Source organism: Stomoxys calcitrans, chromosome 5 (genome assembly GCF_963082655.1).
Source record: "Stomoxys calcitrans chromosome 5, idStoCalc2.1, whole genome shotgun sequence".
In the NCBI taxonomy this organism is placed as follows: domain Eukaryota; kingdom Metazoa; phylum Arthropoda; class Insecta; order Diptera; family Muscidae; genus Stomoxys; species Stomoxys calcitrans.
In genome coordinates this window covers 40316751-40460929 of record NC_081556.1, presented here as the reverse complement: position 1 = coordinate 40460929, position 144179 = coordinate 40316751, and the positions used below count along the sequence as shown (strand labels likewise).

General features: G+C 39.8%; 4 protein-coding genes across 4 annotated transcripts; 2 read left to right on the top strand and 2 right to left on the bottom strand.

Annotated features, from left to right (window-relative positions):
* Positions 1 to 55641: 55641 nt before the first annotated feature.
* LOC106080916 (venom serine protease) lies at positions 55642 to 68303 on the top strand. The gene is made up of 6 exons (XM_013242521.2): positions 55642 to 55749; positions 62938 to 63155; positions 63224 to 63551; positions 63617 to 63715; positions 67617 to 67785; positions 67846 to 68303. The coding sequence occupies exons 1-6, from the start codon at positions 55671 to 55673 to the stop codon at positions 68234 to 68236; spliced, it is 1284 nt and encodes a 427-aa protein (XP_013097975.2). The 5' UTR covers positions 55642 to 55670; the 3' UTR covers positions 68237 to 68303.
* Positions 68304 to 68732: 429 nt separating this feature from the next.
* Positions 68733 to 71203, bottom strand: LOC131997877 (uncharacterized). The gene is made up of 2 exons (XM_059369735.1): positions 68981 to 71203; positions 68733 to 68792 (listed from the first exon to the last, which is right to left on the bottom strand). Exons 1-2 carry the CDS (start codon positions 71201 to 71203, stop codon positions 68733 to 68735), a joined length of 2283 nt encoding a protein of 760 aa, XP_059225718.1.
* A 7983-nt stretch (positions 71204 to 79186) lies between these two features.
* LOC106080908 (venom serine protease) lies at positions 79187 to 82484 on the top strand. The gene is made up of 4 exons (XM_013242513.2): positions 79187 to 79494; positions 79550 to 79648; positions 79700 to 79868; positions 81970 to 82484. The coding sequence occupies exons 1-4, from the start codon at positions 79323 to 79325 to the stop codon at positions 82340 to 82342; spliced, it is 813 nt and encodes a 270-aa protein (XP_013097967.2). The 5' UTR covers positions 79187 to 79322; the 3' UTR covers positions 82343 to 82484.
* LOC106080909 (serine proteinase stubble) lies at positions 81408 to 117783 on the bottom strand. Its single transcript, XM_059369734.1, has 6 exons — positions 117559 to 117783; positions 117209 to 117505; positions 110121 to 110961; positions 109833 to 109937; positions 103947 to 104523; positions 81408 to 81479 (listed from the first exon to the last, which is right to left on the bottom strand). Exons 1-5 carry the CDS (start codon positions 117781 to 117783, stop codon positions 103973 to 103975), a joined length of 2019 nt encoding a protein of 672 aa, XP_059225717.1. The 3' UTR covers positions 81408 to 81479; positions 103947 to 103972.
* Positions 117784 to 144179: the final 26396 nt, after the last annotated feature.

The following is a 144179-nucleotide window of genomic DNA, read 5'->3' as shown; positions in this document are numbered from 1 at the left end:
CAAGGCACTGATACTACCCGTTTTGTTATATGGTTCTGAAGCATGGATACTTGTGAAAGCAGATGAGGCAGTACTTGGAGTATTTGAGAGAAAGATTCTTCGTAAAAATATATGGACCAGTTTACGTTAAAGGAGAATATAGGCGACGTATGAACTACGAGCCGAATGAGCTGTATGAAGACGATAGTATAGTTACTCGTATCAAAAACCTTGGCTAGCTCATGTTGTCAGAATGAATGAAGAAGCTCCAGCAAAGAAGTCTTTTGAAGGCAAACACGGTGCTACACGCAAACCAGGTAGACCAAAAGCCCGATGGAAATATCAAGTGGTGGGAGACACCTCAAAACTTGGTATCAGAGATGTTAGAAGGAGCGCAGAAGATCGAGACACTTGGAACGCTATTATATTGGGTTGCCCAAAAAGTAATTGCGGATTTTTTAAAAGAAAGTAAATGCATTTTTAATAGAGATTAGAATGAACTTTAATCAAATATACTTTTTTTACACTTTTTTTCTAAAGCAAGCTAAAAGTAACAGCTGATAACTGACAGAAGAAAGAATCCAATTACAGAGTCACAAGCTGTGAAAAAATTTGTCAACGCCGACTATATGAAAAATCCGCAATTACTTTTTGGGCAACCCTATTCGTTCGGCTAGTGGAACAAATATTCTGTCAAGGCCAATTAAAGTAAAGTATTGCTTGTTCTATATTCCTTATTGTCACAAACGAAACCTTGTACCAAAGCTACATTGCTTATATATCCTACAGGACATAACAAATAAATACACACATCACCCAGTTACCCATTGCAATAAGAGATTTTTTCGCTAGCTGGTCCCTTCTTGGCATGGCGAAAAAAACTCAAAACCTTAACAATATTTGTCTTGTTAATAAAAATAATATTTTTAAAAAAAAAAAAAACCTAAGCCGCTGTTTCCTCTTTCGCCAGCAAGGCAAAAAGAAGGTGGGACATATACCCCATCGCATAAAAGTGCATATGAATACAATGAAAATTAAGCATTTCCACCAAGCAACGAATCCAACGAACAGCTCAAATAACTAGGAGATGTGAACATAAATTTCCCACACGCCAGCGTATGGACATGCATTCGTTTGGATTTGTTGAGTCCATTTTTTTTTGTCTTTTCATTCAATTTTTTCGCTCTTTGCTTGCATGGTTATTCCACAATGTTAGTTAAAAGTTAATGAGACAACATAACTTTTTACCGGCTCGTCGTCTCATCTTGCCTTCCGTTTGTGTTTAAGGTCCTGCGGTGCTGCGAACAAACGTACAAACAACAACAAGTTGGTGTTGAGTTGAGTGCTATGCGCTGATGATTTTTCCCAAGGACTTGAAGCGAACAAAAAATACTAACCAACTAGAAATTACGCGAACATATAAATTGTGGTTGTGGTGTATATAAATGGTGCTCACATGGGACATGCCATTGTATCCTTGCAGTTCTTCTCCAATTTGGGTGTGTGTAAATGATCAATGGTATGGGGTCAGCTGCCCATTCCAATAAACGGCAGTGGCAGTAATGATTGCAAAACTTTAGCTTAAAATGAAGTGTGCTTAGCTTACAGAGAGAGCTAGAGAAAGAGTTAGCCAAAAAAGTTGGCTAAAAAGGCTATTATTCTTTAATGGTGGCCAAAAAAACTAAGTTCGGCAAATTTTTTTCAACCAACAATACAACAAAGTGTAGGGTATAATGCTAAAATAGGAGCTACAGTTCCCTAACTAGTTGAGCTTTCAAAGGCTACAATGTTTTGAATAGCTTCAGGAAAATTTCTGCAAAACTGTTGAACAGGAAGGTAGTACAGCTTGAGACAGTGCTAATAGAAATTTTTTTCTCATTGGCTGGTGGTCTAAGTTTGTCTTCCAGTAAGGCAGTGGCAATGAGCTCTTGCAAAGACCCTGCAGCGGTACAAACCTTCTTCCTTTTGGACCACTTTGGATGATGGTATGCCAAACCAACTACCCTAAAGCCTGGTTTACATTCCCTCATTTCGATTTATTGCAGTGGGCTTACAATGCCTCCATGGCCTTCCACAATTCGAGTAATTTTCCTCCACTTTTCGCACATCCTTATGTGCAGCACATTAATTTTCGTGTGAAAAACTATTGTTGGCTAACACCAACTTTCCATCACACCAAACAAATCGCCAGCTACCTAACATGACAGTAACCAACCATGGCCATGTGGCATTCTCTGGTACAGGATGTGTTGATTTCTGTCCCAGTACCAAGTAAAATACCAAAAAAAAAAAAAAAATCGCACAAAAAACCCCCATAGCATAAAAAGTCCTCCAGCAGCATTAGTTGAGAGTTCTGGTGTCGCGTTTACATTTGAAATTTATGATTTTGTAGCAAAGGTGACAAGGACAATGGTCATTTATTTTAGCAAATACATTTACGAGAATCTACATAAACATAGCCAGCAATGGTCTATGAGGTTTTTTTAGCTACCTTCCTCTGCATTTTGGTTTGCAACTGTCAAATACAACAACAAAAAACTGGCAACAAGGAAAATACGGTTTAGAGAAATTATTAAACAGGATATAGGATATGGGAGATGATTTATTGGAATACATTTTGCAGTGATTATCTGTAAAAAAATACAAAAAAAAATCTCTATGAAATTTTTGTTTTTAGAAGAAAACAGTCTGAAATCAGACTCCTAGAACCAAAGTGGAAATCCTTCTGACTGCTAGTGCGGGATATACACACAGAAGTTGTTCTATAGCTCCTTCTTCTTCGATGTTCTCACAGCTTCTGCAAAAGTCGTTGCCAGCAACATTCAGCCTGTCAGCTTGTTTTCCGATTAGACAGTGACCTGTCATGACGGACACAATGACTGAGACGTCTGTTCTAGCCAGTGACAGCAAAGCGGTAGACCTCTTCAAGTCTAGATTAGGCCACATAGTTTTGGAATGCTCTCAACCCATTCTTTGTGAACATCTATCATTCGTTGTCTTTCGGGCCTGGTCCTGAAAACTTGGCCTACATGTCGCTAGAGGCATACCCACAGATTCCTGTTTCCCTGGAATGTGTAAGGAAGTTTTTTGTCGCGCAAGCTCGCCTGCTTTACAATTCCCTGGGATATATCTGTGGGCCGGCACCCAGAACAGGTGAATTTTGAACTGTTCAGCCATCTCGTTGAGAGATCTGCGACAGTCGAGGGCGATTTTTGTGTTCAAAAATACTTTCTCCAGGGATTCTGAAAAAATATTTATGACAATCGTCGTAATGCCCGGCCGATACGGGATGACAATGAGCACCACACAAGCTGGAACTTTGAGCTCCGACTTGTGTGGTGCCCATCGTAATCACGGGAAGCTTAGATGAAAGCTACCGGGCGCGTCCACAGGTTGCGGATGGTGTAAAGCTCCGTTTTTATGCGGAGTAGCTGCAAATGTGGCCGCGAGCAGTCAGCGATTTTCGAAGGAAGAGTCTCAGTGAGGAGTCAGGTGGCACTGGCTCTTAATTAAATACTGAATGTCAATGTTACTCGAGATGACAAGGCGATTTATTGGCGCCTTCAAATAACCAATGACCCACATCAGCGTCTGTTTAGGGGCGGCTGGAGGCGTGCGTCGGATCTTGGAGCAAGCGGCTCGCCACAACGAGGGATACATGTGCAATACCACAAAACCAATGCGGTTGGAGGCCAGTAACCCGCCCCCGGAAAACTATGAGAACCACTATGACAAACAAAGGAATAGTAACAACGGGGACCCCCCCAACATTGACGATCCACGCAAATGAAAAAAGGACCATTATTTGCGTATCTGCACCAGAAATGTCCGCACTCTCTATAGAGAAGGTGCAGTATACGCGCTGGCGGATGTATTCGAGAAGAACAAGGCAGATATTACCGCCCTACCGGAAGTGCGATGGACTGGGAATGGTGTCACTATAACATCAAACGTTGACAAACTATACTACAGCTGCCATAACACAAGGCATGAATTTGTCTGTGGTTTTGTGGTAAGCCGGAGACTAAAACACCTTGTCTCCCGCTTTACACCGGTAGATGAGAGACTAGCTACAATCCGCATAAAAACCAAATTCTTGCAAACATCAGCCTTATTTATGCCCATACCCCGACGAAAGACAAGGACGAAAAAAACAAAGGATATTTTCTATGAGCGCATGTTTGAACATGGCGAGGAAAGTACGATCTGATGCTGCACGGAAGCTCGACATTGAAAGACAGGCTGAAAACACAATAGATGGCAACGGTATGCTCCACTCGACTGACACAACTGCTTGATGAGAGCACTCCTTGTCCCTATGATATAACGGCGTAGTCGTAAACCATTGTCCACTCCATGGAAAATGCCGCGAAATCCATACTTGGGTACCGGAAGCCTCCAAGAGTATCCAAAAGCTACTGAAGCCAAGAATGCGGCATACAGAGCAACCCTGGAATCAGTAGCAACGCGCCACATGAAGGAGAGCTATCGGGAGAAAAGGAGAGAGGAGAAACGTCTATTCCGCAAAAGGAACAAGTAAAAGCGTGCTAAGTTCGGCCTGGTCGAATCGAATCCTCCACCATAGATCGCATTTGTCGAGTTTTTTTTCCGATATCTCTGTTTAGTCAAACTAGACTGGAGCTATATCAAGTTATGGTCCGATTTGGACCATAATTGAATTAAATGGTGGAGACCATAGTAGAAGTCATTGTGTAAAAGTTTAGCCAATTCGAGTAAGAATTGCGCCCTTTAGGGTCTCAAGAAGTAAAACAGAGAGATCGGTTTATATGGGATCTGTATCAGGCTATAGACCGATTCGGACCATATTTGACACGTATGTTGAAAATCATGCGAGAAGCCGTTGTACAAAATACAGCCAAATCGTATAAGTACGCCCTCTGGAGGCTCAAGAAGTCAAGATCCCAGACTGGTTTAAATGGCATCTATATCAGGTTATGGATCGATTCGAACTATGTTTGGCACAGCTGTGAGAAGTCATAACAAAACACGTCATGCGAAATTTCAGACAAATCAGATAAGAATTACGACCTCTAGAGGCTCACGAAGTCAAGATTCAAGATCGGTTTATATGGCACCTATATCAGGTTATGAACCGATTTCAACCATACTTAACACAGTTGTTGGAAGTCATAATTTAACACATCGTGCAAAATTTCAGCCAAATCGGATAGGAATGGGACACTCTAGACGCTCAAGAAGTCAATACCCTAGATAGGTTTATATGACAGCTATATCAGGTTATGGACCAATTTCAACCATACTCAGCACAGTTGTTGGATGTCGTAATAAAACACCTCGTGCAAAATTTCAGCCAAATCGGAAAAGAATTGTACCCTATAGTGGCTTAAAAAGTCAAGATCCAATATCGGTTTATATGGCGATATATCAAAACATGGAGCAATATAGCCCATTTACAATCCCAACCGACCTACACTAATAAGAAATTAGCTTTACTCCTTCGAAAGTTAGCGTGCTTTCGACAGACAAACGGACGGACAGATGGACGGACGGACGAGGGGACGGACAGACGGAAGGAAAGATGGACGCAAAGACGAACAGAAAGACGGACGGAAAGACGGACGGAAAGACGGACGGAAAGACAGACGGAAAGACGGACGAACAGACGGACGGACAGATGGACAGACGGACGACCGACGGACGACAGACGGACGACAGACGGACGACAGACGGACGGACGGACGTACAGACGGACGGACGGACGTACAGACGGACGTACGGACGGACGGACGGACAGATGAACGGGCTGATGGACGGACGGACGGACAAACGGACGGATGGACGGACGGATGGACGGACGGACGGATGGACGGACGGATGGACGGACGGATGGACGGACGGATGGACGGACGGATGGACGGACGGATGGACGGACGGATGGACGGACGGATGGACGGACGGATGGACGGACGGATGGACGGACGGATGGACGGACGGATGGACGGACGGATGGACGGACGGATGGACGGACGGATGGACGGACGGATGGACGGACGGATGGACGGACGGATGGACGGACGGATGGACGGACGGATGGACGGACGGATGGACGGACGGACGGATGGACGGACGGATGGACGGACGGATAGACGGACGGATGGACGGACGGATGGACGGACGAATGGACGGACGGATGGACGGACGGATGGACGGACGGATGGACGGACGGATGGACGGACGGATGGACGGACGGATGGACGGACGGATGGACGGACGGATGAACGGACGGATGGACGAACGGACGGATGGACGTACGGATGAACGGACGGATGGACGGACGGGCTGACGAACGAACTGACGGACAGACAGACAGACGAACGGACAGACAGACGGACGGACAGAAAGACGGACGGACAGATGGACGGACATGGCCAGATCGACTTAAAATGTCACGACGATCAAAAATATATATTCTTTATGGGGTCTTAGGCGAATATTTCTAGGAGTTACAAACAGAATGACGAATTTAGCAAACCCTCCTCCTATGGTGGAGGGTATAAAAAGGAAATGGAATGACGTGTGTGTAAACGAATCGAGATGTACAGGAGTCAGAATGAAGTCCGGAAACTCTATCAAAGAATTAAACATCAAACCGATGGCTGCGGTGCAGGCACATCCTTCTTCAGAGACAAGAAAGGAAATCTGGTAACTGATAAAGATAGCATGATGAGGATATGGAAAGAACATTTTACCCAACTACTAGTGCCCGACGTTGGCGGCGAAGAGGATACCGCAGAACCAATCCCTGATGATGGTATAAAATGTTTACCTCCTAGTCAGAATGAGGTCCAAGTAGCAGTGACCCGACTGAAGAACAACAAGGCAGCAGGAGCCGACGGGTTACCCGCTGAATTATTTAAGACCGGAGGCGACACGCTGATAAGGTGTATGCATCAGCTTGTCTGCGCAATCTGACTAGAAGAACGCATATACGATGATTGGAACCATAGCATGCTATGTCCCATACCCAATAAAGAAGACACGACCGAATGTGCCAACTACAGAGGAATAACTCTCCTCCACATCTCATACAAGATACTCTCGAGCGTACAGTGTGAAAGAATAAAACCTAAAGTCAATGGGCCCTATCAATGCGGCTTTAGACCTGGTAAGTCCGCCCTAGACCTGATATTCACACTGCTCCAAATCCTGGAAAAGACACGAGAAGGGCAAATCAATACCTGTCATCTCTTTGTTGAGTAAAAAGCCGCTTTCGACAAAATTAATAAGACTCTGTAGGATGACACTTGCTGAAATATGTTCCTCGAAACCGACGACATCGATATCATAGATCGGTCACCGGCAGTAGTAACTGTAGCCTCTGAAAGAATCGAAAGAGAGTCAGTGAAAATGGGTCTGGGAGTAAATGGAGATAACACGAAGCGAAAGATAAAGAAGATGGAGAAAGTTGGGAACCACAACCTTGATATAGTCACCAACTTTATCGACCTCGGCATTACCATACCCGAAACCAGTGACACCAGTTTCGAGATAAAGCGAAGAATAATACTGTCAAACAGATGCTATTGGTTGCCCAAAAAGTAATTGCGGATTTTTTAAAAGAAAGTAAATGCATTTTTAATAAAACTTAGAATAAACTTTAATCAAATATACTTTTTTTACACTTTTTTTCTAAAGCAGGCTAAAAGTAACAGCTGATAACTGACAGAAGAAAGAATCCAATTACAGAATCACAAGCTGTGAAAAAATTTATCAACGTCGACTATATGAAAAATCCGCAATTACTTTTTGGGCAACCCAATACTTTGGACTAAGTAAGCAGTTTAGAAAAAAGGACACCTCTCGACAGACGAAGAATACACTCTGCAAGACACTGACACTACCCGTGCTGTTATATGGTTCTGAGGCATGGGTACTTGTGAGAGCAGATGGGGCAGTGCTTGGAGTATTTGAGAGCAAGATTCTTCGTAAAATATATGGAGCAGTTTGCGTTAATCGTGAATATAGGCGACGTATGAACCACGAGCTGAATGAGCTGTATGACGACGATAGGATAATTACACTCGTAGAAATTTTGTCTCTAGAGAAAGTTTCCTTGAACTTTTGTCTTAAGAGAAAATTTCTTAGAAATTTTGTCTTTAGAGAAAGTTCTTAGAAATTTTGTCGTTAGAAAAAGTTTCTTAGAAATTTTGTCTTCAGAGAAAATTTCTTAGAAATTTAGTTCTAAGAGAAAGTTTCTTAGAGTTTCAAAATTATGTCTTTAGAGAAAATTTCATTAAAATTTTGTCTTGAGAGAAAATTCTGCCTTTAGAGAAAAGTTCTCAGAAATTTTATCCCTAGAAAATATTTCAATCAAAAGTGTCTCATTAGGGAACATTTTTTTAAAATTTTTGTCTTTCAAATTTCTCAAAAATTGTGTCTTAGTAGAAGTTTTTATTTCCCTTTAAATTTTGTTGTTGTTATAAACACAAGTGCTTTCTATTTATTGCTCTTTAATTATGGGTTTATTTGATTATTCTCATTTTCATTTACCAAAGAAATCAATAGGTGACATTATTACCCAATATCACTCCTCTACTCGTATCCACCTTGCGCTCTAGTTAAGCAGGACATCATTACAAGTTAATAACATTTAATTATGACATTCAATAACATTAGTCGTCGCCTAGTCGTAAGACCACAAAATAGATAGACAGCTAATGACGCTTTTATGTATAAATATATGTAATTGAATACACGCAAACATATTTCACCTCAGAGATAGAAGGGAAAACAGTAACGAAAATCCCTTTAGACCTACAAGGACTAAAGCACACACGCATATACACTCAAAAAAAATGTGTTGGTAAAAATAGCAAAAAATGTTTGCTGAAACAGCAGAAAGTCTGCTGAAAATGGTTCAGCAGTAGTTTTTTGCTAAAACAGCAAACATATTCTGCTATTTTCAAATGGTAAAAGTCGAAAAAATCTCAAAAATGTCATAAATATTTCAAAATTTTTCAATTTTATAAGCATATAACGTAGAATTGTTTCCAATTTGCTAATTTTTTCTCGAATTTAAATAACAGCTACTGTTATACTGCCTAAATTGGCAGTTTTTTGTTTATTAAAATATAGCAAATGCCTTAGTTCTTGCTAAGAAGTTCAATATATTTGACTGGATTTATTCAAAAGTTTAAAATGTTTAACCTAATATCAGCAGACAGTGCTTGCTGATATCAGCAGACTAATTTTTCTGGGTGTACAAGCCCCCTGAAACTAAAACTTGGTTATTGGTTGATTTAATGTGTTTGCCTGAATGGCAAAGAGAAAATTAAATAAAATTACACTAAATAATGCACGAAATTAATGAAGTAATTACGAAACTAAAACAACACCAACTACAACCACAACTACATCTACACCTACACCTACAGCAGTGGCAATGGCAACAACAAGCGAGTTCATAATTTAATTAGAAATTAAAACGCGCATTCGTGACATTTATTATTGTTGTTTCAACTGGACCTCCTCTATCTTCTTTGGTATTTTTTCCATTTTTTGGGCTATCCCTTCGAGGACGACTTAAGTGTTCAACAATAAATATAACAATTACAGAAATTCTAAGGCCAACACAAGCACATAGGTTAACGTCTGAAAGAGGCCAAATTATCCTTGAACAAAGAAAGAGAACTAGAAAAAAGGATGAAAATGGAATGGTTTCTGGTTTTTTTTATGGAAATCTCCCAAAAATGAAGCACAGTGGGAAAGTTAAGCCTCAGTTGTATGGTGCAACTAGCTACCAATGCTGCATACTAAAACCGAAATAAAGACAAGACATTTCCTCATTGGTTGCTCATGGTATTTATAATTATCAAATTTTGCCCATAAACATTGGAGTAAGGAACAGGAGCAAACTTCTTACCTATCAATAAGTGATGCCCATTTTAAGTTTAAGCTCATAGAAAAGGGACCTCCTTTTGGGCTCGGCTATAAAAAGTAGGTCCATTTTCATTTAGCTTAAACTTGAAACGGACATCACTCATTGAAACGTAAAAATTTTGCCCCTGATCCTTAGTCCAGTATATTGGCCAAAAGTAATTGCGGATTTTTCATATAGTCGGCGTTGACAAATTTTTTCACAGCTTGTGACTCTGTAATTGCATTCTTTCTTCTGTCAGTTATCATTTTGGGCAACCCAATACATGGGAAAATTTTTATAATCTTATACATAAAATTCAATTTGTGTTTGTTTGTATGTTTGTTTGTTTGTTCAGTATAGACTCATAACCGGCTGAACCGATTACCTTGAAATTTTCACAGATTGTGTAGATTGGTCTGGAAGGAAACATAGCCGTTACCCCAAAAGTACTACCCAAAAATAAAAGTGGACCGATCGGGACATATGGGATTCAAATGAAAGGTTTTCAAGAGTAGAGTACGAATTTCATAATAAAAGTTGGGTCCAAGTACCAGGGGGGGGCCCAAAACCCCTTAAAATAGGCTAATTTGACGATCTTGACAATATGGGACTCAAATGAAAGGTATTCGGGAGTAGATTACGAATATGGCCAGGAAGTAGGAATAGGCTTTGTAATTTATTAATAACGGAAGGGGCGGACCATCCACCTTTACCCCAAAAACATCACCCAAAATCAAAAGTGGACTGATAAGAACAATATGGGTATCAAATGAAAAGTATGCGTGAGTAGATAACGAATCTGGCATACAAATTCATGTCGAAGTATAGGGTGTCACCCCACTCCCATAAAAACGCCTAAAATGAACACATTAGCCAATCACGGATGTATGGGATTCGGTTTGTTTGTTCCGTATAGACTGAAAACTGGCAGAACAGACTTTCTCAAAATTTGGTCTGGAAGGAAACATTTTTTCGGTATCGGCCTTATGCCAAAAACACAACTCAAAATCAAAATAGGACCGATCGGGACAATAAAGGTATCAATTGAAAGGTATTGAAGAGTAGAATACGAATATGGTATTAAAATTTGAGTGTAGGTACCCATCGGGCCGCCCCAACCCCAACACTCCCCAAAACAGACATATTGGACATTCATTTCAATATGGGGCTCAAATGAAAGGTATTCGGAAGTAGATTTCGAATATGGCATACAAAATCAGATCGAAGTAACGTGGGTCACGCCATCCCTCAAAATTTTCATAGGTTGTGTACGTTTGTCTGGAAGGAATCATAGGCTATATAATTTTTAGACATCGGGTGGAGGCGGAACGCCAAAAACGCCACTCATATCCGATGGGCATAATAAGGGTATCAAATGAAAGGTATTGGAGACCAGAAAACGAGAATGGCATTAAAATTAGGGTCCACGTACCCAGCGGGCCCCAATCCCCAAAACTTCTCTAAACAGATATATTCGAAGTTCATGTCAATATGGGACTCAAATGAAAACTATTAGGCAGTAGATTACAAGTATGGCATAAAACATTAGGTCCAAGTAATGGGAGGTCGCCCACGCCCAAATTCCCCCAAATGGGCATATTAGCCGAGCATGGCTTTATGGGACTCAAATGAAAGGTATTAGGGAGTAGATTTGCGTTCAACTCCTAAAGATACGTCAAATGCGTTATTTGACCCATTATGATAATATGGGACTCAAATGAAAGATATTTGGGAGTAGAAAACGAATTTGATATTCAATTTTGGAGCCAAGTGTTTTGGGGTACACCCTAAAGCACCCCCTAAACTGATCTTCATTCCGTTGGAAATAAAGATCGAATTTGATATCTCTTTTGAGTGCATAGTGCCAATGGCCGCCCCAGCCCCAAAACACCTTCCAAACGGTTCTTATTTATCGGCCATGGTAATATGGGGCTCAAATCAAAGGAATTTGGAAGTGCATATGTGAGTGGAAAAATCTGAGGTCCCATCCGCATTCAGGGCGAAGTGTCCCCACCCTAAAAAGATATTAGAGAGTTAAAGAAGGTGCAGTGGAGCGGGCCCAGTTCAACTCGTCATAAATAAACACCACGAGGAACCAATGAGGAATTGTGTTGGCATTAGAACGGGATAACAACCGCTAAATTTTTTATACCCACCACCGAAGGATGGGGTATATTAATTTTGTCATTTCGTTTGCAACACATCGAAATATCCATTTCCGACTCTATAAAGTATAGATATTCTTGATCAGCGTAAAAGTTTAAGACGATCTAGCCATGTCCGTCCGTCTGTCGTCCGTTTGTCCGTCTGTCTGTTGAAATCATGCTACAGTCTTTAAAAATAGAGATATTGATCTGAAACTTTGCACAGATTCTTTTTTTTTTTTGTCCATAAGAAGGTTAATTTCGAAGATGGGCTATATCGGACTATATTTTGATATAGCTCCCATATAGACCGATTCGCCGATTTAGGGTCTTAGGCCCATAAAAGCCACATTTATTATCCTACTTTGCTGAAATTTGGGACAGTGAGTTAAGTTAAACACCTCGACATATATCTCCAATATGGCACAGATCGGTCCAGTTATAGATATAGCTGCCATATAGACCGATCCGCCGATTTAGGGTCTTAGGCCCATAAAAGCCACATTTATTATCCGATTTTGCTGAAATTCGGGACAGTGAGTTGTGTTAGATGATGGTGCATGATGGTTTTGGTGCAGGCACATCCTCCGGCAGAGACAAAGAAGGAAATCTGGTAACTGACACAGATAACATACTGAGGATATGCAAAGAACATTTTACCCAACTGTAGTGTCCAACGTTGGCGGCGAAGAGGATATCGCAGAACCAATCTCTGATGATGGTATAGAATGTTTACCTCCTAGTCAGAATGAGGTCCAAGTAGCAGTGACCCGACTAAAGAACAACAAGGCTGCAGGAGCCGACGGGTTACCCGCTGAACTATTTAAGACCGGAGGCGACACGGTGATAAGGCGTATGCATCAGCTTATCTGCGATAATTGGGCCCTATCAATGCGGCTTTAGACCTGGTAAATCCACCCTAGACCAGGTATTCACACTGCGCCAAATCGTGGAAATGACCCGAGAGAAACAAATCAACACCTACCATCTATTTTTTGACTACAAAGCCGCCTTCGATACCACTTTATGTTCAAAGGTTTTTCAAGCCATGTCTGAATTTGGTATCCCTGTAAAATTGATAAGACTCTGCTAGATGACACTTGCTGATACGCGTTCCTGAGTAAGAATAGGAAAGAATATCTCCGAACCATTTAAAACCAAACGAGGTTTCAGACAAGGAGACGGGCTATCGTGTGATCTCTTTAATATCCTGCTGGAGAAGATTATTATTAGTGTGCCATATCTTTATATGGCACACTAATCACAAGAGAACACATGCTACTCGCCTATGCCGACGACATCGATATCATAGGTCGGTCACCGCAAGTAGTAACTGCAGTCTTTGAAAGAATCGAAAGAGAGTCAGTAAAAATGGGTCTGCCAGTAAATGGAGATAAGACGAAATGGATGGTTTCAACTCCCAACAAGCCTTGCACAATCGAGCAGATAAAGAAAATGGAGAAAATTGGGAACCACAACTTTGAGACAGTCAGTAAACTTGTCTACCTCGGCACCACCGTAATCGAAACAAATGACCACCAGATAAAGCGAAGAATAATACAGGCAAACAGATGCTACTTTGGATTAAGTAGGCAGTTTAGAAACAATGCCACCTCTCGACAGACGAAGATTACACTATACAAGACACTGATACTACCCGTGCTGTTATATGGTTCTGAAGCATGGGTACTTGTGAAAGCAGATGAGGCAGTGCTTGGAGTATTTGAGAGAAAGATTCTTCGTAAGATATATGGACCAGTTTGCGTTAATGGAGAATATAGGCGAAATATGAACCACGAGCTGTATGAGCTGTATAACGACGATAGCATATTTACACGCAGTAAAATTCAACGGCTGCGTTGCCCAAGTCATGTTGTCCGAATGGATGAAGAAGCTCCAGCAAAGAAGTCTTTTGAAGGCAAACACGGTGGTACACGCAAATCGAGAAGACCAAAAGCCCGATGGGATGTTCAAATGGTGGGAGACACCTCGAAACTTGGTGTCAGAGATTTTAGAATGAGCGCAGAAAGTCGAGGCGCTTGGAACCCTATTCTATGTTCAGCTAGTGGAACAAATATTCTGTCATAGCCGATTAAAGTAAAGTAAGTTGTGTTAGACACTTCGATGTCATTCTTTAATTTGGCCCAGATCGGTCCAGATTTGGATATAGTTGCCATATAGACCGATCTCTCGATTTAAGGTTTTGGGCCCATAAAAAGTGTATGTATCGTCCGATGCTCCTTGATATATATCTGCAATTTGACCCCGATCGATTAAGGTTTGCATATAACTGTCATATAGACCGATCTCTCGATTTACGGTTTTGAGCCCATAAAAGGAGCATTTATTGTCCGATTTTCCCGAAATTTGGTAAAGTGAGTTGTGTTAGGCTCTTCGACATTTTTCTGCAACTTGGCCCAAATCGTTTCTGATTTAGATATAACTGCCATGTAGACCGATATCTCGATATAAAGTCTTGGGCCCATAAAAGACGAATTTGACACAGTGACTTATGTTAGGCTTTTCGACTTCCGTGTGGTGTATGGTTCAGATCGGTTTATTTTTAGATATATTGTAGCTACTAAAATGACTAACATTTCGTTATACACAATTGACCAATGACTTGCACTTAGTAGTATTTGGTCCAAATCGGAACATATTTCGATATAGCTGCTATGGGGCATAAGGTATGCATTTTTCACCGGATTTTGACGAAAGGTAGTTTACATATATACCCGAGGTGGTGGGTATCCAAAGTTCGGCCTAACCGAACTTTACGCCTTTTTACTTTCGTTTCTTTTGAACAAATAGGATATGTCAGCGGCGAACTTAAGACAGGAAAAGCTCCCGGTCCGGATGGAATAGCAAATGACATAATCTTTCACGTTGAAAAGGTATGGGCAGAAATACCACAACATGTCTTTAACACTTGCCTCTCGGGGGTTCTTCCTCCCAAGGTATCCTAGAGACAGAGACTTGTTCTGCATCGAGGATAATAAACCTTTGGACAATCCGTCGTCCTATAGACTACTTTGTTTTTCCTATAGGGTTGAGACGGAACTAAGAGAAAATGGAGGGGTTTCTAATCTACAATTTCGCTTTATTGAAGGGGAAATCTACCATAGATGTCATACAAGAAGTAAAAACTGCCTGGAATATCATAAGGCGGACAATAAGAGATCGTAACCTACCAGAAGAAGAAGGATTTTTCTCTGAAACACCGGCTGTACTTGGGTACTGCTTTACCCATGCTTCGGAGCCATACAACAGCAGTGTGTTGTACACCGAGGCGGCAACCCTTGCCGATGAAGGATACCATGGGGTCAATCCGGTACGTGTAACCGGCTGCCATGGGATTGTGTAGTATGATTGTCTTGTATGCGGTAATGTTTATCTTCCGAGAGGTGGCTTTGCTCCTCATCTGCTTGCTCAGTCCGAAATAGCCTCTGTTAGCCAATATTATCCTTCGTTTTATTTCAAAACTGATGTCACGTGTTTCAGCTACGGCGGTGCCGAGGTAATTAAAGTTGGTGACTATCTCAAAGTTGTAGTTTCCAAAAATTTCCATTTTCTTTATCTGATGGGCTTTACTGACACTGTCACACCCACTTTCATTGATACTCTTTCGGTACATTCGATGGAGGCCACCGTAGCGCAGAGGTTAGCATGTCCGCCTATGACGCTGAACGTCTGCGTTCGAATCCTGACGAGATCATCAGAAAAAATTTTCAGAGGTGGTTTTCCCCTCCTAATGCTGGCAACATTTGTGAGGTACTATGCCATGTAAAACTTCTCTCCAAAGAGGTGTCGCACTGCAGCACGCCGTTCGGACTCGGCTATAAAAAGGAGGTCCCTTATCATTGAGCTTCAAACTTAAATCGGAATGCACTCATTGATATGTGAGAAGTTAGCCCTTGTTTCTTAGTGGAATGTTCATGGGCAAAATTTGCATTTACTTTCGATAGTATCGAAACCTACCAGATTACTTGGTTAAAATGGTAGACAGCTATCTGAAATATAGAATGTTCCTTTTCGATACCGTGTCCGGAACAAAAGATTACAAAATAACATAATGGGTTCCTCAAGGATTGATGTCTTCTAAACGACGGTCTTCTAAATCTGGGCCTCCCAAAAGGCAGGACACTAATGGGATACGCGGAGATAAGGCGCTTATAGTCGACCAACCCACAGCTCTTCTAATAAAAACTGGGGCTAACGACTGCCTGTCATGATTTCTCACATGGCTAACATCAAAAAGGCTGACGCTGGCTGCAGCGAAGGCAGAAGGCGTAGATTTGATTGCCCTAGGCTAATGGTGGATGGACATATTATAGCCATAGGAAAAAGCCTAAAGTACTTAGGAGCTATCTAATAGCAGATTGTCATTCGAGCCACATGTTGCTAAGATCACCAAGAAAGCATTGAGTACATCAAAAAAATTGATTAGGATAGTGCCCACGGTTGCTTTTACACAATTGTTGCACGCTGCTCCAATCTTTTCAATCTCCAATCCAAAGAAGAAATTATCGAATATGTTGGAGAAAGTACACCAAACGCGTTCACTAAGGGTTACGCCTGCATGCCTCACCATATCGACAATTGCATTATTGATACTTACGGGGATATAAGGAGTTCGACGAATCCTAGAAGGGAGAAAATACAGCGCAAGATCAGCGCAAATCCCTTACAGGCGAATACAGTAAGAGAGACATAGTTCGCATTTAAAGAGAAGCGAAGAGACTTATCTGTTCCAAAGGCAGATTGGAACGTATCTGCACCGCTTCCACATGGTGGAAGACACAATTTTTAAGTGTGAACATTGGAAAAGTCTTAGATGTAACCACGGCATACCTATCCTTACTGGCATGGGTATAAAAGACGTGATGCATGAGATAATGGAAACAAGTGAGAAGTGTACCAGGTACGCAGCCTACATCCACGATGTAATGGTAGGAAAAACGGCTTATCAGCGAGGTCGAACCCTTTTATTTCAAAGCTTACAAATTCTCTAGAGTGACACTGCTTTTTGATTTTTCCTTGCCATTGTGCCAACTTATATTTACAAAGGACACTTAAACCATTGTAATTAAGGTGTTTTAGTTGAACCCGGACGGACAAACAGGCAGTCAGCCAGACAGACAGACACTTATACCCCATAATAGCAATTGTAAATTATTCTCAGAGTATTATTTTGTTTTTTTTTTTCGTCTTCCAAAAATTCACCCTTCCACCAATTCAAGGGTAAATAGAGGCAAAGAAAAATGAAATGTGTGAGCTTGGTGGCCATAATGTTGCCGCTTAATATGATAATTTTTGGTATTTTTAGAGTGTTTGTCATTGTATTAAATGCAAAAGGACATACACACCAATTGTTCTAGAGGCAAATACAGCATATTTGGGATTTCTTTGTTTATTTGGGCAACTTCCCAAAAATTCCCACAATTTTGGGGTAAAAAATTAATTTTTTTATAAGATTTTTTTTTAAAGAATAAAATGCAAAGCGTGATTTTCTAATGATTGGCTAGATTAAAATTAATTTAATTCCAAATATTTTTTTTTAAATATGGACTAGACTTAAAATAGAATAGAAACAATGCCTAGGGAAATAAAACAGCAACACATGTTATTATGATATGCTGTTTTTTTTTTTTTTTTAATTCAGGAATTTTGTTTTATAAGGGAGGGTAAAGTAGAGTGTTCCCCAGTACAGTGCCAAGTGTATAGGAGTATAAGTATTTTAGTGTAATCGTCCATAAAATGCTTAACCAAGTGTCACCACATACAGGATATACACTAGGAACCAGATACCTGCATGAGATCCAAAATTTGACACTCAATAGCCACTTTGGCCAAAGCAATTGTCTGTATCGCATGCCACATAAAAACACAGTTAGCTAGAAACACACGCACAAATACAATAGAATGAGAGATGCGCAAACGTTTAAGTAATCATTCAGTGGATGGAATTGTCAATTTGGTCTACAGACATCGTGTGTTATTTGCAAAAGAACACCACTCAGATGAGTGCCAAATGAAGCCAAAGCAAGCAGAGGAATGAGACATCAAGTTTTGTTGAACATGAACATTCCGCTAAGGAACAGGGGCAAACTTCTCACATATCAATGAGTGCAGTCCAAATCAAGTTTAAGCTCAATGATAGGGGCCGAATGTGGGCAAAAATATATCCCAATCCACCTTTCTTCCGTTTAGCCGAGCGACCACTTCTGCAGTATTTTCTCCAAGCCTAAAACTGATCAGAGAAGCTGTGGTCATCCAATACTTCCAAGTCGAATATCCTTCCTTCCGATACAAACTCATTATTTTTTTGTGGAGTCCGATATGCACCTCCTTTTTATAGCCGAGTCCGACCGGCGTGCCGCAGTGCGACACCTCTTTGGAGAGAAGTTTTACATGGTGAGGTACTATGCTATGTAAAACTTCTCTCCAAAGAAGTGTCGCACTGCGGCACGCCGGTCGGACTCGGCTTTAAAAAGGAGGTGCCTATTGGACTCCACAAGAAAATAATGAGTTTGTATCGGAAGGAAGGATATTCGACTTGGAAGTATTGGATGACCACAGCTTCTCTGATTAGTTTTAGGCTTGGAGAAAATACTACAGAAGTGGTCCCTCGGCTAAACGGAAGAAAGGTGGATTGGGCCTTCCTGACCATAAAGGGAAATGGAGACTGCAGAGGATATGAATATAATTGTCAAGCGGATCACGAAGGCCCTGAATGACTCGCTTGTATCAGCATGTTCTAGTACCAAGCCAAGGGGCAAACAGCGACTGCCATGGTGGACCCCAGAGCTGGTTTGTCTATGATAGAGCTGCAGAGAACTCTTCAACTGGGCGAAAGCCACAAGGGCACCACATGATTGAGACGTCTATAAGGCTGAACTAAGAAAATACAAGGGCGAACTGAGAATAGACTCAAAACAAATACTGTATGGAATTCTGGAGCTAAGGAAAATCCTATCCACGAAACCTATTACAGGGGGGGTATATTCAGAAGTTGGATAATGCATGGACAATGTCTAGTGAGGAAACACCAGAACTACTTGTTGATACATATTTCCCGGGAAATTCTCCAATGGACAACGTGGCCTCCAAAAAGCTTATCCCTGGTATGCAGTCGTCATCGTCGTAGGCTTTTAGGGAATTTTGTCTGAGCCGAAAATCCTTTGGGCGATAAGAAGTTTCTACTACTTAAATTTTCTAAGCCCTGATGATGTATCACTGGTTGAATTACTAGCAGTACCCAATAGACTGACTACATGGCTAAGGGCGAAATACTCTGCTTATATAAGCATATAGTATATACCTGTGAAATGGAGGGACACAAACGTTATTTGCATTCCGAATGCGGGAAAACCTTACCACACAAAGGCGAAAGATTTTCGTCCTACACGACTGTCATCCATTATGCTGGGCTACCGAAAGTGGTCTAGGTATAAATCCGTGCAAGACATAAATAGTGCTCTTCAGCAGGAGATGCAAGTTGGAGTTACAGTGGAATCCGTCTCCTTCGGAGGAGAGAATGTTCCATTTACAGAAACCGCAAAATACAGGGTGTTTTGCTGGTTAGGAAATTGAACTTCAAATCCATCATTTTGGAGAGGGCAAGAAAGGCAACTCCTTGCCCTATACACCTGCAAGAAAGCCATTGGCTAAAATTGGGGGTTTAGAACGCGCGTCTTGTTTTGGTTATATATTGCAGTTGTCAGACCATTAATGTTATAAGGTATTGTGGTATGGTGGACGGCGCTTCAAAAGTCCACCTACTGTTCAATACTCAACCGAATCCAAAGGATGGCTTGTTTGTGCATCACAGCCGCACTGAGGACGACACCCTCCGATGCACTGAATTTAATGCTACATCTAATGCCTCTAGACATTGTGGCTAGAAAAATTGCTGCGACTACTGCCGTGAGACTAAGCTCTCTCATTGGTCATCTGGCGGCTACGAACACTGTGTTATCCTTAATACAATATCCGATGTTCCAAGCAATGTGGATTACACCCTACCTGAGCCGCTTTTTGATAAAAATTACTGTACCACTATTCCTGATAAAACTGATTGGAACTACGATATCTCTGGTAACAGAAGTTACATAGACTTCTATATAGTTCCAAACTAGATGACCAGGTGGGCCTTGCGGTGTACTCTTAAGATCTAGAACTCGTCATATCGAAAAGATTACCCGACCACTGCAGTGTGTATCAAGCGGAGATCCTTGCAAGTAAGGAAGTGGTGGAATGGCTGAGATATAATGTCATAACGACGATTGGCATAAATATTTTCTCTGACAGCCAGGCAGCCATTAAACTCCTGGAGAACGTATTTTTGAACACAAAAACCGCCCTTGACTGTCGCACATCTCTCAACGAGATGGCTGAAAAGTTCATAATTCACCTGTTCTGGCTGCCGGGCCACAGAGATATCCGAGGAAATTCCAAAGCAGACGAGCTTGCGAGACTAATAACTACCCTACACATTCCAGGGATACTGGAATCTGTGGGTATGCCTCCAGGGGCACGTAAGCAAAGTCTTCAGGACCAGGCCCGAAGGACAACGAATGATAGATGGTCACAAAGAGGGGACTGTGAGCATTCCAAAACTATGTGGCCTAATCTAGACTTGAAGAGGTCTAACGCTTTGCTATCACTGGCTAGAACAGACGTCTCGGTCATAGTGCCCGTCATGACGGGTCACTGCCTGATAGACTTAAGGTTACCAGCAACGACTTTTGCAGAAGCTGTGAGGGCATCGAAGAAGAAGAGACTATAGAACACCGTTTGTGTGTGTGTCCCGCACTATTAGTAAGAAGGAGCTCCACTTTAGGTTCTCATTTCTTTGAGAACCTGTCTAATTAAGCAGATGTTAACATTCGCAAGTTGTTGGGCTTTTAAAGTAATATGAATGGTTCAACGGTAGGAACTAGAAGGCATCTTCCTTCTTCTGTTCCTGTGGTATCACAATGGACGAAAACGTCTAAGTGAATCTGATGGCAGACAGCCACTTAACCTGACTTAAATAACCTCTCGTAGCACAGAGGCTTGCATACAGCTTAAATCTTGAATAGGACGGCACTCATTGATATGTGCTAAGTTCCTTAGACAGCCAGGCAGCCTAGAGAACGTATTTCTGAACTCAAAAATCGCCCTCCACTGTCGCAGATCTCTAAAAGAGATGGCTGAACAGTTCAAAACTCAGCTGTTCAGGGTGCCTGGTTACAGAAATATCCCGGGGAATTGTAGAGCAGACTAGCTTGCGAGACTAAGAACTGCCTTACACGTTCCAGGGGAACTGGAATCTGTGGGTATGCCACTTGCGACCTATAAGCTAGGTCTTCAGGATCAGGCTCTAAGGGCAACGAATGACAGATGGTCACCAAGTGAAGGTTGTGAACACACCAGAATTATTTGGCCCAATCTATACTTAAAGAGTTGTACCGCTTTGCTCTCCATCATGACATATCACTGTCTGATCGGAAAAGAAGAAGGTTCCAATTATCGACTTCTGCAGAAGCCGTGAGAACTTCAAGGAAGAGGGAGACTATAGAACATCTGCAGGATCTGCGGGGTATGTTTGTGTCCCGCACTGGCAATCAGAAGGAGTTCCACTTTAGGTTCTCATTCCGTTGATACCTTGTCTGAGTTAATGGATATAAAAATTCACTAGTTGTTGGGATTTTTAAAGTGGTGTGCATGATTTAACCGTAGGAATTAAAAGCCATCTTGCGTTTCCTCTTGCATTGGCATCACAATGAACGAAAATCTCTGAGTCTGATTGCAGACTACCACTTCAACCTAAACTAAGCTAGAAGAAACTTAGTCTGATTGCAGATGTCGATTATTTAAATTCGAAGCGATAAAACATACCAACTCTAGTTCTATACCACCTCGATTTCCCTCTTTACAACATTGAGTTTAGTCTCCTAAAAATAGAATGTTGTAACATCAAAATGCTGCGGCAGACTAACATTCACCATAGTCACGAGACATAATCCAACTGCAGTTTTATGTGAACATGAAATGCCTAGTAGTAATCAATGAATAAAGCTTTCGCTAAACCTAACCAACTGAAGCGCTCTTACTGCAATAGTTGAAAAGAAAACAACAAAAACAAAGAGCACAAAACATAACTCTTGTCTTTTTACAAAGGCTGTTAACTTAGTAAAAATGTTAAAATTGTTCTCTTTTCTATTTTAATGGTCTATTATATAACAGAGCTCAGTAAGCTAACATCGACATAGGCTATCCAACAAAAACTTCTCTCTCAGTACAGTGCTGCTAAATTAAACGTCGTTAGCAACAAAGCACGTGGATTTTTCTGTTGTTTTGCCCATAAGCTTAATGCCATAGTGCTGCTGAAGGGTCGTAAAGCAAGGGGTAATGGCTGAAGAAAAAATGTAAACAAAAAACCCTGGCACTTAAAATGAGTGTTTTACTAAAGTGGGGTCATAGAAAAAAAGCTTTAGTAACAGAGCCCTAACAGTTATACAGCCACGACTGGGTTGGAGTCTGCTGCAAACAGCACGGCGAACAGCAGTGCTTAAAAAACAACATGTGTGTGTGTGTGTGCCCTCAGCTCGATATGCTGCTAAATGCTGCTGTTGTTATGACTGTTTCGGTTTTTTCCTTGTGTGGTGGGGTTGGGGTATTCTTTTTTTTCCTTCTTCTTTTTTGTGTTTGCATTCGTAAACAATTTTTCTGATTGGTTGGATGAGTGGAGACGGGTTTGCAGTTTTTTGTAGCCAGCCATATACTAAGGAGGCATATAGCCCCTCCATGGCAATTGGTGAGAAAGCAGAAGGCAAAGCACTCACTTTTAAGGCATTGCGAAAAATGAGAACTTGGGCCAGATAGATTGGCTTTAGTACGTTATGTAGTAGGCATAATGGAAAGGGGGAGGGGTCACATACACATTGATGGGGTTTGAGTGCGTTTAGAAAAATTGCAGCAGCCAGCAACGATGCCAGGGTTTTTGTTGTTTCTATAAAACCCCACCCAGCCAACCATGGTTATGAGAGTATTCGCTTATGCCATGTGCCGTTACATGTAGATTTTTCTGTTCTAAACTAAATTTTTTCGTTATCTTATTAACGCGTAACGGCCATGTAACATCACATCATTCAACCCGTTTGGGGGGATAAGTAATTTGTTTGTAGCACCCTTTTAGTGTTGCAGAGAGCAAAAAATGTGAGTATTGCATAGGGATAGTGTTACCATTTTTAACTTATACTAGTGGGATACATGGGATAGAATAAAAATTTGGAGTTCACCTTAGTAGCTACGACTGTACAAGCATACCAAGGTTATCTGCTAACTGTTGCTTTCAACATTTTTAGGCCCTTGAAGCAAATGCTACTTTTATACAAGAGATATGGTTATTTGGAAATCCCGCATTGAAATCCTTTGGCCAAAAACTCAAAGCTTCGATAAACTCTGACAAATGCTTATGGGGACAACTTCAAGAAGCGAAAGTAAAACTAAATCATTTGGTGCAAAATTTTAACGGAAATCGGATAAGAGTTGCACCCTCTAGAGGCTCAAGAAATAAAATCGGAAGATGCGTTTATATGGGAGCTTCATCAGGTTGCGAACCGATTTAGACCAAAATTGGGCATAGTTGTTAATGGTCAAACCAAAACAATTCTTGCAGAATTTCAGCCAAATCGGATAATAATTGCGCCCTCTAGCGGCCCAAGAAGTCAAGACCCAATATCGGTATATATGGGAGCTATATGCCGATTTGGACCATACTTGGCGGAATTGTTGGAAGTAGAAATAAAACATTTGGTTCAAAATTTCACCGAAATCAGATAACAATTGCACCCTCTAGGGGCTCAAGAAATCCAGACCCGAGATTGGTTTATACAGCAGCTTTATCAAAACATGGACCGATATGGCCCATTTACAAGCCCAACCGATCCACACTAAAAGGAAATATTTGTAAAAAATTTCAAGCACCTACCTTACGCCTTCAAAAATAAGCATCTGTCGAAAGACAGACGTACATGGCTAAATCGACTTAGAATGTCAATACTTTGTTGCGTCTCCGACCCCTCTCCTCTGTAGTTTTACAGGGACCAGTACTCCTACGCCCAAGTGTTAGGATATAATACAAGCTTTTGGACGAGTGAAGGCCATTTTAGGCGGGGATCCTCAAGGTTTTGTAGCCTCTGAAGACGATTTCAAGGACGAAGCAACTCCCTGGTCCTGCTATCGCGATACATGTCTCAAGTCAAGGCGCTGAAGGCTTTGACCTCAGATTATATGATGTTGAGACTTGTTAAGAGAATTGGAGAATAATTCATCGGCACGAAAGTACTTATCGGCACAAAAAAAAACATCGAAATTACAGGGGCACCTTTTTCTGTTCAAACCCTTAGGAACTAAAAGATCCTCATGGTCTTGAAGGTCCTAGAAAAGATTAACAGGCAGAATTGACTGCCTGAACCTACCATAACTATGCCAGTATGTATATGCGAACACTCAGGCGACCCCGAAGATCTGATACTTAATGAGCGATGCAAAGAAGATCTGCGGATCTTAAGTAAGTCTGTCTGACTTCTGGGTCCCATAAAATTAGTCAACTGAAGAGCTAATCAAGAATGGGTGATCACCGAACCCTATCCTGTGGCCTACACGAATAAGGTGCGAATTGATGTCATGTGTTGCAAGTTGGCCTATGGCTGAGTTTCACAAGAAGAACTCAGGCGCTTAACTTGTGGTTGACGATTTGACTGAAATTTTGCATGTGATGTTATGTTATGACTTTCAACAACTGCGTCAAGTACGACCCAAATCGATCTAGAACCTGATATAGCTTCCATATAAACCGGTCTCCCGAAATGACTTCTTGAGCCCTTACAAGCCGCAATTTTTATCTGATTTGGCTTAAATTTCCAACAACCGTGCCAAGTACGGTCCAAATCGGTCCTTAACCTGATATAGCTCCCATATAAACCGATCGCCTGAATTGACTTCTTGAGCCCTTACAAGCCGCAATTTATGTCCGATTTGGCTGAAATTTTGCGCGTGGTGTTCAGTTATGACTTCCAGCAACCGTGCCAAGTAGGGTCTAAATCGATTAGCTCCCATATAAACCGATCGCCAATTTGACTTCTAGAGCCCTTAGAAGCCGCAAATTTTTGTCCGATTTGGCCGAAATTTTGGCCGTTGTAATCTTTTATGACATTCCGTTTGTAGCACCTCTCGTTTGTTGCACCTTTCCCGATTTGATTTCTTGAACCCTTACAAGCCGTAATCTTAGTCCGATTTGGTTGAAATTTTGCGCGTGGTGTTCTATAACCTGATATAGCTCCCATATAAACCGATCGCACGAATTGACTTCTTGAGCCCTTACAAGACGCAATTTTTGTCCGATTTGGCTGAAATTGAGCATGTGGTGTTCTTCTATGACTGCCAACAACTGTGCCAAGTACGGTCCAAATCGGTCTATAACCTGATATAGCTCCCATATAAACCGATCTCCCGAATTGACTCCTTGAACTCCTGGAAGCCACACATTTGTCCGATTTGGCTGAAATTTCATCTTTTATGACTTCCTACAACTGTGCCAAGTACGGTTTAAATCGGTGTATTACCTGATATAGCTCCCATATAAACCTCTCTCCCGATTTGACTTCGTGAGCCCCTGAAAACCGCATTTTTTTTAAAAAAATTTTGCACGAAGTGTTCTCTTATGACTTCCAAAAACTGTGCCAAATACGGCCAAAATCAGTCTATTGCCTGATATAGCTCCCATGTAAACCGGTCTCTCGATCATCCTTGTTCGATTCCTAGAAATTTAAAGCTTAATCTATGGTGGTGGGTTCCCAAGATTCGGCCCGGTCGAACTTACAACACTTTTGCTTGTTTTATTACTTGTTTTTGTTCAGAAAATATATTCGAAATTTAATTTCTTTTGATATGTTCTCAAATTTTTATTTCTCTAAGTTCTGGCAAAATTGTATTTCTAAAAAAAAAATGTTTTCTACCTATAGAAAAACTTTTCTCCGGAATTTTATTATTTTATGGTTGAGAATTTTCAAACCTAGTGGCAACACTGCTTAGGGGTAGCAAGGCTATTTTTATAGTATTCCCCATCAACGTAGGGTCTTATGTACTGTTATCCACACAAAAATCACCGCGTGTTTGTGAGTGCTTGGATGCATCAGACTATGGGTGTGTGGAGTGTTTGTGTGTGTGTGTGCTGCGAGACAAGTGTTCTCGTAATGAGCTAAACTCATTTTGTTACACACTACTTGGATGTTGTATCTCTTTCTAACATGTTTGGGGTGTTGTAGCAAAGGGAGGCAAACAACACCACCTATTTCATGCTACCTATTTTTGTTGTTGTTTTTGTTTACTAATGTTGCCTATCGCTGCGTGTTTATGTTAATCACTGCTATACTGCCTGCCAGCCAGTCGTCGGCAGTAGAGAGAGGCTGCGTGCTGCTTACGGCCACAACGGCCGCCTATTTTTTCGCAAGCCCCCACTCATTCCATCTCTTTTACACCTGTAGCCTTGGGTGGCCATTTTCCATCCCTAGTTTTCTTTTTGCTATATATGTGTGTGTGTGTGTGTGTGGGTCCACACACATACATACATTCTCGGTTATGCCTTTTTCAAATTTGTAGTTTTTTGGTTTGCCTCCTCCATTATTCACGTTGCATAGGTTTTTTGCCTCATTTCTAAAACGTTTTTTTTTTTCGTCGTTGTTGCTGCTGCTTTTGTACAGGCCCAATTTTTTATGGATTCATTTTATGCCTTGGCAACATTTCGCTCTAACCCCTTCCTTCTCATGTCCTTGGCTCATATAGTCGGAATATGTGAGTATGTGTGTGTGTGTGTGGGTGTGTATGTGTGCTTAGTTTTTAATTTAAAACAACTTTTAATTGCAATTTTTCCTCTTTGGGAGCGTTTTTCTTGTTTTTTTTTGCAATTGCCTAGGACGCGGGAGTAGATATAGGGGTTTCTTCTGTGTTGTTTTTTCCCAGGAAAATGTTTCAATTATGTAAAATGAAGGACTACAGAACGAAATGTAATTAAAAGGTCTAAACTGTATGGGAGTAGAGTATCGTGGGAAAAAAAAAAGAAAACAAAAAACGCCACTAATCACTTAAGGGCTTCTTGAGTGTCTGAAATTTAAATAAAAGGCAAACCAATTTGAAGAAAAACTAATTTGGTTGATTTCTACATCTGCAGCATAAAATTTTGACAAAATTTACTAAGAAATTTTTACAAAACTTCCCCTAGAAATGAAAATTTGACAAAATTTTCTATAAAAATAAAATTTTGAAAACGCCAGACCTCGGAGAAGTTTGCACCGAATTTGGCGAAATTTTGTATGTCACCTCATGGTACCCCGAAAACTCGAGATTGGTTTTGGGGTCAACTAACCTAGGGGGACGCCCTATCTTAAAACCCACCCGAACGGACATGTTTACCGACTGGGACAATATGGGTATCAAGTGAAAGGTATTTAAGGGTAGAGTACGAACTTGGCACACAAATGTTAATCTTAATGATGGGGTACACCCCCCCCCCCAAAAAAAAAACCACCCAACAGGACACTTTTACCGCTTTCGGCAATATGTGTATCAAATGACATGTAAATTTCACCTTAAGTGTTGGGGGGAGATCCCCCCCACCTCCAAACAGGACCCTTTCAGGGCTTAAGGCAATACGGGTATCAAATGAAAAGTATTTAAAAGTAGAGTACAAAATGACATACAAATTTATTCCTTGGTGACTGAGGGGCCTTTCTACATCAAATGCAAGGTATTTAAATGAAGAGTCAGAATCTGATATAAAAATGTATTCCTTGGTATCTGAGACGCCTCCCCACCCCCCAAAACCTCTCAACAGGGCATGTTTACCAATTGGGATGAATATCAAATGAAAGGCGTTTGGAAGTTGAGAATGTCCAACATTACAAAATGGGTATCAAATGCAAGGTCTTTGAGAGTTGACTACGAATCTGGTATATACATCAGCCCATCCACTAAATATCCTTCAATAGGACGTGTAGTTCGAGCGGGATAATATGTGAATTAAAAGAAAGCTCTATGTCAGTAGAGCTCGAATCTAAAGTTGATGTAAGGATTCAAGAATCTGGGTCACGTACAGCCCTCCAGCAGCAAATGTATATCGCGACGAAAAAGGACTCAAATAAATTGTCTTTTGGATCTGAGGCTCGGGGGGAGCAACCCTCCCCTCCCCAGAAAAACAACACCAGTGTCATGTAGGACGACTGAGAACCTGTTGTACACAAATGAAAGGACATGACAGAGGGCAATCCCCCTCCCGCTATTCTACCCAAAAAAAAGGAATTAAAATTAATATCTGAAGGACGATCAGGATAGAAAAGGCAATTATTTGGTAGTCGAGTTCACTTTTTGCCCTCAAACTGAGGTAAACTCAGGAGGACCTAAGGATCTTTAAAAATGTGCTATACCAAGTGGTAGCTTTGAAATATGATTTTGAGCGTAGATAACCGATACAAAAAAAAAATAATTAGTGTGGATCTGAACAAGACTGAACAAAGCTTCATATCAGAAACTCCCCCTAAACCACACATATATGCCGACTATAGCAATATGTATCAAATGGGGTTTTCGGGAGTAGAGTATGAATCTGATATCCACTTTCGGGGCAAAGGGTTTGGCTACTCTAATCCACCACCAAAACCAAGAGAATGAAGTAGATATAACATCCAACCTCAAATGGGCGGACCCTCCCCTTACCCTATTTTCAAAAACGGCAGATCTCGAAGGTGGGTGGGGCAATCTAAGCGAAATTTAGTTTGTTTATAACAACTCAAAAACAAAAATTTGGCATCCTTATTAAGGGTGGGGTACATAGGGGGGCCGCGCCACCCCCAAATCCCGCCAAATGGAAATATAAACCAACATATGGGGCTCAAATTAAGGGAATTCGAGACTACACCACGAATCTCATATATGAGGGTCCACTTAACCCCCAAAAATACCGCCATACCGGTCATATTAAGCGACCTTACCAATATAAAGGTTTTTGAGACTAGTGCACGAATCTGATTTAGGGTTGTCCACCTACCGACCACAGCAATATAAGGCTCAAATGAAAATTCTTTGGGAGTAGAGCACCAATATGATATCCACATTGGGGCGAAATATCTGAAAGGCCGTACCACCATAACCAAACTGGACTTATTTCCTCACCGTGCAAGTATAGGGTTCAGATAAAAAAAGAGAGTGAAAAAAGGCGCAGCGGAGCGGGCCCTATCTAGCTAGCAAAGCAAATGCAAATTTTGCCCATGAACATTCCACTGAGTGCAGTCCGATTAAAGTTTAAAGCTCAATGATAAGGGGCCTCCTTTTTATAGCCGAGTCCGAACGGTGTGCCGCAGTGCGACACCTCTTTGGAGAGAAGTTTTACATGGCATAGTACCTCACAAATGTTGCCAGCATTAGGAGAGGAGAACCACCGCCGAAAATGTTTTCTGATGGTTTCGCCAGGATTCCAACCCAGGCGTACATGCTAACCTCTGTGCTACGGTGGCCTCCCCTGTCTAGCTAGTCTTATTATAAAAACCATTTCGTATAGATTCAAAAACGGCTTAACCGATTTTCTTCAAATTTTCACAGATGGTGCATAATGATCTCATGGTGAAAACAGGGTTCTAAATTTTTTTGATATCTGAAGGGGGGCGGACCTTTCCCCTTGCCCTAATTTTCAGAAACGCCAAATCTCGGAGATGGGTGGTGTGATTTAAGCGAGATTTTGTGTGCTCTCTCAAAATAACCTAAAAACAAAATTTTGGTATCCAAATTTCGGCTGGGGTACCTAGGGGGGACGCCCCACTTCCAAAACCTACCAAATATATTTATAGACAACAGTGGAAAACGAATCTGATATTCAAATATGGGGTCAGGTGTTTGGGGGAGCAGCCCCACCCCCAAAATACCCCTAAATCGGACATATTTATCGACCATGGCAGTATGGGGCTCAAACAAAAGGTATTTAGGAGTAGAGCATGAAATTGATATCCACTTTCAGGACCAAGGTTTGGGGGCCCATCCCTTCCCCAAAACATCCCAAACAGGGCTTATTTACTGACCATTGTCAATATGGGACTCAAATAAAAGTTTTTTTTGAGAGTAGAATACGAGTCTTATATCTAAATGTGGAACCAAGTATTTGGGGGGCGCCCCTTCCCTAAAACAACCGCCCAAGGGGACAAATTTACCGATAACAATATGTGACTCAAATGAAAAGTCTTTGGTAGTAAAGAACGAATTTGATACCAATATTCAGGAAAAAGTGTCTATGGGGTCACCCCACCCCCATAAAACTACCCAAATAGGACGTAACTGCTGAAAATTGCAATATGGGGCTGATCCTACCTCCATAAGAACCTCCAAATAGGATGCATTTGCTCGCCATAACAATTTGGGTCTTCAAGACAGTGGAGCTCGATATTCATAGTTTTTAGGGCCCATACCCCAAACTGGACATATTTGCTGACTTTTGCAATAAGGGGTTGAAATGGAAGGTATTTGGAATAGAAAACGAATTTGATATCCTATTTCGAGGCCAATGGCAATATGGAGTTCAAATAAATGAGACTAGTTGAGAGTGTATTTTCCCAAAATACAACACAACAAGCTCAAATAAAGGTATTTAGGAGTAGAATATGACAAAATTTCCCAGGACCAATTTCCAATAGAAATGAAATTTTCACAAAGTTTCCCATAGAAATAAAATTTTGACAAAATTTCCTATAGAAATGAAATTTTGATAAAATTTCCTATAGTAATGAAATTTTGACAAAATTTCCTATAGAAATGAAATTTTGACAAAATTTCCTATAGAAATGAAATTTTGACATAATTTCCTATAGAAATGAAATTTTGACAAAATTTTCTTTAGAAATGAAATTTTGACAAAATTTCCTATAGAAATGAAATTTTGACAAAATTTCCTATAGAAATGAAATTTTGACAAAATTTCCTATAGAAATGAAATTTTGACAAAATTTCCTACAGAAATGGAAATTTTGACAAAATTTCCTATAGAAATGAAATTTTTACAAAATTTCCTATAGAAATGAAATTTTGACAAAATTTCCTATAGAAATGAAATTTTGACAAAATTTCCTATAGAAATGAAATTTTGACAAAATTTCCTATAGAAATGAAATTTTGACAAAATTTCCTATAGAAATTTTTTTTTTTTTTTTTTTTTTTTTTTTTTTTTATTTATTTTCATTACAACTGAGTTACACTCATCTAGTAATTTTAAGATAGCGTATAGATAAATAATACAAACTAGAGAATTTAGCCTAGTTCGAATTCATTTTGTGGAAATAGTTCAGTAACTACATCCTAGTTCTTGGGATTTAGGGCCTCTTAAGGGACTAGATCCATTGGTATAGTTCTTTGAAGTCTTCTGGTGGCTGGATAGTTTCGAACAATATTATTTAAGTCAGAGTTAACGTGACTATGTAACTTGTTCGCATGTTTCAGGGCGTGAATGGATATTTCCTCTGATATTGACCTCACTCCCAAGTCTCTGTGCAGATCGGTGTTTCGTATGTACCAAGGTGCATTAGCAATGGTACGAAGGATTAAATTTTGGGTTTTTTGAATCTTTTCTACTTCATTCTTGGCAGCGCAACCCCAAAGTTGTATTCCGTAGGTCCATATTGGTTTAATCATTTGATTATACAAAAGAAGTTTGTTTTGAATCGATATTCTATTGTCCACTAGCATCCAGTACAGCTCTGAGAATTTTATTTTTATTTCCTTATTTTTTTTCTTCACGTGCTCTTTCCATTTAATTTTAGTGTCTAGGGTCATTCCCAAATATTTTGCTGTGTTTGCGAATGGTATTACTTTACCATTTAGATATAACGGTAAATAACGAAGTTCTTTGTTTGTGAAAAGTATGTGGATTGACTTGTTTTCATTTAGATTCATCCTCCATTTGTTTATCCAAAGTAAAATGTCCGACAGAGCTGCTTGAAGTTTATTTGTAGCTTCAATTTCACTATTGGCAGTCGTAAGAATTGCAGTGTCATCGGCAAATGTTGCAATTGTTGCATCAGGCGGGTTTGGTATATCTCTGGTGTAAAGAAGGTATAAAACAGGGCCTAGGACACTCCCCTGAGGTACTCCAGCCTTTATTGGTTTCAGTTTTGAATAATTATTTTCTATTTTTACTCGAAAGTGTCTGTTGGTTAAGTATGATTCCAAGATTTCATAAAATTCCGTTGGGAGATCGTTATGAAGTTTGGTTAAGAGCCCTTGGTGCCAAACTTTGTCAAATGCTTGTCCCACGTCTAAAAACACGGCAGAGCAGACGAGTTTATTTTCAATGGCTCTTTCGGCTATATCAACTATTCGGTGAACTTGTTGTATAGTTGAATGATTATTTCGGAATCCAAACTGATGGTCAGGTATGAGAAGCCTACTTGTTAATAAGGGACGCAATCTTTTTAATAGCAACTTTTCAAATATCTTTGACATAACCGGTAGTAGCGATATCGGACGGTATGATGTTATTTCATGATCAGGTTTTCCAGATTTCTTGATTACGATAACTTCTGCAACTTTCCATTCTAATGGAACATGTCGCAGACGAAAACATGCATTTATTATAAATAAAAGCTTTTTAACAGCTATATGTGGAAGCTTTTTAAGTATTTTGGTTGTTATTAAGTCATAACCTGGAGATTTCTTAGCGCTCAGATCTTTGGCGATGAGATTTTCTAGCTCTTTAATTGTAGCTGGTTTAATGACTTGGTTGTCACATTTTTCTAATTTATAAGTTTCTTCATTGTCAGACCTACATTCAAGTGGTTTAAATATGTTGCTAAAATAATTTGCAAACAAATCTACTTTTTCTTCGGCTTTTTTTACCCATGATCCATCTACATTTTTAAGTGGTGGAATGGTTGGGGAAGCTTGATTTAATTGCCGCGTGGCCTTCCATAGATTGTAGTTGGTTTCTTTGGTTGCTGTTAGGTTTCCTAAGTATCTAGACATAGCCTTATTTTTTGACTCCTGTGTGATGCGTTTGAGTTCATTAACAAGCCTGTTCAATGTTCTTTTATTTTCGATTGTTCTTTCTCTTTGCCATTTCTTCCTAGCTTTTCTTTTCTTCGATAAAAGGTCTCTAATTTCCTTCGGATATGTGCCAGTAGTGTTGGTATGACTTGTAGTAGGAGTACTTTCCCATGCAGACGTTTGTATTGCGTTGATGAAGCTTGTCAACTCTTCATCAATTTGATCTTTGGTTCTAAGGGGAATCTTTAGTTCAATTTTCTCAGACAATATATATTTGAAAAATTGCCAGTTAGTACGATTATTCGAGAGAAAACTTGGAGTTTCTTTTTCGATAAAATTATCACTGACGGTCATTATCACTGCAGAATGATCCGATGATGATAATGCAGCTGTGTTCTCAATGTAAATAAAGTTTTTAGGTATATTTTTAGTAACAAAAAAATCAATTAAATCTGGAATACGTTGCTCATTCGATGGCCAATACGTAGGCTCGTTTCCTGAATATATCTCACATTTTAGAGCTCTGCATGCTTTGTGAAGTTGGTGTCCTTTGGGTGTAGTTAATCTAGAACCCCAGAGTTTGTTTTTAGCATTGAAATCTCCTCCTAATATAAAGTGATTTTGAAAACCTTTTAAAACTTCAATGTATTGTTCGCTTTTAATGTTATGCCTTGGAGGTGAATTGAGAATGCTATTAATTTTAAAGATATTTTCCATGTTATCATCTCTGTGGAAAGTGACTCGAAATATAGGCAGTTTTCTGTATGTATAAGAGTTGCTTTCTTCTTTTCTCTCTTTCTTTAAAATGTTAACTGCATCAAGGGGATTGAAGCCTTTGTTTTGAAGATCTTCTATGATGTCTTCTTTAGTGCATGTATGGTGGAGGCCTCTTATAATTACTTTGTTTGGCCTCTCTGTTTTATTTTCATATGTGTACCATTCGAATTTCATTGAATTTAATGTTGCTGATAAGTTTCTGTACCCTGTTGAGTCAGTAGTGTTAATTTTCCACACATTATTGTTCAAAGAAGTAATAGTAACATTTTGGACATTTGCAGATTTTAGAATGTTTTTTATTCCTTCATAGCTAGTTACTCCTACAACATTAATTGGAGGAGGTTTATCAACCCATCCTTGTTTCACTGCGTTTTGTTTATTTATATTGTTGTTTTCACTATTAGTTTTAGGTGGGTTGTATTGTTTATTACCTTGGTCTTGGTTGACTTTGTTAGCAGTTGATCTGTTCTTTTTTGACCTCTGGACGATCCAATTAGTTTCCCTTTCTAGTTCCTCTTCATCTGTTACATATTGATGAGCATTTACATTCACGTTTTGTTCCTCTTCGGAGTTTTGATCATAGTTTACGATGTTTTCATCAACCATGGAAGCGCTATCACTATATCTTTCATGTTGAAAATCGTTATTGGAATGCAATTGTTCTTTAAGGGCAATGTTTTCGTGCTTCAAATGTTGTAGTTCAGCAAGAATGTTATCAATAGAATGCTGCATTTCATGAATTTGCTGCTTTAACATAGTGTTTTCATTCTGAATAATCTGTATTCTATTACCTCGTAAAGGCGTTCCTCCGCCAGGAGGCGGGTTATTAAAGCTCATTTTAAATTTTAAATACAGTGACCGTTAATAACAGGGTGACTATATGTATATTTTCTTTAAAGTCATGAACACCACCACAGTTGTTTGAACTAAGTCTGGCAACACCATTTGACCGTCAGACTGAGAAACAAGATCAGCTGCTGTTGTTTTATTTCTTATCACAAGGGACAGATATAGTTTGTTTTTTAATCGTAATTTTGAGTTTTTTCACTAGTGGTGAATTTCTTTTGCATCCAAGTGTGTTTTTCTTTTGCAAAATGTTTTGCCGTTTCTGTGCACACCCGACAATTCCCGAGAAGAGATAATAATCGATGCACTACCCAGGAGTGTAAGGAATTTTTTGCACTACTTTTAATGGTGATGGTATGTTATGTTCTATATTTCCTATAGAAATGAAATTTTGACAAAATTTCCTATAGAAATGAAATTTTGACAAAATTTCCTATAGAAATGAAATTTTGACAAAATTTCCTATAGAAATGAAATTTTGACAAAATTTCCTATAGAAATGAAATTTTGACAAAATTTCCTATCGAAATGAAATTTTGACAAAATTTCCTATAGAAATGAAATTTTGACAAAATTTCCTATAGAAATGAAATTTTGACAAAATTTCCTATAGAAATGAAATTTTGACAAAATTTCCTATAGAAATGAAATTTTGACAAAATTTCCTATAGAAATGAAATTTTGACAAAATTTCCTATAGAAATGAAATTTTGACAAAATTTCCTATAGAAGTGAAATTTTGACAAAATTTCCTATAGAAATGAAATTTTGACAAAATTTCCTATAGAAATGAAATTTTGACAAAATTTCCTATAGAAATGAAATTTTGACAAAATTTTCTATAGAAATGAAATTTTGACAAAATTTCCTATAGAAATGAAATTTTGACAAAATTTCCTATAGAAATGAAATTTTGACAAAATTTCCTATAGAAATGAAATTTTGACAAAATTTCCTATAGAAATGAAATTTTGACAAAATTTCCTATAGAAATGAAATTTTGACAAAATTTCCTATAGAAATGAAATTTTGACAAAATTTCCTATAGAAATGAAATTTTGACAAAATTTCCTATAGAAATGAAATTTTACAACTCACTGTCCCTTTTATGCGCCGAAGACCTTAAATCGAAAGATCGGACTATATGGCAGCTATACCCAAATCTGGACCAATCTGGGCCAAACTGAAGAAAGGTGTCGAAGGGCCTAACACAACTCACTGTCCCAAATTTCGGCGAAATCGGACAAAAAATGCGCTTTTTATGGGCCCAAGACATTAAATCGAGAGATCTGTCTATATGGCAGCTATATCCAAGTTTGGACCGATCTGGGCCAAACTGAAGGAGAATACAGAGTGGCCTAACACAACTCACTGTTTCCAATTTCAGCAAAATCGAATGATAAATGTGGCTGTTATGGGCCCAAGACCTTAAATCGGCAGATCGGTTTATATGGGGGCTATATGATGATGTAGTCCGATACAGCCCATCTTTGAACCTTACCTGCCTATGGACAAAAAATAGACAAAATTTCCTATAGAATGAAATTTTGACAAAATTTGCCGTAGGAGTAAAATTTTGGAAAAGTTTTCCATGGAAGTGAAATTTTGACAAAATTTTCTATAGATATGAAATTTTAATAAAAATTCCTAAAGAAATTAAGTTTTGAAAAAATCTTCTATAGAAATTAAATTTTAACTTAACCTGCTATAATATTGACGACTCATCCTTAAACCTTCAATCTTGAATTTCCTATCCTTATTGAAATACAAAATTTCACCTCTTTCTTCTCTTACGAAAGATTATCTTTTTGCATTACCCACGATATTAATCGAACATTAAATATTTGCTATTTTCCTTTCTTTCAGCATTTGTCTTCTTAGAAGGGTCAACAAGCCTTGATGTCCTTGCAAAGAAGCAAACCAAAGTCTAAACGTGTTTTGTACTAAATGAGAACTAAATCCAAAATACACATTCAAGCAAAATGAAAAAAAAAAACAAAACACCCACCATTTTATCTATAAGCCAACAGCATCCTTTGGTGGGCCAAACTTTTTCGTTTTGAGATAAGCATGAGAAAGGGGGAAGAGAAATATTTCGAAATGTGCGTAAGCGAAACAAAACAACAAAAGCCAATGCGTCCCATAAAATACTTGGCCACACACACACACACACTCATTCGTATAGTCCATCGTATATAAGGGCTATCACATTAAAAACAACCCACAAGAAGATGTGCGTTAAGCTGATTGGTTGGCTGGTGGGGTAAAACTACAGTCATGTACAAGGAAGGCAAACGGGATATCACCCACATACACTCAAAAGACATGGGGCATACAACAGGTCCCTGGTTGCTGGTAATACATAAGAGCTCTACCAACATAAAACAATTGATGTACAAGGCAAATGAGCACAGTCAAGTAGAGGACATTAAAATACTACATTCTCCTCTATGTATGTATGTGTGTGTGCATACATATATGCTGGCAAAAATGGCAGCAAGTGTGAGTGTGATTTAAAAACCGCAGAAAACACAATGGCCGTGTTGCAATGCAAAACCACGCATTGCACACTAGCTCAAACCACCACACACACATACTCAGGGCAATGGAAAAGCAAGAAGAAAAAAGGTTTACCAAATAACAGCTACAATACCATAGAGCTTTTCTCACTCCCTTTATTGGGGAGGGGGTGCCACTAAGCAAACTTAAAAAAAACCCAACTGCCGCCAGGTCAGAAACAGTAATTAAAAGTTAGTGCTCACCTCCCCAAGACCCTGTCCAAACAAAAATCATGATGATGCTGATGACAATCATCATCACAGGACATTAAACCTAAAAAGGAATTAAGCAAATGACAGGCAGAAAAAAAATTATGAATACAAATCGAAATTTCAAAAAAACCAAGAGAAGAAATTGGAAATATACCAACAGTTTTCACAAACTGCAATTTTCATAATTGCTTTGTGTTTTTTTTTGGGGGGGGTGGAAAAGAGATTGCAGTGCTAACAACACTTGCTCGCATTTATAAGCACTTTGACTCACTGTGTTCTACTCTGTGGGTTTAATTTGTTTAATGCTGCCTACTTTTAGGCGCTACTCGATTTTTTTGTAGTTTTCTCAAACATGGTGAATCAGCGAAAAAATTTTTTTTTTGTTCATTTCTACTAAAAATAAAATAAAATAGAGATAAAAAAATATACAAATTTAACTCATTTAGGGCTTGGTTCAAATATAATAAACTACAATAGGCTGGTATAGAATTTCAGAAAGTTGTGATGATTTACGACAGATAGCTTTATTCATTGGAGGGCTATAATGATTTCGAAAGTCCGAGTGATACACAGATCCACTTAATGTCTATATTGTGACGGAATGGCAAGATATAAATTGCGATTAGGATACAAAAAAATTTAAATGAAAAATCAATTCAAACCTAAGCTTTTCATAAAATTTTAGGGTTGACAAATCCCAGGAAGACAGACAGATACCAAAAGTTTGGGACTCTTCCTAGGCTCCGCAACTATCCAGGTAGGCGAAATATCTACGCTGATTCATCGCTTCAAAATTGCCATTAAAAAAAAGATAGAAGGCGCAAAGAACTGATCGCCACCTACTCTTATAGAAGGATATTTGGTAGGAAGCGGCCCAAGGATCTATCGGTTGATAGTGCCCTTCAAGATGTGGTTGGCTACATCTAAGGGTATTTTGGAAGTGGGTGGCTTCACTTTGGCGGCATAAGCGTAGAAAAGCCTCTAGGGTGGGCTAAGCAACACCAGAAAAGATTTAATTTTCTCGGCCTTCTTGACGAATTGGGTTGATACGGTGCTGAGAGGCCAGATTATCAACGCTTTACTAGTGGAGCGCTCGATAACGAAATTTGTAACCAGTCCAATTCCGCAAGAAGGAGTTTTACCCCTCTTTTGTGGATTTTGTTTATCAGTGGAATCCTGAGGTTTTTCCAGAAGATGATGGTGAAGGGTGAATTTATCTTAACCTAAGTTTGTTGCCTAAGCGGATGACGAGGCCATTTCCTCCCTACTATTACGGAACTCTGTCAGGTGTCGTTAGGGAAGCTATCTGGATGGACGAGGGCCAACGGGTTTGGCATAAGATCAAGAAAGACAGAGCAGATACTGTGAGCAGAGCTGTGAGCATCACCCGGGCTGGGCCTTTAAGGTCCGATTAGTGTGGTGTGCATCGCTGTCACAAGAAACTTAGCTGCGAGCTACCGGGCACGTTCACAGGTTGCCGATAGAAGAATTCTCATACGGAGTATCTGCAACCACAGTCGCAGACAATCAGCGGTATCGAGTGGAGAATCTCAGTGAGAGTCCGAGCAGCACCGGCACTATACTGTGTCCCTACGATGCTCGATACGACAAGGCGAGTTATGGACGCCGTCGAAAAAACAATGGCCAACCTGTTCCCGCGGCGGTTGGTCTTTTTGACCGGAACGAGCTTGCTCACCTACAGGAGCTAGACGAGGATCGCCCACCTCCACATGCATATGTTGCTACAACAACAACACCCAAAAGAAGAAATCAGGGTGTTTTTAGGGGAACTGTTCTGCATGGATAGAGCTGCCGCTTTCTCCGCAGGCCGAATAATTAGGCGTAATTCTATGCCAGAAACTAAGCTGAAGAAGAAACGTCGAGGAAAGGGTCAAGAGGAGATGGAATACGGTTAACTCCTGTCGCAACTCGATAGGAATGAGTTTGGAGTTAAGGCCAGGGACCGTACATTGAGTTTTAAAGGCGTTTGTTCGACCGATTTTCACCTACGGATGTCTGTTGTGGCATAGGGCTCTGGACAGCTGTGCCCTCCGCAGAACGATCGAAAGGTACAGCATACCACGGCGGTGCCAATTTCTGGAGGAGAAGAACCCTAAGAAATGGGGATTATTATATACCAGGAGTGTCATTCCTTTTTGGACATAACACAGTGGGATAGAATCAAAAAAAAAACTAGCAAAAAAAAATTCCAAGTTTTTTTTCGATTCTATTCCACTGTGAGTCATTTTCCCGAAAAGAGATCTCTTGACTGCGGGATGGATATATGTTCGGGACAGGAGTTTTCATTGAATTCCTTGGCAGCAAGGTGTCACATTGGCTTCTGCATGAGTGCAGAGTCTTTCGAAGAAGGTTTTCGCTGTCCTGAAGGTATAGGGTACGATGTCGATGAAGGAGCGGCGGCCCGATCAGACTGTCACGATATATGTGGGCTGGTCTCTTCACGGCGGTGCCGATTTCTAAAGCAAAGAGGAGTACCCCGAGAGAAGAGAATGGAGATGCGGAGTGGCGGCACGCGACTTATTATATAACACGGAGGTCCTTGTTGGATGTAATTTTCCCGAGAAGAGATGGATATGTGGGGGCATCGGGACAGAAGTTTTCATTGAATTTTTTGGTAGCAGGGAGTCCCATAGGATGAGTGCATAGTCTTCGAAAAAAGGTTTTCGCTGTCCTGATGGCGGAGCGGCGGCCCGATCAGACTGTCACGATATGTGAGGGCAGGTCTCTTAGGACTCTGCACCTGCATGTTGGTTGTGTGGTAACGAAGATCGCCTTAAGTCTGAGGGAGTCAGGTACCTGGCGCTCCTCGAACTTTAAGCATTCTTGTGTTCTTCTTGGGAATGAAAATGCGGCACGATTGTTTATACCCCAGGGGAGTCTTTCCTTGTTGACGTGTTTGGGTGTTATTTTCACGAAAAGGGATCTCTGATTAGAGAATACTTCGGGGCCTTCTAAAGCGGACTAAATTTGATGCGGTCGCCAGGGAAAAGCCTTATTTGAATTCTTTGCTATCAGGGAAATGAAGGGTGCATCGTCATGCAGGAGTAGGTCTTCTTGATCCTGAAGACACTTCAGACGATTTCGATGCGGGAATGGTGGGTCGATCAGACTATCACTACTCATACAGACATTCAGGCGGAGCTGAAGGCCGAAACGAGATCTCCGAGAGGAGATCTCTAGGATATGGATATGTGGGGGCAACTGGACAGGAGATTTCATTTAATTCCTTAGTATTAGGGAGTCATATAGACTTCTGGATGGGTGCAGCGTCTTTCGACGGAGGTCTTTGCTTTCCTGATGGCACTGAGGACGATTTCAATAAGAGAGCGGCAGCCTGATCAGACTATCATGATATACGTGGAGAGGCCTCTCCGGTCTTTAAACCCGTTCGTTGGTTGTGTGGCAACGAAGATCGCCCTAAGACTGAGGGTGTCAGTTACCTGGCGCGCCTCGAACTTTGGGTATTCTTCTGTTCTACTGGGAGATGAAGATTAAGCGTGGCGGCATGCCATATGAGGCACGACTGATTATATACCAGGGGAGGCTTCCTTGTTGACGAGTTATTTCCCGAAAAGTATCTCTGGACTGGGGTTACTCCCTAGACCTTTTGTATACACGGATGGGACTTAATTGGATGCGCTCGCCGGGGCAAAAGCCATCTTTGAATTCCTTGCAATCAGGGAATCATATAGGCTTCTGAAAGGGTGCAGCGTCTTACAGATGCAGGTCTTCGTGGTGCGGATGACACAGAAGCCGAATTTTATGCATGAGTGGCGGGCCGATCAGACTGTCACAATTTATATAGCCATTCAGGCGAAGTTAAAGGCTATAGCATCGGCGCATGTGAGTTTGAGAATGGTTAGAAGATGCACAGATCTTCTTGGAACCATGTGTATGGCTATCAGGCCCCGTCGGACGGGGAACGAGAGCCTGACAGCCTAGCCAGAAAGGTTGCTGATTGCCATAGACCCTAGTGGGCGTGAGCGATGAGGATCACGCCCACAAGGGCACTGGAAACTAGATATCCGACCCATTGATATACAGATTAAGTGTGAGGCAGCCACTGCGGCTATGAGACTTAAGGCGATGGGAGAATGGATTGAGGATGGGAGCAGGTCATACCATCGTGGTATAATCAAGGCGACGATAGGAAACCTGGAAGGAAGGGAAGTGTTTTCCGATCGGATACTTGAGATGAACCTTGAAGTCGAGTGCTAGGCACTGATGCCAGCGCCACAGTCTTGGATTGACGGAACCCTAGTATTTAGCATCTGGAAGACCATGTTATATGGATGGATGGATGGATCAAAGCTAGAGGACAGAGTGGGTCTGAGGGTTGACATTGAGAACCCACGGACTGAGATCTGTTTTAGACTGCCTGGCCATACTACGGTCCCACAGGCACAGATCCAGGCGATCACGTAATGGGTGAGGTGGTATGGTGCCAACGCGAGGACGTCGAGTGTGAACATCTTTACCGACAGTTAACTGGCAATAAGGGCAATAACAACCAGGAGAGTAAGTTCACGAACAGTCTTGCAGTGTAAGAAGGAGATCAACGCCATCTCTGAGGAAGGGAAAATCCGCATCGTTTGGGTGCCGGGCCATAACGGAGTAAGGGGAAATGAAAGGGCAGACTATTTGGCGGTGAAGGCCAGAGGACTGCCGTCAATAAACCTGGGTAACCCGAAGCCTTTAGGGTCGACGCAGTCCAAGTTAAGGGTGTGGGCGACGAATGCTCATGCAACATTGTGGAACAGCGAAACGGTCGGTAGGACAGCGAAAATCCTATGGGGGGATCCAGATCGTGAGAAGATGAGGCTATTACTGAAAGGAAGCAAGAAGGAGGTCAGTATAGCTATTGGTATCCTAACGGGACACATAGGACTACGAGCTCACTTATGTAAAATCGGTGCGGCAAGTGATAGCATGTGTAGGGCATGAGGGGAAGATGATGAGACGTTGGACCATTTCCTTTGTCATTGCCCGGCTTTCGCCTCTAACAGATACCAGCACTTAGGTGGAGACACAATACCAGACATGAACCAACTTAGGGGAGTGGTATTGAAAACAATTAAGGATTTTGTAAGTAGCACGGAATTCTTAGCTTAAAATTTTCTTTATAGATAGTTCTTAGAGCGCACAAGAAGCCGATTACTGGCTTAGGTGTATGCCGATGGTGGCATGGGGCGGATTAATATCTGCACCCTCTTTCCAACCTAACATAACCTGATGCAGAATCAGCGAACCCTTTCCTGTGCGAGTTTCTTGGCAGAGTGGGCTCCTTCTACGATAAACTCGTGAAAGAGGAGCCCAGATCTCACCTCTGTGGATAAGCCATGACTTGCTCAAATGTATGTTAAAAATGCGTGGTATGTCTACAGTTACGGCCCAGTGAAAAAAGAGGCTCGTGGTTTGGGGGAAAACCTTTGACACCAGCGGCAACCAGATAAAATAATTCCCCTTTTGAATTTTTTGGACATGGGTGTGTATGATTATTATTCGATTAATATGCCCAAGTATGCCATATATCATACGCACCCATGGTCATTGATTTTCCATATAAAACTACTTGACAAAAAATTATTTGAAAATCAAATCGGCAAATTACGGATACCACGGACTTTGTGGCATCTTCACGCATTTCTGACAAAAAAATATATGGTTTGTCCTGATGATGTAATTGAATTTTAAAGACCTGCTTATAAGTAATTTGGGCAAAGTCTGGAATTAATTTTTGAAATTTTTCAAAAGTATGTCTAATCACCACATATAAGTATGTCTAATCACCACATATAAGTATGTCTAATCACCACATATAAAAAAAAGGAAAAATTATTTGGATCATTTTGTTGGCCAGTGTATTTCGCGATCCCACCTTCACTGGCGCGATCTCTCTGTACATTTTCCAGACATGGGGAACTATGAGAATGGTGTAGGAGCTTAAGGACCTTGGGCTGGCACTCGACTTCCGATGCAGCCACATTCTTCAGCATCAGTGTAGAGATTCCGTTTTTAATTTCAAACGACTACTCTCATATACGAGGTGATGTTTTTTTATTGTTGCTGTTTTTTTTTTTCTTTTTTTTTATAAATTTTCTATCTATGAAATATGTTTTTATATACATATATATTTGCAGCCACACAAATATCTAATGAATTTTTTTGTAAACCTATTATTTCCCTCTTTGTTTTTTTTTTTTGCTTGTAGCGTTTTGTTTTTTAATTGTAATTGCTAATATTGTATATTTTTGTTTAAATTTATTGTGTTTTACCCTAACATCTATGCAATTTGCTATGAATGTATCTTCTGGCGTATAAAAAACTCCTATAACAAAAACATTTTAGTGGAAATTGTGGTAACATCATTGTGTGTGTGTGTGTCTCTCTGAGTGTAATAAAATGTTTGTGTGCATGTGACAGTTTTGTAATTTGTTATAGCATACTTTTAGGCATTTGGGGCGAAACCACCTTTACAATGGCGAACAAAATGGACAACAAAATAAAATCGCAACAAAAAAACTATTATAGACAATTGCAATTTTTAACGTAATGACTTTTGAAATTGTAATTTGGTGTTTTTTTTTTTTTTTTTGTTTTGGTGTTTGGTATTTCTATTTATTGGTGACTCGTATCTAAACCATAGACTTTTGTCTCGTTAATACACACTCGCTGGCGTTGCAAATTGTAATTAATGTTAAATGTATTTGAAGGGGAAATGACAAGGAAATGGAACTAAAAAATAGAAAAGCTACTATTTTTTTATTTAACCATCGTTAAATGAAAATTATAAATTAAACTTTAAACGAGAAAAATGGCAATATATCGAGTGGAGCCAAATTTCATGTTAATAATATAACACAACGCGGGGATGTCAGGTATGAACATCTTTACGGAGAGTAAAATGGCCATAGGGACAATAACAACCAGGATGGTTAGATCACGGTTGGTGTGGTGCTAACGCGAGAACGTCAAGTGTGCACATTTTTACGGAGAGTAAAATGGCCATAGGAACAATAATAACCAGGATGGTTAGATCACGAACAATCTTGGAATGCTCGAAGGAGATTAATGACTTCTATGAGGATGGAAAAATCCCCATCGTTTGGGGGCCGGGTCAAAAAGGAGTAAGGGGAATGAAAAGGTAGGCGATTTGATGGTGAGGGCCAGAAGACTGCCGTCAATAAACTTGGTTAACCTTGAAAGCCTTTCGGATAGACACAGTCCTAGTTAAGGGCGTGGGTGACGAATGCCCCTGTCGCACTGTGGAACAGAGAAACAGTCGGTAGGATGACGAAAATTCAATGGGGTGAAAGGAAGTAAGAAGGAGGTCAGTATAGCTTTTGGTATCATAACAGGAAATATAGGACTACGAGCTCACTTATGTAAAAACGGTGCGGCAAGTGATGGCATGTGGGAAGATGACGAGACGTTGGAGCATTTCCTATGTCATTGCCCGGCTTTTGCGGCTAAAAAACACCGGTACTTAGGCGGGGACACAATGCCAGACATGAACCAATTTAAAGGCGTGGCATGGAAAAGACTTAAGGATTTTGTAAGTAGCACCGCATTCCTAACTTAGATTTTCTTTTTCGAGGTTACTTTTTTGGTATTTCGAGCGCACACCAATCTTATTACTGGCTTAGGTGTATCCTAAATATCCGCACCCTCCTTTCAACCTAACCCTAAACTAACCTAGGACACAACTCCATCAAACTTATTGAGGTTTGAGAGAAAGACGGAGTTTACCACGAATAATGCATATCTCCCGTCGCCATCAGCCTCATCCAATCTACCAATCTTTCCGTCGGTGGTTGAAAGATTGGGATTACAATCCCTTAGCCCCCCATGTTTGGGTTCAAGATCTGAAGGAATCCTTGGTATCCAAGCGTGTGCCATTGGTCGAAAAGGAATATTTTCCTTCTTGACTAAAGTCAGTGTAGCTCCTGGCCAGATCTGGCCAATCTTCTTTAGGGTGCAACATTACATCACAATTGAGCGTTGACCCCCCAAAGGCAATTAGCGGCCCTAATACCAACCTGCAACCAACCTTCTTGACTAAAGTCAGTGCTGCACCTGGCCAATCATCTTTAGGGTGCAACGTTACATCACAATTGAGCGTTGACCCCCCAAAGGCAATTAGCTTGTAATAATACCAACCTGCATCGTTCCAGACTGGAGGAGGCCCAGATAATTCCGCAAATACATCAGAGTATACAGATGACAGTCCATTGGATATCCCACTCCAATTGTTCCTAGGTATGTAGCCCTATTCTTCTCCCTTGGCGACAATTACCATCACCAAGCTGTCCCAAGCGACATTAAGAAAGGTCCTTGGGCCCATATTACCATTGTTCGCCTTAGTTCTTTTGAGCATGGGATGCCCCCCAGGTGACCGCAGCCTTTCGGCTGACTGCGGTAGCGTTTCCGAATCTAGCCGTATACTCTTTGGTATAGGCCGTTTCGCGAATCTCCGCGCTCAATTATGAGAGTCTCTCTCCTTATTGGCGAGAGTCCTAGGATCATTCGCACCAAGACTCTCAATAAACCTGAGAGCGATGCGCCTCTTATTAATCCAACCTCTTAAAGTGTGTATTGGATTGGCCGGTGGCCTAGCCAAATTATAGACATGCGAAGGTAAAATAGGTTAGGGAACCTCCCACATACCGCTCCAGCTTGCCAGAGAAGGCCGGTGACCTAGGCAAATAATGGGCGCGCGAAGGTAAAATAGGTTAGGGAATCTGCCACATACAGCTCTTAGTTGTTTTTGTTGTACCAGTGTATTGTGTTCCATCTTTTGTCTGCTTGATTCTGTTGAATAACCAGATCCGAGAACTCTGTATCTGAGAGGGGATAAGTCCAGAGGCATTTGAGTCGGAGTCCAGTGTGCCTGGCTACATCTACCGAATCGTTATTGAGCCAGAACTATTTTGGTTTGCAAGGGTTGGTCAATGGTTGGCGGACGTTCTCCAAGGACCAGCTGGCAGATGGGGATGTTAGGTGTCTCAAGGCACTCCTTTCGGAGGGTCTTGATGATAGGTGAAGAACTAGATGGACGAACAGTGACAATGGTCGGGTGACTTACGAATTTATTCGTGACGCGATGTTCGTACGAGACCGCCCGGACTTTGGCTTCGGCCTAAGTCTGGGCTTCATACTAACGGGAAATGGTTTATTTAATGCATTTTTGCATCAGAGGAATTTGTCAGCGACTGATTTGTGCGACTGTGGGAGATCTGAGGACTGGAGGCATGTACTGACAGAATGCCCGTACTATGCAGACATTAGAGATTTAGGCGCGATGGGGATTAGCGAGCCGGTGTGGGATTTCAGTAGGGCCCTTGAAGACCAGAAGACTGTTGCAAGGCTGGCCACCTTTTTCCGGGAAGTATTTCGCTAGTTATCCATAACGAGATGTTGCTGTGCTGGCGCGACCGAGTGATTTGGTGCTGCGCATGACATGGCCTACCACCTGCCTTGTCCATCTTGATGCAGCGGCGTTTGCCCATCGTTGGTTCCCGTAGCTGTTGTGGTTGTATTCGGTCATCCAGATATGTGTGGCGTAGCCCGTGATGGCTGCCGTGTCCTGTTTGTGTATATCGTCCTGTTGTATGTTTGATGCATACTTTTGTATGCTGGCTTGAAGTCGGCTTAAGGCGATTTTTTTCATCTAGGTGACCAGTCCGGAAGCGATTGGGGTTCAACTGGTAGTAGTCTTTTAAGGCTACTAAGTCTTACCTTAGACTTTAATCTTGTACCACGGGTCTAAGAAGCCCCTGGAACTTTGGTTCCAGCCTAACAATGGTGAGGCCCCAGTAGAGAGCAACGTGGTGGCTGTGGTTTGTACCCAAATCGCGGGTAGAGCATAAGCTCGGCGTTGAGTTGCGCTTTCAACCGGGTGCCGTGGCCCATAGATCGGTAGGAGTTTTTTAGGTAGTGCTCCGCTCCTAACCAAGGAGGTGAACACGTCCAAATACGTGGGATCAAATTAGTACTTATGTGTGGGTTTGCCACATATGGGGGCGTTGGTAGACGCATTGTATTTACCCTTGGGCCTCGCAGGTTTGGGCCGTGATGGCAGGCATCTGCGTTTAACACGACATTCGTGATCAAGAGGATCTCTCTTGTAGCGCTGAACCTCACGCTCTAGATTATGTAGATCTACCTTAAGACTTATGGGCGGTGGATATCTAACCACAAGATGATGATTTGGATGATCTCTGCGATAACAGCCCAAAAGGTATTGCTTAGACATCATGTAGTTATGTCTACGCAAGGGTAGAGTCTTTGCCTCCCGATGAAGGTGGTCCACTTGAGAACTCAGGGGACAGCCCGACGCAGTTCGTAGAGCAGCATTCTGACAGATCCGAATATTATTCCACTGCGTGTCACATAGCTAACAAGACCACACTGGTGCTGCATAACTTACCATATACCGGCCAATTGCTTCGTACGCGATCAACAAGGTTTCTTTGTCAGCACCCCAAGTGCTGCCGGCAAGTGACTTGAGGTCCTTGTTTCTACTTCTGACCTTATCGCAAATTGCAGTGGCATCTAAGGAGAATATGTAAGAGCTGTCAAATGTGACTTCAAATACTTTGGGACACTTGATGATCGAAATCGTTTCTCCATCGACATATCATCGACAGATATCTCATGATATCTGGTGGCAGATATCTTCAAATCTCTTGCAGCGAAATAAGCAGCAAGTTCGTTAAGGTTCGTTAAGACGTTTAACCTATCGTAGATGTCATGAATGGGTGGGGGTGTTTGAGATATCACACCGCCTTGAGGAACTTCCTGTTTCACTCAACGGTTTTTCCATTTCTTATCCCAAAATTCCACAAACGACTGGCGACCAAACAGATAATTCGCGACCCAGCGTTTCCCCATTCTAAACTTTAAGGGAATTTGTCTGAACCTGAGTCATATGCGTTGAGAAGCCCGTGGGCTTAACACACCGCAGAAAACTTTTACCTACATCCCGAACTTTAAAAATTTCATTGTTTTCGGCAAAATTTGCTAACTGTAATGCCATTTAAAGGGTTTTAGTTCCCCTAGAAGGCTGGGCTGGCTTCTCTAATGGCCTGAGTCTGTCACTGCCTGACATGCTAATGGAGAATATCCTTCTAGTGACGATTTCTGTAGAAGCTGACAAGCGGAGGAGTTTCACTTAGGTTATTTTTCTTGCCTGAATTTGGCAATGTGGATATTCTCAAGATTTTAAGGGGGTTTAACGGGTTCAACGGTTTGGACTTCCTACCTTCTCTTTATCCTATGATATTGCAAGGGACTAAACTGCCAAAGTTAGTCTGATTGCAGATTGTCACTATAACCTTAGCCAAACTAACCACAGAAAATCTTAAAAAAAAAATCATTACCTGTCGTTTTTATTGGGTTGCCCAAAAAGTAATTGCGGATTTTTCATATAGTCGGCGTTGACAAATTTTTCACAGCTTGTGACTCTGTAATTGCATTCTTTTTTATGTCAGTTATCAGCTGTTACTTTTAGCTTGCTTTAGAAAAAAAGTGTAAAAAAGTATATTTGATTAAAGTTCATTCTAAGTTTTATTAAAAATGCATTTACTTTCTTTTAAAAAATCCGCAATTACTTTTTGGGCAACCCAATGATACCTCCATCAAATGGCTATGTAAGTCAAGGAGATATAAGTGGTAGAAAAAAACTTCTCATGAAACTCTTAACAACAAAAGTTTTTTTTTATTGTTTACAAACACCGGCTAAAAAACAATAAAAATCCCCCAATAACACCTACTCATACAGATTATCACGTTCAAGTTCAACAGCCAACAAACAACTGCAAGTTCCAACGGTTTTCAGACATAAAAACCACTATTGAAATGTCAAAATGCTGTTCTTATCTACAAAATAGAGTTATTAGGAGGTTTTTCACACATGTCTGCTGCTACCTGTGGGGGTCTACTAGCCCTCATTTAAAAGCTGGCAGAACCCTAAACAGTTTAAGCCCAACAATAAATACTCCCTCTCTCTCTGAGTACATACGTCACTTATAGGCTGGTAGCCTTTATTTGAACAACTGTTGGAACCCAGAAGAGATAAAAAAAAACACAAAAATTTTATAAAACAATTAATCACAAGAAGAAAATACAGAATCACTAATTGCTTCCTTAATGTGAAGAGTCTGGATCAAAATTAAAAAACTTTTCCTCATGCCACCCAGACATTTGCGTCAATAAACCTTAAAGTGTGAGAGATAGCCGTAAATCGTTAGTTGGCTTAATTTTTAGTTTTATTCCCACAAAGAAAATACCATAAAATTAAAAACTTTTCTAAAAATTTTGTTGATTTTATAACTTGTGCTAATTTTTTAATTACGCTTGGCGATGGAGTTTAATTGAAATTATCAAAAGCTTTGTCAAGGTAAAAGCATAAGCGAATTTCTTATAGTTTACACTCGAGAAAAATGATGGGTGAAAGAGAATACTAAATGAGGAAACTTTCACTAGCAAGACAAAATTTCTAGAAAACCTCAAAAAAAATTTACAAAGACAAAGTAACAAAAAAAAACAATTCTATTAAATTTTCTCCATAGACAAAATTTTAAGAAATTTTCTCTAAACAGAACTGCGCCCTCTAGAGGCTCAAGAAGTCTAATCAGGAGGTCGGTTTTTATGGCAGATATATTTTCCTTATTAGACCATACTTGACACAGTTGTTAGAAGTCACACTAAAAACACACGTGCAAAATGTTAGCCAAATTAAATAACAATCGCGCCCTCTAGAGGCTCAAGAAATCTAATCGGGTGATCGGTTCATATGGCAGCTATATCAGGATATAAACTGATTGAGACCATACTCGACACAGTTGTTGGAAACCATACCAAAACGATATGTGCAAAATTTCAGCCAAATCGGATGAGAATTGCGCCCTCTAGAGGCTCAAGAAGTCTAATCGGGAGATCGGTTTATATGGCAGCTATATCAGGACATAGACTAATTTAGACCATACTTTACACAGTGGTTAGAAGTCACACTAAAAAGACATGTGCAAAATTTTAGCCAAATTATATAACAAGCGCGCCCTCTAGAGACTCAAGAAGTCTTAACGGGAGATCGGTTTATGTGGCAGCTATCTCAGGTTATGAACCGATTTAGACCATACTCGGTACAGTTGTTGGAAGTCATACCAAAACGATATATGCAAAATTTCAACCCAATTGGATAAGAATTGCGCCCTCTAGAGGCTCAAGAAGTCAAGACCCAAGATCGGTTTATATGGCAGCTATATCACGATATAAACTGATTGAAACCATACTCGACACAGTTGTTGGAAACCATACCCAAAACGATATGTGCAAAATTTCAGCCAAATCGGATAAGAATTGCACTCTCTAGAAGTTCAAGAAGTCAAGACCCGGTTTATGTGGCAGCTATATCAGGTTATGAACTTATTTAGACCATACTTAAGACAATTGCTGGAAGTGATATTAAAATACAATGTGCAAAATTTTAGACAAATCGTTGAAGAATTGAGCCCTCTAGATGTTCAAGAAGTCAAGGCCCAAGATCGGTTTATGCGGCAGCCATATCAAAACATGACCCGATTTGGTCCATTGACAATCCCAACCGACCTACACTAATAAGAAGTATGTGTGCAAATTTTCAAACGCCTAGCTTAACCCCCTTCGAGAGCTAGCGTGTTTCGACAGACAGATGGACGGACATGGCTGGATCGACTTCAAATGTTATGACGATCAAGAATATATATACCTTATGGGGTCTTAGATAGACATTTCGAGGTGTTACAAATGGAATGAAGAAATTAATATGCCCCCATCCTATGGTGGAGGGTAAAATAAAATTGTCGCCCTTTGTTTGTTTGTTTATCTGTTCCGTATAGACTCAAAAACGGATGTAGCGATTTTCATGAAAATTTGCACAGATGGTAGAGTTTGAGCCCCTGCTGAATATAGGGTACTACATTATTTGATATCCGAAGGTGGGCGGACCCTTTCCCTTAGCCCTATTTTCAAAAACGCCAGATCTTGCAAATTGAAGCACTGATTTAAGCGAAATTTTGTATGCCACCTTATGGTACCCCAAAAACACGAAATTGGTATAAAATTTTGGGGTCAAATAACTTGGGGGGACGCCCCATCCCAAAACCCATCCGAAGAGACATCTTTAACAGTTGGAACAATATGGGTATCAAATGAAAGGTATTTAAAAGTAGAATACGAACTTGGCATACAAATGTCACTTTAAGTATCAGGGTGGTCCCCCACCCCCAAAAACATCACCCAACAGGACACTTTTACCATTTTGGGAAATATGGGTATCATATGAAAGACATTTAAAAGTAGAGAACAAATCTGACATAAAAATTAATTCCTTAGTGTCTGAGCGTCCTACCCATCCCCAAAACCCTCCAGGAAGATATATTTACCGATGTGGACAATGCAAGTTTGCAAATTTTGCCCATGAACATTCCATTAAGGAAAAAGGACAAACTTCTCACATTTCAATGAGTGCAGTCCGATTCAAGTTTAGGATCACTGATAAGGGACCTCCTTTTTATAGCCGAGTCCGAACGGCGTGCCGCAGTGCGACACCTCTTTGGAGAGATGTTTTACATGGCAAAGTACCACACAGATGTTGCCAGCATTAGGAGGGGAAAATATGGGATTGAAATGGAAGGTATTTCGTAGCAAAATACGAATATGGTATTCAAAATTGGGGCCAAGTACCTAGGAGACCGCCCCAAGCCCAAAACCGCCCCAGAAGTACCGTTCAAATTCAGAAGTGGAGCGATCGGAGCAATATGAGACTCAAATGAATGGTATTTGGGTGTAGAGTAGGAATATGATATTTAACATTGGGTCCAAGTACCTAAAGAGCCGCCTCAAGCTCAAAATCTTTGCAAAAGTACCGTCAATAATCAAAGTGGACCCTTCGGGACAGTATTGAACTCAAATGAAAGAGTACCGCCCAAAATAAAAAGTGAACCGGTTGGGACAATATGGGACTCCAATCAAAGGTATTCGGGATTAGAGTATGAATATGATATTCAAAATTGGATTCAAGTATCTAGAGAGTTGTACTAAGCCCAAGAACAGTAAAATGGCCATATGGACAATAACAACCAGGACGGTTAGATCACGGGTGGTGTGGTGCTAACGCGAGGACGTTGAGTGTGAACATTTGTTCGGACAGTAAATTGGCCATAAGGGCAATAACAACCAGGACGGCAAAGCCACGGGCAGTCTTGCAGTGTAAGAAGGAGATTAACGCCTTCCATGTGGATGGCACAAACCGCATCGTTTGGATGTCGGACCATAACGGAGTAAGGGGAAATGAAAGGGCTGACGATTTGGCGGTGAAGGTCAGAGGACTGCCATCAATAAACTTGGTTAACCCGAAGCCTTTCGGGTAGACACAGTCCGAGTTAAGGGCGTGAGCGACGAATGCGCCTGCCGCACTGTGAAACAGCGAAACAGTCGGAGGGATGTCGAAAATCCAAAATCTTTTCAAAAGTACTGTCAAAAATCAAAGTAGACCCTTCGGGACAGTATGTAACTCAAATGAAAAGTTTTCGGGAGTAGAATACGAATATGGTGTCACAAATTGGTTCAAATACCTAGAGCGTGGCCCTAAGAATACCCCCCAAAACAAAAAGTGGGCCGATCGGGACAATATTCAACACCAATGAAGGGTATACGGGATTAGAGTATAAATATGAAATTAAAAATTGATTTCAAGTATCTAGAGAGCCCAAAACCGGCCCCAAAGTACCGCCCAAAATCAGTGTGCACCAATCGGGACAATATTGGACTCAAATGAAAGGAATTTGGAAGTAGAATACGAACATGATATCGAAAATTGAATCCAAAGGCCTAGCGTGACGCCCCAAGCCATAAACAGCTCCAAAATCAAAAGTGGACCTATCGGGGCAATATGGGACTCCAATGAAAGGTCATCGAGAGTAGAGTACGAATATGATCATCGAATATTAAAAATGTGGGTGTAATTGCGAAGGGGGCCGCCCCAAAACCAAAACCGTCCCAAGTGGGCATATCTGACGATCATGATAATATGGGACTCAAATAAAAGGTATTCTGAAGTAGACTACGAATATGGTATTAAAAATGAGGTTCAAGTGAAAGGAGGTTGCCTTAGCAAAACAGCTATAGGGTGCTACATTTATCGATATCTGACCGTATTTGGGAGTTGAATGCGAATCTGATAGCCAAATGTGAGACCATGTATGGGGGGCACGGCCCCTTTCCCAAAAAACCCCACAAAGAGTGCAAATTTACCGACCATGACAATATGTGGCTCAAATGAAAGGTATTTGAGATTAGAAAACTAATTTAGGCCTCATCCTTTAAACTCCCCTTTAACCAATGCCAATATGGGGCTTTTATAAATGGTATGGTATATTAGAGTAGGGCTCACTTACGAAAAGACGCTAATTTGGGAATCGCCTCACCCCATAAACTCTTCAAACCAATGGCATTTGGGGCTCAAATAAAAGAAATTTGAGAGTAGAGCACGATGCTGATATTTTTTCAGGGCTTAGAGTGTGGGTGGCCACCCCACCCTACATACCTCTCCAAACTGGACATATTTGTGGATTATGGCAAAAAGGGGCTCAAATCTGGTATCGGTTTTATGGCTAAGTGTTTCAGGGAGGCCTCACCTCATAAACTCCCCCTAAACCACACATATTTACCGACTATAGCAATATGAAGCCCAAATGTGTTTTTTTTTTTTTTTTTTTTTTTGAAAAGGATATGAATCTGATATCCACTTTCGGGGCAAGGGGTTTGGCTACTCCAATCCACCACCAAAATCAAGAGAATGAAGTGGATATAACATCCAAGATTTAATGGGCGGAACCTCCCCTTACCCTATTTTCAATAACGCCAGATCTCGAAGATGGATGGGGCAATTTAAGCGAAATTTAGTTTCTTTATAACAACTCAAAAACACAAATTTGGCATCCTTATTTAGGGTGGGATATCTAGGGGGCCGCAACACCTCCAAAACCCGGCCAAATGGAAATATAAAACAAAAAGAGTACGAATCTGATAAATGAGCGTCCACCTCGCCTCCAAAAATACTTCCATACCGGATATATTTACCTACCTCAGCAATATAAGGCTTAAATGAAAGGTGTTTGGGAATAGAGCACGAAAATGATATCCACATTGGGGCGAAATATCTGAAAGGCTGTACCAGCACCCCAAAACAGGACATATTCCTGGACCATGCCAGTATAGGGCTCAGATAAATTAAGAGAGTGAAAGAAGGCGCAGCGGAGCGGACCCTGTCCAGCTAGTTTTCTATAAAGACAAGTTTTCTAACTAACTTTCTCTAAGGGCAAAATTTCTTAGAAATTTTCGCCAAAGATAAAATTTCTTTGAAATTTTCTCTAAAGACAAAATTTCTTAAAAATTTTCTTTAAAGGCAAAATGTCTTAGAAATTTTCTCTAAATACAAAATTTCTAACAAACTTTCTCTAAAGGCAAAATTTCTTAGAAAATTTCTGTATAGAGAATTTTTTTAAACAGAAAATTTCTAAGAAATTTTCCATACTAACATAATTTCTAAGAAATTTTCTTAAAAGGCAAAATTTCAAAAAAATTTTCTTAAAAGGCAAAATTTCAAAGAAATTTTCTTAAAAGACAAAATTTCTAAGAAATTTTTTTAAAAGACAAAATTTCTAAAAAATTTCCTCCAAAAACAAAATTTTTTTGAGCACAAAATTTCTAAGAAGTTTTACTCTAAAATGTTGTAGAATCCTTCTCTTGTCTTTAAGGAAAACATTTCCTAGAAAATTTCTGCAAAAAAACTTTCCTTTACAACTTTCAAATATTTTGAACTGTCATTTTTCCCCTAGTGTATAATTGTCATATCTCTCGCGATATATAGCTAATGAAGCCCACCGAAATCTCTGCAAGTGTTAACAAATCATAAACTTTGTTCTTTTTTTTGTACAGGCCATCATCTTAGCCAACCATTGATGGTAAATTTCGCCATTTCTTCATATCACACATTTACAACAACAAAACACAATTAAAAAAAAATATAACACAAATTAAAGCAAATATTTGTTAAACATTTGCGTACAGCTATAACAGCTCATCAGTCGTATCTAGGAGAAAAAATAAACACTGTTTAATAAAATGCTTGCTCCAGTTCAAAAACAATTGTCATTTGACAAAATGTCGTCGAGCGGTTTAAAACAAATGCGGTGTTTAAATGGTAACGAAAACAAAAAAACATAAAACAAAAGTTAAGAAAAACGCAAAAAAAAAGTATTTTAGAGGGTGTTTTTAAAGAATTTCAAACAACGAAATGAAAAGTAAAACCAACAATTATAGAATGGATAATTGTGACAAAGTAGTGAATCAAAGAATTTCTGCTTAAAAAAGTGAACATGAAGAATTGTAAAAAAAATTTAAATCTAAAATTTTGTGAGGCCTTGCATGCAAGGGAAAAAATATATTCAATGCCCCTTAAAATATGCAAGAAATAATGAGCATGTTTCGAAATCCAAAGGATATAAGATTTTGTTTAAAACAACAAGGCGAAACTTGCTAAGTTCGGCTGTGGCGATCGTTTGATGCCAAACACCATGGACTTAGTAATCACCCTAGTTTATTATAACTCCAACACTATATCCAAATCTGGGCTGGGTGGCTGCCTCATACTTAACCTGTGTACATACAGGTTAAGTATAAGGCAGCCACTGTGGCTATCATATGTAAGGCGATGACAGAACGGATAGTAGATGTTAGAGTGGAGGCCACCGTAGAGCAGAGGTTCGAATTCTGGCGAGAACATCATAAAAAATTTTCAGCGGTGGTTATCCCTTCCTAATGCTGGCGACTTTTGTGAGGTGCTATGCCATTCATAGAAGCCACTCCTCCCCAAAAAGATGTCGCACTGCGGCACGCAATTCGAACTCACGGCTATGAACAACAGGTCGCTTACCATTGATCTTGAAACTTAAATCGGACAGCACTCATTGATATGTAAGAAGTTTGTCACTGTTTCTTAATGGAATTTTTATGGACAAATTGCATTTTGGTAGAATGAAGAGAGAAGAGAAGCAAGTCACATCATCGCAATAGCAGAGGTTTCGGTTAGGATACCTGAGACGACACTTGAGGTTAAGTGCGAGACACTTCTGCCAGCGGCACAGTCTTGCATTGACGGAACTCTGATAATGACGTCTGGATATTCATGTCATTGATGGATTAAAGCTAAGGACAGTTCTTTATTGAGGACCCAAAAACTGAAATTTTTTTTCGTCTGGCTTGCCATAATATGGGCCTGCAGGCGATGATCCAGGCGATCATGGAATGCGTGTGAAAGTAAACACCATATCACCAGTAGGAACCGATGAAGTCAGTTGTGAACATTTTTACGGACAGCGGACCAGGACGGTAAAGTCACAAACGCTCTTGGGGTGTAAGAAGGAGATAACCGCCGTATGTAATGATGGCACGATCAGCAGCATTTGAGTGCCGGGCCATAGCGGAATAAGGTGGAATGAAAGACCGTCTGTTGACAGATGACGGCTATCTGTAAACCTTTCTGTCCGACTGTAAACCAGTGAAACAGTGGGAGAAAATCGAAAAAAAAACTACTAAAAATATGCCATTTGAGAACGTATGGAGATAACACTTTGAAATGGTTAAAGCTAAGGTGTTATCGAGATTATGTGCAAAATTTCAAGGTCCTAGGAGTTCCAGGTGTCTGTTGACAGGCCCCAAAGTTGGTCACCATGGAATTTCGAAAAATTGTTCGGGCTGCCAAATCTTTATTTGTGGTCCGATTATCAAAATTCTTTTTTTTTGCTGGACAGTTCTCAAGAATCCCTTAAAAAAAAGCAAATTTACTAAAAACGCCGATTTTGCAACCATCTTTGCTCAAAAGGGGTATTTTGAAGGTTTTTGTAAATAAATCGGGCAGAATTTATTTTTAAGGACACTTTTATCTGCAAAATTCAAAAAGAATTGCTAAGATATCTCTTTTTGTGTTTTTTTAGAATTTTTCTTAGAAATCTCGATAATGCAAATTCAAATTTTGCCCATGAACATTCCACTAAGGAACAGGGGCAAACTTCTCACATATCAATGAGTGCAGTCCGATTCAAATTTAGTCTCAATGATAAGGGGCCTCCTTTTTATAGCCGAGTCCGAACGGCGTGCCGCAGTGCGACACCTGTTTTGGAGAGAAGTTTTACATGGCATAGTACCTCACAAAATGTTGCCAGCATTAGGAGGGGAAAACCACCGCTGAAATTTTTTTCTGATGGTCTCGCCAGGGTTCGAACCCAGGCGTTCAGCGTCATAGGCGGACATGCTAACCTCTGCGCTACGGTGGCCTCGATAATACCTCAGCTTTAACCACTTCAAAATTCAAGGAGATATCTCCACCCATTCTCACACGGCATATTTTTTACAGGTTTTTTTCTCGATTTTCTTCCACTGTGCAACGGTTGGTAGGACGACGACAAGTCTTATGGGGGTTCCGGCTTGTAAGAAGACGAAACTATTACTAAGAGGAGCCAGGAAGAAGCTTAGGACTGCGAGCGAACTTATACGAGGGCTGCTATATAAGTTTCTGGCCTAATAATGGCAATGCAAATATTTATCATCAAAAATGGTTTAATTGCTATAGCAAGATTGATACACTTTTAAATGCGAAACACTTTTCCACTCCCATTTAAACACCTTCAAAACATGGTTTTTTACAACCTTCAGCAGCATCTTCTGGCGACGAAAATCATTGACCACACATTTTTATCTTAATATGCGGCTAGATAAAGATATCATTGGATGCCAAGTCCGGGCTTTACGCCGGATGGCCCATCAATTCGATGTTTAGGCCGGTCAAAAAGGCGCTGGTTTGAGGCGATGTGTAAGAGCTGGCTTTATCATGGTGAATAATGGTTCGCCTTTACTTTTTTTGTTTTTCGAATTTCTCCCAAGACGTTGCTCAAGCGAAACAGTCGCCACATGACAAAATTTGCCGAAGTAACAGATGACCATTTGCTTCGAAATGCTTCTTCCATGAAAAATTTTCTTGGGATTTGGCTCAACTTCAAAGAACCACATGGTCGATTGTTGATTTGTTTCGGGATCAAGCGCCCGAAATGATTGGTCACCTGTGGTGTTCTTATAAACGTATTTTGAAGCACCGCTATCGTATTTGTATCTCTTTGGAGATACTTTTCGGATTTAGAGCGCACAACAAGTCGATTGCTGGCCTAGGTGAATGTCGTTAGTGACATAGGACTGTTTAGAATCCGCATCATAACCTAACCCAACCTAGGAAGCGATCGAGTCGCGTTAGCTGATTAGATCTCAAGGGCTTCTAAACTACCGACTGCGGACCATGCCACAATGCTATTGGTTTTGTTGGCTCGAACGACTCATGGCCATCTTTAGAAAGGTTTGCCATTAAGTATGTCGAATGATCCAAATGAAAATTATATTCCACTTGTCTTATCAAAATAGACGTCGAATAACGACATTCAATGTGATCACCTGTGCCAAGAAATAGATGCCCATTCTCACATCAGTTCATATGGCCTTCCTGCTTTTATGACCACCGCCAGTGTCTGGTTTCATGGCATTTTCCCCCCAAGGTAACAACCAGAGTGGCAGAGCAGATTGAAGGCTCCTCGTTTTGCACGGTGAATGAGGATGCCCCCACTACGAGGAGATGTAGCAACTCGCCAGACATTTCCATTGCATCCCCTGATCTCCTGAGTGACGTATCCTGGCAAGCCGTCATCTTTTTGGGGTCAGACCACTTCCCCATAATTCTCACCATCGAGCGAATACTCGACTGCAAAACCTCTGAGCGCCAGACGTTTATCAATCAGAAGAAACCCGATTCGATTGGCTTCAAAGAGTACATCAATCGCCGCTTCAGTGAACTGACATCCACCTCTGATGTGCTAGTTGCCGAGAGGAAATTCCGAGACATCATTAACGCAGCAGCCGCTCGCTTTATACCAGTCGGTCGAATACCCCAAGTGCGGCCCAATTTCCCGGCACAGGCAGTGGTACTCGCAGACGAGCGTGATGGGATTCGTTGTACAAACCCCCCTAAACCCCAGAATCAACGATCTGAATCTGGAAATAAACAGGGTAGTCAACGAACATAGGTGGAATTTATGGCTGGAACACTTAGAGCAATGTAACTGAGGCACTGCTTTATGCAAGCTGTAGTCTACTGTTAAGTCACTCTCGAACCCCAGTAGATGGGATGGACTGATCCGCGAGATGCGCCAGGTTGTACAACCGTCAATTTATTGTGCATCCCGAGAGTGACAGGGCAAAGAGGAGGACCATTCGCCGTATTCGTGGTCTTCGACCCCATTGACAGCCATCACAATTTACCGTGGGGAAAGTTACGAATGTCATCCATGGCGCCAAACTGTCTAAGGTGTTTGGTCCCCAACGGAATCTCTTCACTGATGCTGAAGAATCTGGATTTATCTGGAGTTAAGTACCTTACTGCTGTCCTCAACCTGTCTTTGAACACTCTTACAGTTCCCGATGTCTGGAAAATGGGCAAAGTGATCTCGCTACTGAAGCCTGGAAAGGAACCGAGTCTGGGGAAGTCGTAGAGACCAATCTCCCTTCTCTCACAAGTAGCAAAAACGCTTGAGGCGTTACTCCTCCCAAGCCTCGTAGGAGAATTTCTATTCGACGAGCATCAGCATGTATTTCGAAGACTGCATAGCACAAGAACTGCTTTGCATGCCATCACCGCACACATTTGCCGTGTCTTCAATCAGCCCAGGCCATAAAATAGAACGGTCCTCGTGGCACTGGACCTATTGAAGGCATTCGACAAACTGTTTGAAGACATCGCTAACACGTCGCTCCAGCCAGGCCTTAAACACTGAGTCGCGAATTATCTGTATGACCGCCAGTCATTTGTGGAATTTAGGAATAAGAAGTCGAAGCACCGTAGAGTAAAACAGGGAGTTCCCCAAGGCAGGGTGATATCTCCTTCATTGTTTAACCTCTACCCATCCTCCATTCCACCCCCCTCCCCCCCGACGGCATGGAGATCGTATCATATACGGACGATTGTACGATCATGGCATTAGGTCCCCCATCCATTGTTAACATCTGCGATAGCTTGAGCGTCTACCTCGACGAACTTGCCTCATATTTCGCTGTAAGAAATCCGAAGATATTTGCCACCAAATCTTCAGCCACATTGTTTACTACAAATAAGCGTGAGGTGAATGACGAGCTGACTGTAATGGCCAATGAAGAAAAGATTCCCACCATCAAGTGTCCCCAAATACTTGGCGTCACATTTGACAGCTCTTACACATTCTCCCCACATGCCACAGCAATTTGCAATAAAATCAAAAGTAGAAACAAGGTCCTCAAGTCACTTGCCGGCAGCACTTGGGGTGCGGACAAACAAACCTTGGTGACCACGTACAAAGCAATTGGCCGATCTGTGGTAAGTTATACAACGCCAGTGTGGACTCGCTAGCTCTGTGGCATTCAGCGGAATAATACTCAGATCTGTCAGAATGTCGCCTTCCAAACTGCGATGGGCTGTCTCCTCAGTTCTCAGGAGACAAAGATCGACTACCAGTGCGAAGACATAACCACATGCTGTCTAAGCAATAACTTTTGGGCTGTTATCGCAGAGACCATCCAAATCATCAGAGGCCTTAAGGTAGATTTATATGATCTAGAGCGTGAGGTTCAGCGCTACAAGAGAGAGAACCTCTAGATCAAGCGAGTCTAGACAACATTCATGCAGACACGGTAGCAAATGCGGTAAATAGCTACCGGGTGAATGTAGTCCTTGGAGAACGATCGCCTCCCATTACACCTGAAGAAATTAACCTCCCCCGGCAAACCAGAGTAACTTCTGGCTCATTTACGATATGGCAGATGTGGCTGCCTCAACTCCCATCAAGTAAGGATTGATGCCGACATGCAAGATATATGTCCCGATTGTGACCAGTGACCATACGATACATGTCACCGGTTTAACTGACCAGCCAAGCCCACTCGACTGAGACCCAGATCCCTGTGAACGACCCCCATCTTAGTCGCAGAGTTCCTGGATTTTGACACTCAACAGAATCAAGTTGACAAAGGATAGAACGCAAAAAACTGCTACAACAACAACAACCAATAGTTTTGAAAACTTTTCTTACCATATCCTAATTTCCTTCTTTACTTTAGATTGCTATCTTCATCTCTATGGAACCATTTTCCTATTCTATAGACTTCAGTCTGATGTTTCACTATTTGGAAAATTGCATGTTTAGGCTATTCGAGAAATCTGGCCATGAAGTGTTTAATACTCTGGACAAGATTTGCGGAATTCGTGAAATTGTGGGGAATCCTTTGTTGGCAGTTCGTTGTAGGTTTTTACATAGGGCTACTGGCCCAACCCCTATGACGAATACTGGTATTAGGGCTTCTTTAGAGGAGACCGGGGCAATGAATAAATCGTACAAGTTTTAACTTGACCTCACCCATGCTCGATAGCCATTGTCTCGTTAACAATCCAGTGAAGTACATGATGATGAGAAGATCGGAAAGGTTTAGCTAGTCAACCAATAATGGGGTTCGCTTCACTTTTTTTAGGCCTCGAGAAAAGTTTCGGGTATACCCCAAAGAGGACAACTTTCTAAATCGAATTTTTGATCATGAACACTTAAGTGTTAACAACACAAAATATATATTCTATATATTCCCAAGCAGTTTAATAATTATTATCGTTTTTATTATGCCGTACTGTCAATATTTAAACAGTTTGATATGCCATAAAGATAAAATAATTTTTAAAATTTTTGCACAAACATTTAGTAAGAGGTCTTCTTCGGTATAACCCACAATCGCTAATAAAACAATAAGACGAAGAATTACACTTTTGGCGAAGAGGAAATCTTCTCATATATAATAAACTCTTCATATGAATCATTACCAAGAATACCACACTTTATGACATGTTGTCACGTATATAAAAAAAAAAGTTATAAAAATGTTAAATGGTACTCATGTTTTAACATTAAAACGTTTTATCTATAATCGTAAATCAGCAATGGTGAGAGTGAAAGCAGTGAAATTAAAGCACACGTTTTTCATATTTAGAGGCTTTATTACTGGTATAAGCTTTCATAAAGAAGAACAACATGATGATAAATTTTAAATAAAAATTAAGTAAAATATTGTTTTTGTTATTCAGAAATCCCAATTTAAGTATTGGTACTTTGGAGATTCATATAAAGAGACATAGAAATAATTAAAGGAAAATATAATAACTTATCTCATCTGACTCATTTAAGACGAAAATCCGAAATGAGAAATGAATTACATTGAAAACATGCATAAAATTTGACTATTTTTTATCATTTTCTTACCATCGAATCTTCCTCAATAGCCGTTTATCTACTGGTCGCAATTTTCTCTCTAAGCCCTGCCACGACATTGGCTCAATTCACTGGATGTGACCATACATTTAATATCAACCCAGGCTACTCGTACCTAGAGTCACCGTATTATCCCACAGAATATCCCGAAGGCACATCATGTCGTTATAAATTTGTTGCTCCTCTCGATCATGAGATTGGTGTCAAATGCAATATAAGTTTAGCTATGGTGAGTCATAAAACAGAATGAAATTCTTCTTACATCTAAAACATAATATTTAAACCACTATCTCGTAGGGCAACAATGTATGTACTACAGAAAATTTCTATTTTGCACAAGATGGCGATGAATATTTGCGTGGCTCAAAACAATATTGTGGCAAAGGTAATTTTGTGGATAAATCCGTATTTCGCTCTGTAGTGTTCGCCTATATATCAACTGCTAAGAAGCGCCCAACGGGTACATTTCGATGTGAGATGTATGTGACGCCACAGAAATGTGATTGTGGTTGGTCTGTGAATACGAAAATAGTCAATGGCCAGGAAACAGATATTAATGAATATCCTGGCATAGTGGCCCTTAAGACTCATCCAGATAATCCGCCCTTCTGTGCAGGAACCATAAGTAAGGAATACGGCTAAACAATTTAAAAGAAAATTATCTAATATTCAACTTTTGTATATTTGTAGTTGCTCACGATTATGTTTTAACGGCTGCTCATTGCACGGAACAAGCACCAAATCCATCTAGTTATGTGATTCAGGCCGGTGATCATAATTTGGCAAGTAGTAAGTCATGCATAACTATGTTTCTTTACCAAAATAATACCCTATACCACAGTAGTGGTAGTAGTGGATATAAACACCAGTTGGATCAATTTTATAGCATGAGATTTACCATTTTATGGCACATATGAGCAAATTTATACTATTTTTAGCTTCCGGAATTAAAATTTTGAGTATTTCATCAATATCCCTAACAATTTAAAAACTCACCACACCTTTGCAAAATTCACCACACCCTAAAAATTGCTAATTTAAACAATATCTGTCCTAAAAACAATGCATTTACTACTTTGGATAGGTTTAATAAACTAAGGATCCTTTTTAGTGGCTCACCTAGCTGCATCAATATTTTTCCATACCAAAACAAAAAGCACCAACATAAAATCAATTTTTTCTAGAGCTTTACTATTTTATTGTACATGTGAGCATATTATCACTATTTCTCGCTTCAATTACAAAAAAAAATAATTTTTAATGAAAATTCCCCACAAATTAGAAATTCACCATACTTTTTCCAAACTCACCACACCTCAAAAATTGCTTATTTTAATCAAATCTCTCATAAAAATAATAGATTTATTATCTACTTTAACAAAGCAACCGTTTTTATAGCTCACCTCACTGGGATCGTTAGAAAAACATTCATTGTGTTTTTATTTCTGACTATTCTAAATATCATTGTGCTTAACATTGAATCGGTTTGACATGAGAAAAGTATCTCCTGTTTCTTAATGGAATGTTCGTGGGCATTGTATCTCATACTGGCACATTGTTCTTGTTATACACATTGTACATTCTTTTTGATTATTAAAAACCATAAATTACAACTAAAATCCAAGACTTCTTAGAAAGCCATGATCTCTTTTTTATTCATGATACCTTAAAAACTACTCCATCTGAATTCAACTATCTACCGTTTTAAAATTTCAGTTCGCTGTAAAATGCATAATAAATGTATAATATAAAAAACACAACTGTACCCAAAAACACTCCTTTAAGGAGGATACTTCTCTTCCATCGGTGAGTCAATGATTTGTTATGCGTATCTGTATTGGAAAATACTTTAGGCTTGTGGCGAGAGCGTCGCTCGCCTTATGCCGGACTCCATTATCAACTGTACCGGCTAAAAACCCAACCTGTATCATCCCTGGGGATTAATTCCACCTCGGAGCCGCTTTCGCACCATGTCTGGTGATTTTCCATATCATCTTTGTAGTGTATGCATACTTGTTCGGCGTATCTCATCACCTCCTCCGAGTTTTTGACTTCCAGCATCGTCTGGACTATTGAAACGTCGCTAAACGCTTTGTGTCTTTCAACCCAGCGCTTACAGTAGAAGAACGTGTGTCCCACATCGTCTGCAAATTCTAGCTCCTCATATATGGACCTGCTTGAGGAGCATGCTATTCAGATATTTCCGGAAACAACCATGGCGGTGAAGTAATAGTTGACATCGCAGAAGCTTTCTATCTCCCCATATTAGCGTTCACCTGACCCGATTCTCATTTGTCCACTTTGTTGCCATCGCTCGATATATCGATGTAGTATGGACCATGTATAATCCGTTGGAATCTCGCTTTGTTCTCTCTGGGTGTCGCACTTCGGGGGATAGAGCCTGGCACGCTACATGGCCTTTAGTTTTATTGGCCCCATTCCGGCTATTACAAGGGCTGTGAGCTGCGCCCAAACTGGTAGGATAATATGACCCTAAGAGCCTCCATCCTCTGAACCGAGAGCAAGGATTTCGCTCTGGGCTATTTTTTCTCCTTAGGAGTAGCAACTCCGTCTTCTGCATCGCAAGCTATAAGCCATGGAATTCCAGCCAGTACTTTGCCCTTAGCATCACCTCCCGAAGTTTGCGCTCTGCACCTTACTTGTCTCTTGCCGTGATGTCTGCGTCATGGAGAGATGGCGTCAACATATCCTACTAGAAAGGTTCAAAGATACGGCCCAAGTATGGAGCCTTGCGACGCTCCTGACCTCAAATTCACACCTTCCATCCTGAGAGTTATAAAAAAGTACCCTGTTATGCAAGTAACTTATCATTATTCTCATCAGATACCGGTATATTTCAGTTCTCTCTGAATGCTTGGAGAACGTCAGACCATCTGAGGCTATTGAATGCGTTCTTCTAAGAGTGGTTTTTTATCTAGCCTTCTCTACTATTTTCAGCACATCTCTTGAACTCGGATCGTGAACATTCCTGCCCAGAAGCCATGTTGTCTCATTGAGAGTTCACCTCCCTCAATCATGGCGTCCAGAAGCCGTGGCTTTATAAAAAAGCTTAAAAAGCTTGCCGACCGTATCCAGTATACAGAGTGACCTGTATGAGGATGGAGATGTTGGATCAACTTTACCCTTGCATATGAGCACCATCTCTTCCATACCTCCGGAAAAACACCTTCAAATAGGCACCGCTTCAACATTCCTAGAATATATTTTGGTCTGTTTTCGGGCTGCAACATTCCTCCTCTGTCGTAAACGGGCTTATGTTGGTAATTGGCTCTTCATAAAATTCATCGGGTGATGAGTGTGTGGATGGACAATATAGTCCATTGTTCTTCTGTCCATCACCAATGTTGGGCTTTATGCGCCGAGTTTTTCCATTACTATTTTGTATTTGAGGCCCCAAGGATTTCGGTTAATGTCTTCTCTTAAATCCTCCCACTTTTCTTTCTTACTCCTATCTATTACGGCAGCGAGTAACTTTTTTGCCTTCTTATACTGGGCTTGTTCTGTCTCAACCGTGCTTTTACGGGGAGCTTTCGTATATTTGTGTCTTATTTTAATGCAGTTGTTTCGTTGCTCAGCTACAGCGTCATTTCACCCGTGTACTGTGGTTCTATTTCCTCTAGGATTTTAAGATAAATTTCCGCACTTCAAAGCATACAGGTATTTAGCGGAACATACTCTTCTGCCAAGAAGACATGTGTATAACTCATATGTGCTTCTAAATAGAACCACTTCCTTTTCAGAAGGACTTAAGTTTTGGTTTTAATGTCAGTTTTTTCGCCGGGTAGAATACAATCTACTCGAAGAGTGTGCCTTGGACTATTAAAACTTCTAATCGTTATAGCCAAGTCATCAGCACAACCGCTTTTACACCACTTTCTTTCAGAGACGATTGTATATTTTTTATTGATATTAAACCTTCCAGGGAAGTCCTTTTAGTGACATATTTCTGTATATATATATATATATATATATATATATACACCATGTGTTGCAATAAAATAGTTAACCACACCACACTTTTTTCAAAATTCACCACACAGTTAAAATGGCTTATTCTTTGTCCCACATTCGTTAACCAATTAGACAAGATCAGTTTAATTCACACCGTCACTTTTTCAAAACTCACCACACTTTTTCAAAACTCACCACACTTTTTCAAAATTCACCACTCCCTCAAAATTGCTTATTCTTTGTCCTACATTAATTTACCAATTAAACTAGATCAGTTCTTATTGAAAAATGCAACATTTATGATATGACAAATTCACCACACTTCAAAAGCTACATATACGTTACATTTTTATACTTTTGACAGTTCAAGGTATATGTTCTAATAGTAATGTTCTTGCGCTTGAATATATTTTTGAAAACTTTTGAAATTGTCAATTTTTAAAACTCGGTGTTGTGAGTTTCGCAAATTCACCACACCTTTAAAATGGATTGTATGTGCTTAAATCTATTTATATTTTATAATGAAGACAATTTCGGTTTTAACGAAAAACCACACAACAGCGATAATACGAAGTTTTTCTCCAGTTTTAAGATGTTTTTGTTTTTGATACCTTTCAATTGAGAAATTTTCAAATTAATACACCAAGATTTTTAAACTAAATTTTAATTTTAATTAATAAACATTGCTATTATATTGAATCATATTTCTTTACCCTAGATTATGAGACCAAATATGCAGCCACTTATTATGTTGCTCAGATTATACAACATCCCTCTTATAGCAGTAGACCAACCATCAATAATGATATTGCATTACTAAGAACCACGACACCAATTGAGTGGACTCGGGGTGTGGGTCCAATGTGTCTGCCGCCTCAATTTACAAGGTAATGATTTCCATATAAATCCTTATAAACAATCCTATAACCATTTTTTCATTCCTTTAGTCCTGATGATTACACTTTCACTTATGTAGATATTGTTGGATGGGGTACCACTTCATTTGCTGGCCCTATTTCAGACTCCCTGCAGAAGGCAACCGTATTGGTTACAGATAATGCTTCATGCGCCAAAACATATAACGATACCACAATTTATCCCAGTCAACTTTGTACCTATGATTATTTGGGTACTAGCAAAGATTCCTGTCAATATGATTCTGGTGGTCCGGTCATAAGACGTAGTTCCCGTCAATATCTTTTGGGTTGCATAAGTTTTGGCAAATTCTGTGGCCAAGGAGGATATGCAACAGGAGTAAACACACGCATATCAACATATTTATCATGGATATATCAGAATACCGGTTACACAACATGTAATGTAAATGAGTCGGGATAACCATTTGAAAAATTTTATTATTCGAAGGAAAATAAACTTTAAAATAAATATTCAAAAAACAAAATAATTTACACTGGAAAGTTTGGTGTTTTAAGGACTGTTTGCAATTCATATACATTGTTTGTTTGTTTGTTTGTTTATTGATACCAGACATCACAAGATAAAAATCTTATAAGTGACGATGCCGGTTTAAGGAATGGATTACATCGAATATGTGTTAAGAAAAATATAAATAAAAAAGTAATTATATTATAAAATTTATCATTAGAGAATTTTTTTAGGAATTATACTTTAAATATAGTGTTTGAAGATTGTTTTCTTGAAAAGAGTAGCATTACTTATGGTTTGGATGTTGGATGGCAAATTGTTCCAAAGACGAATACTGTTGATTAAAAATTGTTTTTCAGAGTTTGAGGTTCGGAAGCGTGGTAGAATGATTTTTAGTCCTCTGCCAGATCGAGCAAAATGGAGATGATCATAAAGATATTTTGGCTGCTTAAGATAGATTATTTTTTGCAGTAAAATAACGCATTTCGCTTTGAGGAGGTTTTCGAAACTAATGTCGAATATTTTGTGGGCGAATTGAGAAATTCGGTCTCTCCTTTTCTTATTAAATATGTAGCGAGCAATGTTATTGTAGCTTACTTTTAGTTTGTTGAAGTCTCTCGAATCACAATTTGCGAAAATTTCACATCCATAAAGTAGAGTAGGTATAAGGTAAGATTTCGCTAAAAGCATACGTACTTGAAAAGGTGTAGAAGTCCGCACAGACCACAAACTTCGCAGCATTCCTTGAACTTTACCAACAGCTTTGTTTATATGATTAGTCCAAGTCAGTTTGGAATTGAATATTACACCAAGGTTGCAGGATGTATCAACAGTTTCTATTACCGAGTTGTTCAAAGTAGCTCTTACAGGAGGAATCTGGGTGGTTGATCGTTTTAAAATTTTCATCAGTTTAGTTTTTGACGGATTTAGACAGAGACTATTTTTACTCGCCCAGTTCTGGATTTCATTCAGATCGCAATTAATATTATTTATACATGATTGTACGCAATTTGGTTTAGCGCTGGAGAAAAGCTGAACATCGTCAGCGTACATTTGCACATTACAATGCATTGGAATATCAGGTAGATCATTTATGTATACAGAAAAAAGTAAGGGACCAAGGATAGAGCCCTGCGGAACACCTCTAGGTACATCAAGTGCCGCAGATGTTGTATCACCGACATTGACGGATTGACGGCGTCCGGTAATGTATGATGAAATCAGTTTACAGGCCGGTTTGGAGAAAAAGAAAAGTCTGTCAAGCTTCGAGATAAGAATATCATGGTTCACTGTGTCAAAGGCTTTACTGTGGTCCAGTAAAACCAGAAATGATACCATATTATTATCCATATTTTGTCTCAATTCTTCCACAACGTCAATTAATACAGTAGAGCAGTTTCTTTTTGTTCGAAAACCAGATTGTCTATCATTCAAAAGACCTCTGAAACTCAGGAAGGCATCTATTTGAGTATTTATAATACGTTCCAAAGCTTTAGAGAAAAACGGCAGGATAGCAATCGGACGGAACTCTGAATTCTGTTTGGGTATCGGTATAGTTTTTGCCAATTTCCAGTCTGTTGGGAACGTTGACTTTGTAAGAATGTTGTTATAAATGTGTGTGACAAATGGAAGTATTTTCGGCAGTACCAATTTGGCAAATCTAGGATGTATGCCATCAGATCCCATTGCGTCAGACTTTATGGTTGCAAAACTTTGTAAGACTTCTTCGGGACTAACACATCTAAACGAGAATGTGTCTTCAATCTGTGCTGTAGAAATATTAGAATAAGTGTTTGTGCCAGGGTCCACAGTATTTATTTTCAAAAAGTTTTCATTTATCTCATCTAGGTCAGAGATAGAAAGACAATCAGTGTTGGTATTGGATTTCGATCCAATTCCGATGTTCCTTATTTCTTTCCATTTTCGCTTACTATCAATTGCATTTTCGAATTTCCTTTTATAGTACTGCTTTTTGGACTCGTTAGTCTTTTTGAGCACATCTCTTCTAGCGGATTTAAACGTGTCATACAGTGTAGGCAGTCTATAACGTTTCCATCTTTTATATGCCAAATTTCGAACGCTGATCAAGTGCTTGATTTCAGGAGTAAACCATGGCTGTTGTTTTCTGTTAGTATAAATGACTTTGACAGGAACGCATGTGTCGTAAATTGAGCAAAGGTTATGATTTAGGAAGGAAACTTGTTCGTCAACACCTTCCATATAGAAAATCTCTTCCCAAGGTACTTCATCTAAACTTTGATGCAGAAGTGGCCAGTCAATGTTTTTGAAGTCGCGATATGTCGATGTACAAACAGTGGGATTAATTTCGAAGTGGTATGTGACGAAAAGCAAATCATGCTTGGAGAATGCGGGGGCATCTAGCTGATTGTAGAGAGATATTTTGGACAAATGGCTGACAAAGAACATATCTAGCAGACTCGCGTTACTTCTTGTTAAGTGAGTTGGTGCGGAATCATTCACAGGAAGTAGCCCTAGGGTTTGCATTGAGTCGGCAAGACAGCGCTCAACAAGCAAGTTGCTATTAAAATCACCAGCTACGATTATATTGTCGTACTCGATGGAAATTATATCAATAGTTTCTATTAATTCTTCAAAATCTATTGATGAATTTGGTCTGTAGACGCAACCCAGCAGTAATCTTTTCTTGTCATCAGATAAAAGTTCCAGAAATAAGTATTCAATGCGGGAAGAGCGGTTTGACATACATTTGAGAGAGCAGCTTAAACCATGTTTGATATATATAGCTACCCCGCCGCCATGAGTATGACGATCCGCTCTAAACAGTTTGTATCCCGTAACATGAAAAATGCTGCTATCGATTTCAGGATGAAACCACGTTTCAGATATACAAATGGCGTCGATGTCGGAGTTAATAAATGTATCGCGAAACTCATCCATTTTGTTATTAAGACTTTGGGCATTTATGTGCACCAGTTTTAGGCCTGTTTTTTGTTTTGATAGTATTCGTATCATGCATTTTAAGTTGTCTTTGGAACATTGTTTTGCTCTATCTAATATTATAGGAAAAATAAGTAATGCTACAAAGGTTTGTATAGTTACTTAGGACTACAATGTGAAATTTACTTAAAGTAAGTGGTGTAACATTTATTTTTTCTATGCAGGAAATCAGTGAGTAACAATTTATGTAAATAATAATAAAAAGTTCGAATAATTTATATATTGAGTCATGAAATATTTTAATTTTGATCATTATTATTGCTGGAATATTCTGCTGGCATGTTGATTGGTTCAGGACCGCCGCGAAAAAGATTGATTAATTTGCTGGTACTATCAACCATGATAGGTGGCTCATCTTTTGTTCTTTTGACATATACGAGTCCACGGAGACTAAATGTTGACTCGATGCATTTTTGCCGTTTTAGTTTAAGTGCATTTTGAAGTATTTTGTAGTTATAACTGGTAAGATTTTCGTTTACATAGATATGTTTATCGGAATCATATCCCACATGTTGTAGTTGCAATGCAGTTTTATGACTTTTTTTGAACTGCGATATATTTTTTAAAATAAAGTTTTTATCAGAGGGTGATGTTAGATTCACCATGATTGTTTCTGGAGTGTCTCTATTTTTATTAACATTGCAGACTCGATAAATTGCTCTGATGGTTGGAGTAGCAATGTTTAGATTGTTGCAAAGAGTGTCAAAAATTTGAAATAGATTTTCGTTATTTGTATAAGGGATACCGTTTATCCGAAGGTCACTCGCAACGTGTAAATTTTCGTGTTTTTGTTGTTGAACTTTTAGTTTTTCGATTTCATGTTTTAATACACCTATATCCTGGTTCATGTTTTCAATTTTGTCTGCCACTGTTTCAATTTTCTCAACACGATTGGTTATATTAGAAAGCTTTTCTGATAGCTTACCAATGTCTTTTCTAAATTCATCCATGCTCTTATCTATAACACTTAAGAGTCTAGATTCACTCTCGAGTATCAATGCTTTGATAAGCTCAGATTGTTTCTCGAACCGTTTATCTATGAGTTGAACAATACGTTGAGGAGAGTCATAATTAGACAAGCGAGGAGTTTTGCATACGTTCTCATCAGAGTAAGATCCACGGCCTTCTCTCCACCTTTTTGGCGCCATAACCAACTTATCTGTGGTGAGCGTGTTTTCACTGTTTATTGTTGTTATTTCAATTACTGGTACTTGCTCAGAGTGTGCCATGCTAAGAGATATTTATTTATTTTTTCGGTTTGTGTTTTTTTTTTTTTTTTTTGTTTTTGTTTTGTTGTCACTTAAGAATTTGCACTGAATGTTAATTGGTTCTTTATATTTTCAAGCGCAGACACTCACGAGAATTTAGATAAAGAGCACAGAGAGATGTTCAAATTTATCTAGTTTGATGTATATGTACTTGTAGCAAACAAGTTGTTTTGTTTATTTTATTTTGTTTTGTTTATTTGTATCGACGGTGTTTGACTGTTTTTCTGTTATTTTAGGTATCACAGTGAATTTGTTATGGCAATCTTTGGTTGTCGGTAGATTGAAATGGGTTTAAACTGATGTTTCTATTAAAACTTCAAGGAGGTAATTGAAACACGTCCGTTCTCTTGCGTATATACTGATGCTGATGCTGTTGTAATAACGCAAATACAAAAAGTTTGTCCGGGAAATTTTTTGAAACATAATTTTTCCTTCAAATGATTGGGATTTCATTAGCAGACATCAAATTATAAACACAAAAAGCAGAACATGTAACGCAATTCTGTGGACATGGCATTATCCCAGCCTTTTTAAAAGTATTTGGCTTATTCACAAAGCACCCTTTTATTGTCCCATATCTTTTCCATGATTTCTCGGATACCACATATTAAACAGTAGTTCCTTTCTTCATATCCTAAGTGTGTTCGTGTTCTTAAATAAATTGTTACTGGAAGTCGTTCGCGTCCTTTATTTACCAGCAGAAGAGAGCGAGGAAAATTTGTAATTGAGGGCTTAAAAATTTCTACTGGAGTTTTTTTTGCAGCATCGAACAGCTGTTTTATGAAAACCAGAATTTCTTTGCAAATAAATAACAAAACAGAATAAAGACTTTCTCTTAGGTTAGGTAAGGTTGAATGGATAGCCCACCATAGGTGAGTTCACTAGGAGAACAGTTTGGTCCATTCTGATACCCCATAACGAAAGGGAAAAGAAAGAAGATGTGATTCCTCCGACTAAATTCAGAATTTATGCGCGAGTGAAAAAAATAACTGGAGGAATGGAGAATCAGAGCGGGGGGTAAAAAACGCCCATCCCCACGTAAGCACGGCCCGGAGTGTATGGCACACACCGTCGGAAACATCCCGTTCCGTCAACAAATCTCAGTAGACCTCCCAGAGGTACGTTCGCAAGTTCACCCATATCGCAGAAGAATCAGCTCTCCAGAAAGGACAGCTCGATTCCCTGCAGACCCGGACATGAACATGGCAAGTGTTCGATAGTCTCCACCTCATTCTTGTCGAGGGAACTCCTGCAGAAGTCATTATGCGGCATTCCCATTCGCACCGCCATGTGGCCTATGGCAATGTCCGGTTATGACCCCTGTTAAGGTACTTATCGACCTGTTATCGAATGCCATTAACTCCCTCGTCCTCCTCCTGTCGATGACAGGCCGTAGCGCCCAAGCGATCCGGCAACCATCCGCCGAATCCCATCTCGGCAGCTCTGGCCATTTCTTCTACTGTGTTCAAAAGCTCGATAATGGAATTGCCCTCATATCCGGGAACGCATGTCAGCATTACATAGTGGACTTGGAGCCTTTCCAGGGACACTACACAATCCGCAACCCACCTCAACGTTACCGTCCTCGATCTCAAGGCTTTGAGCACCACCATACTGTCGACATAAACCTGAGTTTTGAGGACGACATATCCCTTACCAGAATTTTTCTTGCGGCTACAGTAAAGGCACAGACCTCTTCCTGAAAAACTATACACTCGCCCAGCAGTCTCAGTGACACACCGATATTGAGTGCGTCGGAGTAAAACGCCAAACGAAACCAAACCCAATGGGCTGTATATCCAGCATTGCTTCCAGACCTGCCAGCGGCGCGGATTTCAATGCCCATATGACCCTGACGCAGGCCAGTCTCTTGACCTTCTCGAATTCCCTTGTACGAGTTTTCCTCTCCACGGCCTTTCACCATACCAAACCAGTGCTCCATAGGCCAGTACTGGTATCACGATGGCCGTATACATGCAATAACTCATTTTGGGGGTTACCCGCACTTCTCACTGAACATCCTCCTGCAGGAGTAAGAAGCGCACAGTGCCTTTCGGCCTCTCTCCTCGGTATTCCTCTTCCAAGACAGCTTCGAATAGAGGACTATGGCAGGCTACAGGGTGATCCCATCCAAGGAAGGGAGTCTTATTTTCGCTATATTGTATCTAAGCGTGAAGAACATCAACTCCGTTTTCCTTGGGTTGATCTCAAAACCATTTCTGGTAGCCCATTCCTGACAATCCCCTCAGTGACCCTTTCATGATCTCGCTGATCGTCGACAGAAACCTGCCTCGGACCAAAACGACGTTGTCCGCATAAGCGATTATCTTCGGACCACCCCCGCCGATATCCGTCAGGATTTCATTTATCACGACGTTCCATAGAATCGGCGAGAACACCCCTCCCTGAGACGTTCCTTTGTTCACCCGCTTTCTGACCACACTATCTCCCAGGTACGCATTGATAATCCTGCCATAGAGGTCAACCAGTCTTTCCATTGTTTTAAGCAAAAGTGATGACAGACTATGAGGCTTATAATCCTTCGTCGTGCTGTGGTTTATTTTTTCCCATTTAAACCAGAGCAGGGTGACTCCAAGGGACTCCTGCAGCAGCACCGGGATAAAACGGTCAGGTCTGGCCTATATTAAATGGCCGTAAAGTGGAAACTGCCCACACTATCTTCTACTCGTCAACGATGAGGTCATCCATCAATGACGCATACGTAGATATTGCGATATATTGATCACCGACATCTTCTTGGCCTCCCGGGAAATGCGTCTTCATCAAAAGTTCCACCGTCTCCTGACCACTCTCGGTTTAAATCCCCTCTTGCCTCTTCAGGAAGATAGGCATACTAGGATCCTTCGAGAGCACTTTGCGCAACCTAGATGTGCTTACCAATTCTTAAGCCCCGACATCGTGACACACTATCTTCTTCTCATCAACGAAGTCCCCGATCAGGTCATCCCCCAAGGCCACATATGTAAGCATTGCGATATATTGATCACCGACATCCTCCTGACCTACCGGGAAATGCGTCTCCATCAAAAGTTCCACCGTCTTCTCACCACCCTCGTTTAAGTCCCTCTTCAGGGAGCTAGGCATGTTAGGATCCTTCGAGAGCACTTTGCGCAACCTAGATGTCTCACTAGTGCTTTCCAATTCTTAAGCCCCGACATCGCGACAAGATTGTTACCTCCCGCGGGTGTAGAGACTGCTCTTAATCTCTTGCCAATTTTTTGGGCAACTTTTTACCGGAAATGTACGCAAACAGACCTCTTATCCAACTTTTTGATGATCTTTGGGATCATTTAAAAGTGAGATAAGAACTGCATAGGGGATTTTTTTATTATACATAAATCATCCGTGCATATCATAAGTCATATTACAAAACCTTTAAGTCCTGTAGCGCCTTGTGATCTTCGCCTTGTAAAAGAACTTGATGCAAGCCATTCTTACAATAGCTTTTTTAGAACAATCATTCATCGTTTGCCACTAGGTTTGGTTCTTACGCATTTAAACGTTTGCAATTGTTCTTTCACAAAGGATGTGATTCATTATACTGTTTCTTCAAAGTTCCACCTTAATTTGTAACTTACAATATCAATTTGGTAATTACCCACTTTTACTTAACACTTCTTAACATCCAACTTTTAGTTAACGTTATATTGAGGTAATCAAGAAATATGTAAACATTGGCATATAAATCATGCACAAATATTAAGCAAGTCTTTTTCACGGTACAGATAAGAACTATGTCGTTTAAACAGTAAGTCGTAAATGCACTAAATAAAAATTTCTTCTTTGTGGCACTCCCAAATGTAATTCAATCAGTTTTGTGAATAAACCTGTGGAAAGATGGTATTGGCTAATTTTTTGCGCTTACATTTATTTGTTTTCTTTGTAATATTTTGTTGTGACAATTCTTTGGCTCAGCAATGTCCTCAAGCAGAATATCATATATTAAATGAACAACAACTGCTAAACATAACTTCACCAAATTATCCCAATCCTTATCCGAAAGGAACAAATTGCCGTTATCGTATTGTTGCTCCAATGGATTATATAGTTGTAGTTAATTGTATATTTGAAGTGGTGAGTACTTAGATGTAATGTAACCATAATATCATGATGCCATGTATATATTATTTAAGGTAGAAATTTTATTACAATTAGTGGTGAGGTTTATAATACCTACTACTTTGCAAAATAGACATGCACAATATATTATTGTCTCTCATCTGATAAAGTTTACACTATAATAGCTAGAATTAGTAGATGGCCGATTGAACTCCACGTAAATAACGAGGTATGTCGGTGCCTGATCAAATAACTCTGCAGAGTCTCTAGAGTTTCACTGCTAAGGCCATTGAAATGCGGTCCACGATAACATAGGATAGCAACAACATATTTCTACTCCTGCTCCTGAGGTATCCTGTATGAACTAAATTTTCAAAGTAAGTTCGATTACAGAAGGACATGAAAACGTAACCTAGCTATATAGCAATTTTTGCACGTTTTGGCCTCCAGAAGGTCAGAGAGTTAAATTGGTTCCTCTGTATCTCACCCTTTATTACAGAAACGGACCAATAATGACTTGCGAAGGCTATAATTTCCTCTACAAAAAACTGGATCACTTGGAATAGCTCAAATCAATAGTTCAAAATTTGTGAAATTATTTCCACATTTTTTTATATCGATCACTATATGACACACCGCTTCGTTTGAATGATTTTTTTCACGCTTATTTTTCTTCGGTCTTAATACCCTCAGGACACTGTTTAACTTTCGGCTATCAGATCAATTGCTACCATTTGAAAAATCATTTAAGAATGGCTAGCGAAATCACATTGCAAATGCAAATTTGCCCATGAACATTCCATTAAAGAGCAGGGGCAAACTTCTCACATATCAATTAGTGCTGTCCCATTCAATTTTAAGCTCAATGATAAGGGGCCTCCTTTTTATAGCTAAGTCCGAACGGAGTACCACAGCTCGCCACTTTTTTAGGGGGAATTTTCTACATGACATAATACCTCACAAATGTCGGCAGCATTAGGAGGGGATAATAGCCCAAAAATAAACTTTTAGCTATGAAATGACACTATTGCGTCCTTTTAGACTGTAATTCTGGACAAAAGCTTTTATTTCCCAAGTTTTTAAGAAATTCACCACACATCATAAGAAATTCACCACACCTCCAAAATTGCAAAAATCGAATGCTACACGTTTCTTTACATCTTCTACAATAGAAAATAAAATTTTTGAGGCTTAATTTTCAAGTGGATCGTAGTTTACTTCCCTATAATGACCTTAAGAATCATATGATCTGTCAGCCATTAGTTAATGTAACAAATATAAAACTTAACCCATTTTATCTCTATGAACGACAAACATAATTTGTAAAGCGTGCATGAATAGTCGAAAGCAGTCTAGCGAATTAGCTTTTAAATGTCCCATAGGATTAAAAGTATATGGATTGGCTGTGGACTCGTGTGGAAACATAGGCCCTTAAAATACAACAAACACAAAATTCAAAAAGATGTGATATGTGAGATACTATGCCATGCATAGAAGCCATGCAAAAACTTCACCCCATAGAGGTGTGCGTTGCGGCACGCCGTTTTGAAAGGAGCTTCTTTATCATTGAACTTAAAACCTTAATTGATATGTAAGAAGTTTGCCCCTGTTCCTCAATGAAACGTTCATGGGCAAATCTAATTTGCACATCAGGTTATAGACCGATTTTTACAATTGTTGAGAGTCGTAGCAGAACACTAGATACAAAATATCAGTCCAATCCGATAAAAATTGTGGCTTGTAGGGCCTCAAGAAGGCAAGTCGAAGGACTATGCTATATCTAAATCTGAACCGATATGGCCGATTTGCAATCCACAAGGACCTACATCAATAAAATGTATCAGGCGGCTAGCTTTGCGCGTTCGACCGCTTTCGCAATTTCAGCAGACGGACGGACTTGGTTAGATTGACACAAAATGTTGAGAAAATTTTGAAGGAAGTGCAAAATTTCAGCCAATTCGATACCAATAGCGGCTTTCAGGTCCTCAAAAAATCAAATCGATATATCGGTTTATATGGGAGCTATATCGGGTTATAGACCGATTCGGACCGTATTTGGCCCGATTGTTGAAAGTTACAAAAAAAACATTCCGTGAAAAATTTCAGCCAAATCATACAAAACTTGCCAGGGGCTCCAGGGGCTCAAGAAGTCAAATCAGAAGATTGGTTTATATGGGAGCTATATCTAAATCTGAACCGATATAGCGCATCCACAATTCCCAAAGATCTACATCAACTCGACATATCTGTGCAAAATTTCGGCAGACGGTCAGGCGGACTAGAATCGACTCAGATTGTCGAGACGTTCAAGATCCTTTTTGGGGCGCAAATCTATTTTTCGGGGTGTTACAAACGTAATGACTAAATGGTACACTGCCATCCTATTGTGGTGTGTATAAAATTTCAAATGCCGGCATAGAAATCCATAAATGCTTAGGTGAATAGTTTGACCCAAAATTCTTATATTTCCAATTACGTTTTAGGTAGTCCTATAAACCGATGTCACTATTTACCGTCTTCATATCCTATAGCTATTTCTATAATTTCAGTTTCCCGACTCTTGCGATAACGACTATTTTCTGATATCTCAAGATGGGGATTTCCAATTTAATGATGGCGAACGATTTTGTCGCACAACCCGCATTACAAGATTTTCACGTTTTCGTTCCATAGTGGTGGGTTATGCCTCCGTACGCAGTAACAGTGCACAAATGGGTCGATTATTTTGCCAAGCCTATGTTAGACCCCAACCTTGTAATTGCGGTTGGTCCGTAAATACACGCATCACAAATGGTCGAGAAACAATGAGACATGAATTTCCCTCTATGGTGGCACTGCGAGATGTAAACTCGCCACAAAGAGTATTTTGTGGTGGAAATATAAGTAATGGCGTTGCAAAGTATTAGAGGAAATATTTAATGGTTTCTATATATTTTAGTTAGTCATCGTCATATCTTAACGGCTGCCCATTGTATGCGGCTCTTTCCAGAGCCAAGTAGAATTATGGCACATGTGGGAGATCATGATTTGGCTGTCAGTAAGTACTCTAATTTAAATAATTACTGGATATAAATTTTCGATATTATAGCTGGCGAATCTCTATTTGAGGCCCAATATCGCATACAAAGGATCATAAATCATCCCAGCTACACTTCAGGACCTATTTCCACTAATAATGACATATCGATATTAATAACCACCTTGCCAATAGAATGGTCCCGTGGAGTGGGTCCTATATGCTTGCCTTGGCGAAGAGAGTAAGTGCGCCATTAAATTAAAATGTGATACATATTAATATTAAATTATTTACCCGATTTCACTACAAGTCAGTATTATGTAAGGTATTGTTTGTGTGAAGTTTTAACAGTGTTTGCGTAGAGTTTTAAAAATTTTACCTATTTGAGAAAAACTAAGAAAACTTACATATATTTTGTAATAACTTTCGCACTACAACGCCTAAAAACCACTTCTTTATGACCACTTCTATTAAACATTTTGCCAATTTCACTTAAGCAGAAATAACAAGAGTTGCAGAATAGCTTAGTGTTTCTTAAAAAGCAAGTTGGTAGCCCGAAAACTAAAAATTGATTATGAACAACTACAATAACATTTTCTTAAACAGTATTTTCTACAGAAATATTCATTTTCCCACTCTTTTATAAATTCACCACACTTATTTAGAAATTCACCACACCTCATAAATAGCTTTACACGAATCGTTTACACTACGGCATAGCTCCTGTGTTAGAAATTAATATTTTTGAGACTTTACGTTCAGGTAGATTGGATTTTACTTCTCAAAAATACTCTTTACTCTGTATCTATGTTTAAACTTTTTAAAGCTCCATTGACAATTTCGGATAAAATATTGAGCAAGTCTCTAGATATTGCTTCTTAAGAATCAGAAGCACTCATTTATCTGCATATCTTTGGACTCCTATGGATCATTTGATCGTCAAAACTATAATGGTTCAAATCTCATTTTAAAATAAACACAAATATAGTTAAACTTCTCTATAACTAACTTCTATCTATCGAATTGTTCCCTACAGCCAATAAAAATTTTAAAAAACACAAAAATTTTCAACTGTTTCTCCTATTTTAAACTCCCTATAATGAATATTTCTTGGAAACGAACTTTTTATGTTCACTTTCCCGCTTTTTTCAAAACTCCCCACACTTATTAAGAAATTCACCACACCTCAAAACCTGCAAAAAACAATCGAATTCTATCGGCATTGGTTCTTAAGAATCAGAAGCACTAATTTACCTAAATATCTTTGAACTTCTATGGATCATATGTACCTCAAAACTACAACGGTTCAAAACACATTTCAAAATACAAGTATAGTCCAACTTCTCAAAAACGAACTTCCATATAACGTATTGTTCTTTATGCAAATTTGCCCATAAACATTGCATTAAGGAACAGGGGCAAACTTCTCACATATTAATGAGTGCTATCCGATTCATTTGGCTATTTTATAGCCGCAGTGCGACACTTCTTTGTGGAGAAGTTTTTACATAGCTGCCATACCAAATGGTACAGTACCTCCCAAGTGTCGCCAGCGTTAGGAGGGGATAACAACCGCTGAAAATTTTTCTCGCCAGGATTCGAACCTAGTAGTTCAGCGTCATAGGCGGACATGTTAGCCTCTGCGCTATTTTTCTCTATAGCGAATAAAAATGTAACACAAAAATATTATCAGCGGTTTTTCTCTATTTTTACCTCTCGATAACGAATATTTCTGGGAAACAAATTTTTTATGTTCAATTACTCACCTTATCTAAATTCACCACACTTATAAAGAAATTCACCACACCTCAAAAACTGCATTACACGAATCGTACACACTACAGCATAGCTCCTGTAAAAGAAAAGAAAAATTTTGACACTTAATTTTCAGGTGGATTGGATTTTACTTCCCAAAAATTTCTTTCTTTACTCTGAATCTGTTCTTAGCCTTTTTAAAACTCCATGGACAATTTCTGATAAAATATTGAGCACTCATGAAAAATCAAGAAGTCTGTCGACATTGGTTCTTAAGACCCAATATTTTTGGATTCCTATAGATCATAAAAATCCCAAAACTACAGTGGTTCAAATCTCGTTTCAGAATACATGTATGTGTCGGTTTGGGAGGTCAAAGCTTAACGATAATTGTGACATTACAATATGGAGGGTTACAATTTGACTTAAATTCCTAACACGTTCAAATACATGGAAGATAGTGCATAAATCGATATGAAAATACAAAATGGAGAAGAGATATCGCATTCCGGCCTCAGCTGCATTCGTTATGTAAAAGTAAATGTTTTATCTAACATGAAGCCATAACTTTTCCTTTATATCTTTAGAACAGAATCTTTTGCCTATCAACAAGTCGATGTTGCCGGTTGGGGTGTTCTTTCTTTTGCCGGCATGAAATCAAATACTCTACAGAAGGTCCAATTGCTAATAACGGAGAATAGCATATGCCAAGAATTCTACAATGGATCGATACAGCAATCCCATATTTGTACATACGATTACATGGGTCAGGGTCAAGATGCATGTCAATATGACTCAGGTGGTCCAGTTATATTACGAAACTCACGCATGTTCCTTTTGGGTCTCATCAGTTTCGGTCAGAGTTGTGGTCGACGCTATGGGATAGGAGTAAATACCCGTATTACCTCTCACTTGGCATGGCTATGGGGCTACATACAAAATGATGTCTGTGTTATGTAACTTTTGTAACTATAATTTTGTATATAATCTCCCCCAAATGAACACAAGTGGTCAAGGGGCTCCTGTTGTCCCAAGAGCCACTTATTACTTAATTTATGCATAATTGTATTTTTAACTCTACTTGTCAGTTTATTTGCTTGGTTGACAGAATAAAACTCTTTTTTTGTGATTTAACAATTCAAGGATAATGAGCTTTGTTATCCTTTGATGTTATTCGCATTTTTTCTATTCTCTTGCATAATTGTTACTTTTTTGTGAACAAACGGAAATTAGCGTAAAGTGCTCTTAAAATTTTTCTGCTTCAATCAAAAGACAAAGGCTTGTTAATTTTTTTTCTTTTCGTTGCTATCAATTATTTTCGAGGGGTTGATTTGGAATGCGAATTTTGTTGAATTTAATTGTATACAATGGCGTTTTTGTGCAACAATGTCGGTAGATGAAAGAATATTTTAGGAATTTATGCAACAAGTCATTATAGAAGGAATTTAAATGCAAAAAGGCTTAAACATGCTTAATAAGAATGATAACAATATACCATGATAATTTCCAATGTCAACATTAAATTCTTTCTTACTTATTTCATTTATTAAATGTGGAAATGAGCTTATTTTCAGATATATACTAAAATTCACCACACTTGGAGAAATTCAACATTACCACAAAGTAAGCTTTCGGCATTTTGTTGTTTTGCCCATTCTTGTATAACTCGGTAAAATCGTCTATTGTAAAACAATAACCAAATTCAGCAAATTGAAAGAAATTCACCACACAAAAAAAATATAATTTCCCGTATTATATTATTTTTTCTTCCCTTAAACTTGTTATAAGCGAGAAAATCTTCGATTTCACATAAATATAAAAAATTCACCACACTTAAACAAAACTCACCACACCTTAAAAACTAGGTGTGCTAACACAAAAAAAGGCTTTTAAGGTCATCCCAAACAAATAAGAAATTTATGAGGCATAATTTTTATTAATTTCCATGTTTATGTGGTTCAGGACAATTTTTTGATGCAAAGATAATAAATCTAAAAAAACATTTTCATTTATTTCAAAGTAAGTAAAATGTAATAACTTCGATCTGATATATTGGCAAAAAAAAGAAATGAAAAGTGTGTAGGGAACAAGTATATTTCCTACAAGCCCACATATATGTGCATCCCCCCGGAGGTGCACCGGTCCCCGACGACCTAAGTGTCAACCAGCGGTTGTGCGTCTGCCCATATGTGACCGCATGTAGAATCTAGTCGCATCCCCTGTTGGATGCATTACGTCTTTTCCATGTATACGGGAAGACTTCTGTGATCACCCAGATCGGAGATAAATCGTTTTCCCAAAATAGAAACCCATGAAAAAAGCAAGTATTTGATCCATATTCACCTCCAAAATTTATTTGGCAGTAATCAGTATAATGAATTTCCATGTGCTCAATTGTATAACCCATCGCACCGTTCTTCTGTCATAGTGCTAGTGGGACATCATAGAGTGACTTGATGTCTTGCTTCCATGTACAGATTACCACCTCTCCACATAGTTTGCAATGGCCAAATTCCTTATTTTATGTGCAGTAGCACGACAAACGCAAGCAAGACCGGTGCGCTGGCTGTGGACAAGGTCTCGTCTACAGCAAGCAAAATGGCGACCATTTTTTTGCGTTTGTCATTGTGACATACTCGTCCGCCTTCTCATTTTCCTTTTTACCATGTCCGGGATGCCAGATCAACACTATATATGGGAGCCTGGTAATTATTCAGGGAAGGGATTCTAGCCATTCCATCACACATGTCCCGACCTCATCTTGCATCTAATAGTTACATCCGAGGTCTCACCATTCTCAAACACAGCACTTCCCTTTCATTCTCTCTCCATCAAACCAGTTTTTTAAATGACAGCACTGGTCTGGCTTTGGCTGTATATCCAGTAAATATTCTTTGGGCTAACGACCTACCATACAACCTCCTTGAGGTGCTCCCTTGTCATCCGACCATTTTTTCCGACCACTTTTTCTTTTCCAAACTGCCTTAATAATCCTGCCGCATAGTATAATATTTGTCCATCGAGACATAGTTGGCAGGAATTCGTCAGGTAGGTAATCTCTAGTATTCTAAATTTCACTTCGAACGACGCCAGGGCGTACTCCTTTAACTAGTGAGACGTCTCGACCTCTCTACCATTTCCTGGAGGACCGTCATCACCGAACTATCTCTGAGGTATGTGTGTTGAGCACAAGGAGAGTTCTATGGTGTTGTTCTCTCCCTCACTTACAAAAGTAAAAACAATGGCAGACTGATGGAGGCCACCGTGGCGAACGCCCTGTTTCAAATTCCCTCGTGAACATCAGAAAAATTTTCAGCTGTGGTTAACCACTTACTAATTCTGGCTACATTTGCGAAATATCCTGCCATGTTAAAACTTCTCTACTAAGAGGTGTCTCTAAGCGGCACGACATTCCGACTCGACATAAAAAAGTAGGCCCCTTTTCATGGAGCTTACACTTTAATCGGACTGAACTCATTGATATGGAAGATGTATCCCCTGTCCCTTATGGGTATGTTTATTGGAAATTTAGTATTTAGTAGACCTAGAGGCCTATAATCTCTTTTTTCGCTGTGGTTTATTTTTCCCACCTTAGGTATGAGGACGTTCCTGAATATGGGCCATTTTTAACCTAGACAGGTCCAAAAATAACACATTTCCAACCAAATTGTAGCCCTGTCTTGGTTCAGCATTTAACCCGTCGATACACGTTTTGAAGACCGATTTAAATGAGGGCTACATCAAATGATTTATCCATATGGCCCATGTTTGGCATGGGTCGTTGAGAATGTAACACAACTTAGCCTTGGAATTAAAAATTTGGGCTTATCAATGTTTTTAGTTTAATTTGATCAAAGAATTCTTTTTTTACATAATTTATTGCCTCAAATCACTTTTAAAATCTTAATTTTAATGAATTTTGTAGCAAAAGCTCAAAATCTCAAGAAAAATAGAAACTCACCACACTTTAAAGAAATTCACCACACCATAAAAACTCATTATTCCGGCGCAGAATACTTTCTAAAATCCCATTTAAAGCAAATATTTTGAAAATAAGGCGCAGATGAGTCAAATTTTAAGTTTTTAAGACTTAAAAAATTTTGCCAATTAAAAAAAGTCTGATTATTTCTTAAAGCCATGTTAATATTAATATTTTTCTGTTTCTATATTTTGGCAGCATTTTCTCGTTAGTGATTTTATTCTTAATTTGTACACTAATGATGTTATGCAGTCACAAATGAATCTCTTGTACCCTTTAGTGCAATGCTTGTTTGCATTTTTTATGTTCTGTGTCCCAACAACTAAATCAGGACATCATCATCAACAACAAAAACATCTCTTAGCATCTATTTTAAGTTGTTCCTCCTACTAAGTTGGCTGCGTTTTTTTTTTTCTCCACGTTCCATTGCAGCACGGATGCCACTCAATGAGTTGAGTTTTGAAGAACAAGTAGCTAAAAGGAAACAAGTCGCGTCAAGGATACTTTAATGCATTTTATATTGTTTTATTGTGTTTCTCATTTGTTTTTTTTTTTTTTTTTTTGTTTGTGTTTGGCCACATGCCGCACGTCACGGCGTTAAAAAGAAGTATGGGGGGTGTTCGGTTGCATGCAACTCAAAGGAGGAATCACAATGAGTTGCTCTTGTGTCCTTTTCACAACTCTGTTGTTTTGCAATGCTTGTTGGTTGGTGTACATTCTGCCACAATGAACAAATGAACTTATAAATACTCTGTTTTTTAAATACAATGTTGGAAAATAACAATGATGATGTAGAACCAGCAAACAGCAACAAAGGAAGGGTTAAATCCTTTGGAGACAACCACAACATCAATTCACCGAGCGACATACATTTGGTTTTGCATTGCAGGGCCCACACCAGCAACTGCCATCATGGGACTCAAGAAGCAAACTTAAAGAATTTCAAGAATACTTGATAAAAATATAACAAAATGCTGTTTGTTTCATAATCCCCCGACAAAGGAAAATATGAAAGGCGAAAAAAGAGGAGATTGACATAAAAAGCAATCCAATTTTCTTATATTATATTGTTATTAACTTCCGTGTTAAGTATATTGTATTAAAATTGACAAGATACTGGAGACCGATATAGAAATGGGCTAAATTCTATTGTAAAGCCTAAAAGGACAACCAAGAAAGTAACAGCCAACAATTGTTTAGCATTCTTCAACTTCCTTCAATACAATATTTACACACCATTACAAAAGAACAATGGTTAAATTCAAAAAGCAAAAAAATGCTTGGGTGATATTCGACCACACAACTGCTGCATCCTTTTAATGATTAAAGGAATTATCTATCGACACATAGGGAAGGACATGATATGATATGATCTTTAAAGAAATGTCAAATCAAAATGAGAATTAAACTTAAAAATTCATACAATATTTTAAGGATATGAAAATGGAAGATCTTCACGACCATCAACGGCAGTTTTGTTTCATAGAATAGAATTTTTTACCTACCCAATGAGTTTTAAGTCCATAGGAACAGCATTTTCCTAGCTTGAGGAGTAACCTTACTTTTTTGGAAAAGAAATACCTTTTAAAAAATTACTTTTCCTCAATAAAATGTTGAAAGCAGTGGCAAGAGAATATAGTTTTCCCTCTATCCAAGGGCACTACTTTCCCCAGCCAAAAGAAATGGCTTTCAATTTCTATTGAGGAAAGTTCTTTTTATGAAAAAGAGGCCACTTTTCAAATACGTTCCACTTTCATGAGAAGGAGATTCCCATATATGGAAAAAGGTTTCCTTTTCCTTAGGATAAGAATTCCTTTTCTCAGGAAAAATAGAAAGAGAGTCCTCTTTCTCTAGGGGAATGGATTCCTTTTCTCGGGAAAAGGGTTCCGTATCCCTAGGACAAGAGTTCCCTTTCCTAAGGAAAAATTAGAAAGAGGGTTCTCTTTCCCAAGGAAAATGTGTTGCTTTCCTTAAAAATGGTTCGTTTTCCTTAGGATAAGAGTTCCCTTTCCTCAGGACAAGAGTTCCACTTTTTAAGAAAAATTTCCCTTGCATAAGGAAAAGAGTTGCCTTTCCTTAGGAAAGGGGTTCCATTTCCTTAGGAAAGGAGTTCCATTTCCTTAGGAAAAGGGCTCCGTTTCCTTAGGAAAACGGTTCCCGATCCTTAGAGAAAAGGTACCCTTTCCTTAGAGAAATGATTTCCTTTCTTTAAAAAAAAGGGTGTAACTTGGGGATGTTGGATACCAAGCAACGGTTCTGATTGGTTTTTATTTGGCCTATCCAGGCCTATCTTGTTCCTCCTTCATCTCAAATGTCGATACAAACCTCCTGGCTCGGGAAGGGTTCCACAACAACACCGAATGGTGACGCCTTATGTTTTAGCTGCCATGAGACGAGTCATGAATTTGGCTGTGGATTTGTGGTTAGTCGGAGACTGAAACACCTTGTCTCCAGCTTTACTCCGGTGAATGAGAGGCTAGCCACAATCCGCATAAAGGTCAAATTCTTCAATATCGGCCTTATTCCGCTGTGATGCCCATGGTATTAAAATCGTTCTGGGAGTTTTTTATTGTGAAAATAGGGAAGGAAAATATTTTTGGCTCAACAGTCGGAAAATTTAGCCTAAACGAAGAAACTTCCGACAATGAATTGAGGTTAATAGACCTGGCCGCAGCAAAGGACATGGTAGTTAGCAACACCAGATTCCAACTAGTATGAGAAAAATCCTACCAAAACCAGTTGGAAAACCCTACCAAAAATTGAGCTCAGCCAACCAACCTGCCAAGAGAATAAAAATCAACCAATTTTGGTAGGAACCTACCAACACTGATTCACACATCGAAGGATTAACACGGCCACATGGCTGTCATCCGATCAAAACACGAGAAACCAAATGGATCATGTTGAGAAAGATGGAAAGCATTCAACCAGCGTGTTAGATGTACGATCGATCCGAGGGGCGAATATCGGTTCGGATCATTTTCTTGTTGCGCCAAAGTATCGCACTAGAAATTGAAAAGCTGCAAACACAACAGATGGTAACAGCATACTCCACTCGACTGACCCAACAGCTTGATGAAAGCACTCCTTCTTCCGATGATATAATGGCGCAGTGGCAAACCATTGCCCACTCCATGGAAAATGCCCCAAATCTGTTCTTGAGTCTTGAGTACAGGAAGCCTCCCTCAAAAAAAAAAAAACCCCTGGGACGACCAAGGGTGTCGAAATGCTAATGAAGCCGAGAATGCGGTATACAGAACGACCCTGGAATCAATAGCAACGCGTGTGATGAAGGAAAGTTATCGGGAAAAAAAGGAGAGAAGAGAAACGTCTATTCCGCAGAAAGAAAAAGGAAATGGAATGACGTGAGTGTGATCGAATTGAGATGTACAATAGTCAGAATGAAGTCCGGAAATTCTACCTAAGAAATAAATATCAAACCGATGGCTTGTAGATCCTGTAGATCAAACCGATCCTGTAGAGACAAAGAAGGAAATCTGGTAACTGACACAGTTAACATGCTGAGGATATGGAAAGAGCATTTTACCCAGCTGCTAGTGTTCGACGATGACGGCTAAAAGGATACCGCAGAACCAATATCTGATGATGGTATAGAATGTTTACCTCCTAGTCAGAATGAGGTCCAAGTAGCAGTTACTCGACTGAAGAACAACAAGGCAGAAGGAGCCGACGGGTTACCCGCTGAACTATTTAAGGCCGGAGACCACACGTTGTTAGGCATATGCTTCAGCTTGTCTGAGCGATTTGGCTGGATGAACGCATACCCGATGATTTGAACATCAGCATACTATGTCCAGTACACAAGATGGAATGTGCCAACTGCAGAGGAATAACTCTCCTCCACATCTCAAACAAGTTACTCTCGAGCGTACTGTGTGAAAGATTAAAACATAAAATCAGTGAGATAATTGGGCCCTTTCAATGCGGCTTTAGACCTGATAAATCCACCATGGACCAGATATTTACACTGCGCCAAGTCCTGGAAACGACCCGAGAAGAACAAATTAATGCCTACCATCTCTTTACTGTTTACAAAGCCGCTTTCGACAGCCCTATAGATTTAAAGGTATTTCAAGCCATATCTGAATTTGGTATCCGTACAAAATTAATAACGCTCTGTAGTAGTACACTTAATGAAACACGTTCCTGAGTAAGAATAGGAAAGAATCTCCCCAAACTACTCAATACCAAACGAGGTTTCAGACAAGGAGGCAGCTTATGGTGTGATCTCTTTAATATCCTGCTGGAGAAGATTATACGAAATGCAGATGTGAATAAGGGTTTTCCTTCCATAGAAAAATATTATCCCTTTCCATAGGAAAGGGGTTCCCAAGAAGAGGGTTGCCTCCCCTATGGTAAAGGGTTGCGTCTCTCAAGGAAAGGCTTCCCTTTTCTTAGAAAAAGGGCCCCCTTTCCTTGGGAATAAAGTTTCCTTAGGAAGGGAGTTTAAAAAGTGGGTTTCCGTTTCCTTTTCCAAGGGAATTGCAAAAAGGGATCCTTTCCGCTAGGAAAAGGGTTTTATTTCCATAGAAAACGAATTTCCTTTCCTTCGGAAAAAGGTTTCCTCTCTTGAGTAAAAGGGTTATCTTTCCTTGGGAAAAGAATGCTCTTTACATAGGAAAATGACTCCCATTCCTTAGAAAGAGGGTTCCTGTTCTATAGGCAAACGAGTTCCTTTTCCCTAAGAAAGAGTTCCTCTTTGCGTAGGAAAAGTTCCCTCTTCCTAGTAAAAAATTTCACTTTTCCTAGGCTATAGTGAGAGAGTTTCACCCTCTTTTCCATAAAAATTAAGATTCCCCCTTATTTTCAATAGGAAATTGATTTCCTTTAATGGAAGTAGGGTTCCGCTTTCATAGCAATATACATTTCTATAAGTTCCTATCTAAAAGATCCTAACTGCATAGAAAATGGGATACGATTCAGAAAGTGTAGATCAATTTATGTCTTATTAAGTAACAGGGGCAAATTTCTCTCATATGAATGAGTGCTATCCGATTACAGTTAAGCTTAATGATAAGGGCCCCCTTTTTTGGCCAAGTCCGAACGAGGTGACTCATTGCGACACCTCTTTGGTGAGAAACTTTTACATGGCATAGTACCTCACAAATGTTGCCAGTATTAGGAAGGGATAACCAACGCTGAATTCTTTGTTTCTTTTTTCTGGTGTTTTTTCTGTTGAACCCAGGCGTTCAGCGTCAGAGGCGGACATTTATTGATAAGTGTTATTATCGCAGGAATGGAAAACAGTTTGCCTTTGATAGCATGCTGAAGTGGATTGATTTCCTTACCTTAGGTTAGGTTAGGCTAGGTTGAAAAGAGGGTGCAGATATTAATCCGCCCCATACCACTATCGACATACACCTAAGCCAGTAATTGGCTTGTTGCGCGCTCTAAAAACTACAAAGTAACCTCGAAAAAGAATATTTTAAGTTAGGAATTCCGTGCTACTTACAAAATCCTTAATTGTTTTCAATGCCACTCACCTAAGTTGGTTCATGTCTGGTATTGTGTCTCCACCTAAGTACCGGTTCTGTTAGAAGCGAAAGCCTGGCAATGTCAAAGGAAATGCTCCAACATCTCATCATCTTCTCCTCATGCCCTACACATGCTATCTCTTGCCGCACCGATTTAACATAAGTGAGCTCGTAGTCCTATTTGTCCCGTCATGATACCAATAGCTATACTGACCTCCTTCTTGCTTCCTTTCAGTAATAGCCTCGTCTTCTCACGATCTGGATTTCACCATAGAATTTTCGTCCTCCTACCGACCGTTTCGCCGTTCCACAATGTTGCATGCGCATTCGTCCCCCACTCCCTTAACTCGGACTGCGGCGACCCAAAAGGCTTCGCGTTAACCAAGTTTCCTTTAGCCTTCACCGCCAAATCGTCTGCCCTTTCATTTCCCCTTACTCCGTTAGGGCCCGGCACCCAAACGATGCGGATTTTGTCATCCTCAGAGAAGGCGTTAATCTCATTCTTACACTGCAAGACTGTTCGTGACCTTATCGTCCTGGTTGTTATTGCCCTTATGACAATTTTACTGTCGGTGAAAATATAAACACTCAACGTTATCGCGTTAGCACCACACCACTTCACACATTCCGTGATCGCCCGGATCTCCGCCTGCAGCACCGTATTAAGGTCAGGCAGTCTAAAACAGATCTCAGTTCCTGGGTTCTCAATGTAAACCCCCAGGCCCACTTTGTCCTCTAGCTTTGATCCATCCGTGTAACATGATCTTCCAGATGGCAATACTAGGGTTCCGTCAATCCAATACTGTGCTGATGGCAGCAGTGCCTCGCACTCGACTTCAAGGTTCATCTCAGATATCCGATCGGAAACCTCTCCCCTTCCTTCCAGATTTCATATCGTCCCCTCGATTATACCGCGATGGTATTAGCTGTTCCCATCCTCAATCCATTCTCCCATCGCCTTAAGTCTCATAGCCGTAGTGGCTGCCTCATACTTAATCTGTATGTCAATGGGTCGGATATCTAGAATAGTCTCCAGTGCCCTAGTGGGCGTGGTCCTCATCGCTCCGCCTATGCCAAGACAACATGTTCTCTGAACCTGTTGTATGGTCCTTATGTTGCACTTTTTCTCCATAGCAGTCCACCAAACTACTGAGGCGTAAGTAAGTATTGGTCTAATCACGCTCCTGTAGAGCCAGTGGACTATTCTAGGATTCAGGCCCCATTTCGAGCCTACGGCCCGTCTACATAGTGCCCAACATCTGTGAGCCTTCTCAGTACGCTCCTGAATATGACACTTCCAATTCAGTTCAGTAAGTATTTGACCTTGTCAGATATCGAAATCGCCTTTTTGAGGAAACGTGGTGCGTTAAATTCGCCCACCTTCGTCTTTCTCGTGAACAGGCATATTTCAGACTTCTCTGGGTTAACATTGAGAACTCTGGGTCTAGCCCAGTCATATGCCCTTACCTTAACGTCAAAGAGAAGTTGGTTAAAAAAAAAAATCAGAACTTTTTCTTTCCCATTCAATTGAGACTGATAACCTATACATTGTGTTGTTTGATAAAAGTGTAGCCTATTTTACGGATTTACTCTTGGATAAAATTTACATGTTTTTAAGCATTTTAATCACATGCAAATTTATTCGCCCTAATGAAATACACGAGCACACACTCAATAAAATTTTGATTGAATTTGACAAAATTTAATATGAAAAAAATTAAACTGCAGCACAATTTCCATTATTTCCTATGAAAAACTAAAACAACAGTCATTGCTGTTTCCATGCTAGACTATAGGTCTTCTTCAAATACTAACACTTTATTACTCTCTCACTCTTAGCAAACTAAAAATATTGTCTTTAGAAAATTATATCACAAGAAAAGAAAATTGTATTGTCGAGTGCAGCAAATAGAATTTTCCAACAACAATTAGTCATTTTCTGTGTGGCATATGAACAAATGACTGTGGTGGAATGACTCAAGAGCATATTTGAAAAGGAAAGAGTTGGTGTGTTTTCCTTGGGAGTTAAGATAGCATCCTTGATAGGCTGTAGCCGCATTTGGGCGCCTTGTTGTTATAGATCAAATCACAAAGTATTTGACAAAAGACTTAATTTGCATTTAAATTAAAAATAAGGCCTGTTTAAAACTCAAACTATGAATTGCTCAACATAAGCATCCACTATGGCATTTGGTCCATGTTGTACTGAGTTCTTTACACTTTCCAGCAATGCTTGTATATTAGTTTGATGGCAAATTTTGCTAAAGCTAAATGACGTTTTGTCTGCTAAGATAAACCTAAGACAATAGAAAATAACTAATGCTGATTTAATTTAATGCAATTAGAAAAATATTAAAATGTTCAAAATGAGAGTTATGAACAGGGAAATTTAAAGTGATCCAGTATTAAATGTTTATTAGAGTCAATTAATTAGTGCCCATATAACAAACGAAAAAAGTTGAATCAGTATAGTAAAATTAAAAAAAGAATAAATAAAATAAAAAAGAATAAAATTAAATAAATAAAATAGAATAAAATAAAATTAAAATAAAAAAATAAAATAAAATAAAATAAAATAAAATAATATAAAATAAAATAAAAAAAAAATAAAATAAAATAAAATAAAATAAAATAAAATAATATAAAATAAAATAAAAAAAAAATAAAATAAAATAAAATAAATTCAAATAAAATAAAAAAAACAAAAAAAAACAAAAGAAAAAAATTAAATAAAATAAAAAGGAAACAAAATAAAATGAAATTAAATTAAACAAAATAAAATAAACTAGTATAAAAAATAAAATAAAATAAAATAAAATAATAAAATTAAATTAAATTAAATTAAATTAAATTAAATTAAATTAAATTAAATTAAATTAAATTAAATTAAATTAAATTAAATTAAATTAAATTAAATTAAATTAAATTAAATTAAATTAAATTAAATTAAATTAAATAAAATAAAATAAAATAAAATAAACTAAAATAAAAATTAAATAAAAAAAAATAAAATAAAATAAAATAAAGTAAAATAAAATAAAATAAAATAAAATAAAATTAAATAAAACAAAATAAAATAAACTAAAATAAAATAAAATAAAATAAAATAAAATGAAATAAAATAAAATAAAATAAAATAAAATAAAATAAAATAAAATAAAATAAAATAAAATAAAATAAAATAAAATAAAATAAAATAAAATAAAATAAAATAAAATAAAATAAAATAAAATAAAATAAAATAAAATAAAATAAAATAAAATAAAATAAAATAAAATAAAATAAAATAAAATAAAATAAAATAAAATAAAGTAAAATAAAATAAAATAAAATAAAATTAAATTGAATAAAATAAAATAAAAAAAGTAAAATAATAAAAATAAAATAAAATAAAATAAAATAATGTAAAATAAAATAAAATTAAACAGAAAAAATAAAATAAAATAAAAAAATAAAATAAATTAAAAAAATAAAATAAAATAAAATGAACAAGAAGTCAAGATCCCAGATCGGTTTATATGGCAGCTATATCAGGTTATGAACCGATTTGAACCTTATTTGACACAGTTGTTGAAAGTAAGAATAAAATTTCAGCGAAATCAGATAGGAATTGCGCCCTCTAGAGGCTGAAGAAGTCAAGACCCCAGATCTGTTTATATGACAGCTATATCAGGTTATGAACCGATTTGAACCATACATGGCACAGTTGTTGGATATCATAACAAAATAATTCGTGCAAAAATTCATTCAAATCGGATAAGAATTGCGCCCTCTAGAGGCTCAAGAAGTCAAGACCCAAGTTCGGTTTATATGACAGCTATATCAGGATATGGACCGATTAGAACTATACTAAGCACAGGTACTGGAAGTCATAACAAAACACTTCGTCCAAAATTTCAGCCACATCGGTTGAGAACTGCGCCCTCTAGACGCTCAAGGAGTCAAGATTCAAGATCGACTTAAAATGACATGACGATCAAGAATATATATACTTTATGGGGTCTTAGACGCACATTTCGAGGTGTTACAAACAGAATGACGAAATTAGTATACCCCAATCCTATGGTGGAGGGTATAAAAAAATAAATAATTGTCATAACAGAACACTACATGCAAAATCTCAGGCAAATCGAACAAAAATTGCGGCTTGTAAAGGCTCAAGAAGTCAAACCGGGAGATCGGTTTATATGGGAGCTATTCAGGTTATAGACCGATTTGGACCGTACTTGACACAGTTGTTGGAAGTCATAACAGAAAACCACATGCGAAATTTCATCCAAATCGGACAAAAATTGCGGCTTGTTAGGGCTCAAGAAGTCCAATCGGGAGATCGGTTTATATGGGAGCTATATGAGGTTATAGACCGATCTGGACCGTACTCGACACAGTTGTTGGAAGTTATAACAGAACACCACATGCAAAATTTCAACCAAATTGGACAAAAATTTCGGCTTGCAGGGGCTTAAGAAGTCAAATCGGGAGATCGGTTTATATGGGAGCTATTCTGGTTATAGACCGATTTGGACCGTACTTGGCACAGTTGTTGGAAGTCATAACAGAAAACAAACCACATGCGAAATTTCATCCAAATCGGACAAAAATTGCGGCTTGTTAGGGCTCAAGAAGTAAAAAATTGCGGCTTGCAGGGGCTCAAGAAATCAAATCGGGAGATCGGTTTGTATGGGGGCTATATCAAAATTTGAACCTATATGGCCTATTTGTAATCCCCAAAGACCTACATCAATATTAAGTATCTGTGCAAAATTTCAAGCGTCTTGCTTAACGCGTTCGACCGCTATCGTGATTTCGCGAACGGACGGACATGGCTAGATCGACTTAGAACGTCGAGACGATCAAGAATATATATACCTTATGGGGTCGAATTCCGTGCTACTTTCAAAATCCTTAATTGTTTTCCATGCCACGGTCCTAAGTTGGTTCATGTTTAATATTGTGTCATAAGTTTTGGGAGTATGGTGGCCTACATTTATTTGTGTCCCCACACATTAATTGAATCACACAGTGTCCTGTTTGGGGTGAGGTGGTCCGCTAGATATATGAGCAGAATAAAGATATCAGATGCGCAGTCGACAACCTTATACCTTTAATTTAACCCCATATTGTCATGATTGGTGTATACAGTCGTTTGGTGGAGGGAGTCTATATGAGGGTTGTGCGCCACACTCCATCTGCCACATGATCACATATTTGAATGACGCAATCTACTCAAAAATATCTATCATTTGATCCCTCATTGTTTCAATTGGTCAAATAATCTACTGGAGGCGATTTTTGGAGGTAAAGCGCCACTTAGATTCTTGGACATAAAGTTTAATGTCATATTTGTAATCAACTCCCAAATACCTTTCATTTGAGTCCCATATATACGTGCAATAAGTTTATTTGGGGAACTTTTTGGGAGTGGCCCCTGGGTTCCTTGGACCCAACTTTTAATACCATATTTGTATTCTACTTTCCAATACCTTTCATTTGATATCCATATTGTCCCAATCGGTCATTCTAGATTTTTGGTGGTGTTTTTGGGGTAACGGGGGAGAGTCCGCCCCCTTCCAATATCAACAAATTATATAGCCCATTCCTCCTTCCTGACCTTATTCGTAATCTACTCCCGAATACCTTTCATTCGAATCTCATATTGCCATTATCGTTCAATATGCCTATTTGAAGGGGTTTTTGGATCGGGGCAGCCCCCTAGGTACTTGGACCCAAATTTTTATATCAAATTTGTATTCTACTATCAAATACCATTCATTAGAGTCCCATATTACCCCGATCGGTCCACTTTTATTTTTGGGTGATACTTTTGGGGTAAGGGGGAGAGTCCGCCCACTTTGAGATATCAAAGTGGGCGGACCCCCTTGTTTATTATATACACATTAATTTTTTGCGTTTTTTTTTCTGTGTACTCTCAGCACATCAGTGGGGATCTGAAATAGAAGAGGCCCCATAAGGCGGCTCAAACACATTTACCTCCGTGATCTGGTGGAGTTTTTTAGGAGTCGTTACCAGTGTTGCCACTCAAGAAAATTATTTCCTACCAAAATTTAAGAAAAATCCTATTAAAACCGATTAAAACCTACCAAATGTTCTAAAGCCAAAAATGGGTGTATATATTTTAGACTTCACTTCTTAGAATTGGCCATTTTATCATTCCATTCACAATGAACAACTGTGCTGACATCGGATAGTCCAAAATGAGTCCATAAATGCGCATTTACTACCCATTTTCGCCATAACAGTATACTGCATGGACCCTCAACATCTGAGGATGAAACTGTATCAGTTTGAAGGCATTGAACTCACAAAAGCTACATTTCTTACCCAGAATTTATGAAATTCAGAAGAAATCCCTTGACACTCGTTCCAGTTAATATCAGAACTTACGAACTTTTTCTCTAAAATTCGATGTAGTGAGACCCCTTGTTAGGGTATTAGGCCCCTCAACATCCATGGTTTTATTCTGCACGAATACGCAGAAACATAATTTCGTTAAATAATTTTGAGCTATCCTCGGCGAATTTTTATACCCACTACCATAGAGGGGGTATACGAATCTATTAATTCAGTTTGTTACATCTCGAAATATGGATCTGCGAACCCATAGCTCTATATTCCGAATCGATCTATCCATGTCCGTCCTTCTGTGGAAATCACCATAGCGGTCGAACGCATAAAGCTAATCGCTTGAAATTTTGCACAGATAATTCTTATTGATATAGATCGTTAAGAATTGAAAATGGGTAATATCGGTTCAGATTTAGATTGAGCGCCCATATAAACCGATCTCCAGATTTGAATTTTTGAGTCCCTGGAGGCCGCAAATGTTATCCGATTTGGCTGACATTTTGCTTTGAATATTCTTTTTTAAGATTTCCAACATACGTGGTAGATACGGTCCAAATCAGTCGATAACCTGTTATAGTTCCTATATAAACCGATCTCCAGATTTGAATTCTTGAGCTTCTGAAAGCTATTGTAGTCCGATTGAGTAAAAATTTTGCACACAGTTTTCTGTTACGACTTCCAAAAATCGTGTCAAGTATGGCCCGAATTATTTTATAACCTGATGTAGCTCCCACAGAAACCGATCTCCCGATTTGACTTCTTGAGCCCCTAGAAGCCTCAGAAGTAACAAAAATTGAGGTCAGCCTACCAACCGACCAAAAGAATAAAAACCTTTCAAATTTTGGTAGGAACCTACCAAGGACGGCAGCATTGGTCGTAACCTGATAATCGTGCCCACAAATGCATCAGCGCTATTGTTCATAGTAAGATCCCAGAACCGCCAGAAATCATGGTCAAGGGACAAAAAATTCCCACAGTAACATACCCAGGTTTCTGAACCTAGATCTAGGACCATAGCCGGCCCGGCATAATGTAAGCACATTGTGAGGGCACAGTGGGGTGTGTTAGACTTTTCAGCGTTCAGGTCGAATTTGACTCAGATGGTAATATTTTTGGATGTAGCCCCCATATAGACCGATCGTTCAATAGGCGGCCTTTCACCCATACACCTCCTATCATACTGACCGTTTTGAGCCCAAATAAGGCACATTTATTAAACGATTTCTCTGAAAACGTCCTTTCCTAGTGTTGTCCATATATCAATATAGCTGCTATGGTTAAAACATGGTTAATATATATCAGAGGTGGTGGGTCTCCGTAGTTCTAGTCGGCCGAACTTAAGGCCTTTTTACTTGTTTTTCAATAAAATTTGTTCATTTTTACAAATACTACGAATTTTTTGTGGTATCAAATCATTCTTAGCTCTTAGGAACAAATAACAGCCATTATTCACATTTAACATCAAATGTTGTCTCATACAAAAGCCTTTGGTTTTTCGTCAGTCTACAGACCCTAAAACCCTCCTACAAAAGTTTATGCCGAAAAAAATTTTAACTTTTTTCCCATAGCCCAAGAATTATACGCCCTCTCCAATACAAATTACCCTTAGAAATGCAGCAAGTCCATTCAAAGAATAGGAATTCCATTTCAAAGGATATTCCAATATGTATGCACGTTTAGCGCGTTTCTAGTTGCATATTCTCTGATGGCCAGTCATTAATTCAATAGCAGCGTTGTTTTATTTTTCCTAAATGCAAATTAAAAGTCTTTCGGTTTCCTTTTTTATGGATAGTTTGCTAGGCAGCCCGACCGACCAGCAGTGGAGTCAGGTTCGTGCTTTGCGTTGCGATTTGAAAGGATTTCCAAAAGGGGAATGGGCGCATTAATGCCAGAGTGAGCAAGACTCAATATGGCGAAAAAGTGCATGCACCCAAAATTGCAATTTTCTAGCAGACAATTTTCTCTGTAGCATTGCCGCCTATTGGTTGGTTAGATGCAAATCATAGAAAATTCACACTCACCCATACACTTACAGAGCAAAACCCCTCCAACACACACGTACACACACTGGAACTACAACGACGACGGTAGGGTTAGATTGAGAACTAGAACGAGAACGATGATGGTGCTGCTGATTTTAAGGCAACATACTGATGACGACAATCCTGATGATGCTGATGGGAGAGCCTAAATAAAAATACAACGTTGGCCTGCGCTATTTTGTTGGGGAATATTTTTTTTACAACATTTTGTGCACTCTCTATTGCATATTGCATGCAATCAGCCTAAAATGTATGCTATAGAAATTTGTTTAAAAAGAAATTACATAGAAACCATTGAAATACAATGCATACTTCTAGGAGGTTGATTTCTCCCTAAGCATTGCATGCATGCATGAACAATACTTGCAATAGGTCTTCTTGCTTTTGCATTTCCCCCCCAAACCCACCTCATCACTCTTCTTTGCTACCCAACATTTATCAATTCAACGACCATGAGCATATGCTCCACCATGTAGATGATGAGGACGACAACAAGCGCAACGATGAATGCTCTTATGCAGTTTTTATATATGAACAATTGCATGTATGCTTCTTTTGCGAGAAAGAATATATGATGGGGGTGTGTGGGAGAGTTCTACCCAACCCCCACCACCCACCACCACCATTCATGATTTAGATGGCATGCATATGGCGAACATGTTAAGCTAACGTTTAATTATTTAGAATTTCTTTTTTTTTGAGAAAATTGGCTCTAAACAAAATGCACCCACAAAAAGTATAGCATATCCAAAAGGCGCAATATAAAGGGAAAACATAGAATGCCAACAACCAACGACTTGAAAGCCATTGATGAATATTGACATTTGAGTTATTCACTCAGCATAGCATGAGTGTAGGTGTATGTGTTCCCAAATGTATTTCCGTTATCTTTTTTCTATTTTTCTATTTATTTGTATTTTTTTTTTTCATTTGCTTCCCCTCTTAAACAACATATTCAAATACAGCTTTTGATGGTGGGCCATGGCTGAATGGCTGTGATGTTCGATTCCTAATTGGCAAGATGTGCCATGATGGGCATTTAGAATTTGATTTGATTTGATTGGAAGCACAGAGTGAAGCATACTTTTAGGTGTTAATTAGATGACAAATTCAAATTAATTGCATTGCTGTTTGCCATCGATTCAATACGCTTGTTGCAAGGGGGTTTCTTCGAAAACTCAATAGGGTGTAAAGTGTTAAAGGGTTAACACCTTAGTAGAGAGTAGCAAATTAAAATTTCTGCATCAAGCAGCCTGTAAGTATGCTCAAGAAAATACACATATGGGATGTAACAGATATACTATGACAATCCAAAGAAATGTCAAATGCGTGTGTGGATGATATTCAAAAATGTCATATATAATAAAAAATGTCCCATAATTTATAGGAAAATTATGAATGAATATTCAATGCAGTCTCCTACCCATAGACATACAGATTAAGTGTGAAGGCAGCCACTGCGGCTATGAGGCTTAAGGCGATGGGAGAATGGATTGAGGAAAGGAGCAAATCGTAAAATCGCGATATAATCGAGGCGACGATAGGAAACCTGGAAGGATAGGATGAGGTTTCCGATTATATACCTGAGACGACACGTGAAGTCGAGGTACTGCCAGCGGCACAGTCTTGGATTGACGGAACCCTAGTATTGCCATCTGGAAGATCATGCTACACGGATGGATCAAGGCTAAAGGACAGAGTGGACCTGCGGTCTACATTGAGAACCCAGGGACTGAGATCTGTTTTAGACTGCCTGACCATCGGGGGCCACCGTAGCGCAGAGGTTAGCATTTCCTCCTATGACGCTGAACGCCTGGGTTCGAATCCTGGCGGGACCATCAAAAAAAAATTTCAGCGTTGGTTTTCCCCTCCTAATGCTGGCAACATTTGTGAGGTACTTTGCCATGTAAAAACTTCTCTCCAAAGAGGTATCGCACTGCGGCACGCCGTTCGGACTCAGTTATAAATAGGAGGCCATTATCATTGAGCTTAAAACTTAAATCGGACTGTACGCATTGATATGTGAGAAGTTTGCCTGTGTTCCTTAGTGGAATGTTAATGGGCAAAATTTGCATTTTTGACCATAATACGGTTCTATAGACGGAGATCCGGGCGATCACGGAATGCGTGAGGTGGTGTGGTGCTAATGCAAGAACGTTGAGTATGAACATCTTTACGGACCGTAAACAGGCCTTAAGGGCAATAACAACCAGGACGGTAAGATCGCAAACAGCCTTGGAATGTAGGAAGATGTACGCGTTCTCTGAGAATGGCACAATCAGCATCATTTTCCATTTTCATGTGGAGGTGGCGATCCTCGTCAAGCTCCTATATGTGAGCAAGCTCGTTCCGTTCCAAAGCACCGATCGCCGCGGGAACAGGGTGGCCATTGGTTATTTAAAGGCGCCAATAACTCGCCTTGTCACATCGAGGATCATAGGCACTCAGTATTTGTGCAAGTGCCGGTGCCAACCCATGTCTCACTGAGACTCTCCGTTCGATACCGCTGATTGTCCGCGACTGCCGTTGCAGCTACTCCGTATGGAGCATTTTACTGTCCGAAACCTGTGGACCCGCCCGGTAGCTCGTAGCTAGGCTTGTCGTGACAGCAATTAATACCACATAGGTCGGACCTCACTGCTATCCCGGGGCGGGGCTATAGCGGAGTCACGGGGAATGCGACATCAGACGATATGGCAGGGAAGGCCAGAGAACTGCCGTCAATAGACTTGGTGAACCCGAAGCCTTTCGGGTTGACGCAGTCCGAGTTAAGGGCGTGGGAGACGAATGCGCATATAACCGCGAAACGGTCGGTAGGACGATGAAAATCCTAAGAGGAAATCCAGATCGTGAGAAGACGAGGCTATTACTGAAAGGAAAGGAAAAGCTATACTGACCTCCTTCAGTATAGCTTTTGGTATCATAAAGGGACACATACGATTGCGAGCGTGAAGGGCATGAGGGGAATATGATGAGACGTTGGAGCATTTGTTATGTCATTGCGCGGCTTTCGCGGCTAACAGATACCGGCACTTAGGTGGAGACACAATACCAGACATGAACGAAATTAGCGGCGTGGCATGGACAACAATTAAGGATTTTGTCAGGAACTCCTAGCTAAGGTTTTGTTTTTGAGTTTACTTTTCAGTTTTTAGAGCGCACAACAAGCCGATTACTGGCTTAGATGTATGTCCATAGTGGCATGGAACGGATTAATAGCCTCTTTTCAACCTAACCTAACCTAACCTAACCAACTTTTAGGCTGGAAACCAATTTTGATAAATTTACGGATGGAAATGAAATCTTGACAACATTTCCCATTCAGAAGTCAAATTGGGAGATCGGTTTACATGGAAGCTATATCAGGTTTTACACCGATTCGGACCAAACTTGACACAGTTGTTGAAAGTCGTAACAAAATATTACATCCTCAATTTTAGCCAACTCGGACAAAATTTGCGGCTTGTTAGGGCTCAAGAAGTTAAATCAGGAGATAGGTTTACACGGGAGCTATATCAGGTTATACACCGTATGGGAGCTATATCTTAATCTGAACCCATAAGACCCATTTGCAATCCCCGAAGACCTACATCAATATTAAGTATCTGTGTAAAATTTCATGCGGCTAGCTTTACCCGTTCGACCGCTATCGTGATTTGGACAGACGGACGGACGGACATGGCTAGTTTGACTCAGAACGCAGAGACGATCAAGAATATGCATACTTTATGGGGTTTTAGATGATCAATTCGAGGTGTTCCAAACGGAATGACTATATTAGTATAAGTATATAAAAATTGCCAAAAGAAATGAATTTTTGAAAAAATTTCCTATGGAGTTAAATTGGGGAAAAATTGGCCTTGTCGATGTAATTATGACAAAATTTCCCATAGAATTGAAATTTTAAAAATGTTTCCCACGGAAATGTAAATTCCTAAGAAATTTTTTCTATAGAAATGAAATTTGACAAATTCCCCATAGGAACGAAATGTTGGCAAATTTTCCAAATAATCGAAATTTTGACAAAATTGTCCATAAAAATTAAATTTTAAAAACATTTCCCTTAGAAATAAAATTTTGACAAAAATTTTTCATTGAATGAAATTTTTTCAAAAATTTCCCCTCGAAAATAAATTTTGACAATGTTTCCCTTGGAAATGAAATTTTGACAAACTTATCATCGGTATGAAATTTTGACATAAATTTCCCATGGAAAGAAAAACTCGACAAAATCTCCCGTGGAAATCAAAGTTAGACAAAATTTACCATAGAAATATCAACAAAATTTCCCATGGAAATAAAATTTCTCTATAGAAATTGAATTTGAAAAAATTTCCCTAGAAATTTAAATTTTTACAAAATTTCGATAATATTTGCCTTAAAATGGACACAATTTCTTAAAGAAAAACAGTTTTGACAAAATTTCCCTTCGAAGAGAAATCTTGACCAAACTTCCCTTACAAAAGAAATGTTAACCAAATCTCACTTAGAAAAGAAATTTTGACCAAATTTCCCTTAGAAAGAAAATGTTGACAAAATTTCCCATAGAATTGAATTTTTGACAAAAATTTCACAAAGCAATGCATTTTTGACAAATTTTACAATAGATTTTTTTTGGCAAAATTTCTCGTTGTATAAAACTTTGATTAAAAATTGTAAATATTTTTATTATATCAAATTACCTGCTTTAAAATTTTTCCAAATATCTTTATTTTATACAAAATTTTGCATCCGAAGTCTTACTTCTAATCCACTTTAAATGTGATGCCACCCTCGTATTCACCGAAGGTTGATCTGTGGCACAGGCGAAGCCATAACTCACAATTCCCACAGCGAACAAACGTTCACCGCGAGCATATAGGGCTCCTCCGGAGTCGTACTGACAAGTATCTCTACCCGGTGTGTAGGTGCAAAAGGCTCCTGATGGCAGATAGTGTATCAAATTTTGACATCTCTCGCGAGATATAACATCCAGTGTTGTCTTCAACAGAACCGAGGACTGTTCCCCACCAAAGGAGGTGGTGCCCCAGCCAGCTGTCTGTACCTGTTGACCAGGTAAAGGTGATTTACGGCTACCTTCGGGTCCAATGACAGGCAAAAACGGTAGACATGCTGGACCCACGCTACGATTCCATTCAATGCTATGACGCATCTTTAGTAAGGCAATATCATTATGAACTCTGGTTGCAGTGGAACGGAATGATTCATGTATTATGATTCGCGATACATCATAGTAGCGGGTGTAAATTGATTCGAGAACTGAAATGAGATAAAAGGTTGACATTAAATTCATACAGATTTTAGAATTATAAAAAATTCACCAAAAATTCTATTAAAAATTAATTTGTGTGGAAAACTTTGTCAGAATTTCGCTTCGTTTGGTAAGGTTGGGTTGAAAAGAAGGTGCGGATATTAATCCGCCCCATACCACTATGGGCATACACCTAAGCCAGTTATGGGCTTGTTGTGCGCTTTAAATACTAAAACGCCTTCTCTGAAAATGGCACGACGCGCGTCGTTTGGTTGCAGACGATTTGGCAGTGAAAGCCAGAGGACTGCCGTCAACAAACTTGGTTCATCCATAATCTCGAAAAAGAAAATTTTAAGTTAGAAACTCCGCGCTACTTACAAACTCCTTAATTGATTTCCATACCACTCTCCCTTAAGTTGGTTCATGTCTGATATCGTGTCCCCACCTAAGTACCGGTGTCTGTTAGCAGTGAAAGCCGAGCAATGACATAGAAAATGCTCCAACGTCTCATCATCTTCCCCATATGTCCTACACATGCTATCACCTGCAGCACCGATAGGATTTTCGCCGTTCTGCCGGCCGTTTCGTTGTTCCACAGTATTACATGTGCGTTCGTCGTCCACGCCCTTAACTCGGACTGCGTCGAACCGAGTTAAGGGCGTGGACGCCCTGCAGATGATTTGGCTGGCCTTCACAGCCAAATCATCTGCACCCAAACAATGCGGATCGCGCCATTCTCAGAGAAGGCCTTAATCTCTTTTTTACACTCCAACACTGTTCGTGATCTTACCGTCCTGGTTGTTATTGCCTTATGGCCAGTTTACTGTCCGTTAACATTTTCACACTCGACGTCCTCGGGAGCGCTTCACACCACCTCACGCATTCCGCGATCGCCCAGATCTCCGCCCGCAGGACTGTACATAATACAGTCCTGTTTTAGACTGCCTGACCAATTCTCAGTCCTGGCTTCTCAGTGTAGACTCCAGGCCCACTCTGTTCTCTAGCATTGATCCATCCGTTTAACATGATATTCCAGATGACAATCAATCCAAGACTGTGCCGCTGGCAGCAGTGCCTCGCCCTCGACCTTAAATGTCGTCTCAGGTATCCGATCGGAAACCTCTTCCATTCCTTCCAGGCTTCCTATCGTCGTCTCGATCATACCGCGATAGAATGACCTGCTCCTATCCTCTATGCATTCTCCCATCGCCGCAATGCTTAATCTGTATTTCTATGGGTCGCATATCTAGAATAGTCTCCAGTGCCCGGGTGGGCATGGTCTTCATCGCTCCGCCTATGCTAAGACAACATGTTCTATGAACCTGTTGTATTATCCTAACGTTGCACTTTTTTCCATCGCAGTCCACCAAACTACCGAGGCGTAACTAAGAATTGGTCAAATCACGCTAATGTAGAGCCAGTGGGCTATCTTCGGATTCAGGCTCCATTTCCCGTCTGCACAGTGCCCATCTGTGAGCTTTTTCGGTTCGCTCCTGAATATGACACTTCCAATGCATATCCTGTCCGAGGTCACTCCTAAGTATTTGACCTTGTCCGATATCGAAATATTTCTAATGAGGAAACGTGGTGCATCAAATTGGCCCACCTTTATCTTCCTCGTGAACAGGCAGATTTCGGTCTTCTCTGGGTTAACATTGAGGCCCAGTCATGTGCCATATATATGACCCTTTCGGCCCTTCTGCATAGCTAGTTCGGATCCTTACTCCTTAGAAGTGTTAAAACATCGTCTGCGTAGCGGACAGGTTCAAATCCCTCCTCACTCAGCTTTTATAATGGGTCATTCATGGTGGTCACCAAAAGGGATGGCGATAAAATTCCCCCTTGTGGCGTCTTCTGTGCCGCTTTCTCCCTTATATTCATTTCATGGGATCCACAATTTATCCATCTGTTCCTTAGCATATGGTTAATCCACCCGGTACTGATCTAAGGATTGGATCAGTGTTTCGGTCCGCACATTGTTAAAAGGCCCCTCGGTGTCAATGCATACAGCCACTGTGTACGTCTTGACATCAAGGGATTCTTCTATTTTATGCACAACCTCGTGGAGGACAATTTTCACCTACCAACCCTTGACATAGGCATGCTGTTTCTATTAAGCAGTTCGCAGTTCCACAATGCGTTCTGAGACCATGGTACCAAGATAAAGAGTAGGTTTTTGTAAAATCAAACATTTCTCCCAACCATGGATGTCAAATTCGTGCTCTACTCCCAAATACCTTTAATTTATACCCAAAATTGCCATGGCCGAGAAATATGTTCGGTTTGGAGAGCGTTTTGAGGCTGGCACTCCGCCATTTTGCCCTACAAATAGGCATCAAATTCGTTCTTTACTTCCAAAATCCTTTCATTCGGGCCCCATATTGATATTTTCGGGAAATAAATTCAGTTTGGGGAGTGTTTTAGGCCTTACTCACAAACACTTGGCCACAAAACTGTATTCCTTTTTTACTCTCAAATACCTTTCTTTTGAGTCCCATATTGTGTAGACCTATCCTAAATTTTAATGTAATTTTCCTAATCTACTCCCAAATTGCTTCCATTTGAGTCCCATATAGCCATGGTCATTTGGCGGATTTTTTGGTGTGGGGTAACCACCCATTACATGGACTTAATTTTGTTACCATATTCGTTATCTACTCTCGAATACCTTTCATTTGAGTCCCATATTAACATGAATGTCCAATATGTTTGTTTCGGGGAGTTTTGGAGTTGGGACGGCCCGCTGGGTACTTAGACTCAAATTTTAATACCATATTCGTAATCTGCTCTACCTTTTATTTTATACACATGTTGTTCCGATTGGTCCAATTTTGATTTTGGGTGGTGTTTTTGGGATAAGGGGGAGGGAGCGCCCTTCCGATATCGAAATTATCCGATCGGTACACTTTTATTTTTGGGTAGTACTTTAGGGGTAAGGGGGAGAGTCCGCTCCCCCCTACATCAACAAATTAAAAAGCCTATTCCTCCTTCGCGACCATATTCATAAAGTACTTCCGAATACCTTTAATTTGAGTCCCATATTGTCATGATCGTCCAATGAACCTATTTTAGGGGGTTTTGGGGTCGGATGGATGGGTGGTCCTCAGACTCTTTGTTCTAAGATTGTATACCAGATTCATAGTCTACTCTCTAAGACCTTTTATTTCATACCCATTTTGTGATTTTGGTCATACATGCCCGTTTTGGGGGTTTTGGGAATGGAGAGGTCCCTTAGATACCGTGGACCAAATCCTAATATCAGATTCGTACTCTACTTCCAATTACCTTTCATTTGATACCCACATTGCCCCAATCGATAAATGTGTTATTTTTGGGATGTTTTTTTTGGAGATGGGGCGACCCTACTTGCACTTGTTTCCAAATTTTTAAATCAAGTTGTGCTCTACTCTTAAATACCTTTCATTTGATACCCATATTGTCACAATCGGCAAACATGTTCGTTTGGAAGGGATTTTGGGTGGGGCGTTATTTGGTTATTTGGCCCCAAAGTTTGATACCAATTTTGTGTTTCTGGGTTATCATAAGTCGGCATACAAAATTTTTCGTTAACCGTTGCACTCATCTTCGAGATCCGACGTTTTTGAAAATTCTTACTCCAATTTTCCTAATGTATTTATTTCGTCATTCCGTTTGGAACACCTCGATTTATGCGTCTTTATGGGGTCTTATAAAGTATATTGGTGACGGTTTAAGTCGATTTAGCCATGTCCATCCGTCCGCCTGTCCGTCGAAAGCACTCTAACTTCCGAAGGAGTAAAGCTAAGCGCTTGAAATTTTGCACAAATACTTCTTATCAGTGTAGGTCGGTTGGGATTGTAAATGGGCCAAATCGGGCCATGTTTTGATTTAGCTGTCATATAAACCAATCATGGATCTTGACTTCTTGAGCCTCTAGAGGGCGCAATTCTTATTTGGTTTGGCTGAAATTTTGCACTTAGTGTTTTGGTATTATCGTAAACAACTGAGCTAAGTATAGTCCAAATCGGTTCATAACCTGATATAGCTGTCATATAAATCGACCTGGGATCTTGGCTTCTTGAGCCTCTAGAGGGCGCAATTTTTATCCGATTTGGTTGCAATTTGGCATGAGAGGTTCTGTTTTAACTTTCAACAACTGTGCAACTGTCGGTTCATAACCTGATATAGCTGCCATATAAATCGAACTTGGATCTTGATTTCTCGAGCCTCTAGAGGGCGCAATTCTTATCCGATTTGTCTGCAATTTGGCATGAGAGGTTCTGTTATAACTTTCAATAACTGCGCATAATATGGTTGAAATCGGTACATACCTCAATATAGCTGTCATATAAACCGATCATGGATCTTGTCTTCTTCTGCCTCTAGAGGGCGCAATTTTTATCCGATTTGGTTGCAATTTTGCACATATCATTGAAGAATGACTTTCAACTACTGTGCCAAGTATGGTCTAAATCAGTTCATATCCCGATATAGCTGCCATATAAATCGACCTTGTATCTTGACTTCTTGAGCCACTAGAGGGCGCAATTTTCATTCGATTTGTCTGAAATTTGGCATGAGGGGTTCTGTTATAAATTTCAACAACTGTGCTTAGTATGGTTGAAATCGGTGCTTAATCTAATATAGCTGCCATATAAACCGATCCGGGATCTTGACTTCTTCAGCCACTAGAAGGCGCAATTCTTATCCAATTTGGTTGCAATTTTGCACATATCATTGAAGAATGACTTCAAACGTCTGTGCCAAGTATGGTCTAAATCAGTTCATAACCTGATATAGCCGCCATATAAACTTATCTCCCGATTAGACTTCTGGAGCTTCTAGGGGGCGCAATTCTTATCCAATTTGATTGAAATTTTACACATATCATTGAAGAATGACTTCTAGCAACTGTGCCAAGTATAATCTAAATCGGTTGATAACCTGATATAGTGGCCATATAAACCTATCTCCTAATGGACACTCTGAGCCACTAGAGGGCGCAATTTTTACTCAATTTGCCTGAAATTTTGGAGGTGGTATTTTTCTATGACTTCTAACAGTCATGACAAGTACGGTTCATATCGGTCTATAACTTGTAGCTCATATATATATTAAAAAAGCGTTTCTAAGAACTTGACAAATGCGATCCATGGTGGAGGGTCTATAAGATTCGGCCCGGCCGAACTTTGCAGTATTTTACTTGATATTTCTTTTCTGTTGCAATTTTTTATGGGAAAATTTCCTAAAATTTCATTTCTATGGGATTTTTTTCAAAATTGCATTTCCATTGAACATTTGGCATGATTTTCAATTTTCTTTATATTTTCCCTCTCACCTGTTGATGTATCATGTTCTCCCACAACTGCCTGCAACAATTCCGCCTTGTCGGTGTCCGCAGTGTCATAACAATGGGCAGCCGATAGCAAATAGCGCCGATGAACTAAACTCGCACCAAAAGAAAGTGTAAAGGAAAGAAGAATGAAATGAAATACATGTAAGCCGAAATTCCTTCTATTCTTTCAAACACCTTTCGCTAGCTTTCAATCATCATCATCGTCATAGATTCCATGCGATTTGAAACGAAAGCGAAAATAGCAAAACAAAAACTTCTGCTTTTACTCACTTATGGCGGCACCACAAAAAATCCTTTGAGTTTTTTTCGATATAACACCGGCCATAGAAGGAAATTCACTGATACCGGCCACACCAGAGGCGCCGGCAATTTTTGTTGTCGAACCCCAGCCGCAATCACAAGGAGGTTCAACTACCTCGACCAAGCACGAAAAGGAACCCCCACCTTGAGTGGCGCGTACATAAGGCCTAGGCGTGGTGGTGGTGGTGCTGCTGCTGCTTGTTGTCGTTGTATAATCTTGGCCAACAATAACTTTGGCCACACGTTTTGAGGAAATCTTAGAAATGCCAATTGAGCCATTACGCCACGTGCTGGCCGGCAATCTGTCGTTGGTATTGAGACCACCACTTGTTGGTTCTGCCGCCGAAGGAGTGTAAGTGAAGACATCACCGCCACTTGATTGCGAGACCATTGTAAAGTCATGCATGTCGAGATTGTTGGACAACAAGGCCAACACATAAGCAAACGAGTTGCTAACATTCTTATCCACGTTCGAAGGAATTGAGGCGGAAGTCATCAACACAGAGGGCAGTGTTGCAAGGTAGGGGGCTGGGGTAGTAGTAGTTGTTGTGGTAGTACTGGTGCTGGTGCTGGTGCTTGTTGTCGTTGTTATTTCTTCTGTTGTATCTTCGTCCTTTGCTGTTTCTTCAAGGACATCTGCCACAGCCCTTTTGTTGGAAGGCGTTGAAATGTATGAAAAAACTGCACGATTGAGAAAACTTGTTCTCTCCACCAAACCATAGCCACAAAAGTACTCGGAGCCGGTTAGTACCTCACTGCCATCACGATTGAAGTAAAACACTTCATTGAGACATTTTGTGGCATGGGGCAGCTGTAAAGGAAGCGGAAGTTGTTTTTAATATTTGATTAAAGCATTATAGCAGGGGATAAAATCTAATGCATCAAAAGGGTTTTTTTAAAAAGGGCCAAGTTTTGGAAAATGTCTTTGTTTTATGGATGAAAGGCCCTAAATGGTTTATGGGACTATGTGAACCATACACCTTGCAGCCAGACATACAGACAGAAGTTTCAGATGGATGTATTGAAAGAAGGGCAGACTAATAGATAAACAGATAGGTGGCTAGGAACTGAAGGTGTAGTTCCCATAGAGTTTGTTGATTACACAACAGCCTTAGGGCTTCAGCCCAATCCACCACATAAGTGTATACTCTCTCTTGTAATCTAAACCTGTCCAACACTCTGTCTTGTAAAACAAACTCAAGTAAGAATTTATAGAGACATGCCCTTTAAAAGGGTATGCATTTACTTTGGAGTACAGTTTAAGCCTACTCCAGGAAGGGAAAGCAATCGCGCCTCATAACCATCACATTTCAATAAGGCACGCTTAGAAATATATCTTCCAATTTGTTTTCTAGTTATGGCCACCACCATAGGTGTATTAATCTGCTTCGTCTGCTTGATTCTGTTGACTATCCTACGACTTAGGTGGTGTGCATTCAGAGGAATCTGGGTCTGAGACGAGTGGGTCTGGCTGGGCGGTTAAAAGCGTGATGTGTGTCTCGTCCTGCACATTGGCATCAATCCTCTGTAGGAGTAGGAGATAAGGCGGCTGCAACTGCCGGATCGTAATTGAGGCAAAACTTCTCTGGTTAGCCGGAGGAGTTCAATTTCTTAAGGTACCGACACCCATTGGCGGCCGTTCTCCGAGGACAACATTCAAAAGCAAGCTATTGACCGAATATGCTACCGTGTCTGCATGAATGTTGTCTAGACCTGCTTGATATGCCGCTTGATCTAGGGGTTCTCTCTTGTAGCGCTGAACCTCACGCTCTAGATCATGTAGATCCTCCTTAAGGCTTCTGGGCGGTGGATACCAATCCACAAAATGATGATTTGGATGATCCCTGCAATAACAGCCCAGAAGGCAGCACTTAGTTATGTCTTCCCACGAGCAGGATCTTTGTCGCCTGATGGAGGTGATCCACTTGAGAGCTGAGGAGACAGTCCGTCGTAGTTCGAAGGGCGGCATTGTGACAGATTCCAGAACTTAACTAGCGTGCATCGAAAATAAGTATCTGTGCCAAATTTTGGCTCAATATCTCAATTTTTGAAGACTGTAGAGTGATAACAACAGACGAACGGACGAACAGGCGAACGGACGGAAAGACGGATGGATGGACAGACGGACGGGCGGACAGACGGACAGACGGTCGGATGGACAGACGGACGGATGGACAGACGGACGGATGGACAGACGGACGGACAGACGGACGGTCGGGCGGACAGACGAACGGACAGACGAACGGACAGACGGACGGACAGACAGACGGACAGACAGACGGACAGACAGACGGACAGACAGACGGACAGACAGACACACGGATGGACGGACAGACGGACGGACGGACAGACGGACAGACGGACAGACGGACGGACGGACGGACAGACGGACGGACGGACGGACAGACGGACGGACGGACGGACGGACAGACGGACGGACAGACGGACGGACGGACAGACGGACGGACGGACGGACAGACGGACGGACGGACGGACGGACGGACGGACAGACAGACGGACGGACGGACAGACGGACGGGCGGAGAGACGGACGGAAACAGACAGATGGACGGACAGGCGGACGGACAGGCGGGCTGACGGACAGACACACAGACATCGTTAAATCGTCTTAGATTTTTACCACGATCCGAAATATATACACCTTGTAGAGTCGGAAAAACTATACCCCCTATGCTATGGTGGCAGGTATAAAAATTTCATTGTTATCGGCAAAATTTTGCTAATTTTATTGTTATTCAAATGGTTTTAGATGTAGATGCAGATGTCACCAATGAGTGGGAGTATGATTGATGCCATGATCGTACAATTGTATGAGGAGATGGAATGAAGGATAGGTTGAGGTTAAACAATGCCTGAAATGTCACTCGGCCTTGGGGATCTCCCTGTTTCACCCTAAGGTGTTTCAATTTCTTATCCCTAACTTCCATAAATGACTGGCGACCACACAGATGCTATGATGCCATGATCGTACAATCGTATGAGGAGATAGAATGGAGGATAGGTTGAGGGTAAACAATGCCGGAGATATCAGCCCGCCTTGGGGATCTCCCTGTTTCACCCTAAGGTGTTTCGATTTCTTATCCCTAACTTCCATAAATGACTGGAGACCACACCGATAATTCGCGACCCAGTGTTTCAGGCCTGGCTGGAAGGACGTGTTTGGCATGGTCAGCCGTGGGTCGAATGCCTTCGGTAGGTCCAGTGCCACGAGGACCGTCCTATCATATGGCCTGGGCTGATTAAAGCCAATGCAAATGTGTGCAGACTTCGAAATCCATGCTGATGCTCGGTGAATGGAAATTCTCCAACTATTCTCAGGAGGAGTAGTTTCCCAAGCGTCTTGGCTACTGGTGAGAGAACGGAGATCGGCCTGTACGATGCCCCCACTCTCTCCATCTTTCAGAAATCAGTTACTATAAGAGTGTTCGTAGGCAGGTTGAGGACAGTTGTAAGGTAGTCGACTCCGGGTAGATCCAGTTTCTTCGGCATCAATGTAGAGATTCCGTCAAGGCCCAACGCCTTGGAAGACTTGGCACCACGGATGATATTCGTAACTTCGTCTACAGTAAATTGTAATGGCTATCCATCGGCTCGTAGACCACGAATACGATGAATGGCTCTCATCCTAGCGCTGTCATTCTCAAGATGCTCAATAAATTGACGGTTGAACAACCTGTCGCATATTTTCGGATCAGTCACAGTAACGTCGCAAAAAGTGACTGAGGTTCTGTCATTCCGTCTATCAGGGTTCAAGAGTGAGTTAATGGTAAAACACAGTTTGCCTAATCCGGTACCTAAGCTACATTGCTCCAAGTGATTCCGTTTATCTTCGTTGACTACTCTGTTTATTTCCAGATTCAGCTCGGTGATTTTGGGGTCCGTGCAATGAATCGCACTCTTCTGCTAGTACCACTGCGCCGGGAAATTGGGCGGCACTTGAGATTTTTGACCGGCTGCTATAAAGCGAGCGGCTGCTGCGTTAATAAAGTCTTGGAATTTCCTCTCGGCAATATTTCTCTTTCCATTTGACAGGGGTGTCAGTTCACTGAAGCGGTGATTGGTGTACTCTCTGAAGCCGATAAAAGCCCGACGCTCAGAGGTTATAAAGTTAGTTGGTCGGTCAATGATGAGAACTATGGAAAGGTAATCTGATCCCAAAGAAATGAAGGCTTGCCAGGACACGTCACTCAGGCGATCAGGGTATGCAATGAAAATGTCTGGCGAGCAGTCTGCCCTCTGACTCACTTGGACGTTTTCGTCCATTGTAATCTAGTTCCTACCGTTAAACCATCCAAATCGTTTCAAAAAGCCCAACAACTTGGGAATTTTCGCATCCGCTTAATCAGACAGATTCTCCTAAGTGGAACTCCTTCTAACAGCCACTGCGGAACACACACGCAGAAGGTGTTCTATAGTCTCTTCTTCTTCGATGTCCTCACAGCTTCTGCAAACGTCGTTTACTGGCAACCTTCAGTCTGTCAGCATGTTTTCCGATAAGACAGAGACCTGTCATGACGAACTGAGACGTCTGTTCTAGCCAGTGACAGCAAAGCTGTAGACCTTTTAAAGTTTAGATTAGGCCACATAGTTTTGAAATGCTCACAGTTCCTCTTTATGACCACCAAACATTCGTTGTTCTTCGGGCCTGATCATGAAAACTTAACTTATTTTTCGCTAGAGGCATACCCACAAATTATAGTTTCCCTGGAATGTGTAAGGTAGTTCCTAGTCCCGCAAGCTAGTCCGCTTTACAATTCCCTAGGATGTCTCTGCGGCCCGGCACCAGGTAAATTTTGAACTGTTCAGTCATCTCGGCGACAGTCGAGGGGTCTGGCGAGCTGTTACAACTCCTCGTCATTCTAGTGGGGGCATGCTCATTCACATTAGGCCAGTAATGTCGGACCTGTAAACTTGGCCATTAATTGGGACACAACCAGGACTGCGGAGTCGACCAGTTTTTTGTCGCCGGATTCGAAGTCGGTGCAGACGGAGTCGGAGTTTGATTCGGAGTTGAGAACGGTTGTCCCGACTCCGAACCGCTCTCCGACTCCGGCTTAATACACCGACTTCGACTTAGACTCTGACCCAGATTCGGAGCCGAGGGATAGACTCCGCAGCCCTGGACACAACCACCAACACGTTGCATAGCTCACTCTCTTTCGGCAGTACCGGATTTGACTGCTATCCTACATACATGCAGGGGTCACTAGTGCCATGCGCTGACGAGATGGGTCTATACTGCACGAAATGGTGTATAACGAAAGCCAATTCCCATCCTCCACTCTTTTAGCGAAAGGATCCGTAGCACATTGTATCCGTGACTGCAGATGTTGGTCAGCTTTGTCTTCTGGAAAGCTGCAACTAATATGTTCTTGCGACTCATAAAATCCACAGTCTCGTCAATCTTGCCTCGGAGGCTGTAGCAATTCGATTGCAAGAATGATACACTTCCCGGCACATTCAGGGTTGCGGTGCTACTGTTGCGCATATTGCCGTACGGAGGCCGGAAAGGTCACATAATCCAATGACGAGGGCGCAGAAGCAGCACCTTGCAACATACTCAGTGCCACTATACTCCCGTAGTTATAAGTTATATAAGGACAAAGCAAGATCGTAAATGCACTAACTTCATGCACCGGTTACACTTCACCGACACCGAAAGATAATGAAGGCGGTTCAGGCAAACTGCACAGAATTGTGCCATCCTCAAAGAAGACTATTCGTGATCTTACCGCCCTGGTTGTTAGTGCCCCCATGGCCATTTTACTATCCGTAAAGATGTTCACACTCGCCGTCCTCGTGTTAGCTCCACACCACCTCATGCATTTCGTGATCACCTGGATATCCACCTGCAGGACCGTATTATGGTCAGACAGTCCAAAACAGATCTCAGTCCTTGGGTTCGCAATGTAGGCCCACTCTGTCCTCCAGCTTGGATCCGTACGTGTAACAAGATCTTCGAAATGGCAATACCGTCAGTCCAAGTCTGTGCCGCTGGCAGCAGTGCCTTACATTCGAACTCAAGTTTCATCTCAGGTATTCGATCAGAAACCTCTTCCGTTCATTGCAGGTTTCCCATTGTGCCTCGATTATATCTCGATGGTATGACCTGCCCCCATCCTCTATCCATTCTCTCATCGCCTTAAGTCTCTTAGCTGCAGTGGCTGCTCCAAACCTAATCTGTACGTCTATGGGTTGGATATCTAAAATAGTCCCCAGTGCCCAGTGGGCGTGGTCTTTATCGCTCCTCCTATGCCAAAACAAGATGTTCTCTGAACCTGTTGCATTCAGCTTCAGTTGCACTTTTCCTCCTTCGCAGTCCACCAAACTACTGAGGCGTAAGTTAGTATTTGTCTAATAACGCTCCTGTGGAACCAAATGACTATACCCGTCGATCGTCTCGACATTCTATGTTGATCTAGCATTGTATGTTCATCCGTCTGACCGTCTGTCGAAATCACGACAGCTGTCGAATGCCTAAAGTTAACACAGACACTTCTTACTGATGTATGTAAGTCATTGGGTATTGCAAACGGTTCATGGAGGTCACCGTAGCGCAAAGGTTAGCATATCCGCCTATGACGCTTAACGCCTGGGTTCGAATCCTGGCGAGACCATCAGAAAAGAAAACAATTTTCAGCGGAGGTTTTCCCCTCCTAATGCTGGCAACATTTGTGAGGTACTATGCCATGTAAAACTTCTCTCCAAAAAGGTGTCGCACTGCGGCACGCCGTTCGGACTCGGCTATAAAAAGGAGGCCCTGAATCGGACTGCACTCATTGATATGTGAGAAGTTAGCCCCTGTTCCGTAGTGAAACGTTCATGGGCAAAATTTGCAAAATTTTCATATAAGTTCAGATTTGGATATAGCTCCCATATATAGTGGTCCTTCGACTTGACTTCTTGACCCCCTACAAGCCGCTATTGTTATTCGATTGGGCTGAAAATTTGAGGGTAGTGTTTGGTTACGACTTCCAACAGCCATGCTAAGTATGGTTAAAATCGCTCTATAACCTATTTTCATTGCTTTCTGCTCACCGTATTCAATTTGAGATTGCATTTAAATTTCAAAGTATGATCCTCTGGGGCAATAACCACATAACGACATGAAGTTCCAATAGGATATTCGCCAGGATAATAGGGGGAATTGATGAAAAGCTTTTCACCGGATTTCATGTGGACTTTATGATTGCATTGGTCAAAGAGACAGCACACGTTAGGTAAGAAGAGCAGCCAGGCCGCCAAATAAAACAAAACTTCATGTTTCATTAGAAAAAACATATTTGATCCTTTATCCTTGCTTTTGTTTTCAAAACTTTTTAAACTCAATTTCCTCTATAAAGCACACATGGAAACTTTTTCAGATACGATTTTTTTCCACCAATCACTTTTCTTCTATATTTCGAACTTTCTTCTTTCACTTCTCTAGCCCAACTGAATTCTTTGCGATGTGGTGTGAACATAAGACTTGGCTTTAACTTCACTTTCAACTTCAGTTCACAGCACTCATTCATCTTTTTGTGTGCATTTTTTTTCTCCACTTTTTTGTAGCACTTCCTCTCAGAGGGGGGCACATCAAACAGCAAATTTATGGTGCCGGCTTTAGTTTTCATTAAAGATTGATTTCCAATCAACGCGATAATATTTCAAATGTTATCACGTGAATTTTTTTCTTTCTCTTCACTTTAAGTTATGCCCATTGGTGTCTGAAAACATGTTTTTCGTGGTATTTATTGTAAACACGTTTTTTTGCAGTCCATTTTGTTTTGTTTTGCTTTGAAAGCCGCTCCAACGACCGGAGGTATTTTAAAGCCGGCGTTAAGATATATGAATACATATTTGAAGCGTTGAATGAATTTGTTAGCGCCTCATAAAAATAATGCCAAGCTTTAATATGAGCGCAAAGGCCACCTACACCGCTGGCCATGTTAGTGGGTCATTACGGCTATGAAGTAATTTTCAATCTCGAAAAAATGGAAAGTGTTTTTTAGTTAATGATGATTCCAAGCTAATCTATAAATACTAACCAATATTGAAGAGAAATTGGCATTGGAATGAAAACTGAATGAGATGGCCTTAGCTGAAATGCAAAACAAGATAAGCATTATTATATTCTTAGAAAATTTTGTCGAAAAAACCATCTCAAAAGGGAATTTTGTCGATATTTTTTTGCTAAATGGAAATTTTGTCAAAATTTCCTTCTCAGGGAAAATTTTTAAAAATTTCCCTTAGAAGAAAAATTTGTCAAAACTTCAAAAAGTCAAAATTTCCCTCACAAGGAAAATTTTTCAATATTTCATTTAGTTAGGGGATTTGTTTTCGTTTCCAAGACAAGACAACAAAAACTCTTTAGAAAGTCAAGGCAAAATGTGGTGTGCAAAATGCATTGGGCAGTCTACAGTGACCGCGATTTCGGCCTTACCAGAGGTCTCATCAGACTGTTTTGCCACTAAAAAATTACATGCCTTGTCCCCTGCCAGGCTTTCGGAGTACATGCAAGTCTAAGGCACATTGTTCAACGACCCCTCGATGGCAATGCAAACCGCTAAAATGAACTTCTTGGCATCGAAGGATTCCATGGTTTTGAGTAGAGAGGTCGTAAGGCTTATAGGTCTGTAGGCCTTTTGAGTCGAATAACTTGCCTAGCTGGGCTTGAGTTCAAATACCACCCTTACCTCCTGCCAGGCTTTCGGAGTATATGCAAGGCTTAGGCACGCTGTGAATATACAAACCGGATGGGGTGCCAGATAGTCAGCCTCATTCTGTAAGAACGTCGGAAAAATTCCACCAGGTCCGGGTGACCTAAATGCTTTAAAGCTTCTCAAGGCTTCTTCGATCATAAATTTCGTTATGATAAGCCATGCTTCCACCTACTCACTAATTGGGTATAAATACCACCCTTGCCTCCTGACGGGCTTTCGGAGTATATGGAAGTCTTAAGCACGCTGTGAATATATTGACCAAATGGGGCGCCAGATAGTCCGCCTCCTTCTGTAGGAACGCCGGAAATATTACGCCAGGCTCGGGTGACTTTATTTGTTTGTAGCTTCTCAAGGCTTCCTCGACCATAAATTCCGTTAAGCCTTCGATGAAGCTCATTATTCCAAGACTCCGGTGTCTCCGGGAGTCGCGTCGTATTCTGTGGTAAATACGTTTTCATGTTGAGGTTTTTGATGAAAACGCATTTTCCACAGGATACGACGGGACTCATGGAGACACCGGAATCTTGAATTAATGAGGTTGATCGAAGGCTTATCATAGCGGAATTTATGGTCAAGGAAGCCTTGAGGAGCTTCAAACCACTTCAGTCACCCGGACCTGATGGAATATTTCCGGCGTTACCACAGAAGGAGACGGACTATCTGGCGCCCTATCTGGCCTGAATATCCATACCGTGCCTAAGCATATACTCCGAAAGCCTGACAAGAGACAAGGGTGATGTTCATACCCAAGCCCGGCAAGGCAAGATATACGACACCAAAGGCCTACAGACCTATAAGCCTTACGACATTTCTACTCAAGACCTTGGAACGTATTATGGATACCATGACAAAGAGTAGGACATTCAGCGAACGGCTGAAATTCAAACAGCATGCATATGTCAAGGGAAGGTCGATGGAGTCTGACTGCACGAGGTTGTGCATAAAATAGAAGAATCCTTCGATGGCAAAACGTTTACTTTGGCGATTTGCATTAAGATCGAGGGGGCGTTTAATAATGTGCGGACCAACTCATTGATCCAATTCTTAGATCAGTACCGGGTGGACTGGGTCCTTAGAGACTGGATAAACCATATTCTAAAGAAAAGGTGGATAAAATGCGTGTCCCATGACATATATAAATGGGAGAAAGTGGCACAGGGCACGCCACAGCGGGACATTTTATCACCACTATTTTGGGTGACCACCATAAGTAACCTATTACGGATGCAGACGATGTCTTTGGGGTAAGGATCCGATCCAGGTATGCAGAAGGGCCAAAAGGGTCTTGCATATGGTTCATGACTGGGCTGGACCCAGGGGTCTCAAGTTAACCCAGAGAAGACAGACATATGCCTGTTCACGAGGAAGACGAAGATGGGCCAATTTGACCCACCACGTTTCCTCAACAAAACGATTTCGATATCTAACAAGGACAAATACTTAGGAGTGATCTTGGATGGGCAACTTAAAAGTGTCACATTCAGGAGCGTACTGAGAAGGCTCACAGATGTTGGGCACTATGTAGACGGGCCGTATGCCCCAACTGGGGCCTGACTACGAGGATAGTCCACTGGCTCTACAGGAGAGTGACCACTACTTACTTACGCCACAGTAGTTTGGTGGACTGGTATAGAGAAACAGTACAACATAAGGACCATACAACTGGTTCGGAGAACATGTTGTCTTGGCATAAGCGGAGCGATGAAGACTACGCCCACTAGGGCACTGGAGACTATTCTAGATATCCGACCCAATGACATAGAGATTAAGTGTGGAGCAGCCACTGCGGCTATGAGACTTAAGGCGATGGGAAAATGGGAGCATCTCATACCATCGCGATATAATCGAGGCAACGATAGGAAACCTGGAAGGAAGGGAAGAGGTTTTCGATCGAATACCTGAGACGATAATTGAGGTCGAGTGCGAGGCACTGCTGCCAGCTGCACAGTCTTGGACTGACGGAACCCTAGTATTGTCATCTGGAAGATCATGTTGCACGGATGGATCAAAGCTAGAGAACAGAGTGAGTCTGGGGTCTACATTGAGAACCCAGGGACTGAGATCTGTTTTAGACTGCCTAACCATAATACGGTCCTTCAGGCGGAGATCAGGGCGATCATGGAATGCGTGAGGTGGTGTGGTGCTAACGCGAGGACGTCGAGTGTGAACATCTTTACGGACAGTAAAAAGGCCATAAGGACAATAACAACCAAGAGGATAAGATCACAAACAGTTTTGGAAAGTAAGAAGGAGATTAACGCTTTCTCTGAGGATTGACAAATCCGCATAGTTTGGGTGCCGGGCCATTACACAGTAGGGGGGAATGAAAAGGTAGACGATTTGGCGGTGAAGGCCAGTGGACTGGTGTTAATAAACTTAGTGGAACAGCGAAACGGTCGGTAGGACGGCAAAAATCCGCTGGGGGGGACCCAGATCGTGAGAAGACGAGGCTATTACTGCAAGGAAGCGAAAAGAAGGTCAGTATAGCTATTGGTATTATGACGGGACACATAGGACTACGAGCTCACTTATGTAAAATCGGTGCCGCAAGCGATAGCATGTGAAGGGCATGCGGGGAAGATGATGAGACGTTGGAGCATTTCCTTTGTCATTGTCCGGCTTTCGCGTCTAATAGATACCGACACTTAGGTGGGGACACTATACCAGACATAAACCAACTTAGGGGAGTGGCATGGAAACCAATTGAGGACTTACAAAATCATGAACGGAATTCATAACTTAGATTTTCTTTTTCGAAGCTACTTTTTGTTGTACTAAGAGCGCACAACACGCCGATTACTGGCTTAAGTGTATGTCCATAGTGGCATAGGGTGGATTAATATCTGCACCCTCTTTTTAACCTAACGTAAGGAAATTTTGCCAAAAGTTGATTTTTATAGCAAATATTTAAATTTTAAAGGAAATTTTGTCAAAATTTTATTTTTATGGGAAATTTTTTTAAATTGTAATTTCCATAGGAAATTTTGCCAAATTTTTTATTTCTATAGGAAATTTAGTCCAAATTTTGTTTTTATAGGAAATTTTGTCAAAATTCCATTTCTATGGGAAATTTTGTCAAAATTTCATTTTTATAGGAAATTTTGTCAAAATTTTAATTCTAAAGGAAATTTTGTCAAAATTTCATTTCTATAGGAAATTCTGTTAAAATTTCATTTCTATAGGAAATTTTCTCAAAATTTCATTTCTATAGGAAATTTTCTCAAAATTTCATTTCTATAGGAAATTTTGTCAAAATTTCATTTCTATAGGAAATTTTGTCAAAATTAACCCCGTAAGTCTAACTTTAAATTGCCTCTAATGTCACAAAGCCAATATGCGATTTTTATGACTTCCTTTAACATTTACCAACCTTTTCATTTGTCAACTGCAACTAATGCATTTTTTATGAAAATTAAATTTTTCTTGTTTTCCTTATTTGCAATGCCAACAATTTCACCTTCGCCCAATGAATCTTCAACCTCCTCAACTCACATGCAATGATGCATTCATGGCAAGTGACCAAAACGATAATCATTTCAATTTAGTTAGACACCACTTTTTATCTTTTCGTGTTTATCCCCCTGCATCATCAACCCAATGACCAACCATTAGCCATTTGTGGAAAAGCTTTCTCTTCCTACCCCCATACACAAGAAGGAAAAAGTAAACACAAATCGCCAAAAATATATCATCAAACAGACGTAAATGAAAAAAAAAAATCATAAAAAACGAAAAACAAAATATGATGAAAATGAGAGGCAAACAAAAAGGAATCAATATCATGGTACATGAAAAAAAATCACAGAAACAAAATCATAGCCATTACCATCAACGGCAGAAGCATTATAATGTGCTTGCAGGAAAGGGTGAACTTGGTTATACTGAAGCTTTTTTGCGAAAATATTATTGTATGCAGCACACAAAGTCAGTGGGAAATCGCTGGTCAGCTCCCCTGTATTTTAAGTAGTTTTGTTTTATTTCTTTTGAAAACCTTTTTTTTTTATTTGTTAGACTTTCAAACGAAGGTCTACACCCCTCCTACAATGGGGGGCATTACAGCATTCTCTGATATGGTTACCAAATGCCAATTTATCAAATGACCAAAAGGAGCTGCGAATCGAAACGAAAGGACAATCACATGAAGGGGGCATTTTTCTAGACGGTGGGTCTAGGGAAGCTAGTCACTACATGGCCAATACATGGTCACCGATGGTCACTGCTGGACGTTAGCAACGCATAGAAATATACATCTAAAACCACCTTCCCCTTAGCTCTAAAGAATGTGCGAGGCTTATGGCCACTTTTTTACAGACAAGCTTAAAAAATACATTAGAACGCAGTTGCTTCTCCACATATACGAAAATATACAACGAGCAAGGTCTAAAAATTTGAGAAATTGTATAAAACAAACACTACAAATCATTTTTGTAGAAAAGCTAGTCCAAATTTCATTTCTATGGGAAATTTAGTCAAAATTTCATTTCTATGGGAAATTTTGTCAAAATTTCATTTCTATAGGAAATTTTGTCAAAATTTCATTTCTAGCGGATATTTTGTCAAAATTTCATTTCTAACGGAAATTTTATCAAAATTTCATTTCTAGCGGAAATTTTGTCAAAATTTCATTTCTATGGAAAATTTTGTCAAAAATTAATTTCTATGGGAAATTTTGTCAAAATTTAATTTCTATGGGAAATTTTGTCAAAATTTTATTTCTATGGAAAATTTTGTAAAATTTTCATTTCCATAGGTTATTTTATCTAAACTTCAATTCTATGGGAAATTTTGTTAAAATTTCATTTCTATGGGAAATTTTGTCAAAATTTCATTTCCATGCGATATTTTGTCCAAACTTCATTTCTATGGGAAATTTTGTCACAATTTCATTTCTATGGAAAATTTTTTCAAAATTTCATTTCTATGGAAAATTTTGTCAAAATTTCATTTCTATGGGAAATTTTGTCAAAATTTCATCTCTATGGAAAATTTTGTTAAAATTTCATTTTTATGGAAATTTTGTAAAAATTTCATTACTATGAGAAATTTTGTCAAAATTGCCTTTCCTTTCTATGGGAAATTTTGTCAAAATTTCCTTTCTATAGGAAATTTTGTCACAATTCCATTTCTATGGGAAATTTTGTTAAAATTTCATATTTATAGCCATTTAAGTAATGTGTTCGTTCGTACTGTATTTTCCCAATTAAAAAAACAATATTTGTTAAGGTCCTTTTGAAAGCCTGAGATTTGTTTAATTGTCTCTGTAGAATAAACTGTTACTTTCGCGCATAAAGCCCATCATTTAACGCATAAACATTCTCTGCACAACGGATTTAAAAAAGCCAACTGCTAGTTGGAAAAAAATAAATATTTTCCCAATTTCACTAAAACCATTAAGGACCCACTACAAAAAGCCAACATCTTTAGAGTTTTCATGTGCTGCGAACTAAAAACGTTAAATATTAAAAACATAGACGGATCGAAGGATGTTCTTGTGGGGCCTGCAGGGAAAAATATTAATTAAATTTTAGCAAAATTTTTATAAAAATTAAATTTGGCAAAATTTTCCTTAAAACGGAAATTTGGAAAATGTCCCATAAAAATTAAATTTTTTTCTAAATTTTCCCGTAGATATAAAATAATGACAAAATTTCTCATAGAAATTAAATTGTTACCAAAAATTCCTCTGGAAATCTCCTTCAATTTAATTTTGACAAAACTTCCGTAATAATTAAATTTTGACCAAATTTCCTATAGAAACAAATTTTAACAAAATTTCCGATAAAAATTATATATTGACAAAATTTCCCATATAACAAACTATTATCAAAAATTCCTCAACAAATAAAATTTTGACAAAATTTCCCACAGAAGTAAAGTTTGGACAAAATTTCCCATTGTTATAAAATTCTTAAAAAATTCCTCAAGAAATGAAATTTTGACAAATTTCCCGGGGAAATGAAACATTGACAAAATTTTCTATTGAAGTGAAATTTTTATAAAATTTTCCTAACAAATGTACAAAAATCCTCTTGAAATGAAGTAATGAAAAATTTCGCATAGAAATGAAATTTTGAAAAAATTTCCCATAAAAAAGATTTTTTTTTTAAATTTCCCATAAAAAAGAAATTTTTTTAAAATTTCCCATAAAAAAGAATTTATTTTAAAATTTTCCATTGAAATGAAATTTTGTCAAAATTTCCATTAGAAATGAAATTGTGACAAAATTTCCCAAAGAAAAGAAAAATGGACAACATTTTCTATAGAACTGAAATTTTGACTAAATTTCCCATAGAGATTATTAAATCGAACTTTTTTCAAAAATCCCATTAGAAATTAAATTTTGTCAAAATTTTCCAAAGAATTGAAATTTTGACAAAATTTCCTATAGAAATGAAACTTTGACAAAATTTCCTATAGAAATGAAATTTTGACAAAATTCTCCATTGACAAAATTTCCCATAGAAATGAAATTGTGACAAAATTTCCCAAAGAAATGATAAATGGATAAAATGTTTTATAGAACTGAAATTTTGACTAAATTTGCCATAGAGATTAAAATGTATAAAATTCTTCTTGAAATGCAGTTAAGAAAAAATTTTGCTTAAAATTAAATTGCGACAAAATTTTGCGTTAAATCAAACATTTTTTAAAGATCCCATTAGAAATTAAATTTTGTCAAAATTTTCCATAGAAATTAAATTTTGTCAAAATTTTCCATAGAAATGAAATTTTGACAAAATTTCCTATAGAAATGAAACTTTGACAAAATTTCCTATAGAAATGAAACTTTGACAAAATTTCCCATAGAAACGAAATTTTGACAAAATTTCCCATAGAAATGAAATTTTGACAAAATCTCCCATAGAACTGAAATTTTGACAAAATTTCCCATAGAAATGAAATTTTGACAAACTTTCCTATAGAAATAAAAAAATTTCCCAAAGAAAGAAAACAATTTTGGCAACATTTCCTAAGGGAATTTGGACAAAATTTCCCACAAAACTGAAATTCTGATTAAATTTCCCATAAAAATTTAATTTTGACAAAAACTTGTATAAAAAATCAATTTGTGTTTGTTTGTCGGGTTGTTTATGTCTTATAGACTCACAAACGGCTGCACCGGTTTTCTTGAAAATTTCACAGATTTTGCATAATGATCCCGTGGTAAAAATAGGGTACTACTTTTTTTGAAATTTGAAGGGAAGCGGACGCTCCCCCTTGTTTGGGGGCCGCTCCTCCCTAAAAGCATCCCCCAAAGAGGACATAACGACCATAGCAATATGTGGCTCAAATGAAAGGTTTTTGGGAGTAAAGCATGAATCTAATATCAATATTCGGGAAAGTGTCTATGGGTGGTCCCATCCCCATAGCTCCACCCATTTAGGAAGTATTTTCTGACCATAGCAATATGGGTCTCAAATTAGAGGTATTTTAGAGTAGAACACGAATCTGAGGCCAAATTACCCTTGAACCATCCAGATTGCTTTACAAAGCCCAACAACTTGCGAATGTTCACATCCGCTAAATCAGACAGATTCTCAAAGAAATGAGAATCTAAAGTGGAACTCCTTCGGACTGCTAGTACGGGACACACACAGAAGGTGTTCTATAGTCTCCTCTTCTTCGATGTCCTCACAGCTTCTGCAAAAGTCGTTGCTGGCAACCTTCAGTCTGTCAGCATATTTTCCGACTAGACAGTGACCTGTCATGACGGACACAATGACTGAAAAGTCTCTTCTAGCCAATGACAGCAAAGCGGTAGACCTCTTTAAGTATAGATTATGCCACATAGTTTTGGAATGCTCACAACCCCCTCTTTATGACCATCTATCATATTTTGTCCTTTAGGGCTGGTCCCAAAAACTTAGCATTTCGCTGGAGGCATATCCACAGATTCCATTATCCCTGGAATGTGTAGGGTAGTTCCTTGTCTCACAAGCTCGTAACAATTCCCTGGGATATCTCTGTGGCCCGGCACCCAAAACAGGTGAATTTTGAACTGTTCAGTCACCTCGTTGAGAGATCTGCGACAATCGAGGACGGTTTTTATGTACAGATATACGTTCTTCAGGGATTTAATGGCTACCTGGCTGTCTGAGAAGATATTAATGCCGATCGTCGTTATGAAAATATTGGGTTGCCCAAAAAGTAATTGCGGATTTTTTAAAAGAAAGTAAATGCATTTTTAATAAAACTTAGAATGAACTTTAATCAAATATACTTTTTTACACTTTTTTTCTAAAGCAAGCTAAAAGTAACAGCTGATAACTGACAGAAGAAAGAATGCAATTACAGAGTCACAAGCTGTGAAAAAATTTGTCAACGCCGACTATATGAAAAATCCGCAATTACTTTTTGGACAACCCAACATATCTTAGCCATTCCACCACTTCCTTAATTGCAAGGATCTCCGCTGGATACACACTGCAGTGGCCGGGTAACCTTTTCGATATGACCAGTTCTAGATCTTTTAGAGATCTTTAGAGGAACCATCCATATAGAAGTCTATGTAACTTCTGTTACCAGGGATATCGTAGTGAAACTTTGACAAAATTTGTGAAAAAATTTCTCCTTGAAATTAAATTTGTACATAATTCTGTACAAAACTTGTGGTATACAGGCCCCAAAAGTTTTCGGTTTTCTCTATTTCACCGCCACAGTTTTTATGTCTCATAAATATATGTCAGAATGTTTGTTTGTTTGTTTGTTTATTTTGACAAACCCACACACATGTGTAACTTATGAATTTTTTCCCCCATTACGTTGATGAAAACCATGGACAAAAACTATGAAAAAAAAAAAAAGTGAAAATTTGGCTTTGGTGGCGCATCAAAACATGAATATAAGCCAACAGCCAGCTAAGATGTGAAACAAAGTCTCGTTAGAGTTTTAATTCGTTTTTATTTCTTTTTAATTTTTATTACATTTTTACAGTTTTTGTTTTTTTTGTTTGTGTGTTATTAGCCAAGCCAAAGCGAAGTCCAACGATGCTCTTTGGACAAGGCATCCTCCCCGCTAGTCTCCAATGACTGACTTGATGACGGCAGATGCGGGTTGGCGGTTCCCAAAGTTGGAGCCGCTTTTGCTATTTTTTCAAAACTTGTGTCAAGATTTTTGGGTGTTTGGAGTGTAGGGGGTGGCTCTAGTCCTTGTTAGTTATTGTCCTTTGGCATGTGTTTACGACAAACACTCACGAAGGAGTAGGAAATTAAAAATGGCGAAATAAAGTTTAATTTTTTATATTCACTTGGCCGTGTTGGTTTTTTTTTTGCTTTTGCAGGATAATAAACAAAACAAGTAAAGCGACATTTGGTGAATAAAAACTGTTTTTTAAAAAAAGGGAAAATTGTAGTTCCCCATACTAACTCACACACACACAGATATGCTCATATGATGTTGTTAAAGAAATCACAAAAAAGTAGAAATTAAACAAACAATCTCATCTCGAGGAGAGTGGAAAAAAAACATACAAAAGTTGCAAACAAATGAAATTAGTCTTAAAAACAACGAAAGAAGGAGAAAATATGTAACAAGTAAAAGCGTGCTGAGTACGGCCGGGCCGAATCTAAAAAACCCTCCACCATGGATTCTGCTAAAAATAAATTTATTTGAGGGGCATAATTTTATTCTACATACCAAACTTTGTCAAACCAGGAAAAATTATAGCTTCTAGGAGCCGAACAAGGATGTTCGAAGGACCGGTTTACATGGGAGCTATATAAGGTTGTGAACCGATTTAAACCATAATTGGCACAGATGTTGCAAGTCATAACAGAACCCCGCATGCAAAATTTCAGACAAATCGGACAAAAATTGTGGCTTGTAAGGGCTCAGGAAGTCAAATCGGGAGATCGGTTTATATGGCAGCTATATCAGGTTATAGACCGATTTGGACTTTGATTGGTACACTTATTGAAAGTCATGACAGAACACCACAAGCAAAATTTCAGCCAAATCGGACAAAAATTGCGGTTTCCAGGAGCTCAAGAAGTCAAATTGGGACATCGGTTTATATGGCAGCTATATCACGTTACAGGCCGATTTGGACCATAATTGGCACAGTTGCTGGAAACACCACATGCAAAATTTCAGCCAAATCAGCCAAAAATTGCGGCTTGTAAAGGCTCAAGAAGTCAAATCGAGAGATCGGTTTATATGGGAGCTATATCCAAATCTGAACCGATATGGCTCATTTGCAATCCCCAACAACCTACATCAATATTAAGTATCTGTGCAAAATTTCAGGCGGCTAACTTTAAGCGTTCGACCGCTATCGTGATTTCGGACATGGCGGATGGACGGACATGGCTAGATCGACTCAGAACGTCGAGACGATCAAGAATATATACTTTATGGGGTCTTAGACGAATCTTTCGAGGTGTTACCAACTGAGTGACTAGATTAGTATACCCCCATCCTATGGTGGTGGGTATAAAAATCTTAAAATTTCCCACCATCATTTCAGTAAAGAAGAGTGGGTAAATAAATTGCAAATTTTGCCCTTGAACATTTCACTAAGGATCAAGGGCAAACTTCTCACATATCAATGAGTGCAATCCGATTCAAGTTTTAAGCTCAATAACAAGGGGCCTCCTTTTTATAGCCAAGTCCGAACGGAGTGCCGCAGTGCGACACCTCTTTGGGGAATAGCCAGCATTAGAAGGGGAAAACCACCGCTGAAACTTTTTTTCTGATGGTTTCGCCAGTATTCGAACCCAGGCGTTCAGTGTCACAGGCGGACATGCTAACCTCTGCGCTACGGTGGCCTAACTTGGCTTGGGTAAACTTCTCTCATGTCCTTGCAAGTGACACTGTATTTCAAGAGGGAAAAATCCAGTATTCTTACTTAGGCGTTGAGCGTAATAGGCAGATATGCAATCCTATAAAGCCACTGTGAGCTCAGGATTCGAAATACGGTTCCAATATTAGGCAGCTGATGGCAAATTTGCCCATGAACATTCTATTAAGGAACAGGAGCAAACTTCTTACATATCATCAAGTTTAAGCTCAATGACAAGGGGCCTCCTTTTTATAGCCGAGTCCGAATGGCATGCCGCAGTGCGACACCTCTTTGAGGAAAAATTTTGAACTGAATAACTTTTCTTTTAGAGTGATAGTACTAATATGCTTCTTTCTTTCTTTCTTCTTTAATTGGCTAGGACAGAACATTTGTTCCACTAGCCGAACGTGGAATAGCGTTCCGAGCGCCTCGATCTTCTGTGCTCATTCTAAAATCTCTGACATCAAGTTTCGAGGTGTCTCCCACCACTTGATCTTTCAATCGGGCTTTTGGTCTTCCCGGTTTGCGTGTACCACCGTGTTTGCCTTCAAAAGACTTCTTTGCTGGGGGTTCTTCATTCATTCTGACAACATGACCTAGCCAACGCAGCCGTTGTATTTTGATGCGTGTAACTATGCTATCGTCGTCATACGTCGCCTTTATTCTCCATTAACGCTGACGGGTCCATATATTTTACGAAGAATCTTTCTCTCAAATACTCCAAGTACTGCCTCATCTGCTTTCACAAGTACCCATGCCTCAGAACCATATAACAACACGGGTAGTATCAGTGTCTTGTATAGAGTAATCTTCGTCTGTCGAGAGGTGGCCTTGTTTTTCAACTGCTTACTTTGTCCAAAGTAGCATCTGATTGCCAGTATCATTCTTCGCTTTATCTCAAAAGTGGTGTCATTCGTTTCGGTTACGGCGGTGCCGAGGTAGATAAAATTAGTTACTATCCCAAAGTTGTGGTTCCCAACTTTCTCCATTTTCTTTATCTGTTCGGTTGCACAAGGCTTTTTGGGAGCTGAAACCATCCATTTCGTCTTATCTCCATTTACTGCCAGACCCATTTTCACTGACTCTCTTTCGATTCTTTCAAAGGCAGCAGTTACTACTTCCGGTGACGGACCTATGATGTCGTCGGCATAGGCGAGTAGCATGTGAACACATTGTGATTTGTGGGCCTTATCTATTCACATCTGCATCTCGTATAATCTTCTCCAGCAGGATATTAAAGAGATCACACAATAGGCTGTCTCCTTGTCTGAAACCTCGTTTGGTATTAAATGGTTCGGAGAGATTCTTTCCCATTCTTACTGAGGAACGCGTATCAGCAAGTGTCATCCTGCAGAGTCTTTTTTAATTTTGAGGGATACCAAACTCCGACATGGCTTGAACGTAAAGGAATATCGAAGGCGGCTTTGTAGTCAACAAAGAGATGGTAGGTGTTGATTTTTCCTTCTCGGGTCTTTTCCGGGATTTGGCGCAGTGTGAATAACTGGTATAGGGTGGATTTACCAGGTCTTAAGCCGCATTGATTGGGCCCAATTATCTCATCGACTTTAGATTTTAATCTTTCACACACTACGCTCGAGAGTATCTTGTATGCGATGGGGAGGAGACTTATTCCTCTGTAGTTGGCACATTCCATCTCGTCTCCTTTCTTGTGTACGGGACATAGTATGCTGAGGTTCCAATCATCGGGTATGTGTTCTTCTAGCCAGATTGCGCAGATAAGGTGATGCATACGCCTTATCAGCGTGTCGCCTCCGGTCTTAAATAGTTCAGCGGGTAACCCATCGGCTCCTGCTGCCTTGTTGTTCTTTAGTCGAGACACTGCTACTTGGACCTCATTCATAGGACCATAGGAGGTAAACATTCTATACCATCATCAAGGATTGGTTCTGCGGTATCCTCTTCGCCGCCAACGTCAGACACTAGCTGTTGGGTAAAATGTTCTTTCCATATCCTCAGCATGCTATCGGTGTCAGTTACCAGATTTCCTTCTTTGTCTCTGCAGGAGGATGTGCCTGCACCAAAACCATCGGTTTGATGTTTAATTTTTTGGAAGAATTTCTGACTCCTGTACATCTCAATTCGCTCACACTCACTCCTTACCATTTCCATTTTCTTCCTGCAGAATAGGCGTTTCTCCTCTCTCCTTTTCTCCCGATAACTCTCCTTCATATGGCGCGTTGCTACTGATTGCAGGGTTGCTCTATATGAGGCATTCTTGGCTTCAGTAGCATCTCGACACTCTTGGTCTTACCATGGGTTTTTTGGAGGAGGCTTTCGGTACACCAAGTACGGATTTCGCTGCATTTTCCATGGAGTGAGCAATGGTTTGCCACTGCACCATTATATCATCGAAACAAGGAGTGCTTTCATCAAACAGTTGGGTCAGTTGAGTGGAGTATGCCGCTGACATCTGTTGTGTTTGGAGATTTTCAATGTCCAGCTTCCATGCAGTGTCAGATCGTTCTTTCCTCGCCATGTTCAAGGAGACATGTGCGAACCTTTGCTGCAACAAGGTAATGATCCGAATCTATATTCGCTCCACGGATCGATCGTACAACGTGATCAAATTGTTTCCTCGTGTTTTGATCGGATGACAGCCATGCGGCTTTGTGTTAAAATCTGGTGCTACTAACTACCATTCATGTCTCGTGTTATGGCAGCTGTAGTATAGCTTGTCACCGCTTAGTGTTGTAGTGACGCCATTCCCTGTCCATCGCACTTCCCGTAAGGCGGTCATATATGATTTGTACTTCTCTAATACATTCGCCAGCGCGTATACTGCACCTTCTCTATAAAGAGTGCGGACATTCCAGGTGCAGATCCGCAAATAATGGTCCTTTTTTCGTTCAACGTTGTGGGGGTCCTTTTTATATCCTCCACCATAGGATGGGGGTATACTAATTTCGTCATTGTGTATGTAACTCCTCGAAATATGCGTCTGAGACCCCTAAAGCATATATATCTTGATCGTCGTGATATTCTAAGTCGAACTAGTCATGTCAGTCCGTCCGTCCGTCCATCCGTCTGTTTGTCGAAAGCACGCTAACTTTTGAAGGAGTAGAGCTAGCCGCTTGAAATTTTGCACAAATACTTCTTATTAGTGTAGGTCGATTGGGATCGTAAATGGGCCAAATCGGTCCATAAGCTGATATAGCTGCCATATAAACCAATCTTGGGTCTTGACTTCTTGAGCCTCTAGAGGGCGTAATTCTCATCCGATTTGATTGAAATTTCGCATATAGTGTTTTGATATCACTTCCAACAACTGTGTTAGGTATGTTCTAAATCGGTGCATAACCTGATATAGCTGTCATATAAACGGATCTTGGGTCTTGACTTCTTGAGCCTTTAGAGGGCGTAATACTCGTTCGATTTAACTAAAATTTCACACATAGTGTTTTGATATAACTTCCAACAACTGTGATGGGTATGGTCCAAATCGGTCCATAACCTGATATAGCTGCCATATAAACCGATCTTGGGCCTTGACTTCTTGAGCCTCTAGAGAGCCCAATTCTCGTCCGATTTGACTGAAATTTCGCACATAGTGTTTTGATATCACTTCCAACAACTGTGTTAGGTATGGTCCAAATCGGTCCATAACCTGATATAGCTGACATATAAACCAATCTTGGGTCTTGACTTCTTGAGCTTTTAGAAGCCGGAATTCTTAACCGATTTGACTGAAATTTTGCACATAGTGTTCTGATATCACTTCCAACAACTGCGTTAGGTATGTTCCAAATCGGTCTATAACCTGATATAGCTGTCATATAAACCGATCTTGGGTCTTGACTTCTTCAGCCTCTAGAGGGCGCAATTCTCGTTCGATTTGATTGAAATTTTGCACATAGTGGTTTGATATCACTTCCAACAACTGTGTTAGGTATGGTCCAAATCGGTCCATAACCTGATATAGCTGCCATATAAACCGATCTTGGATTTTGACTTCTTGAGCCTCTAGAGGGCGCAATTCTCGTTCGATTTGACTGAAATTTTGCACATAGTGTTTTGATATCACTTCCAACAACTGTGTTAGGTATGGTCCAAATCGGTCCATAACCTGATATAGCTGCCATATAAACCGATCTTGGGCCTTGACTTCTTGAGCCTCTAGAGGGCGCAATTCTCGTCCGATTTGGCACAAATTATGCACAACGGCTCCTCCCATAGCCTTCAACATACGTGTGCAATATGGTCAGAATCGATCTATAGCTTGATACAGCTCCCATATAAACCGATCTCCCGATTTTGCTTCTTGAGCCCCGAATCGGACTATAACTTGATATAGCTCCTCCTCCGTCCGAATCGATTATTCTGTGTTTGCCTAAAAACAGATCCTACACAAAGAACTCGACAGATGCGTCCATGGTGGAGGGTATATAAGATTCGACCCGGCCGAACTTAGCACGCTCTTACTTGTTACGATTCCTTTGTTTGTCATAGTAGTTCCCATAGATTTCCGAGGGGCAGGTTACTGGCCCAGGGCCCCAACCGCATGGATTTTGTGGGATTGCACATGTATCCCTCGTTGTGGCGATCCGCTTGCTTCAAAATCCGACGCTCGCCCCCAGCCGCCCCTAACCTGGGAACAGACGCTAATGTTGGCCATTGGTTATTTGAAGGCGGAAGGATAAATTTTGTATCTTTGACCTTGACACTTAGATTTTTTTAACCACCACTTCAGCATATACTAAACTAGAAACCGTTACATACTAAGATTGAGTTCAAAACTCCTTATTTTGATGAAGCATGGATATAAGAGTTTTACAGCTGGAAAATATGGTCATAGGAGGAAATTGGACCGATAGTCCTATATTGTCTAGACTCTATAACCGACCCCTTTTAGCATAACATGAACATTTCAGCATGCTACCAATGACCTGCCACACTAAGTACACCTCCACTTCCCAGGGTATGGCAACTTTAAAAAATATAACAAATAAGATTGTTTTATGTTGGTTACCACGAACTCGTCTGCCTTTCCTTTAGGACCATAGCGAGCCTTCTCACACCTACAGCCGCCTGCCTGGTTACATTACCAACCTTTCCATCTATCTTTGATTTTAAGTAGAAAGGGCGACTCTGTTTGTTTGGGGTGGTGCTTTAGAATTTGGTACATAATTGCTTTATTTTTTTGCCTCGTATGTGTCTGTTTGCTTAGTAATATAAATTAACTTGGATGCAGTAGGGAGGGCAAAACATGTGAAAAAATACAACATATAAAAATAATATCCAATTAAGTTAGTTGAGTGAATGTGCATAGAGGTAGGATCTGGAATATTTGCATATCTAACAAAAATATTATGGGAGGGAGTGAGGGGAACTTTCTTTTTGAATTTATTAAAAATTTAGAAATTAAAGACAAGGCTAAAATAAGCTTTAGCTGCTGACAAACCATCCACGGATAATCCATACTTTAGAGAAAATATCCCGGAAATGTTGGCTTTAGAGAAGACTTTAGAGAAATTTTCTCTGGAGAAAATTTCTCACGATCTGGATCTCCCCATAGGATTTTCGCCGTCCTACCGACCGTTTCGCTATTCCACAATGTTGCCGTCGCCCACTCCCCTAACACGGAATGCGTCGACCCGAAAGTCGTCGGGTTAACCAAGTTTAATGACGGCAATCCTTTGGCCTTTACCGCCAAATCGCCTGTCCTTTCATTTACCCTTACTCCGTTATGGTCCGGCACCCAAACGATGCGGATTTTCCCATCCTCAGAGAAGGCTTTAATCTCCTTCTTACACTGCAAGACTGTTCGTGACCTTACAGTCCTGGTTGTTATTGCCCTTATGGCCAGTCTATTATCAGTAAAGATGTTCACCCTCGACGCTCTCGCGTTACCACACACTACTTCATGCATTCCGTGATCGCCCGGATCTCCGCCTGCGGCACCGTATTATGGTCAGTCACAGCAATAAGTTTTTCAATTAAATTCAATATAAAAAAAAAAAAAACCACTTTAAAAAAAAAAAATTTAAAAAATATAAGCCGAATTTTCGAAAATTAGTTTAAAGAAAAAATAATAAAAAAAAATTTGCCAGCCGGGAACTCGAACCTGGGTTTGCGAATCTATCAGCGGCATGTGAATTCTTGGTGGTGCAAAATCTTTCTCGCACGCAAGAAGCATGATCATTTTTCAGCAATACTTGTACTAGTTCGGTAAATAGTACTTGAGCGCCAAATGCATAAATAAAAACATTTCTTAGAATTTTGAGTAAAATTGAACTGCAGAGCCAAAATTGGATTTAAAAGTTAGCTTCTGAACTAAATGATGGTGCCAACTGGTTACTGGCTGGACAACTAGGATGGGCTTATGTTCCTGTGTAAGTACACATACTTGTGCAACAGTGTGTTTATATATGCAAGCCATTGGTTTATACTCACTTGCAATGAGTATGCGGTTGCATGTGGTTCCATTTCAATGAATGCAATGCCATCTATGCTATTGCTGCCACTATAAGCAAGACATCAACCCAAGCCTTCTTATTGTTACTAGTGTCTTCTAGGTGGCACCTTTGTACGATGGAGGGTTTTTTAAAGCACAGCCATAAACCTTAAAACTACGTTACCAATAGTTTTCAATTAAGCATGTAGTTCTCCTATTGGTTACTAGAGGCACATACAAGCAACATTGCACAGTGATCAATAGACCATTTAACAAATTAAATTCATAAAATTTAAATATCATCCAATAATTAACAAGTAAAAAGGCGTTAAGTTCGGCCGGGCCGAACTTTGGATACCCACCACCTCGGGTATATATGTAAACCACCTTTCATCAAAATTCGGTGAAAATTTCATACCTTATACTCATATACCTCATACCGATCTGAATTATATACGACGCGGATGTCGAAAAGCCGAACATAAGTCACTGTGTCAAATTTCAGTGAAATCGGATTATGAATGCGCCTTTTATGGGGCCAAGACTTTAAATCGAGATATCGGTCTACATGGCAGCTATATCCAAATCTGGACCGATTTGGGCCAAGTTGCATAAACATGTCGAAGAGCCTAACACTAAGCACTGTCCCAAATTTCGGCGAAATCGGACAATAAATGCCTTTTTTATGGGCCCTAAACCTTAAATCCAGAGATCGGTCTATATGGCAGCTATATTCAAATCTGGACCGATCTGGGCAAAATTGAAGGAGGACGTCGAAGAGCCTAACCAATCTCACTGTCTCAAATTTCAGCGACATCGGACAATAAATGCGTCTTTTATGGCCCCAAAACCTAAAACTTAAATATCGGTCTATATGGCAGCTATATCCAAATCTGGACCGAACTGTGCGATATTGCAGAAGTATGTCAATGGTATGGCTTAAGTATGGCTTAACTTAACTCACTGTTCCAAATTTCGGGGACATCGGGCAATAAATGAGCATTTTATGGGCCCAAAACCATAAATCAAGAAATCGGTCTATATGGCAGCTATATCCATATTTGAACCGATCTGGACCAAATTGAAGAAATATGTCAAAGGGCCTAACACATCTCACTGTCCCAAATTTCAGCAAAATCGGATAATAAATGTGGCTATTATGGGCCTTACACCATAAATCGGAGGATCGATCTGTATGGCAGCTATATCCAAATCTGGACCGATCTGGGCCAAATTAACGAAGGATGTCGATGGGCCTTACACAATTCACTGCCCCGAATTTCATCAAAATCGCATAATAAATGTGGCTTTTGTGGGCCTATGACCCTAAATCGGAGGATCGGTCTATATGGCAGCTATATCCAAATCTGAACCGATCTGAGTCATATGGACGGAGGATGTCGAAGGGCTTAAGACAACTCACTTTTCCAAATTTCAGCAAAATCGGATAATAAATGTGGCTTTTATGGGCCTATGACACTAAATCGGAGGATCGGTCTATATGGCAGCTATATCCAAATCTGAACCGATCTGGACCAAATTAAAGACACATGTCAAAGGGCCTAAAACAACTCACTTTCCCAAATTTCAGCGAAATCAGACCATAAATGTGGCTTTTATAGGCCTTAGACCCTAAATCGGAGGATCGGTCTATATGGCAGCTATATCCAAATCTGGACCGATCTGAGCCAAATTGACAAAGAATGTCGAAGGGCCTAACACAACTCACTGTCCCAAATTTCAACAAAATCGGATAATAAATGTGGCTTTTATGGGCCTAAGACCCCAAATCGGCGGATCGGTCTATATGGGGGCTATATCAAGATATAGTCCGATATAGCCCATCTTCGAACTTAACCTGCTTATGGACAAAAAAAGAATCTGTGCAAAATTTCAGCTCAATATCTCAATTTTTAAAGACTGTAGCGTGATTTCAACAGACAGACGGACAGACGGACAGACGGACGGACATGTCTAGATCGTCTTAGATTTTTACGCTGATCAAGAATATATATACTTTATAGGGTCGGAAATGGATATTTCGATGTGTTGCAAACGGAATGACAAAATGAACCCATCCTTCGGTGGTGGGTATAATAAAAGAAAAAATCAAAATATTTATCAATAAGATGTTATAAGTTTAGCAAGTCAAAATCAATAAATAAAGAAATTAATTGGAGATGAAATTTTACAGAAAGATCCAATTTTGACGATTTTTTTATATTTTTTTTAAGAAAAACATACTGAACACAGTAGATGAGACGGTCAGAGCGGCGAGCACAAAGGTTTGAGTTTTTTTTTACAAAAATCATATCTTTTGAACCGAATAAGATAATTAAATAATTTAAACGGCATTTGATAGACAAGTGTTCAGTCTATAGAATGAAAGTTTATGGCTTAATATGGCTTTATCGGTTTATATGGCAGCGATATCAAGTTATGAACTGATTTGAACCATACTTAATGCAGTTGTTGAAAGTCATAACAAAACACCTTATGCCGAATTTCAGCCAAATCGGATAAGAATTGCGCCCTCTAGCGGCTTAAGAAGTCAAGATCCAGGATCGGTTTATATGGCAGCTATATCAAAACATGGACTGATATTACAATCCCAATCTACGCTAATAAGAAGTATTTGTGCAAAATTTCAAGCGCCTAGCTTTACTCCTTTCAAAGTTAGTGTGGTTTCGACAGATGGACGGGCATGGCTAGATCAACATAAAATGTCATGACGGCCAAGAATATTTATACTTTATGGTGTCTTAGACGAGGTGTTACAAACGGAATGACGAAATTAGTATACCCCCATCCTATGGTGGAGGGTAAAAAAAACTAATAAAAAATCTGCCACTTGAGAACGGATAGAGATAAGTCTTTGAAATTTGGTTAGAGCTAGGTTGTTATCGAGATCATGTGCAAAATTTCGAGGCCCTGGGTGGTCCGGGCGCCTCTTGCCGGGACCTTTAGGTGGTAACCATAGCAATTCGAAAAACTATTCATTTCTGGTTCGATTACTAAAATTTTAACGAAATCAGACGATAAAACCGCTTTTTATGGAATATAGACCCTAAACTGGAAGATCGCTCTATATGGCAGCTATGTCTTAATATAGCCTGATCTGAATCATATTCTGATCGTATGACAGGGGGCTTACTATAACTTACTGCTTCAAATTTCAGCAAAATCGGGTAATCAACGCAACCTTTATGGGCTGAGACACTTAATCGCCAGATCGGTCTATATGGCAGCTATATTTAAATATAGTCCGATCTGAACCATATTTGAGTCGAATGTCCAAAGGCTTCAAACAACTTACTATATTAAATTTCAGATCAATCGAGTGATAAAGCTTTAATGGGTTTCAGACCCTTAATGGGCAGAAGGGTCTATATTACAGTTATATCTAAATATGGTCCGATCTGAACCATATTTGAGTTGAATGTCGGAAGGCTTAAAATAACTTACCCTTACAAATTTCAGCAAAATCGGATAATATATAATATATAGATATTGTCCGTTTGGAACCATATCTGGGTCGGATGTCGGGAGTCTTACTACAACTCACTGCTTCGAATTTCTGCGAAATCGGTCAATAAAAACAACTTTGATGGGTTTCAGACCCTAAAACGGCAGATTGGTCTACATGGCAGCTATATCTAAATATAGTCCTATCTGAACAATATTTGAGTCTGACGTTGGGAGTCTTACTACAATTCGTTGTTCCAGGAAAATTAACAAATTTCGTCGTCGTTTTTTCGACCAAAGTTGTTGTTTTTCAAATTTATTTTTATCTGTGTACTTTTATTATACTTTTGTACCCTCCACCATAGGATGGGGGTATACTAACTTTGTCATCTGTTTGTAACACCTCGAAATAGATGCATATCTAAGACCCCATATCGTCATGATCATTTTAAGTCGATCTAGCCAAGTCCATCCATCCGACCTCCGTCTTTCCGTGCGTCCGTCTGTCTGTTGAAAGCACGCTAACTTCCGAAGGAGTAAAGCTAGCCTGTTGAAATTTTGCACAAGCACTTTTTATTAGTGTAGGTAGGTTGGGATTGTAAATAGGCAAAATCGGTCCATGATTTGATATAGCTGCCATATAAACCGATCTTGGGTCTTGACTTCTTCAGCCTCTAGAGGGCGCAATTCTTATCCGATTTAGCTGTAATGTTGCACGTAGTGTTTTAGTATCACTTCCAACAATTGTGCTTAGTATGATTCAAATCGATTCATAACCTGGTATCGCTGCCATATAAACCGATCTGGGGTCTTGACTTCTGCAGCTTTTAGAGGGCGCAATTCTTATCCGATTTAGCTGTAATGTTGCACGTAGTGTTTTAGTATCACTTCCAACAACTGTGCTTAGTAGGATTCAAATCGGTTCATAACCTGATATAGCTGCCATATAAACCGATCTGGGATCTTGACTTCTTGAGCCGCTGGAGGGCGCAATTCTCATCCGATTTGGCTGAAATTTTGCATGACATGTTTTGTTATGACTTTCAATAATTGTGCTAAGTAGGGCGCAAATCGGAACATAACCTAATATAGCTGCCATATAAACCGATCTGGGGTCTTGATTTCTTGAGCGTCTAAAGGGCGCAATTCTCATTCGATTTGGCAGAAATTTTGTGCAACGGCTTCTCCCATGACCTTAAACATACGTGTCTAATATAGTCTGAATCGATCAATAGCTTGATACAGCTCCCATATAAACCGATCTCTCGATTTTGTTTCTTGAGCCCCTACAAGGTGCAATTCTTATTCGAATGGACTGAAATATTACACAATGACTTCTACAATGCTCAGCATTCAATTCATTTATGGTCCGAGCAATCCTCTGCGGCTGTAAAACGAACGAGACAAGCAGTGCGAGCTGAACAAAGAAAATAAATAAAAACACCACCACACCGATGCTGGTGTAGCAAAGCACATGTGGTGGCTGGTTAAATGTTTTTTCGTCTTGCTTTATATGTTTTGTCCTAAGTTGTTGCAGGCAAATTAACAAATTTCGTCGTCGTTTTTTCGACCAAACTTGTTGTTTTTCAAAATAATTTTTATATGTTTACCTTTATTATATTTTTTGATCTCATCCCATCATGGAGGCCACCGTAGCGCAGAGGTTAGCATGTCCGCCTATGACGCTGAACGCTTGGGTTCGAATCCTGGCTAGAACATCAGAAAAAATTGTTCAGCGGTGGTTATCTCCTCCTAATGCTGGCAACATTTGTGAGGTACTATGCTATGTAAAAACTTCTCCTCAAAGAGGTTTCGCATTGCGGCATGCCGTTCGGACTCGGCTATAAAAAGGAGACCTCTTATCATTGAACTTAAACTTGAATCGGACAGTACTCATTGATATGTGAGAAAGTTGTCCCTGCTGCTTAGTGGAATATTCATGGGGAAATTTGCATTTCTACTGTACCTCGGAAAGATGTAGTCCTTTCAAAAGTTTCATATCTACCAGAACCACCACTACCTCAAAAAACCAACACCACTACCTCAAAAAACCAACAAAATAATAATTTCACACCTGATATTATAAAAATACAAATTTCTTGGAATTTCCAGTACTTATTCGCTACCACCGTAAAATGATTATTTCCGTTTCGTCCTACTCCTCAATATGTGAAATATTGTTGAGCAATGATAACAAGTTTCTTCCGTTATATCACTTCCTCTTGTCGTTGTTACTCCCCTTATTGCAATTTTGCTATACAATCAAAGCATTCATTGAATGTGCTGGTCAGTGTGAGGTCCTGTCAGAGAACTCACAAAGGACACCAGAACAAATTTTCAAATTAAACAACAAGAAAATAATTATTACAACACATAAAACGAGTATACCCTTGAGAGAAGAGTTTTTTGTTTCTCAAAAATTCATTGTGATCCCTACATGCTCAACAAGGCAAAGATCCTTAGCGGCATATCCTTTTTAAGTGCCGAAATGTTTTGGTCTTTAAGTAGAAAACCATTTTTTCGATACCAATCAAAGGATGATAGCCTAACCCACCACCTCTTAGCCAATTAACGCACTTTATTGTAGAAAATCCACCTACTGTTGTTGCTATTGAGGGGATTTTGGCTTGGAGGACCCAAGAGAAATGGTCAATGATCGATCGTTTTCAGAGAACCATCTACCATTTGAAGAAACAAAGGAAAGAAAATCTCTGTATGGCCTTTAGCAATACCTGTAAGGTTTCCCTACCTTTTCTAATTGTCTGCAGTGGCCTTTGTCCATTTCGCTGGATAAAAGAAAGAAAAAAATTGAAATGAGATTTGTGTGCAACACTTCTTGCTTCATTGTGGCTGAGATTTTTCAAAAAACAACCTGTGCAGCAGAAGAAGAGTGAAAATGTTCTTTCTCCCATTACATTCTGGGCATTTCCTTAAGTGTATCAAATTTCTTTGTAATTAGAAAATCTTATTTTCCAGACTCTGGGAAATAGTTTCTTTAAGATTATGCAAGTTTTTTTCAAAAAAGGATATCTCCTTGATGAGGAACGAATTTATGTAAATATTTCATCAAAAATATCCTGTTTTTTATATAGTCTTCCAGAACCCGTATTGTTGGCTGAAAAATGTCACCATAGAAGATGTCCCCTGAGATTTGTTTATGAAATTAATCGATCTGTGTTTAGTACTCCAATCCTTATGGGCTTGGTAAGGATTTATAATCATATGTGACGGAAGAATATGCCCGACAAATGTTTTTCCTTTTTTGTGAGACCACTGAAAAATGATTTATTACTGGTCTTATTGCTTATGGCAAATAAACCCGCATTTTTAAATTTAGTTTTTTTCCAAAATGATAAAAATCTTTAAAATCTTTGTCTTTTGTCAAAGCAATGTCAAAGTAAGGAATCTCGACAAGGTAAAGATAGGTTAGGTTGAAAAGAGGGTGCGCATTTAATCCGCCCCATGCCACTATGAGCATACACCTAAGCCAGTAATCGGCTTGTTGTGCGCTCTAAATACTAAAAAATAATCTCGAAAAAAATCGAATTCAGGAATTCCGTGCTGCTTACAAAATCCTTGATTATTTTCCATACCACTCCCGTAAGTTGGTTCATGTCTGGTATTGTGTCCCCACCCGAACAATACTGGTGTCTTTTAACCGCGAAAGGCGGGCAATGACATAGGAAATGCTCCAATGTCTCATCATCTTCTCCACATGCTCTACACATGCTATCGCTTTTTTCAAGCCGATTTTGCATAACTGAGCTCGTATGTGTCCCGTTATTATTCTACAAGCTATACTGACCTCCTTCTTACTTCCTTTCAGTAATAGTCTCGTCCTCTCACGATTCGGATCACCCCATAGGATTTTCGACGTCCTACCGAGTGTTTTGCTGTTCGTCGCCCACGCCCTTAAATCGGACTGCGACAACCGAAAAAGTTTCAGGTCAACCAAGGTAATTGACGGCAGTCATCTGGCCTTCACTGCCAAATCTATGCGGATTGTGTCATCCGCAGTGAAGGCGTTTACCTACTTCCTACACTCCAAGACTGACCGTGATCTTACCTTCCTGGTTGTTATTGCCATTTTACTGTCCGTAAAGATGTTCACACTCGACGTGCTAGCGTTAGCTCCACACCACCTCATGCATTCCGTGATCGCCCGAATCCCCGCCTGCAGGACCGTGTTATGGTCAAAATGCAAATTAGCAAATTTTGTCATAAACATTCCACTAAGGAACTGGGGCAAACTTCTTACATATCGAAGAGTGCAGTCCGACTCAAGTTTTAAGCTCAATGATAAGGGGCTTCCTTTTTATAGCCAAGTCCGAACGGCGTGCAGCAGTGCTACATCTCTTTGGAGAGAAGTTTTACATGGCATAGTACCTAACAAATGTTGCCAGCATTAGGAGGGGAAAACCACCGCTGAAAATTTTTTCTGATGGTCTCGCCAGAATTCAAACCCAGACTTGCGGACTTGCTTACCTCTGCGCTACTGTGAGCGTATTATGGTCAGGCAGTCTAAAACAGATCTCAGTCCCTGGGTTCTCATTGAAGACCCCCAGGCCCACTCTGTCCTCTAGCTTTGATCCATCCGTGTAACATGATCTTCCAGATGGCAATACTGGGGTTCCGTCAATCCAAGACTGT

Coding starts and splice junctions, on each gene's coding strand:
- LOC106080916 (XM_013242521.2), top strand. CDS start 55,671: ATGCTTGCTCCAGTTCAAAAACAATTGTCATTTGACAAAATGTCGTCG. Junction 63,552..63,616: donor CTTCTGTGCAGGAACCATAA/GTAAGGAATACG, acceptor GTATATTTGTAG/TTGCTCACGATTATGTTTTA. Junction 63,716..67,616: donor TGATCATAATTTGGCAAGTA/GTAAGTCATGCA, acceptor TCTTTACCCTAG/ATTATGAGACCAAATATGCA.
- LOC131997877 (XM_059369735.1), bottom strand. CDS start 71,203: ATGGATGAGTTTCGCGATACATTTATTAACTCCGACATCGACGCCATT. Junction 68,793..68,980: donor GGACTTCTACACCTTTTCAA/GTACGTATGCTT, acceptor ATTCGACATTAG/TTTCGAAAACCTCCTCAAAG.
- LOC106080908 (XM_013242513.2), top strand. CDS start 79,323: ATGGGTCGATTATTTTGCCAAGCCTATGTTAGACCCCAACCTTGTAAT. Junction 79,649..79,699: donor AGATCATGATTTGGCTGTCA/GTAAGTACTCTA, acceptor TCGATATTATAG/CTGGCGAATCTCTATTTGAG. Junction 79,869..81,969: donor TGCTTGCCTTGGCGAAGAGA/GTAAGTGCGCCA, acceptor TTATATCTTTAG/AACAGAATCTTTTGCCTATC.
- LOC106080909 (XM_059369734.1), bottom strand. CDS start 117,783: ATGAAAACTAAAGCCGGCACCATAAATTTGCTGTTTGATGTGCCCCCC. Junction 117,506..117,558: donor GTTCGAAATATAGAAGAAAA/GTGATTGGTGGA, acceptor TGTGCTTTATAG/AGGAAATTGAGTTTAAAAAG. Junction 109,938..110,120: donor TTTTTGTGGTGCCGCCATAA/GTGAGTAAAAGC, acceptor GTGCGAGTTTAG/TTCATCGGCGCTATTTGCTA.